The 137,747-nt window shown below is 42.0% G+C and overlaps 2 protein-coding genes and 4 pseudogenes across 9 annotated transcripts; 2 read left to right on the forward strand and 4 right to left on the reverse strand.

Annotated features, from left to right (window-relative positions):
• The first annotated feature begins 18,290 nt into the window (after positions 1-18,290).
• Positions 18,291-46,606, forward strand: PPM1K (protein phosphatase, Mg2+/Mn2+ dependent 1K). Of its 2 annotated transcripts, none has more exons than XM_079766735.1 (7): positions 18,291-18,433; positions 25,887-26,404; positions 28,079-28,179; positions 36,862-37,027; positions 37,157-37,301; positions 38,564-38,698; positions 42,459-46,606. In XM_079766735.1, the coding sequence occupies exons 2-7, from the start codon at positions 25,965-25,967 to the stop codon at positions 42,588-42,590; spliced, it is 1,119 nt and encodes a 372-aa protein (XP_079622861.1). In that variant the 5' UTR covers positions 18,291-18,433; positions 25,887-25,964; the 3' UTR covers positions 42,591-46,606. The 2 variants fall into 2 exon arrangements, with proteins under 2 accessions (XP_079622861.1, XP_079622862.1); XM_079766736.1 differs by having other exon boundaries at positions 18,424-18,559.
• A 1,208-nt stretch (positions 46,607-47,814) lies between these two features.
• On the reverse strand, positions 47,815-49,938 carry LOC307101139 (large ribosomal subunit protein uL4-like; annotated as a pseudogene). Its single transcript has 3 exons — positions 49,373-49,938; positions 48,772-49,147; positions 47,815-48,138 (listed from the first exon to the last, which is right to left on the reverse strand). The product of its transcript is annotated as a large ribosomal subunit protein uL4-like (transcript).
• An 11,427-nt stretch (positions 49,939-61,365) lies between these two features.
• Positions 61,366-121,364, forward strand: LOC307098862 (broad substrate specificity ATP-binding cassette transporter ABCG2). 3 transcript variants are annotated; one of them, XM_079769986.1, is made up of 17 exons: positions 61,366-61,714; positions 75,931-76,123; positions 78,635-78,856; positions 87,667-87,726; positions 88,317-88,431; positions 89,010-89,162; positions 91,533-91,690; positions 94,831-94,982; positions 97,036-97,140; positions 98,105-98,358; positions 109,282-109,364; positions 113,019-113,108; positions 113,684-113,808; positions 115,715-115,869; positions 117,719-117,808; positions 118,910-118,992; positions 121,004-121,364. In XM_079769986.1, the coding sequence occupies exons 3-17, from the start codon at positions 78,654-78,656 to the stop codon at positions 121,149-121,151; spliced, it is 1,974 nt and encodes a 657-aa protein (XP_079626112.1). In that variant the 5' UTR covers positions 61,366-61,714; positions 75,931-76,123; positions 78,635-78,653; the 3' UTR covers positions 121,152-121,364. The 3 variants fall into 3 exon arrangements, with proteins under 3 accessions (XP_079626112.1, XP_079626113.1, XP_079626114.1); XM_079769987.1 differs by having other exon boundaries at positions 75,942-76,123; XM_079769988.1 differs by lacking the exon at positions 75,931-76,123.
• On the reverse strand, positions 67,072-67,822 carry LOC307098885 (small ribosomal subunit protein eS6-like; annotated as a pseudogene). Its single transcript has one exon. The product of its transcript is annotated as a small ribosomal subunit protein eS6-like (transcript).
• Positions 103,379-104,187, reverse strand: LOC307102173 (transmembrane protein 185B-like; annotated as a pseudogene). The gene has a single exon. The product of its transcript is annotated as a transmembrane protein 185B-like (transcript).
• A 12,759-nt stretch (positions 121,365-134,123) lies between the features above and the next one.
• On the reverse strand, positions 134,124-134,402 carry LOC307116617 (small nuclear ribonucleoprotein E-like; annotated as a pseudogene). The gene has a single exon. The product of its transcript is annotated as a small nuclear ribonucleoprotein E-like (transcript).
• Between the last annotated feature and the right edge of the window lie 3,345 nt (positions 134,403-137,747).

Below are 137,747 nucleotides of genomic sequence, written 5' to 3' on the forward strand. Positions count from 1 at the left end.
AGCTGTTGCTTAAGGGACTGTGAGGAATGGACCAAGGAAAGGAGAGGTAACATACTTTTACCTCTAGATACTTGTTATTGCATGACTTTAAAAAAAATCTTTTTACAATGGAATATATTACTTATATAATTTTTTAAGGTGAGAAGTTATGCACCATGTGGAAGAAATAACTACATTTGAAATGGAACACCAGAAACCATTTATATTTATAAAAGGCTAAGCAACTGTGTGACCATTTGAGTGTCCGACCGGCTGGCTGGTACCTATGATGGGGACTGACAACCACGGGGCAGACACTCAATGCAGGAGCTGCGGAGCTGTGATGACTTGGCAGCGGAGGTTCTTGGGTGACGCATCCCAGAACCAGAGAGAAGGGAGCCCGATTCCTAGTGGAGCTGCACAATTCCACCTTCGGCTGTGGGTTATGTTGTTGCTGGGGCACTGTTGACCCTGAATCTGGTTTATTGCACACTTGCATTTGCATTCCACACCCTGTACGACAGCAACTTTACAGAGTGCCCTCTTGCATTCTGGGACCCCTCAGGGGATGTTGAAGAGCCAGTTTTGTCCAAATCCCCACAGGCCAGGCTGAGGGACCCCACCTGCTGGAGGGACCCTGCTCACTCCACAGATGCCCTTCGAGCTGCAGTGCGAGGGGTGGCTGGAGAGGGACTTGGGGAGGTTGGCTCCAGGGCATGTCCTGCCCCTTTCGCCCAGTCCCGCCCTGCCGGCCACCACCTGGGGCTGCCTGCATTGGAGCCAGCACTGCAAGCCAGAAGACTCCAGGGTGAGTTTTCTTGGCCCCTCTCCCCCTTCCCCTCCCCCCTCCCTCCCTCCCCGCCACACACACACACTCAACAGACGCCCTTCCAGCTGTGACGCCACCCCAGGAATTTTAATATATTTTCTTTCAATGTACACGAATTCATTCACTGGGCCATTAGTTATAATTATAAAACAAAAGAAATGCAGTAATCAAAAAGAAAGAAAAAGAAGAGCTGGAAAGAGAATACATTTAAAATGCTCACGATACTTGCATTTAATAGTAAGATGAACTTTTTGGCTTCTGTATTTTATATTCTCTATGGCCAACATGCATTTTTTTCATAATTAGGAAAATTTAAAAAATAAAATGACAAATTTTTTATACATGTATTCGTCAAATTTTTCATACATATATTATGATACATGTTCCTATGTGGGTCTTTACTCATGAGCAAATGGCAAATTTCAGAATTTGAATTATAAACTACCTTCAGAAAAAAACCTGTATGTAAAAAAAAGGCCTCACAACCTTGGCCATTGATGCATACTTGGTTTAATTTCTTTTTCAAAGTTATTTAGAAAAAATATTTAGTTATGCACAGGGTTGCTTTGCAAAAACTAGAAGTAATGACCAGGAAGATGCTGTTCAACTATTATGTCTGAAACCAAACACTTGGTAAGTATTTTCAAAAGAAGAACTTTAAACTTCTGACTTTCTTTCCTTGTGGTTCCTTTTCTCATCTCCACTTGAATATCCTTGAGACACCATAAACAAAACAGGCCCAAATCCAATCCAATATCTTAGCCGCTTCACATTCCCAGACTTCTTCTCTTCCCACCTTCCTCTGAAATGAAAAGCAGGGTTTGAGTCTCTCCAGAAAAAAAAACAGTCAGCTCTGGAAAGGATTTCACTTCCTCCAGGAGGGTTTCGAGGCCAAGAGTGTCACATTCTCAGAACAAAGTGAAACAAACATCAACTGCCAGGCAGAAGGAGGAAGCTCTCAAGATCAGTGTACATTACTAGTAGATTCCACAGATAAGTGAGGTCACGGTGATAACTGCCTTTCTCTGACTGGCTTACTGGTATTTCACTTAGCATAGTATTCTACTGACCAACAAAATAGGTCCAGAGGCACAGAGGCAAGGAACAGACTGACAAATCTCAGAGGGGCAGGGAGGGGGATTGGAAGAGATTAATTGAAGAATTTATATACTTACATGCATAGCCCATGGACACAGACAATAGTGTGGTGAAGACCTGGAGTGGGGTAGGGGCTGGATAGAGGGGGGCAAAGGGTGGCGGAAATGGGGACATCTGTAATACTGTCAACAATTAGAAAAAAAAATACTGCCTGGCTGGCATGGCTCAGTGGTTGAGCATTGACCTATGAGCCAGGAGGTCACAGTTTGATTCTGGTCAGGGCATATGCCCGGGGTTCAGACTCAATCCCCAGTGGGAGGTGTGCAGGAGGCAGCTGATCAATGATTCTCTTTCATCATTGATGTTTCTATCTCTCCCTCTCTGAAATATATATATATTTTAAAAAATATATATAAAATAAGTAAATAAATAAAAAGGGGAGGAAAAAAAAAAAAAAAAAAGAAGAGCAGTGTAGCAGCAGTAGCCCCCTACAGCAGAGGAGAAAGAGATCAGTAGCCACAGTGAGTGTAAATTTTGGGAAGAGAGAGAGCTGTTTAAAGGGGGTCTATAGGAAAGTTTGCCTTGTAATGTATTGCACCCCCAACCCCATCCCCAGCACAGCACTCCACCCTTATTCCTAAATACTCTAACAAAGCAGTTCGAAAACAGACTGCCAATTTGAGATCTGACTCCTCCATTTACTGACTGGGTGGCTTTAGGCAAGTCAGTGTACCTCTCTGTTCATGGATTTTTCTCATCTGTAAAAATGCTGAAATGGTCATGCCTACTTTACAGGAGTTGTGAGGATTAATGGAATGAATTCTGCTCCATAATTGAAACAACGCCTGACTATGTTCTCAGAGCTACATAGCTATCTATCTGTGATTTAGCTATTATTTTTCTGGGCCTTCATAATCCAACTGATGCTGTTTGAATGTAACTTGAGCAGATTGTGGCTCAGAAATAATCTTGTAGAATTTGAGATACTTCTTTAGTTGTCATCACTATTCGCCCTGTCACCTAATCACTCCTTTCGCCCAGCCTTAGGCAATCACTAAGTTCTGTTGCTTTATCCTCCTCAATATGTCTCAAATCCATTCATTTCTCTCAATGCTTTAGTTGATTCATTGACTTTCTTGCTTAGATGACTGTAATAGCCACCAACTGGTTCTTCCTTGTCCTTAGGATCTTTTAGCCCTGATATTCTTCCAAATGGTGCCAGATTCTCTAAAATCTTCAGCCTAAACAGCCACTCTATTTCCAGCTCAACCTCTTATCCTTAAATCCTTCTCTTTCCCATCCACCTACATCATCACAGCCAGTCCATACCTTGCACTGGCATGACTCCAGCCCTTTCCATGTGTTCTCTCCTTTCTCTGGATTGATCTGCCTATTATTCTTTAACTAATGAGTGGCTATTTAGCTTTAAAGACACTAATAAAAAATTTCCTCTTCTGTAAAATCTTTCTCAGCAACCCCAGGCAAAGCTAGTCATTTCCTCCTCTCTGTTTCCATTTTAATTGGTACATAGCTCCTCCTTTGTACTTAACATGTTGTGCTGGAATTATATGTTTAAGGATCTGACTTTCTCAATCAACTGTAATCTACTCAATGACAGATTCTTAAACATGTAATTCTTTGTTAACCCACATGTCTGGCACATCAAAGATGTTTAATAGCAGAGTGGTGAGTGAATAAAGTAATAAATGAATGGATTAATGTAACACCTCAGGTGACATCTACATTGGTAGGAAAGTAAGTACAGTAAAGGAGAGGCAAATAGTATACAGATTCCACCACTGTAGCTGTGTGAGTTTGGGCGCATTTCTCACTCGCTCTGTGCCTCAGTTTCCTCATCTATGAAATGGTAAAAATAATACCTTTATAGTTGTGTTAAGATTAGTTAGTAAATGTAAATTGCTTAGAAGAGTGGATGGCATATAGAAAATACTCTTGATGTATTAGTTATTGTTGTTACTGTTCATGGAGAGAGAATTACTGTAAATTCCTTGAGAGATAGGGACTATATGTTTGTTTGTTTTTTAATATATTTTTATTGATTTCAGAGAGGAAGGGAGAGGGAGCTAGAGATAGAAACATCAATGATGAGAGAATCATTGATTGGCTGCCTCCTGCACGCCCCATCTGGGGATTGAGTCCATAACCCCTGCATGTGCCCTGACTGGGAATTGAACCTTGACCTCCTGGTTCATAGGTCGACGCTCAACTACTGAGCCATGTGGGCTGGGCTACTTGCTGCTTTTTAATCACTTTCATTCAGTTCAAAATAATTTTTTATATCAAAAGGCATATTTTGGGGTTACATATTTTGGTTTCCTTCAATTTACTATCCAAAAAGGCCTTGGGAGGGAGAAAAATGATTAGGAAATATTATTTTATCTAAGTCCACTAGTTTGAACTTCAAACTATAAAAAGAAAACAAAGAGGGAAAGTATGTAACCAGACTGTAAGCTCCATGAGGATATTGTCAAAGTATAATTTTCAAAAAGTTAAAAGTATGATTCTCATACAAATATATAATGATTCTCTCTCATCATTGATGTTTCTCTCTCTCACTCTCCCTTCCTCTCTGAAATAAATAAAAATATATATTAAAAATGTATATTTTAAAAAGATCCTTTTTAAAAAAATTGAGTACTCCATTTAAATATGAAAATCATATCTTGCCAATATAATCTAACAGTACAATCCTAGATTCAATTCTATAAACATGTATTTTAAATTATTCAATTATACTGCTAAATCAACTTTAAATACATATTTTAAATAGACTATTTTTGTAGAGCAGAGTTTGGTGTACCTACCACAAAACTGAGTAGAAGGTACAGAGATTTCTCATGTACCCCCTTTAGCTCAAAGTTTCTCTTGAACTTGAAGCTAAAATTGCCTTTAGCTCCAAGTAATCTGCATACCACTGAGATACCTCTGAAGGTGGCTTGTTCTGAACCCTCACATGAAGAATAGTGATTTTTTATTAATCTATCTATATTGACATGGAAAGCTACTCTCTCTCTCTCCATATATATAATATTATTTGAATGAGTAAACAGACACTTATTGAACAAATAAGGAGAAAGAGTTTTAAAAGAGGAGAAAAAAGAGACATTTTGTGAGCAGGCAATAATGTCAGAGACAAGCAAGCCCAGAACAAGGTAGTATTCAAGGCAAAGACATGAACTAATAAAAATGTCTAACATTTATGAGGTTGTCTAAAGCTAAGAACCACTCAAGATACTTTGCACATGTTAGTTTATTTAACCCTCCCCTAAAGCATGATTTCAAAATACTACCATCTCCATCTACATGTGAGGAAATTGGGCATAGGAAGGTTGGGAAACTGGCCCAAGGTCACAGATTAGAAATGGTTGGGTGTCTCTAGAGTCGTGTTCTCCATCCACCACTATATCACACAGCCTCTCAGAAGAGGCAAGTATGAGGCCACTGAATTCACACTTTACCTACTTCGCAATGTTGCCTAGAGTCAATCCTACCTACAGCCTTGGTGTCTTCCTTATAGGAAGTGCCGAAGAAATTTTGCAAAGCTTGGCTACAAATTCATGTCCATGATAGAATCTCTAGCTTTATTGCCTGTTTTTAGGAGTTATGATTGCATATTGAATGAAGAAGTAGAATTAGAGCTTGCCTGCAATGCTAGAAATTTGGCTTATAATCAGATTCTGTGGTTTTGGGCAAGTCTCTTCACCTCTCAGAGTTTGCATTTAATTTTCTGAAAAATGTAGGGGAAGAGTTCAACTGTGGGAGAGGAACAAACTTACCTTTACCCTCAAGGTTCTTCTGGCAGGTCTAATAACCAAATAGACATAAGACAGATTAACATGAGAAAATAACCAAATTTAATACATACATATGTATGGGAACCCCACATACATGAGCGAGTCAGAGATCCTCCCACATGCATGAGAGATTCAGAGATAGAAAGGGAACATGATTAGGTAAGACATTCTGAGCTACAGATGAGATGGTAGTTTCAAAGGGTAATTGCAGAATGTTAAGAAAAACAGACATTTAGTAAATCAAAGTTTGTCCTGCCCTATAGATAGGTCAAACGAAGTTATCTGATAATTTCTTTGTGTGGGCAATGTTCCTAATTCAAGTCCTTCTAGGTAGTTAAAGGGAGAGTCAGAAGTTTCTCTTGAGCTTGAAGCTAAAATTGCCTTTAGCTCCAAGTAATCTGCATACCACTGAGATACCTCTGGGGTGGCTTATTCTGAACCTCCACAAAAGGTACCCCTTAGTTCTAAAATTCTTTGATCATATTAACTTCTGAACAGACAAAAAGACTCCTGGGCCTTTCCTCTCCTAAGCTATAAGTTCAGTCAGTGAGTTAAGAAGGAAGACATGCAAGGTTCCCTGTTGTCAAACCCTGCTCTACGATTCTTATCTACAGTAAACATGTAGCACTGTATGTTCTGCCGTCCCACGGGCCCCATTGGGAAATCAAGCCTCCTTCTGAAATAAAACTTTCTATATCAGCCGCTTAAAAACAGACAGAAAAGTAAATTCACCTAATTTCAATGTAGCCAGCTAATGCTGCAGAATGGGCAATTTCTGTTTTATGTTTTCCCGAACCTAATCGAAGCTCTTTCTAGTAGTCTTAGGCAAATTTACTTCTCAGGTTCAATCTATATTCTACTCTTACTGCCCACTTTCTCTCATTTTAATCTTTCAGAGTGATGTGTTCTCTCCTCGCATTTCCTCTAAACACAGCAGGCCCCCAATGGATGATACTATCTAATCTCTACCCAGTAAAACATGACCTTTTATTTCTTTCCATTTACTTTAGCGGCAACCTATGTTCTGTCCTGGTGCATGAAGTAGTCAGAAATTTATTTCACTTGTGGAACACATCAAAACGGAGAACCAATTTTTGTTCAAGTAATTCCAAGTCTTCAAAACAGGCATGAGTAGGAACATCTTAATATTGATAAACTATGAACAGAGAGGTAGTATGGTTAAGGAGATATGCTTTGAAGACCAGTCCTGGGTTTAAATCCCTTCTGTTACACTAATAACTCTGTGGCCTGGGGCAGGCCATGAACCTCACTGTGCCTCAAAATTTTATCATCTGTAAAAGAGGGATAATACTGCCTACATCGAAGAGCCATTGGATGGACATATGTAAGGTTTCTGTAAAAGTTGACATCTAGCCCTAGCTGGTTTGGCTCAGTGGGTAGAGTGTCGGCCCGAGGAATGAAGGGTCCTGGATTCAATTTCAGTCAAGGGCACGTACCTTGGTTGCAGGTTCCCCGGCTCTAGTTGGGATGTGTGCAGGAGGTAACCAATCGATGTCTCTCCCTCACATAGATGTTTCTCTCTGTCTCTCCCTCTCCCTTCCACTCTCTCTAAACATTAATAGAAAAAATATCCTCAGGTGAGTATTAACCAAAAAAAAAAAAAAAAAAAAAAAAGTTGACATCTAACAGATGTGAATGGTAGACAAACTAAGAGATTTATGGGGGCAGATATTTTACATGTAAAGTATTGATGAGTTTAGTTTTCACTTTTTTTTTTTCTTGAGGGGTAAGTAGTACAGTAGTTAAGAACATATATTCTGGAGCCATGTTGCAAGGATTCAAGTCCCAGAGTCATCAAACAAGTTACTTAATCTCTCTGTGCCTCATCTGTAAAATGGGGATGATCATAATAACCCTATCTTATAGGGTTGTTAAGATGAACTGAGTTAGCCCTGGCCGTGTAACTCAGTTGGTTAGAGCATCCTCCTGATACGCCAAGGTTGCAGGTTTCATCCCAGTCAGGGCACATACAAGAGTCAACCAATGGGGTGCATAAATAAGAGGAACAACCAATCTCTCTCTCTCTCTCTCTCTCTCTCTCTCTCTCTCTCTCTCTCATCAATTAAAACTTTTTTGCAAAGATTAACTCAGTTAACATATGTAAAGCATTTATAATGGTATCCGGCCACCAGAATAAGCATTTGTACAGGTTAGGGTGATGGTTAATTTCATGTTAATTTGTCTAAGCCAAGCTACCCAGATATTTGGTCAAACATCAGTCCAGATGTCTCTGTGAAGGTATTTTTAGATAAGATCAACATTTAAATCAGTACATTTTGAGTAAAGCACATTACCTCCATAATGTGGGTGGGCTTCATTCAACCAGTTAAAGGGCTTCAGAGAAAAAGACTGACATCCCCCAAGAAAGAAGGAATTGTGCCCCCACACTGCCTTGGGACCTGAGCTACAACATCATCTCTCCCCTGACCTCTAGCCTGCTACTCTGCTGCAGGGCCTTTGTGCTTGCCCTTTCCTCTCAGAATGCTTTTCCTCCTAAAATACGCATGGCCTGTTCCCCTGTTCCCTCCCTTCAGATTTGGATTTGCCAGCTTCCACATTTGTAAGCCAGTCCCTTACATACTTATCTCTCCTTCTCTCTGTCTCCCCACATGCACACACCCTCTCTGGAGAATCCTAATACAGTTAACAATTATTATTTTTATTTGTAGCACGAAGTGATATTCTATCCTGCTTCTTTAATAAGAGCACAAGCAATCGATTTCATTTTAATCCTCCCAATCTGTCTTTAAATCTGAAGATTTAAGACAACTGAGAGGAGAAACATTAAGGTTTGTTTTGAAAAGAGGCAAGGAAGCAAGAAGGCTCAGGGCATGTTCAGGAAATGATGAGGGTGGCTAGAGGGTGGCTGGAATGAGGGTATGTTTAGGGAAGTAGTGGTTATAAGGTTGGTAAAGGACAGGAGCAGCCTGTGGAAAGTTTGACTGCCAGCCTTAGAAGTTTAGGATTTCTTTTTTTTCCCACTGTTGGAAATGGGGAGCTGCAAAGCTTTGTGAAATAATGCTGCAGGATGAAAAAAAAAGTATCAATGGGTATGGAATTAGCTAGGAGGAGGGAGAAACCAGGAAAGAGAGAACAGGTAGAAAACATCATGCAGTCTTGCAGTGTGCAGCTGTCCACAGTTCATTACCGAAGAGCCCCACGCATCTGTTTCCTTATTGTTTCCACTGGCTCACAGCTCAGGCCATGTGGCGGTCCCTCGTGTGGGCAGGCTGACATTCCTCTCTCGGTCCCCTTCCCTTTTGACTTTGTGATAGCTCTGCCCTCCTCCCGGGTTCCAGCTTCTGGCCTCTCCCCAATGACATATACAAAGGCGGGGTGGGGATGGGGAACACCACTTTTGTTGCCCTTTGTGACCTGGGGAAATCTTTCCTGGTTCAATCCTGGAGGAGGACTGTAAATTCTGTTTTCTTCATATTAAAGGATCTGCAACAAAACCTACCTCTCGTTTCGCTTAATTTTCATAGCGTAACCATTATGTGCTATTAGTTTACTTAAATTTTAAAAACTTTTCCTGGAGTAATTTTGTATGTAAAATCCAGATCACCCAAAGCCAAAGTAATTTTTAATAGGTAAATGCTAACCCTGTTTTTTAAAGTCTATATTTAACACTGCCCGGGGGCTGGAGGGAGGGAGAAACCCAGTTGGGTACTTTCCCAGAGTATGTTAATGAACTCAAAAAAAGAATACTTTCTTTTCTGCCATTGGAAGAGAAACTGACCAATAGAAAAGCAATTCAGCACCTACGCCCACACTGTGTACAGAATAGGAAGGTGTGTCTGTACATGCCAATCACTCATGCTTTTAGCTGCCTGACAGTGACAAATTCAGTGCCATTCGTCATCTCTTACATGTTACCATGATATTCTGAACTTTCATTTACATGAGACTCAGAATAAAGGGAATGAGTTTTGAAAATTAGACATAATTTCCAACAGTTTATGAAATTATAGATTTCAAAGACAATGGCAGTTGTTCACACTGAGTGCATTTTTCTGGTGTTTATCCACTTGTATAAAACTAGTTATTTGTAGATTCACTTCATTCTGCTGACAAGAAAAGCACTGCATATTCTTTATGAAGATGTCAGGGGAATTTTTGGCTTATTCTTGCTGCAGCTAGCAGTACATTGGTAGATATTACTTGGCAATAAACACAGTTTTAGATTGTTTTAAGTCACTGATATTGTTTGTTACTGCATCTTGAGCTAACTTAACCTAGCCTTTTAATTTATTGATTAAGGTATTACATATGTGTCCTTATCCTCCTAGATTGATTCTTGAAGGTATAATTTTCACCATGTCATTCTCTACCATTTCCCACAGCTGAAAGGGTACAATGTTAATTTTAATGTGTTCACATGTTGCTTTAAAGGTGGATCAAGAGTTTTTATTATTTTTTTTCAAACTGGCTATTTATAGGTTCCACCAATGCACTGTAAAATCTTTAAAGAATAATGATATTGTTTATTTTTATGGGACACTTACATTCTCTGCCTAATTTAATTCTTGCAGCAATTACATAGTCAGCCAGGGAAGGTGATATGTAGTGCTATTTTACAGGGGCACAGCGAAGTTAGCTACTTGTCTGAGGCCACACATTGGCCAAAAGCAATGTTGGAGTCCAGGTTCCAGGCTTAAGCAAGGTACATTTTCCATAATTACAAGATACTTCTCAAGAGTTAGAAACTTTTTTTTCCCTCTCATTCTTTCCAGGTAGCCTTGTTTATTCAGTGACTGAAAAATCCCTAACTTAGAAGAGAGACAGACAGAGATAGAAAAGGGAAGAGGCTCCTAGACTCCTAGGATAATACTTAGAGAATGTTATACTCTTCCAGGTATAGCATTTATCATATCATATCTGCTCCCTCTGAATTTGCATGCAAGCAGAAACCAAATAAACCAGCGCTGTAAACACAAAGCCTACCTACATAGTACCTGATATACAGTAGGAATTTCATGAAAAGTTACTGAAAAAATGGAATGAAAAGTTCTCTTTGACTAAAATTGTCCCAAGAAAAACTTAACTAAACAATTTTAAGTTGGAGCTGCTCTCTGTATCAGTTTTGATAGGCTAGGTTACGTTAGCTCAAGATGCAGTAACAATATCAGTGACTTAAAACAACAAAGATTTGCTTCTCGCTCATACTATATGGCCACCATGGATCGCAGCAGGATTCTGCTCTTCATGGTCACTCAGAGACCCATATTGAAGCAGCAGCCATGATCTGGAACATTGTTGGCTGCAGTGGCAGAAGTGACCCTTGGAAGGTCTTGCAGGGGAATAGTGAATGCTCCAACTCAGAAACCCTGTCAGCTCCACTCACAAGTCACTGACCCCCGACCCCTCACAGGTGCCTTGCCTCCGCACAGCACCACCCACAACGGGGCCAGAAACTGCCTGGGTGGTGAAGAGCAGGGAATATTTGGCAAATGGTATTAATGTTTATCATGTTTCATCTCCTTGGTTTTGAGCTTTTGTTATTTAAGTAAGAAAATGCAATTTTGTTTAAAACGTTTCCTGTAATATGCTTATATAAAATATAATTTTCCTCATAACAGCCCTATGTGAGAATGATGCATAATGATATTAAATACTTGAATAAGGTCAAATAGAAAAAGTCAGTGATGGAAATAGGAAGATAATTCAAATCTCTGTACCACTGGTATTGGATGAAGCCGTTTATTCCATATTTGGGGAAGTGGATTACACATGGCAATGATATTGGACAAAATGTGGAGGAGGGGTCTCTTCCCTACGGGGTGCTACTGGGGGTGGACTTCTTACAATATCATGAGAAAAGGAATTTTCTCAGACTTGCATGGGAAAGTGGGTGATTTTTATTTCTGTGGAATTAAATCCCTGTGTTTCTGAAGTCCCGGTTCCCCTAGTCCAGCAATAGAAGGGTAACGGGTTTTAGTAAAGGTAGAAGCAAAGCCCGTGTCCAGAGTTTCTTTTCCATGTTAGAGACAGGTCCAGTACAGCACCAGACCAGTTGTAGTCCATTAGTCCATTGTGTGTGTGTATGTGTGTGTGTGTGTGTGTGTGTGGGGGGGTTCATCCGAATGGCCGTGGGCCACATGGGAGAATGCCAGGAAGCCAAGTGTGAGCCATGAGCCATGGGTGTCAAGGGGAACCAAATGAGCAAACTTTGTTCAGGGGATTATATATCCCATTCTGGCCAATGAACTTTGGTTCCCAGGTATGACTGGCCACAAGCACCTTCTCTGGTCATCCCAGCTTTACTGGGCATGCACCTATCTTTTCTTTGCCCAGTCTCCTTCCCCCAATGTCTTGCAGGGAACATGGCTATAATGTCTGGCCTTCCCTTTGCTCCTTTTCTGTTATTAATAATTAGCTAATTACAATGGCATCAGGAACAAAACAACAGTTATACTCTAAGATAAAATCATTGCTGTAAGTTTTCATTGGGTCCAAGGACAAGATTTAGCAATTCTTTGGGATTGTGTTTTGGCAATTATTCTGGTGATGCAGAGAAGGGACATCTGGACTAGATATTCTGACTAGAATAAGCCTGAACTGTGGAAAAATACATCTTAGTATCTCTGGCCTATGTTTTAGGCATGAGGCCAAACGTAGCTCACAGATATTTACCTGGAAAATTGCTGATTCTAATATGGGAGAAGAAAAAACGTTTTCCTGCCATCCTCCTGGGTCATCTGGCTGGGACCCTGGAGATTCAACTGATAAAAATCAAATTTAACCTTTTGCACTCGGATGTCGAGTGTGACTCGACACGGTTAGCATCGGTAGCAGCTCGTATGTCGAATTGTATTGAATGTATCAATAATTTGAAATATAAAAAAATCCAAATAAATAAGTTTGTATGAAAAGAAACTCCAGTTTTTTATTCTACTGCCATGCTTTGTAAAATCTGGGGTATTTAAAAAATTAAATCCCGAGTAGAATAAAGGATTCAAGAAAAAAGCAAGCGAGTGCAAAGGGTTAAGAGAGAAAATAAAAAAATTCTAATTATGTTAAGTATGCATGGAAACTTTACAAAATAATCTACACTAATAAAAGTGTAAGAGGCAAATTGACTGTACCTTCGTGACACCCACCAGCCAATCAGGAATGAGTATGCAAATCAACCCAACAAAGATGAAGGGTTAATTTGCATACGCAGGTGCTGGCCGGCCGGGGGCTGTTCTGAACTGCCCCAGCTGCTCTGGGCCTCTAGGCAGTGTGGGAAGGCGGAAAGGTGGCTCTGGGGCCGGAGTGAAAAGGTGGCTCAGGCTGGAGCGAAGGTGGTGCCGGCAGCCAGGGGAAGGAAGGCCCGTTCTTGCACAAATCTTCGTGCATCGGGCCTCTAGTAATAATAATAATAAAACTCCAGGAGGCCAGATGGTTGAGGTTAATATATTATCTTAGACTAAACAAAGGAATAAGAATTTGGGGCTTCTGGGTGGGGAAGACAAGTTATGGGAAGACGAAGGGAAGAACTATATGGTAGATTAGGGTTGTCTTGTGTGTGTGTGTGTGTGTGTGTGTGTGTTTTAATTAACTTATTTATTGATTTTAGAGAGAGAGGAAGGGGATGAAGAGAGAGAGAGAGAGAGAGTGACTTGTTTATGCATTCATTGGTTGATTCTTGTATGTGCCCTGACCAGGGATGGAATCTACAACTTTAGCATATCAGGATGATGCTCTAACCCACTGAGCTACTGGGCCAGGCAAAGTTTGTCTTATTATGCAGATAAGAGCTTCTCGGGTGATAAAAGTTATCTCAAAATAATTGATTATTCATTAGTGAATATTAATAAAATTATCAATTTATTATTATTATTTTATTTTTAAGGAGAGGACAAAACAAAACAAAATGCAGGCCTTTAATTGCTGTTCTGTGCATAGTTACATCAATGCCCTATAATAATTTGAAATATTATAGTATGCTTGGTACACACCTTTATAGAATTTATATTCAGTAAGTGACAGAATAAACCATATTCATTTCCTCTGACTTAAAGTGAAGGTGAAAGGAAAATAAACAAGCTAGAATGCAAAAATTTCTAACTCATGATGCCTTCCCATAAGAAAATGACTTATTTTATATAAATAGTTCCCTAATCACTCTCTTCTCAATGAAACCATGTTTTGATGATTTGCATGGGCATCAGGGACTCATAACATTCCTGCTGACTAGAGCCATGTGAACATAACTGTCAGTAGACAACTGTTCCTTCTGTTTTATTTGGTAAAAGTAATATTTCTACAAAATATGATAGCTTTGGGAAATCTTTTCATTTTCTAAGTATCCAGATTGAGTTTCTATTTATGATTCCTCCAGAACATGAATTCTTGGCTTTTTGGCTCCCACGAGTATTAGTAACTAATTAGGAAAGTGAGTAGTGTTAGCTTATATTAAACAATAGACTGAGGTGACTTTAATGCCTTAGTCGCTCACTTAAACAAACCAAAACTTACTGCCTCAAGTGGGAGTAATGGAAATCTAAGGACAGCCCATCACAAAGGGCCAACTAGATTTTCCCAAATAAGATGAAGAAGAAAGAAAAGCTAAGTCCTTATAGTAAAAAGTACTTTCTTGAGAAGAATCAGTCCTGCATTCTTAGCCTTAGGATTGGTTCGGGATGGTTATCAGCCAGATGCTCAGTGGTCTGGATAATGGATGTAAGGTGGATGTTAGGTGGTCTGGATAAATGAGTCCTTCAAGGGGATTATCTGGAGGTCTGGTATATGTCCAGGTATTAATACATAATGAACTGTTATGACCTGACTGGTTTGGTTCAGCGGATAGAGCGTCCGCCTGCAGACTAAAGGGTGCTGAGTTTGATTCCGGTCAAGGGCACATGACTGGGTTGCCGGCTCGATCCCATAGGCCCGGCATGCAGGAGGCAGCTGATCAATGATTCTCTCTCATCATTGGTGTTTCTATCTCTTTCTCCCTCTCCCTTCCTCTCTGAAATCAATAAAATATATTTAAAAAAGAAGAATTGTTATATATCTAAACATTAACACAGGACTAGAAAATTCAAAAGTTTGTTTCCAGGCTAGTTAAAACAAGAATATAATCATTTCCTCATGCCTCAAGCTACTTGATTTTAGTCATTTAGCAGCTTGACTACAGTGACTCCATTTTATGTTTTCACTCTGTTCTTCAAAGGTAACTGCTTAGGCCATAGCCAATCAAATAACTTCCTTGTTTTGCTTTTGCATCTTTATAAAATCTTGCTTCTGGCTCCTGTTGGTGCAGTGCTCCTAACTGCCTCTGGCTTAGTGCTGCCCAATTCCAATCGATTTTTGCTCAAATAAACTCTTAAAATGTTTAATATGCTAATTTATACAATTTCATTTTGGTAGTTCATTAGCCTAAATCTCAGTGGCTTATCAAGACTCAAATGTCCCTACTTTATATTTTATAAACCCCTATGTCATGCACCTACCCAAAGCTTTATGGCCTATTTTGGGTATAATTTTCTGATAGTAAATATTATTTAATAGTTTAATTCTTCAAAGTATAAAATGAAGTAAAAAAACAGCTCAAGTTAATAAAGGCATGGAGTATTGTGTTTACTTGTTTCTTTTGGACAGTATATTGTGATCTCTCATGCTGAGTAGATGTACATTTGTACTGTATCTAGCCTTGCTTCAGAGATTCAAAAAGCAGAAGTATATAATTCAAAAGAAGTTTACTTCTTTTGTAATCAACTCTGGTAGGATGTGGAATGATGTGGTTTTCACATGTAATTTCAAAAACTGTATTAGCATCAAACATACGCATATTCTTAGGACCTTACTTATCATATGACTGTGGATTACAGTCTATTATAGTAAAAAGATGTAGCAGCTCAGCCTGTGTGCCTCAATTGTTGATTGTAGACCCATGAACCAGGAGGTCACGGTTCAATTCCCGTTCAGGGCACATGCCCGGGTTGTGGGCTGTATCTCCAGTAGGGGGCAGCTGATCAATGATTCTTTCTCATCATTGATGTTTCTATCCTTCTCTCCCTCTCCCTTCCTCTCTCTGAACTAAATAAAAAAATTTTTTTTAAAAGATGTAGCACCCTAACCGGTTTGGCTCAGTGGAGAGAGTACTGACCTGTGGACTGAAGGGTCCCAGGTTCGATTCTGGTCCGGAGTACATACCTCAGTTGCAGGCTCGATCCCTGGCCCTGGTCAAGGTTCATGCAGGAGGCAACCAATTGATGTGTCTCTCATCACATTGATGTTTTCTCTCTCTGTTTCTCTCCCTTCCACTCTCTCTAAAAAAACAACAACAACAACAACAAAAAAACCCACAAAAAAACAATGAAAAAATATCCTTGGGTGTGGATTAAGAACAACAACAACAACAAAGATGTAGCATAGTCATGATGTTCTCAAACTCTGAGCATTGCAAGTGCTTAAAAAGGTCAAAATGCCAAATACAATAAAAAATGTTTTAAATTCCCATGTTAACAGTTCCTTGTTGTTGCCAAAAGTTTTCATATTTAAGAGAGTAAAGCCCTTCATTATCTGCACCAGACTTTGATCCAAATGTTTAAGATATTGCAATGCATGGTACTAAATTATTAATGAAAATATATTTTAAAAAAGGATTGTTTAATCTCACGCCAAGGCCTTGATGCGTGAGATTAAAAAAAACTTAATTGCATTAAAAACCCAGATATCAAAATGCTCCATCAAAAGAAAGGCTATCACCAAAAGACATGACTAGAATGTCCAAAGTAGCACTATCTCTAATAACTCCAAACTGGAAACTATCCTAACCACCAACAGAAGAATGAATTCATAAATTGTGGTATATTTACAGAATGGAATGAAATGAATGAATGGAAGAATCTTATAAATAAAAAGTTGAGTAAAGAAATCAAACACAAAAGAATGCATACTTTATGGTTCTCTAAATATATACCAAGAACAAAGACAGGCAAAACTATTCTATGTTATTGAAAGTCAGGATAGGCAATGACTGAAAGTCAGTATGATGGGGTCCCAGGCTGTTAATAATGTTCTGTTGCTTGATCTGGGTGATGGATATACAGGTGTGTTCAGATTGTGAAAATTCATTGAGCTATATACACTTGAGATATGTGTACTTTTCTGCATATATACACATACATAAAAATACTTCAATAAAAAGTTAAAAACAGAAAGAAAATTTCAGAAAACTCATGAAATATGAATTTCAACACAATGTAATAATCCTCAATATCATTACTAGAATTTGTGAGCCATCAGTGTGAGAATCACTCTCCAAACAGATTCAAAACAGTGGTCTCAGAATCAAGATCCCAGCATGTCAAAACAAGCTAATAATTTATCTTTAAAATCTTGAATCTCTCTGTTTTTCTCTACCTCCAGAGATAGCGCCATAGTTTAAGCCAGGTCATTTCCTACCTGGCATCTCATCTGATATAGTCTCCTACCCAGTCTCCCAAGAGCCTGTTGTACCTGTTCTCAACCCATTAACCAAAGTGATTAAAAATCTTAACCATATCCTTTTACTCATTTCCTTAAATGCCTCAATAGAGTCCCATTAAAGATTTCTGTCTGCCTCATCCATCTCATGTCTTACTGCTCTCCCCTAACTCTATACTGGAGACACACTGGCCTTCTTTCTGTTCTTCCAAAATGTCAAGCTGTTCCACCTCAGGACCTTTGCTCTGCTGTTCCCTCTGCCCAGAACAATCATCACTTTCCTGGTGTCAGGACTGATTCTTTCTTATTCTTCCAGTCTCCATTTAAATGTTACCTTATAAAATTCTCTTATCACAACCCTCCCTATCTAATGTCCACCTCCTCTTATTCTCTATATCCACACCTTGTCCATTTCCTTCCTTGACATTTGTTATTTTATTTGCTTGTTTACCTGTTCGTTATTTTATTTGCTTGTTTACCTGTTTGTTTCTAAGGTGGCTATCATGTCTAGTGGAGCCGCGATTGTGATTGTATCTCCAGTGCTTAGCACAGTCCCTGGCGTACAGACAATCCTAGATAAACAAATACCTGTCGAATGAATGAGACACTCCCAAGGGATCACATGATGACTCCTCTTACGGAGGACGCTGCACTGTGAATTTTTCAAATAATAACAATGAACCAGATGCCTTTCAAGCGCCCTTGCCCAGGCAAAGAGTCAGCATTCCGTTTTCGGCTTCCTAGTTGTCACAACCAACGCCCCTTTCCCTCCTAGCGACACCCTCACTGCTCCCGGTGGTCGACTCTCACTTGGTACTGTATCCCGACCCCACCCACCACCGAAGCGCCTCCTCATTGGCCGGTGCGCCAAGGCCTTGCTGCGTGGGAGGTCACCGCGAGCTGCTATTGGCTCCAGTCGACGTCGCTCTACAGCGCACTGCTTCCCCGGGGCCGCCGAGTGAAATTGCAGTGGTGGGGAGGCTCGTTCCCATCGGAGTCTGTGATTGGTGTTCCGGGTGTCAGGCGCACCGCCTCTCCAAGCGCGGATTGGCCGGAGCTGCGTCAGTCAAGGCGAGCAGACGCCCCTCCTCTCCAGCTGGCCCCCAGCGGGCAACACATTCTCGAGAATTTTCAGCAGAAGAGCCAGTGGCTGTTCGGCTCGTTCCAAAGATCAGAGACACCGGAGAAGGCAATTTTGTTTACCAACCCAGAAAGCCCCTCCCCCGACCTCGTTAGCTAATGAAACATTTTCCAGGCACTTAACCATCACGAGGTAAGAGCTTAGAGAGTGCACTTCACTTATTTGTTAGCCTTTTATATGTTTTTTATAGGCGGGGTCCCCTCCCACCGCTCCCGGACCGCGGACTGGAGAGTTAACGGGGCAGCGTCCCCCCGGGAGGTAAGGAGAAATACCGGCTTCGGTTCCCCACTCCCCTCGGTCCCAGCCCCACGGTCAGTGTCTGCGTTTTCTGCGCGGCTTTCTTTCCTTTCGAGGTCGGGAGCCGCAGGGCCCACCCGGCTGCACCGCGGGGAGCGGCCGTTTCCAGTCGAGACCCCGGGCTCTTGCCTTGACTTTGACCGCAAGTGCGGTGGGCCGAGTGGGAGGGAGGAGGGGCCCGCCGGAGGGCCGGTAGGAGGGATCCCATCACACCCTATAACGAGGCCCCGAGTCGCTCCACGCGAACCCCGGACGCGAGGGTGCTGCAGGGATCAGCGCCGCGCTGTTCCTGCAGCTGCGGCCGGGGGGAGGGAGACGTGGGCGACACCCGGGCTCTGCAGGTGGGGAGGGTGGTTGGGGGGCGGCGGAAGGTGCTGGGGGGAAACCCAGCCACCTGCCTGGCGGCGCGGGCGGGAGGGTGCGCTTTCTGCCGAGAATCACCCTGGGCTCTCACCTGTCACGGCCCGCGGGCCGAGCTCCTGGTCCGGAACCGGGCGAGGGCGAGCTTTTCAGGGGCTCGGGACAGAGAAGGATGCGGAGCCTTTGTTGGTGACGATGGGAAGACGTGGGTTTTGCTTTGCACGGTAATCTCAAGGCCTTGTGCTTGGTGATGTCTGTTTTAGCTGCCGCGTTCTGCAGGTGAGAGATTTCACAGGCGGCGATAAAGACCGAGACGACGGTGGGAATCTGGAGTTTCTGAAGCTCCACGGGCCTTTCTGTGGAAAGCTTTAGGCTGGAGAGATGCAACACGGCCCTAGTAGTCCTTTTTACCCTCCGTCAGTGCGGTGGAAAGAAGGAGGCTAACCTGTGGTGGTTTCAGAATAAGCGACGACTAAAATGACAGGTCATCATTGTCCTGAAAAACAGCAATGGTTTCGTTGTATTCTTTTTTTTTATTTTTTGTCCTGTATCTTTCAAAGGCCCTAATTATATTGAAATATAACACATTATGACAACAGAGATTCCTAATGATTACTCGGAAGTAATAAACACCTACAAGAGAATATGGTTATTATGCAAGTAAAATATAATATACTTTATACAAAATTTTAACAAAAGGTTGAAATAGTAAATTTTGACATTTTAATCTGTTTGAAAGGATGTGCCATAATTTACTTATCATAAACATCCTTTTGCAACAATTACAATATGAATAAGATGCAATTGTACTTCATAGGTTTCGTTGTATTCTACGAAAAGGACAGATGCACCTCTGTGATAAAGTATTTAGGAATATAAAGTATTGGGTAGTGAGATCTTACTAATGATTTTTTTTTTTTTGCAACGTGAAATCACTCATTGTTGACCACTAACACAGGCACTTCCCTTGACTGAGCTCTTAGAGAAGAGGAAAGGAGAGGGGAGAGGTTCTAGGGATGTAGGGTAGGATGTGAAGGAAAACTCTCCAATGGAGTATAAAGGTGCAGGTTTGAAATAGTCTGTGAGTTGTAGCCACATTAACTAAAATGTTTTAAGCGATATCAGTGGAGTTAGAATAATGAGTACTTTTCACTGCTCCCCTGTTCTTTTCTTTATTCTCACATCTAAACACAGGCTCCCATCACACCTAAGGGAAATCATATGAGTTTCTGTTGTTTTTTCCCTTGTGTAAACTAGTCAGTTTTCTTTTCCTTCCTCCTAGCTGGGGTACTGATGAAGAGATAGTAGACTCCAAATTTTCTGAAATACATTCTGGAGGGGTCCATACCATTTGAATTTATTGGGATGCATTGTTGGTTTTTAAAAAGTTGATAAAAACATTTGGCTTAAGAATATTAAAATTACCTGGTGTTTCCATTATGGAAGTTACTGATGTAAATATGCCTGAGTACCACCACTTTATAATGGGCAGCTATGAATAGTTAGAAATATTTTTGCTGGAAGGATGCCAAAACCGGTTTGGCTCAATGGATAGAGCGTCGGTCTGCGGACTGAAAGGTCCCAGGTTCGATTCCGGTCAAGGGCATGTATGTACATTAGCTGCGGGCACATCCCTGGTAGGGGGTGTGCAGGAGGCAGCTGGTCGATGATTCTCTCTCATCGATGTTTCTAGCTCTCTATCCCTCTCCCTTCCTCTCTGTAAAAAATCAATAAAATAATTTTTTAAAAAAAGAAATATTTTTGCTGGAAGGATAAATCTAAGCAGGTTTGAAGAGTACTCATTCTTAGACCTCCTGACTAATTTTGGCATGGATTTAAAAGGACAACATAAACTGCCCTTTTGACCTGCTTCTAGCAGTCAAGAGCAGTTTAGCACAAAGCCCCAGTGCACTCTCCTGCCAGAGAAAGTGCCTTCCGTCTCCAGAAATAAACCTGGACAGCTCTGAGGTGTTTAAGCCACTGAGGGTTTGTAAAATGAAGCGTAGAATTGGCACAGCTATCTTGCAGTAGTATGTGTGGCTTTTCTTCACACCCCTTTTTGTTTTTAAATCAAGTACAGTATGTACTTCAGAAGTTTACTACAAACTAAATGTGTTTTTTGTCATGCCTGATGCTTTTCACATGAGATTTCCTACTTTCAGGATGTGGGCTTTCACCAGCGATTTTATGTAGAATTTCTATGCCTCTTGCTTACTTTTTATGCCTTTGCTGAGAATCCCCTCCATCCACCTCCTCCCAGCCCCAGTCAGAAGTGTTAAGCTAGGGGACAACTTTTTTCACTAGTCAGAGTTCTGTGACAGATGATCAGATTAGCTAGTTAAAGCATTGAGGAAGATGGAGTGGGCCTGGTCACACAAATCAATTTGAAAATGATAAAAAAAGGAAAGTACTTTCAGTTTATTTATTAACAATATGTAGAATATATAGGGTTGTCTGTGTGTGTGTGTGTGAATTTTAAAAAATTCATGTGATTAAAGTAAATCTATGAGCTATACATTTTCGTTCTGATTGGGAAATAAAAAGGAATTTGGAAAACAGTTTGGTCTAAGTGGAAGATTGATTTTTTCTCCCTTTTTGGTATATGACGATCAATGAAGTTTATGTTGCTTATATAAATAACATCTGCTATGTAGCGGGGTCCAATTAAGTTATTTACCTTTATTTTTTGCTTAGCATAGTTTTTACATTTTATTTTTGCTAGTAGAATATGATGTGTATAATTATGTTTTCTTGTGCTCTTAGTCCATATAATGCTGTGACATTTTTGTGTCTTCAAATGGCTTTCAAGCAGAATTACTTCTGCCCTTTGAGCCTTTTGGATGACTTTTACTTTCAAAGATTGAATATAAATGTTAAAATGGTTTATAGAAATAAGCTAGCCTTGATTTTCAATAGAAAGATTGGCATAAATGATTCCTGAATAACTTTTTTAGTTAGCAGAATAATAAATACATGCTGATTTATAATTGCTGAACTGACAATAAAAATATTTCTTAAGTGTTTGTCAGTTTGCTCTCCATTCTTTTCATTATAAAGAACACTGATCTAAAAAAAAAAAAAAGGAAACACTGCTTTTTTAAAGTTTTTTTTTGTGTGTTTTTTACATCATAAATTCTACTCTCTTGCCTGATAATTGGTACATAGACATTTCCTTGGGCAGCTGGAGAGCTGTTGGCTGATTCCTAGTTTGAAGCAATGGAGGAAACTTCTTGATGTTCAGGGTTAGTTCAAAGTTGTTACTTAGCTTGGGAACACAGGTCCTCTTTGAATTGTTTCCTTGGAAATATGTAGGAGATTAGTATGACTTAGTTATTGCTTATAGGAAAGAGGATGGAACCACTTCTTAGACAGAGTTTCCTGTTTGCATAATTGATGCTGACCTAGTTATGTAAACTAGCTATATATTTGCCTGACATTTCATCTATGCCAAATGCTTCTCTATGACTATTCTGCTTACTTTCTGAGATGCTTGTGCAGATAATAAATTAGGAAGGAGGCCAATATGATGATTGATTTTAATACATGTGGGCATAAAGAAACAACCAAATTTGTTTTTCGTTTTTTGTTTTGTTTTTGTTTTTGCTAATCCTCACCCGAGCATATTTTTTCCATTGATTTTTAGAGAGAGTAGAGAGAGAGGGAGAGAGATTGGTTGCCTCCCACAGGTGCCTCTGGGGTGGAGATCAAACCTGTAATCCAGGTATGTTCTCTTGACGGGTAACCCAACCCGAGACCCTTCTGTGCATGGGTAAACACTCTAACCACCTAGCCCCAGCCAGGCCCCAACTTGCATTTTATTTCATTCTTTAATAATGTTTTCAGTGGATATTTGTTCCCTGCTGAGAATGCAACTGTTTTATTTTAATTTTTTTATATTTGGAAGATAAAGAAAGGGGGGACAAGAGTATCCCATAAAAACTGCAGAATAACTTTATTCAATATTGTTTGTAATTTTAGAATTCTTGTTTGAAATAGGTGCATAAGACCGCAAAATGGCCTAAGGCTGAATATAGCATACATGCTTTCAGACTGAAACCAAAAGAGTACTTTGCTAATATTTGGTGCACTCTTCAAAATGAATGAGTTTGCTCATCAACGCACTTAAAGTTTTTACTTTTTTCTAGATGTAATAAAGGTGCTTTGTGAATTATCTCTACCAATAAGTAGTACTTAGTTCTCTTACTTGCTAGATTGTGTTATAGTTTGACATTTCTCCACAAGTCATCACATTTATTTGACAGTTATTGTAGCTGAATAAAATATAAACTTCAATGAGAAGTGAAGGAATAAATACCTCTTCTTTTGTAATGGAATGTGTTACTTCTCTTAGATACTTGATAACCAGAGATGCAGTCTCTACCACCTCAAAACATTGTCATAAAAGAAGTGAATTTCAGTCTTTTATACATGATTAGAGGCCCGGTGCACCAAATTTATGCACAGGAGAGTGTATGTCCCTCAGCTCAGCCTACACCCTCTCCAAACTGGGACCCCTCGAAGGATGTCCGACTGCCCGTTTAGGCCTGATCCCGGTAAGATCGGGCCTAAACGGGCAGTCAGACATCCCTCTCACAATCCAGGACTACTAGCTCCCAACTGCTCGCCTGCCTGCCTACCTGATTGCCCCTAACCGCTTCTGCCTGCCAGCCTGATCACCCCCTAACCACTCCCCTGCCAGCCTGATTGATGCCTAACTGCTTCCCTGCCAGCCTGATTGTGTCTAACTGCCCTCCCCTGCAGGCCTGGGTCCCCCCCAACTGCCCTTCCCTACAGGCCCGGTCGCCCCCAACTTCCCTCCTCAGCTGGCCTGGTCACCCCTAACTGCCCTCCCCTGCTGTCCTGATCGCCCCCAATTGCCCTCCCTTGCAGGCCTGGTCCCTCCCAACTGCCCTCCCCTGCTGGTCTGATCACCCACAACTGCCCTCCCTTGCAGGCCATCTTGTGGTGGCCATCTTGTGTCCACATGGGGGCAGCCATCTTGTGTGTTGGAGTGATAGTCAGTTTGCATATTACTCTTTTATTAGATAGGATATCAGCTAAAAGGCCAAGAAGGAATGGCCTTCTAAGTCTTTTATGATAACACTAGAGGCCCGGTGCACGGCATTTGTACACTGAAGGGGGAGAGGGGTCCCTCAGCCCAGCCTGTACCCTTTAGCAGTCCAGGAGCCCTTGGGGGATGTCCTACTGATGGCTTAGGGCGTAGGCCCACTCCCTGTGGGGAGCGGGCCTTCAGTCGGACATCCTTAGTTCTGCCAGGAGGCAGGAGAGGCTCCTGCCACCACTGCTGTGCTTGCCAGCCATCAGCCTGGCTTGTGGCTGAGCAGTGTTCCCCTTGTGGGAGCGCACTGACCACCAGGGGCAGCTCCTGTGTTGAGCGTCTGCCCCTGGTGGTCAGTGTGCATCATAGTGACCGGTCATTCCGCAGTTTGGTCGATTTGCATATTACTCTTTTATTATACAGGATTCATTGTTGGGGGGGGGTATTGTCTTTATTCTAAATACTATGACCTCAGAGCTCATGTCATTGCTTAAATATCTAAGGGTGTTCTTTGGAACCTCTTTCTTTTACTGCTTTACTCACTGAAAGGGGTAATGGCCCTTCCTATACATAGCTACACTGATTTCCAAAAATTTATTTGGAAATGATTTTTTGAAATCTGTAAACACATTTTCTTACAGATTCACTCAACTGGGCTTGTTTTTATTGTGTATGTTTGTGCCTTTTGGGGAAATCTATTTTTTCAAACTCATTTTTAATTGTGAAATTATTCAAACATACAATTGAGAATAATATAACATCTGTATACCCTCCATTGCCATGATTAAATCTTAATTTCATGCTATGTTTTCAATTAATAAAATAGCAGAACAAAGTACTATGGAGATGGATTTCTGCTTAGAACTTGTTTTGTTATGGAAAACTGCCAGAAACAGCTCTGCCTGCTGTATGAATCCCCCCAGACCATACCCGGAGGAAGTTTTAGGATTAGCTTTGGGACAGAGTCCAGAAGTGGGGGTGCAGAATAATCATCTCAAAGAAATGTTGTTCAGTCCCTGGTGCTGTCTCCTGCTGTAGTTGCAGGCATGAGTGTGGGTGTGCTCCTGGGGCTGAGTGAGGGGAGAGCCGCAACTGTTAATGTAAATGCACAGATCAGTTGCTCATAAATCAGGGTTGCTGGTCACAAATGTATGCGCCTCAATCCGAGATCACACACCTTCCCTGGGGGTGTCTACCCCAAAGGGAAACATAAGAACTGGCTTATCCTGTGCCTCTGGGAGTGTTTGCATGAACCAATGTACATATGTAAAGTTTAGTAAATGGAGAAATCTTGAAACATAACAAAGCTTAGATCCTAAGAGTGTCTTTGCTGAGACTGGGACACTCTTTGGGTACAGAACTATCATAAACATTCGATTAACCAGTTATTTTTTCTTCTCTTATTTCTATCTCAAAGTTTGTAAGAAAGTGTGTTAGTAATACTTGTCCCTTTTCTTCAGAGCAATGGAGTTAATAAAGGGGAGAATATTTATTTATACCTGTAACCTATATCCTGCTACTTAAAGTGTCGGCCTGCTGGACTAGGCAGGCATCCCCAGGGAGCTGGTTAGAAATGCAGAATCTTGGGCCCCCACGCACACAGACTGAGTCAGTGCATTTTAACTAGATCCCAAGGTGATTGTAGGTTAAAGCTTGATTCTATATGATATGTGCACATTGTCAAATTTTTATAGAAGTTAAACTTTGAATGGGGTAAATAGTGGGTCATTTTTGGTCTGCTATTTTTGGAAGTTGGCTGTTAGGTGCCACATTCTTTAATGCCTTCATTTCTGGTAATCTCTAATATATCAGTTACGTTCAAAATTGCTGATGGAGTCTCTCTCTCTCTCTCGCTTTCTTTTCATTTAGTTGCATCATTTTTCTTGAAGACATTCCATTATTGTTCATTGACCTTTCCCTGACTACTGAGTCCTTTGGATTTGAGTTATGTCAACAGCTGCTTTAATTACTTTGGTTCGAAGTGGTGGGAGCCAGGTGAGAAGGAGAGTGCTGCTAAGCTCCCGCCTGCTGCAGGATGACCGGCGGGTGACACCCACGTGCCACAGCTCCACTTCAGAGCCCAGGTGTTCTCGGTTTGACCCAGATGGTAGTGGGCGTCCAGCCACCTGGGATAATTTTGGGATCTGGGATAACCGCATTGATGAGCCAATTCTGCTACCACCCAGCATTAAGTATGGCAAGCCAATACCCAAAATCAGCTTGGAAAAGGTGGGCTGTGCCTCACAGATTGGCAAACGGAAAGAGAATGAAGATCGATTTGACTTTGCTGAGCTGACCGACGAGGTCCTGTATTTTGCGGTTTATGATGGACATGGTGGGCCTGCAGCTGCTGATTTCTGTCACACCCACATGGAGAAATGCATCATGTACGTACAGTGATTTTTCACTCTTGAATTTGCAGTTTGCCTTTATGTTTAAACTTTAACCTTTTGGCTAAGATGTTCAGTCTTAATGTAGTTATTTGAGTGGTTTTATAATTGTTTCATGAACAAGAACTAGCTTAAGCATACCATTTATTACTGATGACTATTACCCTTTCAGAAATATATGTTTTAACAACTTCCTTGGTGATAGCATTGAACATGTTAAATAACAAAAATTCAACAGAGCACATTTAAAATATCTAATTGGCTTTATTGAACGATTCCTGAATCTAGCATCCCATCTAGCAAATAGGAAAGGTGCTCCCAGGAGCTCAACCAAATGGAAGGCTTTTGTAGGCAGAGGGGAAAAGGGATAAGGAAAGAGCAGATTACTTCTTCCTCTGACTAATGGAAAGAGCCTATATGGCAGGTTACCTCATTTGTGCTAACCAGAAAATTCCAGACTGACCAGTTAAGATTATTATTCCTGGGAAAGGTTGGAACTGCAATTGACATAGGTATTAAGCCTTGTTTTGGTGATATGGGCTTAGCACAAGTGACTCCATTTTGGGCCTATTGTTTCTTTTAACAGCCAGAATTCATGGTACTTGATTTGTGATTATTTCAAGGGAATTAACATATAAGAACCGATCGGAAGCATTTTACTACTACATGGCACCTAGTGCTTCAATAAATAGTAATTATACTCTCAAGTGCAGGCGTCCTCAAACTACGGCCCGTGGGCCACATGCGGGTGTTTTTGCCGTTTTTTTTTTTTTTTACTTCAAAATAAGATATGTGCAGTGTGCATAGGAATTTGTTCATAGTTTTTTTTTAAACTATAGTCCGGCCCTCCAATGGTCTGAGGAACAGTGAACTGGCCCCCTGTTTAAAAAGTTTGAGGACCCCTGCTCAAGTGGCATAAATAGCTTTGAACACTTGTTGAAAACAGCTTTAGATAGTTGGCATTAGTATGAGGAAATGCATTTAATGTGGGTGTTTTGGAGCCCTTTACATAGTTTATTTAATGCAATTAGTGTAATGTATTTTTGAGGACCACACTATTGCTAGCATTAAAAGAAGGGGGGGGGACATGTGACAGAGTTGTGGCTATGACTATTTCTTGTCTTCCTGTGTATAGTTGTTCATACTGTTCATTAGTTGATTTAAGCATATTTTGCCTTATTCTGCAGAAGAACTCAGTGACCTAATTTAATAAGAAAGAACTTGACCTTTCAGGGTAGTATGAGATGTATGAGGCTTAATATGAGATGTATGAGGCTGCTGCTGGTGTAACATGGTTACTATTTTACAGCAAACTTATTTTTGATACATAGAGTACACTCTAAAATAAGAAGCATAGAATAGTAAATCCATTAACAGTTGTTTATTATCATTATCAAGTATTATGTACTGTTCGTTCTAGTAATTGTAGGTGCAGTAATGGTTAATCTTTTAATATGGGAGCTTGGACTTTTATTTTAGTGTCCTTAGAGACTTTATCACTATGCCTCTCACCTAGGAGACACTTAACGAGCACCTGAGAGGCAAGCCATGGAGGTCCATTGTAGGGAGTGACTGCTAGCTAGAATGACCTGAAGGAGAGGAGATGAGAGGAAGAGGAGACAACTATTGTAAAATGATTTTTTGGGGCTCTTTTTTTCCCTCTCCACAAAGGGACTTGCTTCCTAAGGAGAAGAACTTGGAAACCGTGTTGACCTTGGCTTTTCTAGAAATAGATAAAGCCTTTGCGAGTCATGCCCATCTGTCTGCTGATGGTAAGTAAAACAATCACATTCCTTACCGTCCTGGGGGATATCTGGATAAAATGGAAACAATTTAAGCTCTTTAGGGGTGTGAATTTTAATGGAACTTTATTTGTAAAACTTTTTATGTGTAAAATGATTTTATATAAAGAACCACTTTAAATGCTGTTTGGAATCCAAACTCATGATAGTACCTCAGTTTTAAATGAAATATGTATATTAGAGAATTTTTCGGAAATTGAAGCTTCCAAATGGTTCTGATATTGAATTTCAACTTTAAAATATTTTTAAAAACTTTTATCTGTTTGCACACTTTATGGACAAGATATCCATACTATGAGAGGGACTATTTTTGTTTAGATGAATCTGATGAACAAATAATTAAAATACACTACACAGTAATCTCATCTATTCAGGACAGTTATTGGTCAGGCAAGGAGAAAATAGCTAATTGGTCCTAGACAGGAAAGGACAATAACTAGCACATACTACTTTGTATAATTGGAATGAAGATATTTTTTCTCCTCCTTCTTAAAAAAACTTGATCTTGAAGCTTTCCTGTTGTAACTAGTGATATTTTGTTTTTGTGTTAAACACAAGGCGAATTTAAAATTTTGTGTGTTGCTTGTTCTTAAATACTGGAAGTACGTAAATGTTTCTGATTGTGACTAAATTTATCAAAACCGTTTCAGAAAACGTAGTTAATGTTTTCTAGTTAGCCGGCTCCCATAGTTTTTGCTTATAAAGTTAATCTCAAAAACTTCTGCAACAACCATATAAATGTATGCATATAGAATGAAAACGGATCATGCAATAATATTAATTTATGTTTGGTTCATCCTTTTGTTTAAAGTGCACCACAGAAATGCCATTTTCACAATTTTCTGTTGGAGCGCCTGGAAATGGCAGTTCCCCCCAGTTCCAAGATAAGAAACGGAAACTGAAGCTCAGGGAGAGACAAAGGGCAGATGCTGGGGTTTTCCTGGCACCCACTGTGGCCTCTCTCCTGGGCATATTTAATGATAAGGATTAGAGCAAATGTCTTTAGGATGACTCATTAAGAGGATTTCCTGCTTTTTAAAAAAATTGATATGAGCCGGAGAGAGAAACATTGATTTGTTGTTCCACTTATTTATGCATTCATTGGTTGCTTCTTTGGGGATCAAACCCTCAACCTTGGTGTATCTGGATGGATGATGCTCTAACCAACTGACCTACCTGGCCAGGGCTTCCCCCCGCCTTATTTTTGAGAAACTTTTTATTGTCATAAGCCTCAGAAAAGCATTAGAGTTCATCTTTGTTCAGGGATTCATTCAGGCTAATTTCTCCCTTTATTCCTTTGGACTTTTCTTCCTTCCAGCTGGTCCCTCATCTTATGAAAAATAGGGGTCAAGAGAGGGTAAATTTTAGGCATAAGACTATTCTTAATGGGTAAAATATATGAAGGAAAAGAGGACATTAAAACACTTTTTGATCACTTAATGTTTATAACTCTGAACATTGGTATCCATATTAGTATGCTTATTTCCTTCATAACCAGATTGGCTGTATCTAATACCACGATGTTTACCAGCTATGGTGCAGGTGGTGTGCCCTAGTTGTTCTATAAACAGGCAGAACTTACTGGGCAAAGTTTTCAGAAGAGAATGTTCAAGTTCAACATGTGAATGTGGACAGCAATCCAAAACATAAATCTTTCATGGGTGCAGCCAGCCCTTTTGTAAATGATCTAATCAACAAAGATGCTTAAAACAATAATAGATTCAGTGTTAAGTAAGAGACCCCAGTCATTTATTTTTTTAAAATATATTTTTATTGACTTCAGAGAGGAAGGAAGAGGGAGAGAGAGATAGAAATATTAATGATGAGAATCATCGATAGGCTGCCTCCTGCACGCCCCCAGTTGGGGATCGAAACTGCAACTGGGGTATGTGCCCTGACCTGGAATCGAACCCAGACTTCCTGGTTAATAAGTCAATACTCAACCATTGAGCCATGCCGGTCAGGCCCCAGTAATTCATTAAAAAATAAATTATAACTAAAGGAAATTCAAAATTTAGGGAGAGAATTTACTTAACTTGCTGACCTTAAAAGAAACTCACTAACGATGCCTTTCTCATATAAATAGAGGTTGTTCAAAGCAATTAATGATAAAAAATGCAATCCATTTCTAATAATGAAATTAAAATGTATGTATTTAACTTAGCTCCTCTGTCACATGCTTTGAGTTAATGATCAGAACTTTCAGCCCTAGCCGGGTAGTTCAGTTGGTTAGAGCATCTCCTGATATGCCAAGGTTGCAAGTTTGATCCCTGGGCAAGACACGTACAAGAATCAACTGATGAATGCATAAATAAATGGAACAACAAATCCATGTTTCTCTCCCTTCATCTCTCTAAAATCAATTTTAAAAAAACTTTAACAATATTCTAAAATTTATTTTTCATTTAATGGCCATTTGTTTGCAAGTATAATGGAGCAAGTCAGAATAATGCTTAGTCTATTATTAAAAGAAATAAGGTCTATTATGGCATTGTTGTTTTAAATCTTATTTTGTATTTTTATAGATCAACTAGAGGCCCAGTGCATGATTGAATCATGCACGTGTAGGGTCCCCTACACGCTTTTGCTTTTCGCGGTGGAGCTGGGTGCCTGTCCGCTGGTGCACCAGGCCTTTCAGAAGCCTCCGACTCGGCAGACAGGCACCCAGCTCCCCCACTTTTGATGGTCCGCAGCCGCTGAGGGGGCTACCTTTGCTGTTGAGAGTCCCGCCCCCTGCGCCTCTCAACGGCCGCTGAGGTGGGCTGCCGCCGACACCTGGCTACCCTGCGGTTGAGAGGCGCAGCTGGGTGTCCGCGGCAGGCCCCCTCAGCGGCCGCGGATCTGGCCGTTGAGAGGCATAGGGGGAGGGAGTCCCGCCCCCTGTGCCTCTCAACAGCAGGGTAGCCCCCCTCAGTGGCAGCGGATTCGTGCCTCTCAATGGCCAGATAGGCCACCCCGAGTCCCGCCCCCCAGCCTCCTGCCGCCCAATCGTGGGCGTAGCGGAGTGATGGTAATTTACATGTTACTCTATTATTAGATAGGATTAGTCTGTATTTTTTAGTAACTATTTTGAGAACAACTTTAAAATTCTTAATAAGTTGCCAAGGCTTTAAAAAATGGCAAAAATTGCCAGTAGACATTTGGGGCCTATTTTATCAAATGTATTAAAGCCACTAAAAATAGAATGCTTTATGTTGTTTAACTTTTCAATTTTTGGATTAAGAAAACCCTTAGGCCATTTCAGATTTCAAAGCTATTATTTAAATTAATTTTTTTTTTTTTTTAGTTTTAAGTAAGAACTAAAGCAGTGTCAGTATTATAAGAGTGGGCAATATTATTTAAAAAAATATATATTTTTGATTTCAGAAAGGAAGAGAGAGGGAGAAATAGATAGAAACACCAACAATGAGAGAGAATCATTGATCGGCTACCTCCTGCATACCTCCTATTGGGGAGGGATCGAGTCTGCAACCCAGACATGTGTTCTGACCAGGAATGGAACCGTGACCTCCTGGTTCATAGGTCGATGCTCAACCACACTGGCCGGGCGACAGTATTCTTTTTGACATAAATATGGGTAGGACCAGTATTAGTTACATAAAATTGTGAAGTAATTGCAGTTTGCCCTCTCCAGTTTCTTTCACCTTTTCTTTTAGCATCAGCCCCGTTTTCTCCTTTAATGCTTCCTGTGAGTAGCCTGCAGGTGGGGACCATGCTTATTCCGGGTTGACTTTCCATTGTTCAGGACCCTGCATAGAATCTGGAAGGTACTCAATTGGATCTAACCGATCCCCACTGCCTACTCGCCCTCACCAAAGTCATTATAATTTATTCCTTGATTATTCTATAGCTAATTTAACAAAATTATTAGTATAATGTATATGTTTCAATGAGTTTTCACTCCTAGGTAGATTTGAATTTTAAGTAGGAGAAACCTGAAAAAAGATTGGTTTAATCATAGGAATGAATTACTAATATTGGAATTTCAGGTATAAATGAGAGGAGTGCCCCTCAATCATACTATATTAGCTTTCTTAAGAGAAAGTGAAAATAGAGTAAAAATAAAACATTCTCATCAAGACTTTAATCCAGCCCTGGCTCAGTTGGTTGGAGCATTGTCCTGTGGACCAAAAGGTCTCGGGTTCGATTCCCAGTTAGGCACATACCTAAGTTGCACATATGGGAGGCAACCAGTTGATTAAAAAAAAAAAAAGACTCTAGTCCAAAACTGTCACATCTGCATAAAGTACTAGTACTTCAAATGATCCCATTAGCACTTAAAATATATACTATTTCAGTTTAAACTGGGGGTAGTTTGAGAATAAAATCAGAATGCCACTTATGATGAAATGGCAAGACTCTAGCCCCTAAGAAATTGTTTGCTATTTTTATTGATTTGTTGACGAATTTTTAATTTACCCTTATTTACACATAATTAATTTCATCATCTTTGAAAATTTTATGTTCCATTTACACCAGTCATGTATATTTTAATAATTAACCAGCAAATAAATTCAAATGATCCTATTAGTCTATTGCTTATGAAACTGCCACTTAAACCAGATAGTAGAAAACTTAGGTTGTAATTCTGTATATCCTATGAACTCCTCAGAGTGTTTCTAGATTGCTTAAGGTTTGAAAGCAACAAAACTTCTCAAGAGACAAATGGATAAAAACGGGAAGACTTGCTCTGACGTTCAGAGTTGGAGATAGTGACAGCATTGTGAGTCTCATCGGAAACTTCCATGCTCTTCATACTATGTGATCTCTTTATGGAAGAATTTAACGACAACACAGCCGGTGTTAGAAAGGCAATGTTTTTGAGTACCCTTCTTATGCTAGGGTAGCCAAAAGAGAAAAATAAAATAAGGATGGCACTGAAGAGATATTCTAACTGTGCTGTTACTGATCTCAGCTCTTACTTTGATTTTGGTGTTCATGAGTCACACATGTCCGGAACACCCATCCTATCTAATAATAGAGTAACATGTAAATTACCATCACTCCGCTACGCCCACGATTGGGCGGCGGGAGGCTGGGGGGCGGGACTTGGGGTGGCCTATCCGGCCATTGAGAGGCACGGATCCGCTGCCACTGAGGGGGGCTACCCTGCTGTTGAGAGGCGCAGGGGGCGGGATTCCCGCCCCCTGTGCCTCTCAACGGCCAGATCCGCGGCCACTGAGGGGTCCTGCCGCGGACACCCAGCTGCGCCTCTCAATAGCAGGGTAGCTAGGTGTCGGCGGCAGCCCCCCTCAGCGGCCGTTGAGAGGCACAGGGGGCGGGAGTCCCGCCCCCTGCGCCTCTCAACAGCAGGGTAGTCCCCCTCAGCGGTCGCGGACCATCAAAAGTGGGGGAGCTGGGTGCCTGTCTGCTCCAGCACCGGGCCTTTCAGAAGCCTCCGCCGAGCCGAGGCTTCTGAAAGGCCTGGTGCACCAGCGGACAGGCACCCAGCTCCACCGCGAAAAGCGAAAGCGTGTAGGGGACCCTACAAGTGCATGATTCAATCATGCACTGGGCCTCTAGTTTTAAATAAATATTGAAACTGTATTGGTCTATACATAGTGCTGTTTACACAGTTGCATAATTACCAGGGGGGATGGAGGTTATGCCTTGAACAGTACAGCTTTTACTCTTTCTGTTGCCATTCAAAATCTTGATCATTTTTGTTTTGATATGTTGACCTGCAACACTGGGAGAAAGAGAGAGCTGCAGAAACACCCACTTTATGAATTATATAAAGCTCAAGAGCTCCACTAGCCTTTATTTAAACAATCATCCTACTGAAGAAGAAAAAAGGGCTTCTAGATACTAAATCCCTGCATTGAGCTCCATTAACAAATGAGTTTCTCTTTGTATCTGGTATAGGAGGTGCTTTGATCCCTCCTTGCTACTGTACATTTCAATCTCAGTAACTTGGTGGTATATTGTGGTTCACATCTTCTCTAACTATGTCTGTTTGTCAGATACAACAAATACTGTATTCAGTGCTAGACTTTGAATTTTCCTTTCTGATTTTGAGACAGTTCTGATATTGCTACCAAACGAACATGCAGTGCATTTTTTTCAACTCAATAAAGCTACTGCTTTCCTCTTCCAGGCTGAGTGAGTGTGTGTTGTGTGAGAGTGTATGCAGGTGTGTGTATGCATCACCACTTGTGTGTTTTGGTACACGAGCATTTGCATATGGTTTTCCTACCTTGGGAAGCCACAAAACAGAACAGTGTAACTCTGTGATGAGAAAATAGACTTGACTACAAAATACCATCAACATGTGCAAACTGAGTTTTGGAATCTTTGATTTGGCATCTCCTGGAATATTATGTCATTTGCAAGTGAAGTGTTCACCAAAATAAAAACCCTTCCCCTTATTTTGCAGCTCTTTCTCTGCCCTCCCCTGTGTTGCAGGTTTGTAATGTCTGAGCACAATTCCTGGGTGAATTTCCTATTTGCCTCTGTGCGTGTTATTTGTGGCAGAGAACTGTGCCTGGTCAGCAGCTCTAGACCTGGAGCCCGCGGACACTATATGCTGGGCTTCAGTGGAAAGAGAGACCAGCTTAATTTTGTCCCAGGCGAAGGAGTCCAGCGGTTCCTAGCCTGGACTACTGGAAGGTTCCCACCTCCTCTTTGCCCCATTAGTTGAGATGACTTGCAGTAGGAAATGTCCAGTGAGTGTTAAGAACTTATTGAAAGATGTCTTAGTTTTATAGTTTTGTTGTTAGGACAAAAAGTGAGAATTTTTACTTCTATATTAAATATTAAATAAAGTAAATGTTGATTTAATATTTATCTTCTTAGATGCTTAGCAAACCAGAATCAGCAGTTAGTTTTGAAAACTTTCCCTTAAATCCTTGGATTTTGGAACTGTGAAGTTGGGTTGGTAAAAACATAAGCTCTTTGAAATTCCTAGGTGGCAGAGCCATGAATTATAATCCTGAACAGCTAAACTTGAAATTGCCATTTATGAAATTTTAATTATTTTGATGCAGCCAATTAAAAGGTACTTTTAAAAAAGCTGCTGCTGATAGTTTAAACCAGGGGTCCTCAAACTTTTTAAACAGGGGGCCAGTTCACTGTCCCTCAGACGCAAACATCACTGGTTTTATGTCATACAGTGACGAATACAATTTAGCATTGCCAAGATATTGTTGCTTTGACACAACAGTTCCAAAATCAACTGACACATGGGAAGATAGTAGAACTATAAATGCTATTTCTCAGTTAATTCAGCATGGATATAAAAGGTTAAAGTAGGCTTTATTCATCTTTTTCCATTTTATTTTTCTGATTAAAGCAGGCATTTAATATACTGATTAGAATATATATCTTTCCAAAATGAATTACTGATGAAGTTTTTAAAATTATCTCTTAAAAAATATTGTCAAGATTGAGCTTCAATTAGTGAAATCAGTATCACTTCATTTTTCCTAAATCTACCTTTGAAGTAAAAATCATCTTTGGATTATCACCTGAATATTTTATGTAGGTGCTCTAAAGAATTAACCACATTACAAAAGACAATACCTGCTTTAAATGTTTTTATTTTATTTCATTTCTTCCAGTTTGTTTTACTTTTTAGCCCATAATGTCACAGTATTCTCTCTTTGGCAAGGCTCAATGCACCTTAAATTTTTTTTTTTTTAACAAGTGGTAATAAACTGAGGGTAGACATTGTTAGAAAAAGTCAAAGGAAAATGAAAAAAAATGCAGTTAGGTTGGGATGGAGGAAATAGTGGTGACCTCAAGCCATGTAACATTAGATTTCGTTATTGGTCACAGAAAATTAATATTCTTGGAATGCTCTGGGCTCAGGGCATAACCACGGGAGGAGCCCTTGGCAGTGCTGTCCTGCATTTGGACAAAGACGGATTGTGTTAGATCCTTCTGGAGTGTTAACTACACCCAGCTTATGGGAAACCAGAATGAATTTCATCCTTCCCCTCAATTTTCTCCTAATAAAATGATGGCCATAGCTTTGTTTCATGGCTGGTACCACAAAGATAAACAGAAAAGGCTATGTCTTCAACCATTTTAGGATTTTTTATTTTATTTTTTTTGGTAAACAATTGTAAAATTGAAATAGTTGTAGAAGGTAAGAATATAAAATATAGCTCTTGGAGAGCAAATGATATGCCCTTGGCATATTTTGCTTAGCCTGTTAACTGATATTACTTCCACAGAATAGGAGTAAGAAATGAAAGAGAAAACCTCTGAGTCCATAGATTATAGAAAAGTCGGCTTGCCTGAATGGGCTCAATAGACCTAAGCCATCCTAACTTATTAGCCAATCTAATTAAATTGTAATGCTTTTAATTCTGACACCTGATGTACACACAAAGGTGTCATAATATTATTGTAAGTTCATCTCAGCTCTACTTGTTATAGAGGCCATCTGGGGACAGCGATGCATTATTTCCCAATCAGCACAGCCACTTTTTCTGTTTGCATGGAGCCTTGTCACTGAATCAAATACTCCTTTCTCTGCATGCTCTTACTTACATAGTTCATTTGCGTTTCACTTGCATAGCCCTAGTTAAATTAAAGCGATACATTTCAGCATTAGTTTAACATGCCTGTGTTTTGTTTTGTAATGAAAATTTCATACCGGATCATTTGACTGTCAATAACTTGCACTCTTTTTCATAATGTTTACAGCAACCGTTATGACCTCTGGGACTACTGCAACAGTAGCCCTGTTGAGAGACGGTATTGAACTGGTTGTAGCCAGTGTTGGGGATAGCCGGGCTATTCTGTGTAGAAAAGGAAAATCCATCAAGCTGACCATTGACCATACTCCGGAAAGAAAAGATGAAAAAGAAAGGTACCACCTCCAACTGATGAGGATGCTTTTTATGTCTACTTCCTAGATACCAAACCTTGCATTTTAAACTGACTTCATGCTTAAACTTAACTGTGCCTTGTTTTCTGGTCTCAACTTTTTCTTGATCAGGATCAAGAAGTGTGGCGGTTTTGTAGCGTGGAATAGTTTGGGACAGCCTCATGTGAATGGCAGGCTTGCGATGACGAGGAGTCTCGGAGATTTGGATCTTAAAAGCAGTGGTGTGATAGCAGAGCCAGAAACAAAGAGGATTAAGGTAAGAACGGGCGTGCAAACACTTGCTGCACATGCAAGGAATGGAAGCAGGTGTCTCCAGCTACAAGCTTTCTTGGAAACCTTAAGTGAAGCCAGTAACTTTTAAAAGGGAGTAGTTGCCGAAACCGGTTTGGCTGAGTGGATAGAGCATCAGCCTGCAGACTGAGAGGTCCCAGGTTTGATTCCGGTCAAGGGCATGTACCTTGGTTGCGGGCACATCCCCAGTGGGGGGTGTGCAGGAGGCGGCTGATTGATGTTTCTCTCTCATTGGTGTTTCTGGTTCTCTATCTCTTTCCCTTCCTCTCTGTAAAAAATCAATAAAATATATTTTTTTTAAAAAAAGGGAGTAGTTAAGGGAAGGATAGGGAAACTTTTCAGAGAACATAAGGTACCACCTTCCAGGCCCACTGCATGATGGTGTGTTTGGTTTTGGTTTCACCCCACTGTGGAATTATCACAGAATGTGGCGCCCCTGCTCTTCCTCACCAGCACCCGATTGATCATTTAGCATCACCGCCACTTGGAAGTTAACCTGACTTTCCTTTTCCACCACGCTGAAGAATCGCTTTACCTCGACTTCTGTGACATCCTTTGCCTGCTATTAATTAATGTCCACGTTACCCGACACGTCCCAACACTTCCCTCTCTGCAACCCCGGTCGCACGCTAGTACCTGGCACAGTGTGGCGGAGGCTGCCAATAATGGTAGCAAACGTTTGTTAATGAACAGAATGATTTCATGCATTATAGATAGCCCACTTATACTGATTTTCTCTGACAAATACTTCTATAGTGTTTGCTATATGCCAGGCTCTGTTCAAAATAGCTACTACCGCCCCATTTTATAGAGAAAACAAATCTAGAGCATTTGGAGCCCAGCTGACCTCTGCTTGCTCAGCAGAAAAATAGAGGCAGGTTTCAAACTCGGAAGCCTGGCTCCAGAGACGGTGCTTTCCACCACCACAGCTTGCAGCTCCTGGCACCCCGCCAGCTGGCTGCTTCCTTTGTGGTGTTACTAAGTAAATGTTAGGTTTGTCCTTGGTGGTTGATGCTAAATGTTGCTACTTTTGCCCTAAATACAAGCCTTCCATTTTCACTCTGTTTGCCTACAAGCTGTAAACACAGATGACCACTCAGCAAACAAAGCTTCTAATCATGATTATTCCAAGGCCAAGTGTAGTTTATAATCCTATGAATTTGGTTAATCATGATTATTCCAAGGCCAAGTGTAGTTTATAATCCTATGAATTTGGTTTTATTGCAGTTACATCATGCCCATGACAGCTTCTTGGTCCTCACTACGGATGGAATTAACTTCATGGTGAATAGTCAAGAGATTTGTGACTTTGTCAATCAGTGCCATGATCCCACTGAAGCGGCCCAGGCAGTGACTGAACAGGTGATACAGCTGAGCTTCTGCCAGAAAAGTCCCCCTGGGGAAGGGTGGGAGGGGGCGGGAGAGAAGGACAAACCCAGGTGCAGGTTTTGGTACAGCCTGGAGGGGCCACCACAGACTTGATTTCTTTGAATCTTGTGTTTCAGCTCCAGTGTACAATGAATTTTACACTTGACTCTGTAATATTTCCAATAACATTTTTACGCCCTAGCCCTTTGGCTCAGTGGTGGAGTGTTGGCCTGTGGACTGAAGGGTCCCGGGTTGGATTCCAGTCAAGGGCACGTGCCCGGGTTGTGGGCTCAATCCTTAGTAGGGAGTGTGCAGGAGGCAGCTGATTGATGATTCTCTCTCATCATTGATGTTTCTATCTCTTTCTTCCTCTTCCTTCTTCTCTGAAATCAATAAAAATATATTTAAAAGAAACACAAACACAAATAACATTTTTTACAATTCTCCCAAATAGTTAAGTAAAATTAATGTGCCAAGAAAATGTGCTATGTTTATTTTTTGGCTTTGTACACATCTTGAAATAATAGTAACAGCACATAGTAAATTATAATCCTATATAATAAAGAGGTAATATGCAAATTAACCCTCATGCCCTCACAAGATGGCTGCCTATGACCAGGCTGGCAAGGGGGTTAGTGAGGGATGAACAAACGATTGAACAGCAGGCTGTGTTGGGCAACCAGGACAGTGGGGGGGGGGGGGGCTCTGAGGGGCAATCAGGCTGGCAGGGGGGGCAGTTAGGGGTGACCAGGCTGGCAGAGGGGGGCAGTTGGGGGAGATTAGGCTGGCAGGGGGGGCAGTGATGGGCGACTAGGCCGGCAGGAGGGGCAGTTAGGGGAGACCAGGCTGGCAGGGGGGGGGGCAGTTAGGGGTGACCAGGCCGGCAGAGGGGGGCAGTTGGGGCAACCAGGACAGCAGGGGGCAGTATGGGGTGACCAGGCCCGTTGGGGAGGGGGCAGTTAGAAGCGACCAGGCCAGCATGGAGGGGGCAGTTGGGGGCAACCTGGCCAGCAGTGGGGGGCAGTTAGGGGCGACCAGGCCAGCAGGCAGGTGAGCGATTAGGAGCCAGCCTGGTTCAGGATTATGAGAGGGATGTCTGATTGCCAATTTAGGCCCAATCCCCCAAGGGGTCCTGGATTGGAGAGGGTGCAGGCTGGGCTGAGGGAACCCACCCCCAACCCCCAGTGCATGATTTTCGTGCACTGGGCCTCTAGTAGTAAATACTAATATTGCTTACTATGTGTCAGATACTCTTCTGTTGATATGTGTTTGACTCATTAATTATCACAATGACCCTGTAAGGTTGGAACTAGCATTATCTCTTTCTAATGGATGAGGGAAACTGAGGCACAGAGGTTAAATTGATTTAGTCAAGGTCACAAAACAATTAAGCTGCAGAATATTTGTTATCTGTTGGGCTTCAAACTATAGACCAGTGGTTCTCAACCTTTCTAATGCCACGACCCTTTAATAGAGTTCCTCATGTTGTGGTGACCCCCAACCATAAAATTATTTTTGTTGCTACTTCATAACTGTAATTTTGCTACTGTTATGAATCGTAATGTAAATATCTGTGTTTTCCGATGGTCTTAGGCTCTACAGCAGTGGTTCTCAACCTGTGGGTCATGACCCACAGGTTGAGAACCGCTAGCAAGGTCGCCTAAGACCATTGGAAAACACAGATATTTACGTTGTGATTCATTAACAGTAGCAAAATTACAGTTATGAAGTAGCAACGAAAATAATTTTGTGGTTGGGGGTCACCACAACATGAGGAACTGTATTAAAGGGTTGTGGCATTAGAAAGGTTGAGAATCACTGCTATAGACGAAGCAATTTGTATAGACTAAGCAATTTGGACAGCCAGTGTCCCAAGTCTAATCCCTTGACCATTAAATTAGACTCTCCAAGTAATTACCCAATACAGGAACACTATAGCATGCCAACTTCTGGTTTCTGAGGATGGGTGTGAAAAAAAAAAAATACAAAAAGGTTGTGTTGTATGTCACTGTGTTGGTCAGAGCTAAAATTTGGAAGCTGGATAATATCAGTAGAGAAAACGAAAAATTTCCATGTGTTGTGTCATACTCTTTTTGGATAGCTTTTAAGTTAGAGCCATCACCGATCATTAGAGGCACAGTTTAATTCAACAGCTATTTTGGCATTTCCTGATTTTTTACATTTTCAAGTCTGGAGTCAAATTTGGTCCAAACCTTTTTTTTAGAGTTTAAAGTGAAAGCGAGTTCATTAGTGAAGCGATGGGACAGAGAGAGCAGCATGGCCCACATTTTAAGTATTAATATTTGTAATTAAGACAATAAGACATTACTTAAAAAGCATTATTTGCTCAAAAATAAATGGGTAAGCATGAATTATTCACTTGGTTACTATGTGTGCTCATGAGAATAAGAAAACGGGCCCAGTTTCATTGATGATCACTTCTTTCCTAATTTTCAACTTCCTATCTTGATATAATGTGTCCTAATTCATGAGGACAATGCTATTTACAATGACTGCACAGCATTCCACTATATTTGTGTACCACAAGTCCTTTAACAAGTCCCCTAATCAGCAAATTTAGTTTATATTCACTTTCCCCCATTGTAGGGGGGACACTATAATAAACTTCTTATATCTATTTGTGCATATCTATTTTCTTCAGGTATTGTATTCTTAGGTTAAAGTCTTATAAGAAAAATTGCTAGGTAAAGAATGCACAATATTCTAAAGCTTTTAATCTTTACCAATTGCCCTTCAGAGATATTTCAATTTACACTTTTCTAGTATGTTTTATAGCTTGTATTTCTCATCTGTGTACAGCTTGCTTTTTCCATTATCTTATACTAGAGGCCCGATGCACGAAATTTGTGCAAGAGTAGGCCTTCCTTCCCCCGGCTGCCAGCACCGGCTTCCCTCCAGCACCCGGGACCCGGGCTTCCCTCGCAGCCCCGGTCTAATTAGCATATTACGCTTTTATTATTATAGATGTATGCTTGCCTTTTTCATGATTATTGTAAGAACTTGCTATATATTAATTATAGTAGTACTTTGATAGTGCATTTTTTTTCCTGTCTTTCAATTTGTTTGTAAAACTTTTTTACTTTCTGAAGCTTTTTCATCAGATATTTTGATCAACCCTTTCCTTCACAGTTCCAGCCTGAGGCTGTGAGGTCTTTTGAAGTACATTTGCTGTTAAATAATCCCAAGTACTTCTTACCATGCTGACTGTCTCATTTGCCATTTGAATTAATTCCTGCAATTGATTTATAGTTCTCCTACTCTATGAAGTTTAGTTTATGCCACTTTTTTATTTTGTAGGGATCATAAACTTTCTTGTAGTTATAACTTTATACATGTCCACTTCCTTTAGGTTATTATTTCTTTAGGCTAAATTCCTGGAAGCAGAATTGCTAGGTAAGGACTAACACCTTGTGAATCTATACCTTGTATTAGTTCCTATGCTAAATACTTGACAGATATTTTCTTCTTCAGTAGCTGCATATCTTATACCTTAGTCCACTGGTGTTTCTGTTGCCAAAATTGCTGCAGTGGAATATAGTCAATATGGTTGGTTTGGGTCATCTGTTATTCTATGTACAATCTAATAAACTGGGCATTGACACCCGGTGAAAGAATCACAAACACTGTGACATAATCGGGTTAGTAACTGTGTTAAATCAGTTGACTTGCCAGAGGAAGAAGTACAGACTCTGATTTCCAGTGTTTTTCTCTTCCTTCCTGCCAAACCCTGCAGGCAATGCTGTATGGTGCCGAAGACAACAGTACTATCATCGTGGTGCCGTTTGGTGCTTGGGGGAAATACAAGAACTCCGAAATCAACTTCTCCTTCAGCCGAGGCTTCGCCTCCAGTGGACGATGGGCCTGAGTGCTGGCTGGGACTTTGAGTTTCTGTGCAACAGTTTTTCACTAAGTACATAAAGACGCTGATTAGATAAAAACGCCCACTGTACCAGAGTAACCCTGTGACTCCCTAGATCAGTACACAAGCTTGTGTAAACTTAGTAACCATTTACATAACCATCAACCATGTCAGGAACAGCCGTCATATTTATGTTCAACTGTACATACTCGATATAAATATATGTGTAATTCAGTTACTGTGAGTCTCTAAGCTGAGTGAGCACATGGAAAAGTGGTTTGATATACTTGCTGAGTGTTAAATTTCTAATTTTAAAAATTCTTAGGCAGCTATGAGTTTCTTTTGATCACTTTTGTTTATACATTTGAACAGGTTCTTGTCTTCAAATTCTTTAATAGTAGTCAGTATTTTTCACAATTCCTCAATGTATTGTCAGCAAATGTTTTAATTTTTAATAACTGTACCAAGGAACTAGTGTGAAAACTGAGTTCTCTGTTAGTATTCTGGACCACTTAACTGGTCAATCTAACAATGTGAAAGAAATTAATTCAGATAATATGACATGCTAAATTATATACATATTTCTAAACAGTGCACTTATATTTTTCAACTGTTACAAGGTTACCCTTCTCCCCCAATTCATTCCTATTTTGTAGCTAAGAATACTATAGATATATGACTATTCTTTCATATCAGAACAGAATGCACAGGCTGAGTCCTCTGGTCAAAGCTATTTGAAGTTAAATACCAATGGTATCAAGTATCTTGTATAAAGTTTCATTTGTTGTCTCTAACTCTTTTTGTATATAGTATGCTTATGTCACTTTTTGTACAGACTAAGCAATTTGAATAATTTGTCAGTAATAATACCATATTGACTGATACTGCTATATATATATATGTGTGTGTGTGTGTGTGTGTGTGTGTGCGTGCATATATGTATATACATAGCTTTTTGCTTATTTCTAAGACGCATAAGAAAGGATAAATCTAAAACATTAAAGCATTCTATATTTCAGCTTGCTATGTAATACCTATATATATAAAAGCCTAGGCGACTATTACAACCGAATGACCGGAACGACCGGAATGACCGGTCGACCAGTTGCTGTGACGCCCACTGACCACCAGGGGGCAGACACTCAACATAGGAGATGCCCCCTGGTGGTCAATGCGCTCCCACAGCCAACCTCCCATGGCCCATTACCCCATCTGGCTGAAAAATCTCCTGTGGTCCTTCCCCCCTGCCAGCCAGCCCCCTGATAGGCACCGATCTGGGGGCCAGCTGGCCACCCTCCCAGGTTCCCTCCCCCTGGATGGCCAGCCCCTCGATAGGCCTCAATCGCCGGCCAGGCCAAGGGACCCTACCTGTGCACGAATTTGTGCACCGGGCCTCTAGTAGGAGTATAAAACTATACTTCCTTATATTTGCATGTAAGTTTGCTGTTAAAATGTGAATCTCTAAATGTGTGTTTGGAATTATATCTGCAGTTTATTTCTGTAGACAGTGTAAATTTGTTATATGTATGAGTGTATATACATATGTATATTTTGCAGTGACATAAAATTTAAAGGGAACAATCCTGTGTAGCTCTTTCAACAGCTTTAAATTATTGATGTTTATATCTAGGGACTCTTGACAAACTGAGGGCAGTTTTAATAGTGGAGAATCAATGGTTATTAGCAGGTGAGGTGACATTAAAAATGGCTGTAGGAGATATTTCATGGTGGGTGATTATGTGGAAAACCAGGGACAGAACCAGTATGTTGAAACTATGTTGTTACATGGTAATTTGCCTATAAAATAGGATGTAGGAAAATACTGGGTGCTAAGAATGACATGGAGTTTTGCTGTAGAAACAAAAGAAAAACCAAAAAGATAAATTTGGTGTAGTATATATCTTCAACACTCAGTTTTTGGGGTTGACCTTTTTTCTTTCTTTAAGTTTTATCTGAAGGCTTAGTAGAAGGAAGAAGGCCCAACATATATTGTTCACATTCTCTCACCTTTTTGGAAATGGAAGAAAATAAATCTTGAGTTTTCCAGCTTATGTTAATTAGGAGTTGTCCTTTTCGGGGGGGAAAAGAAAACAAATAGTAAAGAAGTATCTCAATTTTTTTTTTCAAAGGAAGTTTGGTGAAAGAAAGAAAAATATCACAGGAAAGGATATAGTCTCCTATTTGTTGTCTGAGAAGTGAGGACTCCAAGGTAGATGAGGGGAGCTGGAAAATTTCCTTGTTCTTTTTGAGTCGGATCCATGGAACATAAATACGGAACCTACTTTTCGGAATATGGAGCATTTCCAAACTAACAAGGAAATAAAAACTCTAAAGCACAAAATGATAGTTAGAGATGTAAGTTTCATTTTTGTTTTGAATTCTTCACATTACCATTTTTCTTTTTACTTTAAAAACTGAAGGTGGGAGTGATGTTAGCAAGTTCAAAGGTCTGAGTCACCAGTGCATTGAGGTGGATTCCAGGTTTGACAAAGAGAAATTTGTAGGGTTGGTCAGGCTGTGCTCTGCTTCACCTCAAAAGCTTTTAAACCTCCAAACCGGTTAACTTGGACTAAGGCATGAAATATACTGTGTTTGTTTTTCAAGCCACAGTGTTGAAGGACAATTTGCAGATTATTATAATTCATAAAAGATAAGCATACACGGATTGGTCTACTATTGGGAATTGTGCAAATGGAAGTAAATAAAAGGACTTCTATAGTTTTTTTTTTTTTTTTTTTTTTTTTTTTTAGTTATAACTAAATTTGCCATGTGGCTATTACCACGTGCGTTTAGGTATGGTGTAAATTATATTAATGTAATTAAGCTTAAATAATTTGTATTTAAGTTTGCCTTTCATTTATATGTAGTATATAAATCATCTTTCTAAAATGTGTTGCCAAACTTTATTTGCCAACATTTATTTGGCAAAATTATCTTGAAATTGTGATTTTTCACAAGTTAAGTACCTTACACATTCAAAAGTAAATGCTGTCCAGCTTTCCATCAGCTGTTTGTTTGTTACAGGTCTTTCTATTTAAGTACTTCAGAGTCAGATGCATTTTTTTTTTCTGAAAAAAAAAAAAAGTTTTGGAGGGATCAGTTTTGAATCTCTGTACTCTATGATATGAACTTTTCTTGAGTTCCAACCTTTAAAAAAATTACTTACTTTGAAGAATTACTAGCACGTAATCCAAATAGAAATTATTTTTTCAAAGAGGAGTTCGATTTATCTTTTTTTTTTTTTTTTTAGAATCTCGTCAGGGAATGAGTAGATCTATGCTAAGTCTTAAATATCAGCCAGGACATTTAGTTTCCTTTCTAAGAATGGACAAAGATTTTATTTCATGGTCATATGACAGTAAGAAAATGCTTCAAGGCAGGGTGGGGGAAGGAATGGTTAAAGTTTAGCAACAAACAATTCAACATGTATTTTCCTTTAGCACTTCAATTGTTCACATACCCACGTCTGAAAAGTGACATACATTTTTGGTTGGGTTACAGTTTATTGTTAGATTCACTTATCTGGATGATTTGAGCAGAAATAAAAGGCCAGATTGTGATGACCTGCCTGATGCGTTTGGCATCTGGAAGAATAGTTGACTCTCTGGCAGCTCCCATTGGTTATTAGATGGTGGAAACGGTTCACTGATGGTCATATCGAGTGTTCTGGGCTGTGAAGTCATGGAGTTCTTCCAACTCCAAGAGTGACTCATCTGCCATTGGCTTCCAGTACATAATATAGCAGCTTGGTATGTCCAAAACTAATTTAATCTCTACCGAATTGCTCTGGTACACATTTGTTTTATAATTTACCAAAGTGCTACTTGGGTGTATAGCCTTTCCTATAGTGAGCTGATGTAATTGTTGCTTTGAGCATTGTTTTAAATGTACCTATTGAGTAACTGAACAGACATAAATCACATATCTCAGTACAAGACACCATTTTAATAAAATACATGCATTAAACACTTTAAAATTCAACTGTGTTTATTTGGCATCCAGACTTACCAACATTTATTATGTGAACCTGTGAACACTAATAGAGTCGATGAATGTTTGCAAATTTCTTTTAGTAGCCAAATTCTGGCTGTTTGCAAAATTAATGTGAAGAATCTTTGAAAAAAAAAAGTATATTATCTATTCAAATCTCTTTTATTTAATCTAAAACAAAATTTGTCTTTTTCGTTTTCTTCTTCCAAAATATTTGTTGGTATATCAGAGGAAAATGGTCATGATGATTTCTACCTTATTTTGCCTGTGGTATATTTCATTGCAGCATCTCCATATATTAAAATTTTGAAACATCCCTGGCTGGTGTGGCTCAGTCTGGCATCATCCCATGCACCAGGGGGTTGCTGGTTTGATTCCTGGTCAAGGGAACATGCCTGGGTTTTAGGCTTGATCCCTGGTCGGGGGTATGCAGGAGGCAGCTGATTGATCAATGTTGTACTCTCACACCAATCTTTCTCTCTCCCTCTCTGAATATCAATAAACTGTTCTTTAAAAAAAAAGGTTAAAAATTGGAAACAGGTGTTTGGCAGTGATACTGCAGAACTTGGCATTATGCTTTTACCATAAGCCATTTTTAATGTCCTGTCTGACTGAATAAAATGTAGTGATTGCAGTGCATGGGTAAAGGGTCTCTTCTAGAATGTGTCCCAGGAAGGTAACTTGGCAAACTCCATGGCAGCAGCGACTGTCTGTTTTGTTCAGACTCCATACTTACTACTTTATCTGGTTAGCAATGAGGAGAAAATGCTTGTTGAGTCATTAATCATTAATGCTTGTTGAATGAGCAGGTTAATGCATTGAATTATACTTTTCATTAATCTTCTTAGTGGATAAATGGATATTAGATTTTAAATATGAAGCTAAGTGTAGTGGTTAATGGTGAAGGTATGACCTCACCTCTTTTTGTGCTTCCTTAGACAATCAGGCCTTTGCAAAATGTAAGTTCATATAAATACGGTTCAGAATCTTTCTGAACAAAACCTAAGAGAGCAGTGCTGCATAAATGACTCAAATCTTGCTTCTTTAGAAGATGTGGAAGGGAAAATGAGTTTCAAGGGCCTCAGGCTATGCTCTTTTGCATATATTAGCTCACTTTTCACAACAGGGAAGGTTTTTGTTTGTGTGTATTTTGTGTGTTCCTCACTGCCTTTGACCAGATTTTTCTTAAAAATTAGCTGTCCAAAGTGATTTGACCTTTATGGAATAAGCACATTTAAGTTTATGCCACAGGTTTCTTCTCTGCTGTGGTGGGTTTCCTTTCTGCAGGCTTCTCAGCTGCTGGTTTCTTGGTAGCTGCAGCCTCTTTTCCCACCAAAGGCTTCTGCTTCGTGAGGCCAACAGCCTTCTTTCCTTTCGTCCCTACCACAGGCTTCTTGCCTGGAACCCCTTCTCATCTGCTTTGGCTTCTAGCGCTGCTGCTGCTTTATCCAGCCCGAGCTGTGGTTCTTGGCCTGGAGAAGAATGGGGTTCCGGTGCATGGTCATTGCCTAGGGGTTTAACTTCAACATGATTTGTGGGGAAGCACGGGACTTGGTTGGAAAGTCTGTAAGGAGGATTCTCCGAAATGTTGGAAGCCTGTAGGGCAGTGGTCTTAGGCTCTACAGGAGGAGTTCTCAACCTGTGGGTCATGACCCACAGGTTGAGAACCGCTAGCAGGGTCGCCTAAGACCATCAGAAAACACAGATATTTGCATTACGATTCATTAACAGTAGCAAAATTACAGTTATGAAGTAGCAATGAAAATAATTTTATGGTTGGGGGTCACCACAACATGAGGAACTGTATTAAAGGGTCACGGCATTAGAAAGGTTGAGGACCACTGCTCTAGGGGATTCTTGCCGAAGGCAGCAGACCCTGCCTTGACTTTTCCAAACAAGTCTGAGCTCCCGGATGTTTTACTGGAATCTTTATGTTTAGACTTCAAAATGTCCTTGTTTTAAAAATACTACAGATACATGTGTCTTCTCAAGGATACTTACCCTGCTGGTAGTATCTAGAGGCTAATTTTGGTTCACACTGTTGCTACAATAAAAGCCTAAGGAGGTATGCGAACAGGGTTGTCTGGTTCCTTTAGCCAGGCAGTCCCTTAGCCCTCTCTTTCACAGAAACGTGTGTCAGAGTAATCCATTCATCCATCGCTCAGGGTCTGCTGGTCAGCCCCGGCAATGATTCTTCAGTTTTCCAGTGGATTCTTCTTCAGGACTCTTTGATGGACCTAATTGTGTGGTGCTTGGTGGGCTCTTTGGATCTCTGGGCTTTTCAAGATTCTGCTCAGGTCTGTATTGGGCATCTTGTGCATGGGAAGGTGGTAGTTACTCTTGAGGGAGGCAGCTTTACTCCAGGTGTCATAAGTAAAGCACCTTCAATTCAAATGCAGACTCAGCCCACATATCCACCAGGAGCAAGTTTCAAATGTTCAGTTTGCTTAACATTAAGCAGAGTAATTCCAGGGATGTTTCTGAAGGCTTTGATGATACCATTGTCTTCCTTATAGATGATGCAAAGTCCCCTGCACTGGATACAATGGTTTCTCATGTTGCCCTTGCCAGCTCTCATTCAGAGACCTTTTTTATATCATTTCAGGCCGTTATCTTCTTTTTAAAAAATTTTTACTTATTGATTTGATAGAGAGAGAGAGAGAGAGAGAGAGAGAGAGAGAGAGAGAGAGAGAGAGATCACTGTGTTGTTTATACATTCATTGATTGATTCTTATATGTGCCCTGACCAAAGTTCAAACCCACAACCTTGGCATATCTAGGATGATGCTCTAACCAACTGAACTCTCAGGCCTTAAGTTTCTTAAGAAGCTAAACTATATCCTTCATTTTCTTGTAGCCTTCAACTTTATCTTCAACCACCAAAGGAAATTCAGGAATTTCCTCAATATGATGACCTTTAGACATGACCAGCGCTGGGAAGGCTGAGGCAGCCAGAGTAGAACAGATGGCATATTGCTTCTATGTTGTGTTCACTCTGCGGTGCCAATGGCGCCAGGTTTTGTCTGGTGCAAACATGTGGCCCCTACGACACATATTTCCAAAGCACCTTGGCCAGAATGATGTGTCCCACCACCTTGAACTCTAGGAATTCGAGCCACAGCTCTGCCAGTGCCCCAAGACTCAGCACTGCTTTGATGACCTGCCAATTCACTGACAGACTAGGGTTATCTATTGTTTTTGTGCAAGTTGGTGTGAACGAAGTTCCCAATATCTGGCTGAATGGGAGCCTTGAACACAGCAGGCAAAGTGACATTTTTGCCAGATGATTCCCCCTTTTTGGAGCACACTGATGTCAGTGGATGAGCAGATGCCATAGTGTGGAGAGAAGGCCACAGTCCCCTCAGCCCGGTGGCTTCCACGGGAAAAGCCAGGGAAACCTTTTTATCATTTGTATCCTTGAGGAAATGGGGTCTTGGAGCAACTAATGAAAAGCAAGAGCCAATCCAGACCCCTTTGACGTCAGTCTGTGTTCCTTCTCCTCTACCACACCTCCTTTATATATTAGCAAAAGGAAAACCAACTCACTACTGTCAAACACCCACAGCTTCCATCTGCCAAAGGATCTCTGGAGGACATACAAAGGTTATACAATCATGATTCAGAAACCCTAACTTGCTGGATGGATGAACATATTAGAGGTAGCAACTGAGTGTACGTCACCTAAATAAACTAGGATAGAGAACTAAATTATGTCCAAGCCAAATGAATATAACTCGGGAGCAAGTGTGAACGAATGGATGCAGAATGACTGCTTTAAATAGCACAGGACTTAGATGGAATCCCAGTAAGTCAGTCTATCAATGATAAGCATTTATTAAGAACCTACTGTATATGTCTGTGATGACACCGGGTGGGTCTTGCAGGGCTTGGGGAAGGGAGTGGTAGATTATGTCCCTAGAAGAGCTTTGTTCAGGGGCAGGAAAGTGAGTTACACCAGGAGATAGCAGTGTTCACCTGGAGAGGTGAAGCAAAGATGTTTCCAGGCAACCAATGTAACCAGGGAAGTCACAGCCTTTGGCCACATGTCAAGCATAGGTTCTTTCAAGGACCAGGAGACTTAAGTCACGTCTTAGGAGGCAGGTGGCCAAAGGCAGGACTAGTTACATATTTTTATGCAAAACAAAAATGCCAAACCCTTATTCAAAAATTATGGGGACCTATAAGGCGGCAAGGCTGAGATTTTGGCAAGGGCCCCAGGCAGCTTAGAAAGTGCAATAGAGCTCCCGAAGCTTACCACCTAACTGGAACTTGGGGGGAATCTCCCCACTGTGTATAATCAGATGTGAGTTTCAACTGCAGGAAGATGTCTCCCTCACCAAGGCTCTCCTCCAGTTTCACACTAAACAAGAAAATAGCACATTTCCTGCATGTCTGTGGTTTTGCTCCATGTGAACGTTCTATGGGGTAAGACCTTGGGCTGAAGGCTTTCCCACATTCACTGCACTCACAAGATCTTTGTCCAGTGTGAACTCTCTGATGTTTAATGGGGCCTGAGCTTTTCACATTCACTACAGCCATAGGCTTTTCTCTAGTATGAACACTGTACAATAGGCTGGAGCTTTGGCCAAAGAATTGCCCATGTTTGTCCGGATGGCGTGGGCCATTGGTTGAGCATCAACCTATGAACCAGGAGGTCACGGTTCCATTCCCAGTCAGGGCACATGCCCTGGTTGCGAGCTCAATCACCAGTGTGGGTTATGGAGGAGGCGGCCAATCAATGATTCTCTCTCATCATTGATGTTTCTACCTCTACCTCTACCTTCCTCTCTGAAATCAATAATGAGAATAAAATAAAATGAAATGAAAATAAATAAAAAGCAGCAACCTGAGGACACTGGCTATGGATTCAAACCCAGGCCTATTTCATCCTAAAGTCAGTTATTTTCCACTTCAGAAGTCAGATAAAGTTAGTAGGTTCTTATATATTAACTAGTGGCCTGGTGCATGAATTCATGCACATTGAAAGGAAATTAACTAGAAGAAATATTTTAATATCACCATTCGCCCTTTCTCTATAATAGAAGTGTCAACCAAATTCACTATCGACAATGACAGATCAAAACACATGCATGCTATTGGCGCCAGTGAGAGCTTTATATGTATTGTGCACTTAGCCTTTTATAGATATAGAATAAACTTGCTTAATTAGACCTGCTTTCTGATTTAGCTAAACTTTTTCCAGCCCAGTGAAGCACCCCAACTTCTCTTTCAGGTAATTGTCAGCAACACAGCAGTAAATATCAACACGAAGCAGATTATTATTGTAGATCACTCAGGGAGAACAAAGGGCAAAATATTTAACTGCAGCAGTGTTTGATTATATTCTGTGCAGTGAGAAAACCTGAAGTCATTTTCAAGTTCCACCATTTCTTACTTCTTTTCTGTTGGGTCAAGTTTCTAAGCTTTCTAAATCTCCATTTTCCAGCTAATGAAAACAAAATAGGATGCCACTGAGTCTCCTATCTACCTACTCCAGGACTTCTGTGAGGATCACATGACACGAGGCACGGGAAAATGCTTCACAGACATTTGGTTAAAGTGTGAAATGTTTGCACCTGGCTATAAAGCAAGTTGTGTTCCTGGGCTGAAGAAACTCCAAGGAGGCTAGTCCCTAGGGAGAGGAAGCTAGGCATTGCTACATGACGTCATTACCTGGCACCCACAGCCACCGTTTCTGGGCTGGGCTGGGCTGTGGGACGCATTTTGTGCCATGGGGTCTTGGCAGCATTGACTGCAATCTGGTGGGCTATCACTCCAGGGTGGTGGTGGGACCTGTGTCCCACTTGGGGGAAGCCAGGTCCACTGTGCTGTTTCTCTGTAAATGGCCAGTGTGCATCACGGCAGCTCCTATGTTGAGTGTCTGCCCCCTGGTGGTCAGTGTGCATCATAGCGACCCATCAGATGGACACTTAGCATATTAGCCTTTTTTATATATAGATAATTAGATGGGGAAAAACTCCAGAAGGAACCTGAGAATACTGAACCTATTCATTGGAAACCCAAAAGAAAAGAATAAATGGAAAATGTGTCAGGAGAGGACATAGTAAAAGCACACTAAGATAAGGTGACCAGATTTTAACATTGGTAAAGCGGGACACCATTGACTGGGAGGGGAGTGGGAGGTTCTTTTTTAAAAAAAATATATTTTATTGATTTTTTACGGAGAGGAAGAGAGAGGGATAGAGAGTTCGAAACATCGATGAGAGAGAAACATCGATCCTGCTGGGGATGTGCCCGCAACCAAGGTACATGCCCTTGACCGGAATCGAACCTGGGACCCTTGAGTCCACAGGCTGACGCTCTATCCACTGAGCCAAACCGGTTTCGGCCCGAGGAGGGGGGGGGTTCTTGATTAAAAATTTGGTCTATATTGTAATCGCTTTTGGCTTTTTTAATAAAAGGAAATTCACTTCTTAGATCATCGTTGAATTTGCATCCTCTTTTCTTACTCATTATGTTAAAAATCTAAAAAAATTTAAAATTATATTATAAATTATTATATACATATTGCTTAAAAACACAGTAAGTAGGTACATAATTACATGAACATATTTTATTGTTAGTTTATAAATTAAATTAATTTGATTGTTATAAATAACTATATTTTAAAAATTATTTTAATTCTATATTTCTTTCTAAATAATAACAACACTAACTTGTATTATTTTTCCTCTGAATTTGCCATAATATAAGTCGTAAGTGTCACTTTCAAGGCCGGCGCTAGACTTTTTGCCGCCACTATAAAATATAAATAATACGAGTACTGTCTGCTAAATTTAAGAAAATTTATGTATTTATTAAATAAATAAATAAATTACTTACCTAAATTATCTGAATAGCTGAGTTGTAATGACATCACTTGTTTAACTAGCTTACTAGCATGCAGTACGATGTGTATCGTCTGAGAGAGAGTTACAAAATGTTTTCGTCGTTGCCAATCCCAAAAAATGCCATTGTTCATTAAGTCCAAACAATGGTGGTCGAATTCTAACAACTGATCAACAATGCAAACTTTGATAAGCAGTTCTCGATAATCAGTTCTCAACAATTATTTGTTATTATTAAAGTTTAACATTATAAAATTAACAAAAATAATATAAAACTCAGATCCTGGCTAAATAGCCACATGGCCGCCGAAAACCGTATATTCCCTTCCCATTCCCCCACCGTTCCCTAGCTTGTCATGCATTCTTTCCAAACATTGGGACTTTTTTAAAACGCCGCAGGATGCGGGACAAATTGTTAAAAATCGGGACTGTCCCGCCAAAAGCGGGACGTCTGGTCACCTTACACCAGTGATGGACAACCTTTTGAGCTTGGTGTGTCAAACTTTGCCAAAAAACTGAGCATAACTCGGGAAGTGTGTCACTTTGAGGAAAAAACTAACTCCAAGACTCTAGTCGCAAATGTTTCATTCTCAGGAGCAGCAAATGTTTCATCCTTGATATGTGCTCGCGTGTCATCAGAAATGGCTATGCGTGTCAGTGCTGACACACGTGTCATAGGTTCCCCATCACTGCCTTACACTAAGACCAAGTCCAAGACAAGACAAAATACAAAAGTTAACCAAACTTATAAACTACATTCCTGACTATATTTGTGGTTCCCACTTCCCCATCTCTCATTCACTCCTCAATTCACTGCATTCTGCCATCTGACTTCACCACACTGATAAAACATCCATCTCAAAGGTCCACAATAATCTCAACGAACACACAGTGATTGCTTTTAGTTTTTAATCTTATTTGACCTCTCTTCAACACTCCTGGATCGTCTCCTCTCATTGAAATAGTCTCCTTTCAATATCTTTATGGTTTTCCTTCTAAATATCCATCATCTGCCTTGGCCAGTGTGGCTCAGTTGGTTGGATGCCATCCCATGTAGCAAAAGGTGGCCTGTTCAATTCCCGGTCAGAGCACATGCCTGGGTTTTGGGTTGCAGTCTCAGTCCCTGGTACGGGGCGTGCAGGAGCAAGAGATCAATGTTTGGCTCTCACATTGATCTCTCTCTCTCTCTCCCTCTCTCTCTTTCTCCCTCTCTCTCTTTCTCTCTCTCCCTCTTCCTTCTTCTCTTTCTAAAACAATAAATAAAAAAATAAATGCTTTAAAAATAAGTAAGTAAATAAACAAAGAAACAAATAAATATCCATAGGCTGCTTCTCAGTTTCTTGACCTTTGGTTGTTGGTGTTCCTAGGTCTACCTCAACTCTTTTCTCAGTGTGCATTCTCCTTGTGCAAGCCAATGCATTCCTTTTTTATTTTTTATTTAAATTCTTTATTGTTGAAAGTATTACATATATCTCCCTTTTCCCTCATTGACCTCTCCCCAGCTGTTCCCATCCCCCAGCACATACCCTCACCCCTAGTGTCTGTGTCCATTGCTTATGCTTATCTGACTGCATACAGTTTTCTCTACTAATCTCCAAACTCAAGTATCTAGACATGGACTAGAAATGTCCACTCATAGGTCCTGTGGGCACCTCAACTTCAACATATCCGGAATGGAATTCTCACCCAAATCTATTTATTCCTTCTACTCCACCTGTCTGGCTGAAGGCTAGTGCCTCCCACTCAGACCCCTTTCCTTCTTCATGTCTCTAATTTGACTCCTCTGCTCTGTCTTTATTGCCCTTTCCTTAGATCCAACTGACACGGTAGCTTCCCAACTGACTTCCCTGCCTTCAGAGTCACCCTTGTTCATTCTCCACATGTATCAATATTCACCTGATCACTGCATGCTCTCATTTGCATTCTGTCAATCTCAGCTCCTAGATAAGTTAAAACTCTTTAGCGTTGCATAAAAGGCCATTACTTTGTGGACTAGTTCCTGCCATTCGAGCACTTCTTCCACTTCTAACCTTCCTCCCTACACTTTGTCCCAGTATGTGTATATTTTTCTCTCTCCCTGGATCACATCTCCCCTCGTCTTTCTCTGGTTAACTTCAAAATTCAGATGTCATTTCCTCTGGGATGTTTGTTCTGAGACTCCTCCAGTCTGGATTATGTTTCCCTTCTATTTATTCCTAAAACATCCCATACTTACTTCTATTCTGACACTTAATACCCTATATCATAATCCTCTGTTTCCTTCCCTTTCTTCAACTTTATATTGTAAGTTCCTTGAAAGCAGGAAATAGGTCTTTTTTTTTTTAATATATATATAATCTTAACATGTGGCACAGGGTCTGGCACATTCAAAAAGCTTGGGAATGCATGAATGACATACTTAGAATAAAGAAAAGTTATTTCATTCCTGAGCCTTATTTTAAAACTTGATGGTATGCCCTTCCAAAAAGATGAATTATAGAAAGAATAAAAATTACTGTTACTAAGAGACCAAGATTAAACCCACCATAAATCAATCTCCGGGGGAGTTTCACGGCCAGGAAGAAGATGGAAATGACTACTCGCATATTTATACACAAATATTATCACAAGCTTTCTTATCTCCTGCTTGTTTTCCTAAAAGCCCATTTGTTTTTCCTAAAGAAAGTTATTTGTTCTTCCCATAGAAGCCTTTTTTCCACTCCTTTTCCCTGCTAAGTTAGATAGATAGGCCTCAAACTTTAACCACTTAGCTTCTAGCTACTTCCATATGAATAAACCCCTTTTCTCCTGTTAATCTCAGTTTAATTCGCAGGTCTCCAGGAACTATACCTAAGAAGGTAGAACAAACGTTTTTTCCTCCTCAGACAGTTCATATGCCATGTATCAATATGGACCATAAACTGGTAGATTTTTGTGATTATGGTATCACATACTGCAGTTTATGTCACATTCCTCTCTTGTGGGGCACATTCATGGTTTCTAATTTTTTATTATTTTTAAATCTCACCTTCCTTCGTACCACTTTCTCTTGCCTTCTCTGCCACAGAAGATGTATGCATATATACAAATGCATGATTATGTACATATGTAAAATTTGCCATATTTGTTGTCTAGGTCTTCAAAAGAAAAACCAGGCAGGGCTGCCCATCTGAGAGTCTCACTTCTCATTGGAGCAAATTAATTTAGGCACCAGTCATAAACTTTACGATACCTAAACTTCTCAGACTCTAAACATGAATAATAAATAGCCACACAAACCTGCTGGGCAATACAGAGAGCTGAGGTTGGTCTGCCCAATAAAAATACTTGCTTTGACTTGAGCTTCCCTCTCTCAGAGCTTCTGTGTCACCAGTTCAGTGCATAACAAGTATGAAGAGTTAACAAGGAAAACTTGTCATAGTTACTCATTTTCTGTTGTGGTGCTTGGCTTTTAAAATTCAGAAGCAGCCATTGAAGCAGATTTGGCACTTCAAAGTTCTGCCATAAAGTGTATAGGCTCAGTTTGTATGATCATTCGGTTTATAATGATGATTGCATAATTACTATGTGAACAGCACCATGCTTTTGAACTACAAAAGACTAACATGTGACCCTTAGCTCTGAGAAATGTATAATATATTGGCAAAATGAGAAACCAAACAACAAGGCCTGAGGAGCTTATAAATAATCATTGTGAATCTTGATAATAAAAACATGGAGCAGGCCCTGGCCAGGCAGCTCAGTTGGTTAGAGCATTGTCCTGATACACCAAGGTTTCGGGTTTGATCCCTGGTCAGGGCACATACAAGAATCAACCCATGAATGCACAAATAGTGGAACAAAAGTCTCTCTCTCTCTCTCTCTCAAAATCGATTAAAAATTTTTTTTAAAGACATGGAACATAAATTTTTTTACATAAAATTTTGGAGCAATTTTTCCATAACCTGGAACATAGAAATAGATTGCCACAAATTTGTATGAAATCTTTCTAGAGAATTCTGAAGACTCTTATAAACCAAGATAGTCTAAAAAACAAAACAAATTTGGGGTACTAGAAAGGCCCTTCCATGTTCAAATAGCTAAGCTAAGAAATGCTCTCTGTTACTCTCTCTCAGAGCACTGGGGAGTGGTTAAAGCCAGGGGAAAAATAGGACTGGCAACCTTAGAATCAGTGAGGGGGAAGGGAGACCAGAGAAGCAGGGGTGGGATATACTGATTATAAAGGGCTTTGGCTTTTACTCTAAGAGAAATAGGAAAGTACATGAATATAAGTTGGGAAATCTTTAAATAATAGAAATGTATATTTTCTGCAAAGCATTCCTACCTCCTAACCCCAAACTTCCCAGAAATTGATGCCATCTTGGGTCACGTCTTTCCATAAGTTTTTCTATGTGATTATATTCCTAGATGGGTACATTTAAAAATACATAGTTTTGTTGTGTGACAGTTATGTATGTGTATATGTGTGTGTGTCTATGTGCATATGTTTTAACTTTTAAATGCCCTATTCTAATTAGCAATTTTCTTTTTACAATTAATACTAGTGGCCCGATGCACGAAAATCGTGCATGGAGGAGGGGGCGTTTCCCTCAGCCCAGCCTGCACCCTCTCCAATCGGGGACCCCTTGGGGGATGTCTAAACCGGCAGTCAGACATCCCTCTCACAATCTGGGACTGCTGGCTCCTAACTGCTCACCTGCCTGCCTGCCTGATCACCCCTAACTGCCTCTGCCTGCCTGCCTGATTGCCCCCAACTGCCCTCCCCTGCTGGCCTGATCTAGCCCCCAATAGCCCTCCTCTACTGGCCTGATCTCACCCCCAACAGCCCTCCCCTGCCAGCCTGATCTTGCCCCCAACTGCTCTCCCCTGCCGGCCTGATTGCCCCTAACTGTCTCTGCCTGCCTGATCACCCCTAACTGCCCTCCCCTGCTGGCCTGATCTCGCCCCCAACTGCCCTCCTTTGCTGGCCAATTTATTTCTAATTTTTTGGTTTCTATGCCAGTCAGCGTCAAAAGCTCCGCCTCCTAGGCAGCCATTGGCTCATCACAGTTTACCCAGATTTGGTTCTGATTTGTCAGTTTCTATGCCATTCAGCGTCTCTGGGCCTATCTCTGGGCCTGATCAGAGAGGCAGGGCTAATCAGCAGCCCTCGTGGAGGCCCAGAGAGAAACAGAGGCATGGCTGCTGGTGAAGCCCGGAGAGAAAGAGAGAGGCAATAGCTGATCAACAGCTGCCACGGAGGTTGTGGATCAGACCCTGCCTCTCTCTTTGGGCCTCTCTCCGGGCCCGATCCACAGCCCCCTTGGCAGTCAGTGCTGGGTCGCTACAGCAATCCAGCACTGACTGCAGGACTGACTTCGGGTGTTCAGTGGAGCCTTAGGTCGGTCATTATGGACCCTGGGTTTTTATATATTAGGATGTCTTGGAGATCTTTCTTTGTTAAGATAGTACATATATTTCTATTTCATTCTTTTTAACTGTTCCATAATATTCCATTGTATGTGTATGCCGTTTTATTTAGCCTTACTGGTAAACATTTAGGTCTTAATTTATTTTCTCCCTTCTTTTCTTTCTTTCTTTCTTTCTTTCTTTCTTCCTTCCTTCCTTCCTTCCTTCCTTCCTTCCTTCCTTCCTTCCTTCCTTCCTTCTTGCCACCTTCTCTTTCTGTTCTTTTTTTCCTACTGTTCTTCCTTCTTTTCTTTTTTCCCCATATTAAATTACGATTGTCTTAATATTATATTTAATAACATAAAATTACATGTTACATGGAACATGGGAGGAAATTTGAAAATTAAAGATTGTGTTACCTTCTGTTAGAAAAGCAATACATCTTGTCAAAATTTGAATAACTTAGATTTGCCTCTTTGGAAAAGAGGCTTAAGGTTACTTCTTAAGCAAGGACTTATCCAATGTTTATTGTTCTGGAATAAATGGAAATCATGAGGGCTTGAGCTTAGTTAGTCCAAGCTTTGCTAAGAGGTTTAGGAAGCTTGTAATTTTGTGCTGGTCTGGGTGTTCCCTCCCAGGCCTTCCTTACATACAGACAACTGCACTAGTAGCATAATGTACACAGGCCTTGGCCAATGAAATACCAGGGAGATACAGGTGCCTCTGCTCTGCCCATGCTTACATCACAAAATGGTTAACTGTGCAATAACTAGGAAAATTGTCACAAAGGATCACATTAGTATCACATAAATAATGTTGTACTTATTCATGTTTGTGATAAAGAGTGAGATGAGATTAGAGTCTTTGCTGGTACCCGTGGGTGTCAATAAATGCCAGTTCCTCTTCTCTATTCAAAATGAAATAATTACCCTTATGAATTTAACCTGCTTAAAAGGTAGAACACATTTAAAAGCTCATATACAGGCTGGGGCAAAAGTAGGTTTACAGTTGCTCAGATGGAAAATAATATAACAATTAATAAATAATAATACAAGAATAAACTGTCTCATGTACTCACAGCTGTAAACCTACTTTTGCCCCACCCTGTATATTCACAGAGATGGCAGCAGTTTTATTCCAAAAAATCTTGTTTCCAGCTGGAATAAAGAATCATCTCACACATACTTTAAAGATTTGTTGTGTTCTGTGATTAAAATGCAAATTTATTTTAAAAACTTGTTTGCTATTTTTTGTGTTACTTTCTCTTCTAGGTACTTAAAGTGCAACTACTACCATGAGAGAGGAGGGATCCCCTAATTCAGTGGTCGGCAAACTGCGGCTCTCGAGCCACATGCGGCTCTTTGGCCCCTTGAGTGTGGCTCTTCCACAAAATACCACCTGCGGGCGCGCACGAACAGTGCGATAGAAACTTCATGGCCCATGCGCAAAAGTCGGTTTTCGGCTCTCAAAAGAAATTTCAATTGTTGTACTGTTGATATTTGGCTCTGTTGACTAATGAGTTTGCCGACCACTGCCCTAAATTAAAAAGTTATCCTCACATTAAAAAGAAACCCACAACAACCTCAGAAGAGTTATTTCTTAACGATTACAGAGTTTCTGTTTAAAGTGAGAAAAAAGTTTTGGAAATAGACAGTGATGATGGTTACATAACATTGTGAATGTAATTAATTAATGCCACTGAATCAAACACTTAAAAATGGTTAAATGGCCAATTTGATGTCATAGTTTGCTCCAATAAAAAATGAATAAAAATAAATAGATGGAATTTCTTAGCAATGTCAAGATTTTTTAAACTTTCCTTTCATTTCAAGAAATACTTATTGAATGCCTCCTTGGTGCACAACAGAGGGATGATTCGAGACAGTGACTTAAGTATAAAGAGAACTTACAGCATGGCCCGTTCAGTAGTCAGTATTTCACGGCTCTCATATTACCAGGTCAACTTCACAAGGAAGGCACTACTACTATCGCCATTTTATATTTATTTTATAGTTGAGAAGGCTCGGATGAAAAAAACTTGTCAAGGCTGGTGAAGAGTGGGAGCGAAAACTCTCAGGAAATGTCATTCTTGCACTTGCCATCATCATGCTTTCAGAATATGAAATGCCTATGTAATTCACTCTTAGCTTCCTGGTTCAGAAAAGGAGAACATGGAGGAGGATAGCATGTTCTAAATATAACTTCTCGCTCCTCTCCCAATCTGCCCTGGACGTTTGCACTGAAACCTAACGCTGGCTTTGCTTTGCTTTCTTTCGCTTCCTTTCCAAGTCTGTGTTGTCTTCCTGCCTGTACCTTTTTTGGCTAGAAGGCAGGGCCTATGGAGGGAGACCCCCAGTTACGTCAGAGCTGGCCTAGCACAGGAAGTTTACACAGAGCAAAACTATTTGCTGGAATTGGTTGTGACCCCTCTCCAAGTTGTTAGCATTGGAGATGCTGTCATCAGGATTCCACTGCACCAAGAGAAAGATATAAAAATATCTCCCTGCCACGTGAATTTCCTTCTGTTTCCCATCCCCTTGCCAGCAACGCCGGAAAAGGATCCCAGCAGACTTCTCCTCAGTGTGGATCCCAGTGGTTGAGAAGGAAATGTGGACAGTAACCAGCTGATGGAGAGAAAGGGGACTCACGGAGGTGGGAGAACGGTCCTTTTCGCCCTGGGCACTTCCTCAAGGCCAGTGGGTCTGTGGACAGCCCCGGCCTTCTGGTTGCGGGACCTACCCTGGGCTGACAGGTGTCCTCTCTGACTTCCTCTTGCCTCTGAGAGCTGGCCAAGGGCAGCGCCTGGACTTTAAGGACATGGATCTTGACTGAGGTCTCCCTAGGGAGGCTTTCAAGGGTGTCACGGCTGCCTTGTCGGCTGCGGTGTGGGCTGCTTTCCTACCAACACCACGCCACGTCATTGAGGTGAGTTGTTTGCCTGTTTCTGTTTTTCCAAATGTTCATCCTGCGTAGAGAATCTTGATCCTTTTTTGGTATGCGCTGTAACAAATGTGCCACTTGAATCGGTACTTCTCATACTTTAATACATGAATCACCTGGAGATCTTGTTAGAATTCAATGGGTGTGGGTGGGCCTGGGGTTCTGCATTTCTGACGAGGTCCCAGGTGGCTCCAGGAACCAGGTTGTGAGTAAACAAGGGCTTACACCCTCTAGGTGTTTTGCTTTTGGGGGTGACATGGGTCTGAGAAATGCTGTCGGAATGAAGGAGTTGGCGGACCCCATGATTTATGTAGAGTACCTGAGAAAAAACCACAGCATCCCGCCCTGGGTATAGGTAGCCTTCTCTGATGGCGTACCTCTAAGTGTGGAGGTTTCTGTTAAACAGTCCTTGGTGTGGTAAACCAAGTCACGCCAAGTGAGAGGAGATGTCGGGCTGCTCCTTAGATTGCACAGGCCACTTGGAGCAGAGCCAGACTTTCTTTTTTTTGTAATTTTTAAAACTTGGGGATGAAGGGTCCACAGCATGCCTCACACTGGTGTGGTTGGTGATCACTTTGAACATTTTAGCTTCAATTAAAAATCATGGCCCTGGCTGGTGTGGCTCAATTGGTTGAGTGTTGTCCTGTGCACTGAAAGGTTGCCAGTTCGATTCCTAGTCAGGGCACATGCCCAGGTTGAAGGTTCGGTTCCTGGTCGGGGTGCAACCAATCGATGTTTCTCTCACATCAATGTTCCTCTCTCTCTTTCTCTCTCCCTTTCTCCCCCTCTCTCTAAAATCAATTTAAAAAACTAATTGGTGTCTTCCTTGTACTATTTGGAAGTAAAGATTGTAAAGCATATGGATCTACTACACTGTTTAAAATCAATTTGAGTAAATAATATAATGTTTTATCTTCTTGTGAGAGGCCTGTGTTCCTCTTTAAGCTGAGTAGCTCCCTGTCCTAAATAATATATGTCAATCTGAAAGCAGCTTTTTCTGTTGTTAATCCTCACCTGTGGGTATTTTTTCCATTGAGTTTTAGAGAGAGTGGAAGGAAGAAGAGAGAGAGAGAAACATAGATGTGAGAGAAACACATTGATTGATTGCCCCCCGCACCTGCCCTGACTGGAGCTGGGGATGTGCCTTTGACTGAAATCGAACCCAGGACCCTTCAGTCTGAGGACAGATGCTCTATCACTGAGCCAAACTGTCTAGGGCTGAAAGTAGCTTTTAATTCAAAGACAAACGAAGGTGGGGCGGGGGATGAATAAACAGGAAAAAGGAACTTATTCTGTCCCCAGTTAAAGGGAGAACATAGAAATGGGAGTAAAAATGGGGAAAGGAGAGTGTTGGCTGGGAAAGTCACAACTTAGCAAAATGAATGAAAGAAATCCGGAACCCAGAAATAGAATTCTTTCCCACACATGCATGGCAGTTCTTCTAGCGTAGTAGCTTGTGTTTTCCTTAGCTGAAGAAATGTGCTTGAGACACAATAAGTAAATTATAAATTGTGTCATTTTTTTTCTTTTTTTAAAATCTCTTTATTGATATGTGTCCTTATCCCCTCATTGCCTGCCTCCCCCCTCCCCCCTGACTCATGCCCTCATCCCCCTGTTGTCTGTGTCCATTGGTTAGGCTTATATGCATGCATACAAGTCCTTTGGTTGCTGAAAACATTCGTCATTAAAGTTGAGGATTATGCAACGGAACGAAAGGTCAGAGGTGTAAGCAGGCCTCGTGAGGCCCAGTATGAACCTATGAAACCATCCCAGATGGAGGGGAATTGCTTCTGTTTGAAAAAAGCTTTAGCCCAGCCTGCTTGGCTGAGTGGTTAAGCATCGGTTCGATTCCCAGTCAGGGCACGTGTGTGGGTTGCAGGCTCAATCCCCAGTGGCGGGTGTGCAAGAAGCAGTTAATCAATGATTCTCTCTCATCCTTAATGTTTCATCCTCTCTTTCCCTCTCCCTTCCTCTCTGAAATAAATGAAAATATATTTTAAAAAAAAAAAACAGCTTCAAATGACATTCCATGGCATATAACCACAGGTGTTTAAAAGTTTAACAACCTGTGTGGCAGGAACATTGACCAATCAGAACAGAAGCTACTGTAAATAACACACACCACAGCAGACGTCTGGTAGGCAGTAAGAACATGCAGGGCGAATATTAGCCTAACCTATCCCAGGTTTTAATTAACCATTTTTTGGGGGGGAATAAATGCAAAGCTTCATATGAGCTCAGAGACATATATAGTAAGTCCTCACTTAACATCATTGATAAATTCTGCAACTTCAAGCAAAACAACGTATAATGAAACACTTTTACCATAAGCTGATTGATATAAAGAAGAGTTAAGTTCCTATGGCATCTCATCAACGTTATAATGGAACAACTTTGAACAAAATGACAAGATTTGTTATTCTTGGACCTGGGCTCATACTCTTAGGTGAGGCCACTCCCTCTCTTTTCAAGCCCAGAGCAAACCCTCATTCCAGCTGTATATCCTGCAACCTACACTAGAGAAAGTAGAGTTCTCTTACGTCACTGCAAGATTCAAAGTCCTGTTTCTTGAGTAGGATTAGAGAAAATGCATATATTCTTTTTTAAAGAGTTGCAGCAAAAATGAAATTTGATCACCATGCTGTCCTTTCATACAAAGCATTACCTCATACATTGTCCCACTTGATTTTTCACAACTGTCTTGGTGTATAAATCCAGGGAGTTATTATTTTAACCTTTCAATGAAGAAACTGAGGCTCTGGTGAAATAATTTTCTGAAAGGCACACAGCTGGATAGTGGGTGGGCAGGGTTTAATCTTAGGCCTAAATTCAGGTTAATCCTGTACTTTTCTTTAGCATCCTCATAAGACCTCTAACAGTCTATGTTGTTCTGTACTAGGGCTTGTCTTCTTTTTATATCATAATTTGAAAGTTTTGTGGATTAAAAAGAATCCCTTTTCTATTTCTTTTATTGTAAAATATTTTTATTCATTTCAGAGAGAAAGAGAGAGGGAGAGAGAGAAACATCAATGACGAGAGAGAATCATTGATCAGCTCCCTCCAGGATGTCCCCCACTGGAGATCGAGCCTGCAACCCAGGCATGTGCCCTGACTGGGAATCGAACTGTGACCTCCTGGTTCCTAGGTGGATGCTCAACCACTGAGTCACACCAGCCAGGCCTTCTATTTCTTTTGTCAAAATTATTAATGTGTTGTCTTAGCTTTCCCTCCATTAAGGCCTCTAATCCCCAGGAACAAGTGTTTAAAGGCAGGGCTTCTCAAAACTTTATCATACTTAAACATCACCCGGGCCGCTTGCTGGCATGCAGATCTTGGGCCCCAGCTCCATAGATTCTGATTCAGTGGGTCAGGGCTCAGGTCTGAGAATTTGCGTTTCTAGTAAGCATCCAGGGGTGATCTTAGTGCTACCATTCAGAGACCACACTTAACACAGCTTCAGTCAATAATTTAAAATAGCATCTTTATAGTTTAGAGGGGGCTTAGTGTGCTTAATAACAGATTATGGAGCTAGACTTCCTGGGTTTGAATACTGACGCCATCACTCATGCAAGCTGTGCGATCTGGGGAAATTAACACTTCTGTGCCTGTTTCTTAATTTGTAAAATGGTTCAGTGGTACTGCCTACCTTACGAGCTAGTTGTGGGGATTAAATGACTTAACAGGGCTGGGCACAGACTATCTCCACGTGTTTGCTCTTGTTATTATAAGTCTTGCTCAATTCATAATTACACTTTATGCTAGAAACACCAACAGTACTAGTAAGAATTCACCCAGATACCAAATGCTCTTCTTTGATATAGATGTTACCCCAGGGGTTTAATCATGAGTTAAACATGTTCTTATGGGTGTGTGTGTGAGCGGATGTGCTGAGCTGTCAGCTAGCACTTCCCACCAAAAGGAGAGAGAGCAAATGATGCTGAGAATCTGGCAAGGGCCTGATCGCATAGGGCCTTCCCTACTGTTCTAAAAGCTTGGATTTGACTCTGACAGTGATGAAAGCCATTAATATAGCTTGAAGCTGAGAGGTGCAATCAGAATTGCATTTTAGAAATGTCTCACTCTGCCGGTGGGGCGCAGGGCCTAAGTAGCAGAGCAGCTTCTTTCGAAGCCTGGCGGCCTTGTTTTGCGCCTGGCCCCACTCAGACATGGCAGCTGCACATATCATCAAATGAATGGGTCAGAGCACATGCTCAACGATTGCATCAGCTGCCTTCAAATTTCAAAGAGGCCCACCAAGTGTGGTGTGTGTTTTTTCCCTTTGTGGTGGGAAGTGCAAAGGTACAGCAACTTGAGTCTCATTTTAGAAAGGCTGTCCTAACATGTGCCCGATGGAATAGACCTACTAAGTTTTGTAGGGTTTAACTCTCACCCTTTGGAATCTATATGTGTAAATAAGGTATTTTTGATGCTTATTTTTTTCGGCATACCAGGTCTAATTGGCATAATGACATTATTATATAGGATCAGCATGGTGTCCTCTGGGATATCAAGACCATCAAGGTTCCTTTTAGCTATATTATGATGGCAGGAGCGAGGACAGACGCATAACTGTGTACTGTTGTTCCTGTTATGTAAATGCAAATTTTATTTGACTTTTCTTATTGATTAGAAAGGAAAAGAAAGCATTTGATAGGTCAATAGCTGAATATCAGGTACAAGGTGCTGTGTTGACTGTCTCTACTAAAGATCTTGAACTGCTGCCGAGATTGGCATCACCACCTGATTAAGATCATAATAATCTAATGTCATTCTGACTTTTAATGATCCATCTGACTTTTGTACCTGCTAAAAGGGTGAGTCTGGCCCTAACTGGTTTGGCTCAGTGGATGGAGCGTTGGCCTGCGGACTGAAAGGTCCCAGGTTTGATTCCAGTCAAGGGCATGTACCTTGGTTGTGGGCACATCCCCAGTAGGGGGTGTGCAGGAGGCAGCTGATTGATGTTTCTCTCTCATCAATGTTTCTAACTCTCTATCCCTCTCCCTTCCTCTCTGTAAAAAAATCAATAAAATATATTTAAAAAAATAAAATAAAAGGGTGAGTCTGGAGGACTCATAATCTCTGTTGTCAGCATTAATCCCTGCAACTCCCTCAGGGATGTGGTATTACTTTTGGGTTCCTGTCTTGGTAGAGGAGAGGCAGGAGTGGGAGGGAAGTTCCAGGAAATTCCATCTGACGCTTCCTACCATAATAGCTGTCACTCCATGTGGCGATCCGTGGTTAGACTAACTTAAGCCAAGACTTCATCTATCTGCTGATTTCCATAAGCCCCTATTCTGAATTTTCTTGGTATTTGCTCTCCTTTATTTGTTAGTTATAAAATCTTATTTTTGACTGGACTCAGACTTAGAGGTAGCAGCTCTCAGAGAGGACAGTCTACGTCTCTTGGCAATCTGTTCCTGGCGTTTTTCTTTGGCCTCCTTTATTCTCTTAGCCCAAAGTTTAGCATATTCTGCGGCCTCTTCCTTATTTTTCTTAGTACATTGTTTCTTCAGAGCAATATGCTGCGTTTGTGTTGCAGGACATGTGGAGTAACAAGACACTGAATCTTGGATGCTTTAGTCCTAGGTTTCGGACCTTCTTTGTTGAGAGGCTTTCTCACAACATATTGGCGGACATCACCTGCTTTAGAGAGATTGCAAAGTTTGCGGATTCTGCTGGCTCTTTTGGGCCCCAGGCGACGAGGCACCGTGGTGTCAGTGAGACCAGGAATATCTTTCTCCCCTCCTCCCCCCCTTTTTTTTACAGTGACCCAGTTGAGAACACTGAGATTGGCATCCACAATACAGTCCCAAACAGATTTGCGTTTTCTCTCTCCAGTTCTCCTTGGTCTATAACTGGAGTGCCCCTTGCTCAGCAGCAGGTGGACATGGCCATGGGTCAAAACACCCTGCTTCATGGGGAAACCTTGTTTGTCGTTCCCACCACTGATTTGAACACCAATCCTTCCATTCTCCACCCAGAGTGTCAGCAGCAACTTCTGTGGCCATACGCTTCTTATAAAAGGTAGGAAGTTTGCATTCATCGTCCACTTCAATGAATTTCTGGCAGCCAGAAAGAGATGTTGAGCTTCATCCTGAAGAAGCTGAAAGCCTCTGAGGTGCCACAAAAAAGAGCTATTCTGAATTTTTTAACCTTGTGGCATTTTGTGTTACCGAGGTTCAATGTAATTTCACAGGAAGTATTTAATAATCCCCAGAAGCATTGGATATTTCCTTTGCTGAAGTGTATAGTCACCTAGCAAATCTCTCTGGCGCTGTTCTTTTGAAGAGAAATCCCTGGGCCAGAAAGATTAGCAACATCTGGGAACTCATTAAAAATAGGAATGCATAGGTATTACCCCAGTTCTACTAAATCAGAATCCTGGGGCGTGGTCCCAAGAATTAGTGTTTTAATGAGAGTCCCAGCACATTAAAAGATTGGGAAGCACTGTCTTTGATCAGTGATTCTCAACCAGGAGTGATTTTGCCCCTCAGGTAGGGCTGCCAAATAACCAACAGGGCACCCAGTTAAATTTTAATTTCAGATAAACAACAAACAATGCTTTAGTATAAGTACGCCCTCATGCAATCATCTGAATCTGAAACCCAAACTTAATCTGTATTTTTATTTGCTAAATCTGGTAACCCAGGGAATATTTGGCAATGGTTTAGCAAACATTTTGGCTATTACAACTAGGGGATGGGATGTATGTGTGTTCTACTGACATCTAGTGGGCAGAGACCAGATACACTGCTAAACATCCTGCAATATACACCAAAGAAACAACCCAGCCCAAACTATAAGTAATGCCAAGGAGCTCTTTAACTCTTTGCACTCGCTTGCTTTTTTCTCGATTCCTTTATTCTAATGCTAACCGTGTCGAGTCACACTCGACATCCGAGTGCAAAAGGTTAAGGATGCTGGAACCTGCCTCACTAATGCATATCCTAATGTCTTGGTGAAAGGAGCATCTTTTAGACCTTCCCAAAAGGATCTATTGTGGAGGAGACTGAGCAAATTGCACATTATGAGTCTATTTCTCTTTTCCCAAAGCTTGCTGGCATTTCAACCTCATTAATTTTGGGCTATCATTAAGTCCAGGCTTTCATTAGCCGACCTTTTCAAACTGTTAGCACTATCCCCAGTATTCCAACCAACATGTTATACTCCAAAACCTGGGGGTATTTACCCAAGTCAGAGTATTTATTTGAGATTTTGTCTTATCTTTTGAGGTCCACCTTTGTATTTCTGTGGTGTCCGTTGTCACGTCAACTCTTTCATTTCTCATTTTATTTCTTCTTTCCTTGAATCTGGTTAAAATTTTATCAATTTTGTTTGTCTTCTCAAAGAACCAGCATTTGGTTTCATTGATCTTTTGTACTTTTTTTTTTAGACTCTATTTCATTTATTTCCACTCTGATCTTTTTTATTTTCTTCCTTCTACTCACTTTGGGCTTTGTTTGTTGTTCTTTTTCTAGTTCCCTTAGGTGTACGGTTATATTGTTTGAAAAAATTTCATGTCAATTAATTATATTTTATCCTTGTTGTCTTAACACTCTTAGAATCTACACCCTCAGTTCCTCCCCAGGCTTCTGCAGATGCAGGTTGGCAAAGTCATGTAATCCTGTCAGGGGATAGGCTCTCTTCTAGAGCAGGCCTGGCACTGCCCTCTATGGGGTATTGTTCCAGTTCTCTGTCACTGCATACAAACAGCTCTATAACTAAGAGGCTTAAAACAATAACTTAGTGTTATGTCTCCTGGTTCTGATTGGGTGAGGGAGAATAGGAGACGGACTGGGGATGCAAGTATAAAGAATTCTTTTGAAGAGTTTTGTTGTAAAAGAGAGCAAAGCAATAGAGCAGTGGCCAGAAGTTGTGAGATGAAGAGAAATTTTGGAGAAGAAATCAATAAATAACAGCATGCTTGTATGCTGTTGGGAATGATTCAGTAAAGAGGGACAGATATAGATGTAGATAAACTTCTATAGATACATAAGTATACAATATATAAATACTATATAGCATATATAGAATGCTATCTATATCTATATCTGATGATGTAGAAGAGAAAGGGGGAAATTGTTCTCATTGAGTTGGAAAGGGGGTGGGATTTACTGCAAATGGAGATGTTGCCTTAGGCCTTAGACAGGAGCATGGGCAGTTCATCCAGGCCAGAGTCATAGGAGGGAAGGCAGAATATTTGGCAATGGTTTAGCAAACATTTTGGCTATTACAACTAGGGGATGGGATGTATGTTCCCTGCACCATATCTGCCCACCTATGAGCATATAGGTGGGCAGATATGGTGCAGGGAACCTAGAATTCTCTTCCTCTTGGCCTCAATTTTCTTAATAAAGTAGGGAATTAGGTTATATATAAGCTGAGAATGACTACGGGAGAGAGTACTGAGGAGAAAGAAATCATAAAATATTGAAATAGGTTAATAGAAAAGTGAATAGAATAGGGAAACAAAGTACGAGTTGCTGGGCACCAATGAGAAATCCCAGCATCAAGATTTACCCAAAGGAGCTGAAAAGTTGTCCTTACAAAAACCTCAACATGAATGTTCATAGCAGCTTTATTTATAATTGCCAAAATGGAAGCAACCAAGATATCCTTCGGTAGGTGAATGGATAAACTGTGGTACATCTAGACAATGGCATATTATTCAGCATTAAAAAGAAATGAGCTATCAAGTGATGAAAACTTAAATGCATATTATTAAGTGAAGAAGTCAGTCTGGAAAGGATACATACTGTATGATTCTAGCTATATGACATTGAAAACAAGACAAAACTATGCAGACAGCAAAATAATTGGTGGTTGCCAGTGGATTTATAAGGCAGGAAAACTATTTTGTATGATATTACAATAATGGATATCATGTCATTATACATTGTCAAAATCCGTAGAATGTACACTAAGAGTGAATCCTAATCTAAACTCTGAACTTTGGGTGATTATGATGTGTAGGTTCATCAGTTGATCAACAAGTGCACCACTCTGGTGGTATGTTGATTGCAGAGGATATATTAGAAATCTCTATACCTTCCACTCAATTTTGCTGAAAAACAGGGGGAAAATAACTTTTAAAGTTGTGACCACATAGATAAAATCATAAGCAATGAATATCCAATATTCAATCTGATAAGTATCTAAAAAAATGTGTGGTCCTAAAAGATAGCAGGAATATTAAAGAATAAAGAATTTTATTATGTTCAAAAGCTTTAAATTTAGACCAAAATTTAAAAAATAAAGCAGTATCCTATCAATGCTTAATCTAGTGTAAATTACAGATTCCAGTTGGCATTCAGAATTAGCTAATATGAAACATAAATGCAGGGATATCACAACAACTCATCTTGAAGTTATCTATCAACCACAGATCAGGGGCAGGGCAAGAAATCATTCTCTGTAAAAATCTCCAGTTTCCAAATCACGCTAACGCCAACTGCTGGCATATCTGCCAACAATGCTAGTGAGACATTTAGTTTTTTTAGTATTAAAGCAACTTTCATTCTGAGAAGATTTAGAATTAATCATAGAAGTGTTTAAGATCATGAAATCCATGTTAATATTTTTATATTAAAGAATTTCTCCTTTTGGTTATTTTATACTAGAGGCCCAATGCACAAAATTCATGCACTGGGCGGGGGTGGGGGGCAGTTACCTCAGCCCAGCCTGCACCCTCTCACAGTCCGGGAGCCCTCAGGGGATATCCTACTGCAGCTGGAGAGGCTCTCACCACCGCCACTGCTCTTGCCAGCCGTGAGCCCGGCTTCTGGCTGAGCAGTGCTCCTGCTGTGGGAGTGCACTGACCACCAGGGGGAAGCTCCTGTGCTGAGCATCTGCCCCCTGGTGGTCAGTGCGTGTCATAGTGACCAGTCATTCCGCCATTCGGTCAATTTGCATATTAGCCTTTTATTATATAGGATATTTATATGATTGAATAGAATTTGGCCTCTGAGAACAATTTTGCCTGTCCAATTCAAATGTGTAATTAAATAAGTGATTTAGGTTTTTTGATTTAAAGTTGAAATCTTACTACATTTATAGAAAATGATGGGACATTTTAAAAAACTAAGATTGACTGTATTTATGATTTTAATTATTTGCTTTAAATGGGTTATTTGAGCAATTGGTAAGATTTAGTTTGTTAAGTTAGAAAACTTATTGGGTAAGGGCCCTATTGGAGAACAAGCAACCTTTTAAATTGTTGGGAGACAGTGAGGTTGGCACAGACTTTTTGTGGGAAAATTGTCTATGTGTTTTAGAAAATTTTAAACTGGCATAACATTTTGCCCCATTGATTCCCCTTCTGGAATTTATCTCTGTGTGTGCAATGACAGCTATAAGGATATTTTGTGAATAATAGGGAAATTGGTTAAATTAATTAAATATATAACAAACAATTGAATGCCATGCAACCATCCTATACAATAAAGAGCTAATATGCCCTAACCGCTTTGGCTCAGTGGATAGAGCGTCGGCCTGCGGACTGAAAGGTCCCAGGTTCGATTCCGGTCAAGGGCATGTACCTTGGTTGCGGGCACATCCCCAGTGCGGGGGTGTGCAGGAGGCAGCTGATCGATGTTTCTCTCCCATCTATGTTTCTAACTCTCTATCCCTCTCACTTCCTTGCTGTAAAAATTCAATAAAATGTAAAACAATAAAAAAAAAGAGCTAATATGCTAATTAGACCAGATGGCGGAACGACCTTCTGGAATGACCTTCTGGAATGACCTTCTGGAACGACCAGTGGGCGGGGGTGGGGCCGTGGGGTTGCGAGGCAGCTGGGGCTGCTGCGAGGGCTGAGGCAGCCGGGGCTGTGAGGGCTGAGCCCCTTGCACAAATTTCGTGCATCAGGCCTCTAGTTAAGTATAAAGTTGTATCAAGATATTGAATGACAGGGGACCATGTTTGCAATAGAGCAGTTTACAAAATAATAGCTACCATTTATTGAATGCTAACCAGTGAGAATGACTGTTCAGTGCTTTACACACTCATTATCTCATTTAATCTCTGTAACTACTTTGAGAGATTGTTTCCCCTGATCACCAATAACCACCTACAAAACTCAGTAGCTAGTTCAAGTTCAAATCTCCAGGGTGTGGGAGAGCCAGGATTCATACACAGGCTCTCTGACTCCAGAGATAATGCCCATCATCCTTGTGCTTTGTATATAAGCCCATTATTGTTTTTTTAAAATTTTTTTTAATTGATTTCGGAAGGAAGGGAGAGGGAGAGAGAGAGATAGAAACATCAATGAGGAGAGAGAATCACTGATTGGCTGCCTCCTGCATGTCCCCCACTGGGGATCGAGCTGCAACCCAGGCATGTGCCTTTGACCGGAATCGAACCTGGGACCTTTCAGTCTGCAGGCCAACGCTCTATCTACTGAGCCAAACTGCCTAGGGCCCATTATTGTTTTTTTAAGAAAACATGTATACATAGAAAAAGACTAAAAGCAGATGGTATGTGGCTGATGGGTTATAGGCGATTTTTTTTTCTTGTTTGATATGTAATAAGGGAGAAAAACATTTAATTAAATGGAAATAAAAAAGTACCAGGTTGAGAACACAATCAATGGGAGTCCTAAGAATGAGCTCTGTGAATATTGGGCAGTTGTTTTTTTTCAGGTAAAGTAACAGAGAGGTCATGAGGTGGAGGGTGGAGGGATGTGGTCTTTTATCATTCTATTTTTTGACCTGTGCAAATTAGTTCACTTTGGAAAGCCATCTTTAGGTTTTGTCTTAATATTCTATGTCCCAATATACGCAAAAACTAAAAGGGAAACAGAGCATTTAAAAATAATTAGCCCCAAATAAAAGGCTAGCTTATAGTTAAAACTAGAGGCCCGGTGCATGAAAATCATGTGTGCACAGGTGGGGTCCCTAGGCCTGGCTGGCGATCAGGGCCAATAGGGGCCAGGCTGATCGGGGCCTGCTGGCTGGGGGAAGGGACAGGGGGAGGGACAGGGTATGGGAGGTTGGCCGCTGGCCCTGAGAGGGAGCTGGCCCTTGGCCCCCCTGGGAAAAGGGCCACGTCTGTTGCCACCCCCTCACCCCCCAGTTCCTCATCCCAGCCCAGGGCCCAGCCCCGATCAGGTGATTGGGGCCTGCCAGCCGGAGGGAGGGACCAGGAGGTTGGCCAGCTGGGGGAGGTTGGCTGACTGACCACCAGGGAGCAGCTCCTGTGTTGAGTGGTCATTTGGTTGTAATGGTCACTTAGGCTTTTATATATATAGATAACTCATTTCTTTACAATGCAATGTATTTATGTAATGCTGGCTTTCACCTGCATTTGCTGTTGATGTAAGAAATGTCCACACCTCTAAAAATATTGTGTAAGAGTTTATTTGAGCCAAAATTGACCACAGTTGCCAGGAAGCTAGATCTCAAATGCTCCAGAGAAGAAAAGTATTGAAGTTTCTTTTCTTCATTGGAAAATAAGGAAGGAATTTAAGGAAGATTACATGAAGCTGAGAGAGACCAAGGCAGCAATTGAATAACAGGATAGTTAACAAGATCATGTGCTCTCTTGAGGGTGGTTATGCCTTCAAGGGAGTATTCAGGAATTGCAAAGGTGTGTTAACCCAGATGCACAAGAACAGTGAGCAGGGATTGCTTAAAAACCTTTCACTAGCCTTGGTCAGGTAGTTCAGTTGGTTAGAGCATCTATCTGATATGCCAAGGTTTTGGGTTGGAGCCCTGGCCAGGGCACAGACAAGAATCAACCCACTTAATGAATGCATAAATAAGTGGAACAACTAATGAGTCTCCCCCCCCCCCAAATAAATAAATTAAAAAACAAACAAACAAAAAACATTTGACCAAAAAGAAGTAAGTCCTCCCTATTGAAAAAAAAAAAAGTTATAGGGCATGACTATATTCTATGACCTGCCCAGGTCCAAGTTAGGAATTTATGACTTATGGGAGCATCTTTCTTTCTTTCTTTGGTCCACATTGTCAAACAAAATGGAAATGATCAGCTTGAGAAAGTATTAGGGTGAGATTAGGTTGTAATATAAAGTTGGCTAGAAAATAAACTGACATTAATATGAAGAAATCACAAATTAAAATATTTTTAAAATTAGACTAAAAACAAGGCAGAACGTTTTTTGTTGTTTGTTTTAGTGGTTTTAGCCCTATGTTGGATGAGGATATGACTCTAAGGATTGTCATCTATTTTACATCTGTACACTTACTAAAAGTAAACACTGACATTTTATCTATTTTTACCTTTAAATAGCACTCATTTTTCCCAATATAAAAGTTATATATCTGTATTATATCAAATTTAGAAAATTTCACTAAAGCAGAAGAAAAAAATAGTCATGTTATCACCCAGAAAACAAACAGTTTTTTGTATTGTCAACTATTTTCTATGTATGGGTTTTTGGGTTGTTTTTATTTTACATAAGTGCGCGATGCTATATTCAACTTACTATCCTGTTGTTTTTTATGTGCTTTTTCGTCAATTTCATGTGTGTTTTCTCCATTTTTAGCAGTCCCCTCTTGGTTGCCTTTAGAGGTTGCTGGAAATTTTTTCATTTTTACTTATATCAATAAAGTTTTATCTTTAGAAGGCGTTTTTTTTTTTAAATTTTGCAAACAGTTATCAAGAGCCAGCTCTGGAGAATTTTTCCCAATCTTGGCTTAAAATGACAAATGTGTTTGTATGTGGGGTTTTAAGGGTCTTTCAAGTGATTCAGAAATCGAATAACGACAACAATAACAAAAACCCCCACCACCAACCCCAATTTCACCCGAGTGTTTGGGTGCTTAATAGATATACACTTTTAAGTCCTTTAAAAGTATACAGTATTGTATTTTTAATATAATTTTAAAACTGTATAATCAATATTCTTACTGAAGACTCCTGGCTAAAACTTCCTTGTATGGGGTAAAGAATTAACAGTAATTCTTCGGATCTAATAAGCAATTTAATGGGCATTATAATTTTTGTTTGTAAATACAAACCAGAAACTACCTAGATGCAGGTACTAATTTCCGGGAGTTGATGCAACAGGTGAATTTGGGCATGGCCATTCACACTCAGAAAGCCTGATAACCAGCGCTTTTCCCGAATCTGCAAATCACTTTCCAGCTTTTCCGTACTTACAGGACTGTGAAGAATGCATTTAAACTGATTCCACTAATATTTTCATTCAAAAAGTTTTCTTTCCACCCATCCCCTAGTTGCCCCATAGATTTAGCTCCTGATTCCATTGGCCCTGGGGCGCAGGAACCTAATTTCTCAGAAGCTCATTCAATAGAGGCCACCACTTGCTCTGGATGCGCAGCGCGTGACACTGAAGAAAGCCTAGGCGTCCGCGTCCCCTGGTCTTAGGCGCGGGCCCCGTTGGTGACCAGATCCACGCAGGGAGACGAGGTATGGATGAGCTGGGGTGGCGTCCGGGGATTACGCGGGCTCGTGGCCAGCTGTCCATTTCGTAGGAGCCCTGGACACAGAGTATTCAGTTTGTCCCGGGGTGTTCCTTGACCCGGGCCCGCGGGCGGGTGGCAGCAGGGTCCAGTGCAGAACTCGGAACCGGCGCTACCGCCGCAGCGCTCAGCCCAGCGGGGCAGGCGGCGCCACGCCTTCCGCCCTCCCGCGGGCGCGGACCCCGAGAGCCCGGGGCGCGAGGGAGGGGCGGCGCGCTCTCCCGGCCCCAGCCCGAGGTGGAGGTGTGCCAGGTGAAACCCTCCTTCGCTCGGACTGTGCTCTTCTCCTCGCCTCCGGCTCGCCGACCGCTGCCCAAAGCTCCTGACCGCGACCGCGACCGCGGGCCGGCGCCTTCCCAGCTGTTAGCCGCGCGCGTGAGTGCTGGGCGCGCGGGGGGCGCGCGGGCGCGGTGGGCGGGCTGCGGGTGGGGCTGTGGGCGTTGGTCCCGGGGAAGTTGCTTCCTGCCCGGCTTTCCCGCCCGGGGCTGACCCGAGTCGGTGGTTACAGACGGAGTCCCGAGCGCGCAGGAGCGGATCGGGAGTCCAGGAGTGCCCTCCGGAGAGTGGGGGTCCCTGGCAGAAGGCAGCCTGGAAAGGAGCCGGGAGGTTTGGAAAAGCTTCAGGCTGGGAAAGCAAATGCTTGAGTCCTTGTGAAGTAGGACCTGCTTCCTTAGCTCGTGCAGGGGCGGTCTGGGGCACTCCTCTCCGCGGTTCTATGAATGACACTGTGAGCGCTCTGCCTCTGAGCACAGGGACCCTGAGATCCCAGCCCTGGAACTGCTGACTGAGTGGTGACCGCCCTTTGGGATGCCAGGGGCCGGAAAGGCCGGTGGGTGTTGGGAGTACATTTGGTGGAAAACAGAAAACTGTTCAATTGAGATGACTAGGTTTTAATTAGTCCCTCCCAGTTTCATTTGATATTGAATATGAAAGACTTAGCATAATACCCTCTAGATCCATCCATGTTGTAACAGATGGCAAGATTTCATTCCTTTTTATTGCTGAGTAATATTCCATTGTATATATGTGCCTCTTTTTAAAAATTGATTTTAGAAAAAGAGGGAGAGGGAAAAAGAGAGGGAAATAGATTTGTTGTTCCACTTATTTGTTCATTCATTGGTTGATTCTAGTATGTGCCCTGACTGGGGACGAACCCATGACCTCAGTGTATCAGGACCAGACTCTAACAAACTGAGCTACCCAACCAGGGCTGGATTGATTTTCGTAATCATTTTTATACTTAATTCTAAATCTTTCTGGAATTTAAGTATGTTTACCCATTAATGAAATATGTCATCTCAAACAATTTTGAAGTATATTTTCTTACTGATTGAAGAAGCATTATAAGCAGTGATATAAAGCCTGGGGCTATAAATTCAGAAAACTTTCTCTTCACTGCCTGGCTAAGCCTTTTTTTTTTTGTAATGCCTGTGTCATAACCTCCAAAATTACCACCAAAATCTCAAAAACAGTAATAGGGGGTGAAGGTGATCATGTAGTCTCTGATCTTGAATCATATCATAAAATTCTTTTCCAGCTAGATAGGTTTAACTCCACTCATTTCTTTCTTGTTTTATGAGTTTTGAGTAATTTTCATATTCTTCCTATTGGACTTATTAGATATATAATTGATATCCAGTTGGAGTTTATGTATTCAGAGTTGTGTCTACCTCTATGATAGGGGTTCCAAGGTTTTTCTTACTATAGTATTATGAGCTGATAAAGCTCTTTATTGCAGGGCAGTTTTAAAATGGACTTGGGTATTATTTTTTAATGTTAATATATCTTTTTGAACTCAATAAATCCAAAATATTTTTACCAAACATGTAATCAATATAAAAGTGATTAATGAGGTATTTTACATTCTTTTTAAAGATTTAGAGTCTCTATTCTTTTTACTCTTTTTAAATATACATTTTCATTGATTTCAGAGAGGAAGGGAGAGGGAGAGAGAGATAGAAACATCAGTGATGAGAATCATTGATCAGCTTCCTCTTGCATGCCCCCTACTGGAGATGGAGTCCAAAACCCGGGCATGCAACCTGACCAGAATCAAACCCTGACCTCCTCGTTCATAGGTTGATGCTCAACTGCTGAACCACACTGGCTGGGATACTCTTTTTTAATTGAGATATAATTGACATATAACAGTTTCAGGTATAGAACATAATGATTCAATAATTACATATATTGTGAAATGATCACCACAATAAGTTGTTAACATTCATCACCAGTTACAAGTTTTTCTTTTATTGCGCTGAGAGTGTTAAAGATCTCTTAGCCACTTTCAAACATATAATACAGTATTGTTAACTATACTTACTGTGCTGCACATTACATCCCCAGGACTCATTAATTTTATAACTGGAAGTTTGTCACAAAACAGACTTGTTTTAAGTGTGTTGTTACCTAGTACATTTATTTGACTGTCAACTTACTGTTGCTTTTCCCTCTACAGAAAAGCAGATACTCTCCAGATGTCTTCCAATAAGGACCAAGTTTTCATCCCAATGTCACAAAGAAACACCGATGGCCTCCCCAGGACCACCCCCAAAGACCTGAAGACGTTTACTGAGGGAGCCGTGTTAAGTTTCCATAACATCTGCTACCGAGTAAAAGTGCAGAGTGGATTTCTACTTAATCGAAAAACAGTTGAGAAAGAAATACTGATAAATGTCAAGTATGTGCATGAACGTTTGTTTAAATAGCTTTATTGACAGCAGTGGACTTCACTGGTTTTGCCTAATGCAAGTACAGGTGCTATGGACATTTTATTTGTATACATGTCTATACAGATACATAGACACACTTTCATTTCAGTGGGTGTTGGGAGTACATTTCATTTCATTGGGCTCAACTGGGAGTAAAATGGTTGGATCACAAAAGCTTACTTTTTAAAAGAATGGCCAAACTGTTTTGAAAGTGGTTGTATCATGTGCATCAACTTTAGTTTGAGAAACTGAATAATTAATGTGCCATTTAGCTTTTCCTGGATAAGCCTTGTGGCTTAGTGGGAAGAGGCCTGGCTGTGTGACTTACAACTTCCCAACTGTGGGGATCCTATCTAATAAAGAGAGACTATGCTTATTGACCCTCACACCGTTGCAAAGATGGCGGTGCCCACAGCTAATAAGGAGGGAATATGCTAATTGACTGCCACACCCTCAAAGATGGCGGCACCCACAGCCACAAGATGGCTGGCAGGGGAGGGCAGTTGTGGGTCTCAGGCCAGAAGGGGAGGGCAGTTGTGAGTGACCTGGCCAGCAGGGGAGGGCAGTTGGGGGCGATCGGGCCAATAGGGGAGCAGTTAGGCATCGATCAGGCTGGCAGGGGAGTGATTAGGGGGTGATCAGGCTAGCAGGCAGAAGCAGTTAGGGGCAATCAGGCAGACAGGCAGGTGAGCAGTTGGGAGCCAGCAGTCCCAGATTGTGAGGGGTATGTCTGACTGCCAGTTTAGGCCCGATCCCTGTGGGCAGTCGGACATCCCTCGAGGGGTCCCAGTTTGGAGAGGGTTCAGGCTGGGCTAAGGGACAACCCCCCAGTGCACGAATTTCATGCACCGGGCCTCTAGAAGTATTATAATATCGAATTTTAATATACTCACTCGTGAAATAAAAGACCTGTTACTGTACTTTGAGCCAGACACTTTAGGTACTTATGCCCTTTATGTCCTTTATATTCTAGAAGCAAGAGTCAGAAGGTTGAAAAGACAATATACTGTGAAAGCTTAGCTTAAGTTCTGCAGTGGAGGTCCAACATAATAGAATTTAGAGTCCAAATCAGTACAAAACTATGATTTTCATTCTCTTCTTCCATTAATGAATTTATCATGTGGTGGTAGAGTGGGCAGGAGAGTGAGGAGGGAAAGGAGAAAGGAACCTACTTGGGACCACATGTCTCTGTGCTTTCACAGGCGACAGCCATGAGGATTGTTCGTGTTTTTCTGATTTCCAGAGAATTGAGCCTGATTCTTCCTCTCTGTGGAGTGGGCAGTGCATCTAGGTTTCTCGGTTACCATGTTTTGTTTAGTTAGTGTGTTTGTTTGATAGGGGAAATAATTATTCCTGGATAAAACAAGCACTTTTTCTAGCTCTCTGAGACTGGAGGAGTGGTTAAAAGAGCCCTTTGCCCAAGTATGGCCTCCAACCTGTATAGAATCAGATGCTTCTCATGTTTTTCTGATGCATTCTATGGGATTGTGGTCTTTTCTGTCAGAAGCAGCCAACTGCTCCCAGGAGGCTAGGACTTGACAAGAAGGGGAGAAAAGTTTTGCATGTGGGTGGGGAAGAAAGAACAGGGATCTGGGGTTGGTTGGGTGGTGGTGAGGTAGGGGCTGATAGAACTTTCTTCACGCAGCAGCACATACTGTCATGCCTACTTCCTTGTTGCTTTGTTATAATGGTTAAAAACCCTGACCAGGAAAATAAGGAGAGGTAGGTAGTCACAAAGTCTTATCTTTTGCTACAAGCCTAGATAGAGGTGACTGACCTTTTTTAAAGCTGAAAAGGTTTTTGTGAAACATATCTATCGAGAAAATGTTGGTCACTTCGATTTTGTACTAAGTGGAAGGTAACAAATAATTTGTAATATGCGTAGGTTGAAAGGATTTCAAATGCATACTGGGTGAGTGGACATTTATCTTGCATATGTTTTAGTAAATTAGTAACTCAGTGCGCTAAAAGTGTCATCTGCTCAAGGCTTCAGAGTGTGTTTTTATGGTTCAGGGTTTGCAGTCCAGCAAAAGATGAGTTCTTTACTTCCTGGGTTCATAAAACGGTGACAATTTTTTTCACAACTTTTAAAATTTATTAATTACAGTTGACAAACACTATTATATTAGTTTTAAGTGTACAACATAGTGATTAGACATGTATATCTGTTGCTAAGTGTTCCCCCCCGTATGTCTCATAGGTCACCAGAGTTTGACTTGTGTGTGGTAGCACCACTGCCATTCAAAGTAGTACTTATATTCCAAAAAAGCTGATGAGCATATATTTTTCTCTCTCATCTTGATCACCTGGTCATGCTGGTATCTGCCCGCCTTCATCACAATGTCATTATTCTCCCCCATGCAATTAATATTATTAGGGGAGTTACCTTGACATTATTCCCAAATTTTATTTCACCAGCTTAAGCCCCCATTTATGTCTCTTGCCTGAATCAGCAGTAATTACCACTATGATAGTCACCAAAGAGTGATTTTTCTGTTTTCATCCATCTCTTTCATATGGATTAGTTTGCATTCTACTAAAAAGAAAAAAACTTCATCCATCAGCTCTTTATTCATTTATGTATAATAGTATAGAGTCATGGATTCACATTTTATCCAGTAGCATTCAATACTAATGCATTATCATCATTATTTATTTTGATACTCGTATTGTTCCTGATTTGGTCAAAGTAGGTCTGTTTTCTGTATTTTTTTTTTTTTAAAAAACTCATTATCTCTGTCTCTCTTTTTTTCCTTTTCTTTTTGAATATTTTGTTGGCACAGCAGAAGTTCCATACTCACTACTTGCCCTGCCTTAGACCTGGTATGAGCTGATGTTCCTTTTTGTGGAGTTTTGCATTTACTAACTTACTGAGATCTAGGTGTTTGGAATATTCATTGATATTGGGATGGCATAGCTTCTGGGACATATTGGTGGACAGAACTAGGGAATATATTTATATAAACACTTATAAAAACATCTAAACCTTCTTATATCTATCTGGTTATATAGATCAAAACCCATGACTTCAAATTCTTATGTACTACTCCAGGGTTATTTCCACATTTCCATGTTTGTAAAACATCTCAAAAAGTGAAAACCTGACTCTCATTATTCTAATATCCTTACTGATTTGGTCAGTTTTCTTATTTCTCTCTTTAAAAAAATATATTTCTATTGATTTCAGAGAGGAAGGGAGAGGGAGAGAGAGATAGAAATATCAATGATGAAAGAGTATCATCAATCAGCTGCCTTCTGGATGCCCCCTACTGGGAATTGAGCCTACAACCTCAGGCATGTGCCTTGACCAGGAATTGAACTATGACCTCCTGGTTCATAGGTTGACAATCTCTGAGCCACACCATCAGGCTCTTATTTCTTAATATAAGCAATCTCCCCACTTTCCAGCTGTCTCCTCTCTTCCTCCTATCTCCCTTTGCAGCCTGTGATCTTAGGTGCTGGCCATTGCTGCTCCTCCACCGAGCACTTCCACCACCTTCAGACAAAGAAGGGAGGTAAGGTTTAATAGAAATGACTGATGCATTATTTGAACATGCTTTATTGTAATAAGTAGGAAATATAACTCAGTTGAATCCACAACCTTGGTGTATTGGATTGATGCTCTCTCTAACCAAGTGAGCTACCCGACCAGGGCCTTGTATTTCTTGATATTTGTTTTTGTTGAAAACAGTTGGTTTTCCCATAAGTAATTATCATTTATAAAAATGTAGAGACTCATTTATTCAACTAGTTTTCAGTGTCTATTAGGAGCCTGACATTATGCAATATCCTAGTGACAGAGGTATGTCCTCTGATCTCAGCAACCTTTTAGTCTAATGGGGATTCAGATGACTAGAGAACTTCACATGTTCTACTGTGATACGTGGGTTAGAAGACACGGAAGCCACTACCCTCAATTGGAGGGCCAGGGGCATGGGAGAGAGAAATTGAAGTGTGTGTGTGTGTGTGTGTGTGTGTGTGTGTGGCAGGGTAGGGAAGGATGATGCTCTAAGCAGTGGGAATAGCATTGACTTGTCCTACCTAATAATAGACAAATATGCAAATTGACCATACCTCCACACCCACAATCCACACCCACAAGCCATGCCCACCATCCAATCAGAGCGAGTATGCAAATTAACCCAACCAAGATGGCTACAGCCACAGAGAGCAAGGTTTCCTAGGTAACAGAGGAAGCCAAGCTTTCTGCCTGCCCTTGCCAGGCCTAAGCCTCCACTCAAGCTACAAAGTTTCAATTATAGAAGGTAAACAAATTCAAACAGAAATGGCGGCAGAATGGAACTTGAGAGAGCAGGCCAGCATTGCCCCGGCAACAGGGGAAGCAAAGCTTTCTGCACACCCTGGCCGGGCCCAGGCCTCTGCTTAAGGCTACAAAGTTTCAATTATAACCCCAACAGAAATGGCTGCCGGCCGCGGAGGGAGCCCCAGGCTTGGCTCCGCTCCAGGCTACAAAGTTTCAATTGTAGAAGGAAAATAAATTCCAGATACCAGGGCCTCCGCTTGGGTTGCCAGGGGGCGTGGTCGGCCTGCAAACCACCACAGGCCCCTCGCTCAGGCCGCCCCACGCCCCAAGGGAACCCCACCCTGATCAGGGACACCCTTCAGGGCAAACCAGCTGGCCCCCACCCCTGTACCAGGCCTCTATCCTATCTAATAAAAGAGTACTATGCAGATTGATCATCACTGCAACACACAATATAGCTGCCCCCATGTGGTCAAAGATCCTGCCCCCATGTGGACACAAGATGGCCGCCACAAGATGGCCAGCAGGAGAGGGCAGTTGGGAGGCACCCTGCCTGCAAGGGAGGGCAGTTGAGAGGGACCAGGCCTGCAAGGGAGGGCAGTTGGAGGTGATCAACCCTGCAGGAGAGGGCAGTTAGGGGTGACCAGGCCGGCAGAGGAGGGAAGTTGGGGGCAAACAGGCTGGCAGCAGAATGGTTAGAGGGTGATCAGGCTGGCAGGCAGAAGCGGTTAGGGGCAATCAGGAAGGCAGGCAGGCAAGCAGTTGGGAGCCAGCAGTCCTGGATTGTGAGAGGGATGTCTGACTGCCCGTTTGGGCCCGATCCCGGGATCGGACCTAAACGGGCAGTCGGACATCCCTCGAGGGGTCCCAGATTGGAGAGGGTACAGGCTGGGCAGAGGGACAACCCCCCTCCATGCACGAATTTCGTGCACCGGGCCTCTAGTTATTCATAAAGTGAGACCAAAGGATTTACCATTATTCACTAATTAGTGGACCACTGGTGGTCGGTGAGGTCTGAAAGGTTGGCAACTGCTGCACTAAAATGTAATAGATGTGATAGAAATCCTGTAGCTAGGTTTCATTTCATTTATTCAGTACTCAGTGGTCTACAATGAGTAGACCTGCATGCTATGGGGTGGTGGTGAAAGAAGATGACACAGTTTTTCCTTCCCTCCCTTCCTCCCTCCCTCCTCTCTCTCTCTCTCTCTCTCTCTCTCTGTCTCTCTCTCTCTCTTTCTCTCTCTCTCTCGTTCTCTCTCTCTCTCTTCAAAAGGAAGGGAGAGAGAGATAGAAACATCAATGATGACAGAGAGTCATTAATAGGCTGCCTCCTGCATGCCCCCCACTGGGGATTGAGCCTGCAATCCGGGCATGTGCCCTTGACTAGAATCAAACCTGGGACCTTTCAGTCCACAGGCCAATGCTCTATCCACTGAACCAAACCAACCAGGGCAAGATGGCACAGTTCTTGTTGGCACGGTTTTACAATATAGTGAGGGAGACTTTCAGGCACATAAATGCTATATAAATCAATAAAGAAGGGTGGGGAAGGGGTTTTGTGGGAAGGTGGGGTGGGGCAACAAGGGAAGTGTACACTATGGACTAGAGCTGAAGTCAGCAAACTTTTTCTGTAAAGGGCCTGATAGTGAATATTTTTGTTGTGATGGGCCACACATCTGTGTTGTAACTACTCAACTCTGTCACTGTAGCAGGAAAGCAGCCATAGACATAAATGGGTGAGTGTGGCTCTGTTCCAAGAACACATTGTTTTTTATCTCTGTAGTTTGCTGATCTCTGGACTAGAATGTAGAATCCACGAGGGCTAGAACTTTTATTCTGAGCTCTGACCCATGTCCTAGTAGAGTGTCTTGTACACACACAGACACTGAATAATTGTGTTGAGTGAATGGAGGGAGAATTAGCAACTGCTCCAAACTGGGACTCTTGCAGTTAGGATTGTCCATTATTGTTTTCTATAATGCTAGGGTTTAGTGCCAAAGGAAGCCCAACTCAGGGTTCTGCAAAATTCTTTGTCTTAGAACGCTCACATTGTCTTTTGAGTTAATCATTTAGGATTGCTTGGTCTTTATTTGAGTAGATATTTTTAAAACTTGGAAAGGTTTTCTGGCAATGAAACCTTAGTGAGTAACAAGTTTATCTCTGGTCACTTTAGAAACAGTTTGTAGGTAGCTATCAATGCAGAAGGTACATGAAGAGCTATAGATAAATGCATCTCGAAAGTTCACCCAACCATTAGCATGTCTTATTACATCAGAGGGGAAAGGCCACGAAAAGAATAAGGTATTTTTCTGTTTTAGAGCTTGTGTCTGCTTTACCTAACTCACTGCATCTGTCCAATGTTTCAGTGAGAGGCACCTCCGTTAATGAGCAAAGTAGGAGGTAAATTTCACCCTAGCATCCATCAGGCATTTTACACGTGACAGTTCCCGCACTATAGGCAGGCCGTGCTGAGATCCTCCCGGACTGGAGCCCTGAGCACAGCTGCACTGTGCCGCCTATCACCCACGACAGCTGTATATCGTAGTGTTTGCCCTGTGAAAGTCACCGTCTGGGCATGAAATAGCCTTCCGCTTTGCACCTTCCACTGGGATAAATACTGGATTCTCTGGGGAGTAAATTATGATTTACCTACCAATTCCACAGACATTGGGCGTGGACATGAGGGTTTTTGTTTGTTTGGTTTTTTTTTAATTCATTTGAGAGGAAGGGAGAGGGATAGAGAGAGAGAAACATCGTTGAAAGAGGAACATCTTTGATCGGCTGCCTCCTGCACACACCCCTACTGGGAATTGAGCCCACAACCTGGGCCTGTGTCCTGACCGGGAATTGAACTGGTGAGCTTTTGGCTCCTGGGTTGATGCTCCACTGCTGAGCCACACCGGCCGGGCTGGGGAGTAAATTCTGATTTACCTACCAATTCTGCAGAGATTGGGCTTGGTCACCAGGGTTTTGAAAGGCCTTCCTCGGACCTCCATTTCATCATGCCTGTGTAACTGTGGTGGACCTTCCTTCCTTCTTACTCCGGTGCGTTCTCCTTACCATTCTACTGGTGACCTTCAGGCTTAAATTCAAATTACATATTTGCATTCTTGAATCTCAGCACCGTCAACTCAGCCTTAATTTTTTTTTTCTACCTTCCTGCTTTCTATCTGAATATTCTCTACCCACAAACATCTATGTAATTTGTTTGGAACATGCAGTATCTGTACCACCTGTGTATACCCTTAAAGGTCATCCCCCAATAAAAAGTGGAGTCTCCCATTTCTTTTCTTTTTTTTCTTTTTTTAAAATATATTTTATTGATTTTTTTACAGAGAGGAAGGGAGAGGGATAGAGAGTTAGAAACATCGATGAAAGAGAAACATCGATCAGCTGCCTCCTGCACACCCCTTACTGGGGATGTGCCTGCAACCAAGGTACATGCTCTTGACTGGAATCGAACTTGGGACCTTTCAGTCCGCAGGCCGACGCTCTATCCACTGAGCCAAACCGGTTCCGGCGAGTCTCCCATTTCTAAACTGAGAATTTTCCAGGTTGTTTGTTTAAAACTTTACAAGAAAGAAAAGTATGTAATTGGAGAACATGTTTCACTTTAACAATTGGATTAAGAATTTTGTCAGCATTTAGAACTGGTGAGGTTTTCTTTTCAACATCTGAGGTGCTTTTTTCTAGCCATTAAATTTCACTTAAGATATATTGTTTTTTCGCCTGATTAGATTTGAGTAGCGAAAGCACTAATACTGGTGATTGTAGAAAGCCATTGACTACTTAATTGTGTAGAACTTGACTAGGTAGCAAATGAGGTGACTTGAAATAATTACCCTGAAACACTACTCAAGACCTGTGATGTACTTAACATTGTGTTAAGAGAAGTAAATGCTAACAGATGTTTTACCAGAATCTTTTACTCCAAGGAACCTTGAAAGTTTGTGTGTCCCTTTCCAAAAAATATGAGTGGTTTAGAGAATAACTGAAGTGAATTTAGAGGCACCTGAGCCATTTTTCCTTCAGGTGCTGACTAGGGATGACGTCCTTTGTATACTAGACTTCTATTTGACATTTCCTTCCCACCCCCCCCCCCCAAAGAAAAGGTGATTTTGTGCTTATTTTCTGTCTAATTTCATCAATGTTCATTGAGTGTATTAAATTCAGACCCTAAATTAGTAGAAATAGTTTTGTTTTTTTTTAAATCCTCATCTGAGGATATTTTCCCATTGACTTTTAGAGAGAGTGGCAGGGAGTGGGAGAGACAGAGAGGGAGAAACATCAATGTGAGAGACACATAAATTGGTTGCTTCCTGCAGTGCCCCAACCAGGACCAGGGATTGAGCCTGCAACCAAGGTAAGTGCCCTTGATCAGAATCGAACCCAGGACCCTTCAGTCCACCGGTCGATGCTCTATCCACTGAGCAAAACCTGCTAGGGCAGTAGAACTAGTTTTAAAGTGAACCAGTAAATCACCCTGGTTGATTTTTTTGGTTTCTGCATTTGCAGTGGGATCATGAGACCTGGCCTCAACGCCATTCTGGGACCCACGGGTGGAGGCAAGTCTTCGTGAGTATAACAGAGTATCAGGAAGCTTTCCCTTTGCAGTTTTAAAGTGCTTTTACAGATCACTTTTATGAGGGCAAGTATTAGTTGAATATTTGCTGCATGTCTGGTCTGGGTCTAGGCCCTGTGGCTCACACGCAGTTTTGCCAGCTGTGTCTTATTAGGTCCGCTTTACTGAGGGACTGAGAGGTGATTGGCATACAGGTGTCAGGTATGATGTGAGCTAATGGGAGGAAAAGGAAGGAGATGAAATTGAAAGTGGGGAGGTGGAGCAAAATCATTAAGTGGAGTGAGTCTCTCGAAACGAGCACATTGTCTGTGTTGGGACCCAAAGGTCAGGCAGCTTGGAGGGCTGTTGGGGAGGTCTGTGCTGGATCAGCCAACAGTGCTTTGTTTTCACATTTTTAGACCTTATTGTAGCATAGAGTTAAAAAAGGAAGCTGAGAATTTAAAAAATATATGTGTAATTATAGTTGAACCATAGATTTTCTTGATCAGTTAATTTTTAAATTTGAACAGAATTTGAATTCAGAGTAGCCGAGAGATATAACTTGAGCTGGAGAAAAAAACATACCATATATGTCCTTTTATAGGTTGTTAGATATCTTAGCTGCAAGGAAAGACCCACTGGGATTATCTGGAGATGTTCTGATAAATGGAGCACCTCGACCTGCCAATTTCAAATGTATCTCAGGTTATGTGGTACAAGTAAGTACACATTGGTTTGCATTTTAGATATCTCTGGTTTTATGTGGGCAAGTTCAGTGGCTGATAGTGCAGTGTGCTGCCCATTGATCACGTAACTTGGGCTTAAAACCAACTTTCCTTATACCAGCTTTTCATAATCTCCCTTAAGATGCACAGTAATGTTAAATGAAAAGGCAGGGAGAATCTAGAACATGACCCTGCTAACAAAACGATAACAGTTATATTCCCAAAAGATGCTACTGTTTTACTTTTTCCCCTACCTTCCCCTCTCTCCCTGCCCTAGCTTAGAAAGATGTTTTGTCAAAGCCTTGTATAAAGCAGTCTGGAAATGTCAGCTAGTAGTAATCATAATTACCTGTGTTCTCTTCGGGTGTACAGAGAGGAATGAGAATTCTTCCATCAGGGTTTGCAGCTATCTGAATATGGAGTTATTGGTATAATTTGTATCATTAAAGTTCATCACTAGCTAGGACTTTCCCTTGGCTATGTTATTTTTGTGGATTAAGTTGTATATACTGAAGACTGAATTTACTAGAAAAGACCTGATTTGTCTTGTTAAAATGCCATTTTGCCTTCAGGATGATGTTGTGATGGGAACTCTGACAGTGAGAGAAAATTTACAGTTCTCAGCAGCTCTTCGCCTTCCATCAACTATGAAGAATCATGAAAAGAATGAACGGATAAACATGGTCATTCAAGAGTTAGGTCTGGCTAAAGTGGCAGATTCCAAGGTAAAGTGGAAACAACCGATGGGGTCACTGCCAGCAAATAGGGCCCTTACCCAGAAGTGTCCTATAATGTGTTTGGTCAAAGTGGTTCTTTCTAAAACAAGGATAAAAATGAGTAGTTACATAATATGAAGGTGAAACTTAACCAGGAAAAAAATAAAAAAATGATTGAATCCTGGAGGGGAAGTATGGCCGTGTGGGCTGGTGTGTAAAAGTGTTCTTGCAAAGACTACATGTCCCTTCCCTTGATGACAGTGCTTGCTCCTCCCCCACACTAACTGTGTAAGTCCTGTCTCATTCGGTATCTCTTTGCTAACTTTTCTCTTTTTGTTTTCTCTTTCCTTTTTTAGCTATTCTTCCTCTAGGGACTTTGTTGGTTGCTTTGGAGCTATGTTTCTGGAATTCATAAATGACTAAAAATTCATAAATGACTATAATCCCAGCAATATTTCTGGAACTCATAACTATTTTTTTTGGAATTCATAAATGACATATATGTTTCACTTTGCTATAATTGGGCCTCCAAAGTTATTTTCAGTCAAATTAGTATTTATTTCTAATTGGTGTAGCAGCCAACTTGTTTTCCTAAAGCCTTTCGTAGGACACGTTATCTCCCATCCCTCCCCCCTCTCTTCCTCTGTCCCTCCCTTCTGCCAGGGTTACTTACTTCTGTCATGTGCTGGGCTCCCTTGGGTTTCATAGGTAACAGCTGTGGGCAAGAGAGACAAAAGTAGCTCCCTGTGTGGGTTGTGCAGGATCAGGAAGGAGAAATGAGGTAAGTGAGGGAATGATTTACAGTTGATGAGTAGACATGGAAGATTTGCCGAAAGACATCAAAGCTTTGGGTGAAGATTAGCTTTTCAGTTGTTGTGGCTCTAGTTCCGTCCCCCTGCGCTATCCCTTACTTAGAGGTCAGGAAGATGGGGTGTTCTGCTGGCTGCTGCTTCATCTGATGCTTTCAGTCTTCTGGGTCAAGTGTATTTTGGAAGAATAAGTCTGAGCTGCTACCATGCACCACTTATTTTCGTTTTACGAGTGATTTGGCTCCCTTTGTTGGGGCTCTTCCTGTGATTCTCTCCACTGAGGTGCTTTCCTGCCTTTCCCTCTAGTGATCATCACCTGAGTTCCTTGCATGGATTTCTAGGGAAAATAAGCTGAAGGCAGTTGTTGACTTCCCAGAACATGTTTATGTAATTGACTGAAACAATACATTAAAAATGTTATACCTGTTATAAAATTTTAAACATAAGAGAAATGTAGAGAGAATGGTCTGATTCCTATAGTAATGACCTGATTGTAGCATAATTAATACAGTGGTATGATTACTGGTAACATTCACCTAGATTTCCTAGTTAACATGCTATTCAATAATAGCTTCAGGTTTAACATGCTATTCAATAATAGCTTCAGGTTTTTCTTTCTAAAGTATTTTAAAGAAAGTTATAAATATCATTTTCACCTCTAAAACATTTTTTTTTTAAAAAAGAAACTTGTCTACATTACTACAATGTCATTACCAACTAACAACATTAATATTTTAATATTAGCTATATAGAGTCAATATACATTCACAGCTTTCCAATTGTTTCCAAAATGTCTTTTATAGCTCAGTCACTATAGGATCTAAACAAGGGCATGAGTAGCATGTGATTATTATCTCTTTGGAGACTCTTACTACAAGAATTGTTTCCTACCTCCTGCCTCCCCCAAAACCTTTCTGCTCCCCCACCACACACAATGACACTGACTGGTTGAAAAGACTAAGCCAGTCACTTGTAGAGTATTCTGCCTTCTGAATTTGCCTAAAAGGATGTCAGGAATTATGTGGTGTGTTAGGGTATAGACAGGGTCAATTTGGGAGGCCTTATGGGGATTTTATAAGTGCTAATGTGGATGGTAGAAAGTGAGCTTTCTTAGCTGCCAAGGCCTAGTTTTTGAGTCCACTTGAGGACTTTTTCAGTAAGGGAGAAAGAAAGGGGCATAAGAAGACTAATAAATTATAGATGCTTTCACCTGTTCCTCTCCTATTTTTATCTTCCTTTTTGGATTGTGATTTTACTATGTCAGGGCCATGTCTTTAAGTTCTAACTTTTGATCTTAAAACTAAATATTTGCCTTGAAAAGGAATATATAGAACTGTTGAAAGTGTGGGTTTCATATCTGGCATAGCCACATACCAGCTCTGACCTGAGCCTCAGTTTACTTGTTTAAAGAGAAACAGTTCTCTTCTCTCAGATACTCACTTACTTGCAGTTCAGAATAAATGAGGACATGAGACAAAGTGCCTCTTATAGGGTTGGCACATGTGGGAAGCTCAACCTACGATAGTGCCTGTGGTTGTTTTTGTTAATAATGATAACATTTGTGTGTTAGGTTGGAACTCAGTTTATTCGTGGTGTGTCTGGAGGAGAAAGAAAAAGGACTAGTATTGGAATGGAGCTTATTACTAATCCATCCATCTTGTTTCTGGATGAGCCCACAACTGGCCTAGACTCAAGCACAGCAAAAGCTGTCCTGTTGCTCCTGAAGAGGTAAGTGCTATGGGAACATTGTTCTTACCCAGCAAAGCTATCATTTAGAATTGAAGGTCAGATAAAGAGCTTCACAGATAAGAAAAAGCTAAAAGAGTTCATCACCACCAAACCAATATTATATGAAATGCTGAAGGGTATTCTTTAAGAAGAGGAAGAAGAAAAAGGTAAAGATAAAAATTATGAACAACAAAGTGACAACAAATACATATCTATCAACAAGTGAATCTAAAAATCAAGTGAATAAAAATTATGATGAACAGAATAAACTGGTGAATATAATAGAATGAGGCACATATAAAGGGAGTGGACTGACAATTCTCAGGGGGAAGGGGGTGTGGGGGTGCGGGAAGAGATTGGACAAAAATCTTACACCTATGGATGAGGACATTGGGGGGGGGTAAGGTCATGGGATGGGGTGGGAATTGGGTGGAGGGGAGCTGTGGGGGGAAAAAGAGGGACGAATGTAATAATCTGAACAATAAAGATTTATTTTAAAAAAAAGAAAACAAACTGATTTGGTAAAGGTTCAAAGATCACATGCCAGCACAGCATCACTTCACACACGTGCCCACACTCCCGCTGTCATGAGCAGTGGTGATGACCCATCGCTGTGTTCTGACATAGGCACCATGTCTGAATATGTCAGACACTCCCTTATGTCACGTTACCTGTTCCATACCAGTGAATTCTTTGAAATGAAAAATAATAAACACTTCAGGACACAGTGTACTGTGCCCACCATCCCCCAAAACCTTCCCTCTCCCTGGCCAATTAAAAAAATGTTTTGAAGAGAGAGGTAAAGAGAGAGGGATAGAGAGATAGAAACATCGATGAAAGAGGAACATCATCCATCGGCTGCCTCCTGCACTCTCCCCGCTACTGGGGATCGAGCCCAGAACCCAGGCATATGCCTTGACCTGGAACTGAACCAGCAACCTCTTGGTTCCTGGGTCAACGCTCAACCACTGAGCCACACCGGTTGGCATTCCCTCCCTATTATTACTTTGCTTCCTCTGCTGCCCATGTAATCAAGGTTCTATGCCAGCATGAGAAGAAACATGAAGATGGGAAGATGTCTGAGATTTTAGACATCTTAAGTGTGAGATATCAATTGCACATATAAGTAAAGATGCCAAGTAATGGATCTGGGGTTCAAGTTTAGTTAGAGAATAAATCCATGGTATTTTTATCATTTGTAACTATGTTAACAGTGCTCATTAGAGGAATGAAGAATTGATAATACTGTAAATATTTTCACTATGTTTTGGACTAGTGAGCACACAAGCATCGTTCCCCAGGCTGGAGCTCTAACCCAAACGTTTTCAAGCTCCACTGTGCACACTGACCACCTGGGGTCTTGTTAAAATGCAGATTCTTCTTCTGCAGTTCTGAGGTGCAGCCCAAGAGTCTCCATTTCTAATGGGAGGTACTGATCCCAATGCCATTGGTGCTCAGACCACACTTAGAGGAGCTCCCGGTCCTTTACTGGCTCCTTAATGCCTACTGATGGAAGTTCCAGCTTCTGAGTAAAGGGATTCATCACGAGCTTATTTTAATGCAGTCTCTTTTGTTAGCTTCTCTTCTCTTCACCCCTCGACTCAACTCTGCAATGACACTGGACTACTTGCAGGTTCCCAAATAGACATTTCATCACACACTTTGTTCTCCATGTTCCTTCACCTTGACTATACTTTCTTTCTTCATGGTTTATTCCTGTTGGCCCCCTTGACACTATCTTATGTCATCTTCAGACTGGGTTATAGCCTCCTATTTTGCTTACAAGGAATCCTCAGCTACTTCTATTCCACATTGTATTCAAATGATCGATTTACTGGCCTGGTCCTCTTGAGGCAGAACTTGCACAACACTGCTAGCATAGAGTAGGTGCTTATAAAGTGCTTCAGTTGAAGTGATCCTTCTCATAAAATATATTTACTAATAACAGTTTTAGAACAGTGATTTTTAGCCTTTGTTTCTAGTAGATCCTGTGTAAAGGTAGTTGAGCAATGGCCAACAAACTCTAGCCCTGCCCCTTACCAACTGTGACACCTGGGGCCAGTTGCTTAACCCTCTAGAGACCTTATCTGTAAAATGAAGGTAAAAATACTGTTGGTACTATCAGTACTGCCGGATGACTGCCTTGTATAAATATTGTGAAAATTCAGATACAAGTATTTATATTTAACAAAGATATAGTAAGTATGCAGTAATGTTAATGGTATTATTGGGAGAGAAAAATGAACACCAATTCCTAAAGACTTGAAGACTACAGTGGTCAATGAGAATGGGACTACAACCATTATTTTAATATTTAGTCCATAATAAGTTTTCAAAGTTGAGTGTACTTACAAGTTACCTGGGTGCCTTTAAATTTTTATTTTTATTTTTTAAGATATATTTTTATTGATTTCAGAGAGGAAGGAAAAGGGAGAGATAGAAACATCAATAATGAGAGAGAATCATGGGTCTGCTGCCTTCTGCATGCCCCCCTACTAGGTATCAAGCCCACAACCTGGGCATGTGCCCTGATGGGGAATCAAACTATGACCTCCTGGTTCATGGGTTGACGATCAACCACTGAGCTACACTAGCCAGGCAGTTGGTGCCTTTTTATAATATGGATACCGTAGAACCAATAGGTCTAGGAAGACTGTCCAGGAATCTGTATTTTTAATTAATCTTGGAATTCATTGTGTATTGTTCATGGGACACAATTTTAAAAACCTTAGTCTTTCATAAGAGCGTTGAACCTAGGTCCCCTTGGTCTCTGAGAGATAAGATGGGATGAAAAGTTAGTAAGAAAAAATTAAGTTGAACCAGGAACAAATGAACTAAAGGCAGGAATAAAGTTTTTTTTTTTTTGCTAAGAAGTACAAGATTCAGATGTTGTTTAGTTTTTTAAAAATAATTCTTTATTGTTGAAAGTATTATATATGTCCCCCTTTTCCCACACTGACCCCCCCTCAGTCAGTCCCCCTCACTGCCCCAGGCCCTCACCGCCCCATTGTCTGTGTCCATGGGCCAAACATATATGCATACAAGGTCCTCATTGATTACCTCCCACCCACTCACCCTCCCCTGCCTTCCCTCGAGATTCAGATGTTGAATGACTCATTATTTTCTCACTTTTACCTTAGGATGTCTAAACAGGGACGAACCATCATCTTCTCCATTCATCAGCCTCGTTATTGCATCTTCAAGTTGTTTGATAGCCTCACCTTATTGGCCTCAGGAAAACTGATGTTCCATGGGCCTGCTGAGGAGGCCTTGGGATACTTTGCATCAGCTGGTATGTTTGACTTTTCATGCAGTGAGATCCTTCATTAATAGAATCCTGAAAGAGAGCAGAGGAGGTGGTCAGAGTGCTGCTTGATCTTTGAGTAGAGATAACATGGATTCCACCACTCCAGACCATCTTTGGTCAGTTTGGTGCTAGAATTTGTCTTCATTTTGCATCCCTGGCTTGCTATTTAGGTTGCTTTCTTGACCTGGTTGAGTGGCATGCATACCCTGTTTATGTGTAGGACTATTTATACTGGGCCTATATTGTTCTGCTTCCAAGTTCTAGTGCCCTTTTCCTAATAGTTTAAGAAATATATTGATCTCATAATCAGTTATTAGTCTAATTGAACATTTTTTTGAAAGGCCTAATACTTTCCTTTCCCTGGAATCATTTGTCTTTTTGACCATATAACAGATCAACCTGTATCAATTTTCTCCCTTGGTTGGGATGTTGATGAGGGTTCATGGAGATGCTGCTTAATTTTCTAGTAACCTTAGATTCAAGATTTAGTCCTTGAGTGGATATGAGTGACTTACCAGTTAATGGAATGGCTACTCCTGAGTCTGACTTCAATGGGCCAGAATTTCTGACAGTTCTGGGCTGCCCGGTTCTATTTCAGATGAAAATGTGTAAGTTTTTATGACTCATGCATCTGTTTCATTTTAGAGATACTTGGATACTATTATAGCCTAGAGGCCTGATGCATGAAATTCATGCAAGAGTAGGCCTTCCTTCCCACAGCTGCCGGCACTGGCTTCCCTTTGGCACCCAGGACCCGGCAGGCACCCGGGACCTGGGCTTTCCTTTCAGCCCTGGCTTCATCCAGAAAGTTGCCTGGAAGGACATCTGGTCTAATTAGCATATTATGCTTTTATTATTATAGATGATGCTCCTTGACCCCAAATATAGTTTTAAATATTTTATAGCTATCTTTGAAATTTTATTTTTTGTTTAATCTCTATCATTTACATACCTGGATCAGGGGAGTGTAGGGCAGATGAATCTAAGAGAGGACTACAAGCCAAGTTGAGTTCAGATGATCAGGTAAAGAAGTGAAGGTAAAGCATTCAGGTGTGCCCTGCTGCTCACATCCTCTTGAGAGTGGTTTGTTCTCTATGCTGGAATTATAGCAGCATAAGAGATGAAGCAAATGGTTGCTTCTCCACCTGAATTTAGTAGGTGGAGAAGCAACCATTGCTAAAGTGGGTACTGGCATTTTGGCAGTCCCTAGGTGAAGCCAGAGAACAGAATCTTGGCCTGACTTTGCTCGTTACCTTGCTTTGAGGAGCATTAGTCCTACCTACAATTTCTTTTCTTTTTCAACTTTTTGCGCCGCACCAGCACAGCCAAGGGTTCGGTGAGCCTGAGGGAGGGCTGGTGAAGGATGAAGAAAAAGACAGACAGAGAATAAGCTGGGTCTAGGTGGATCTTCTGTGCCTTGCTGAGGCCACAGAACAGATCCAGACTGCAAAGCTAATGCTTTATTTATAGTCAGGGGTAAACAAGGTAATTTACAATGTTCTTGTAAGTTTCACTTGTTTTAGCAGCACTTGCTGCCCCTCCCACAGCCCATTAGCTACCCAGGAAAGATCTAGGGAGCAGTCACAAGATCAAGCTTAATTACGCTAAGAGGGCTGTGCCCTCCAAGCTGGGACTTGTTTGCGACTTTGCCAGCAGGTCAGTCTGAGGCTTAATCCTATAACCGCTCCCTACAACTTTTATTTTTCTTGGACTGATATTTATTTTTTTGAATATGTACTGATAAGCACCAGAGCATATTGATAGCTGTTTCAGATCTCATGAATTATGTAAGGCTTTCTGAGAGTTCTTCAAGGTTGGTTTGGGGTATGATTTTTGTCAGGAGACAGAATTGTTGACATATTGTATAACTGAATTTGTAAAAAGAAAGAGTAAATTAGCGAGGGCAGAAGAGAGAAAGAAGAGAGGGAGAAGTCATTACATTCTGTCTCTCCCAGCCTCACCTCCCTCACCCCCTGAAAGTGAGTCTTTGTTTCCTAAGACCATCATGCTTATGTACCTTGGTTCCCTTCTTCTGTAGGTTACCAGTGTGAGCCCTATAATAATCCTGCTGACTTCTTCCTGGATGTCATTAATGGAGACTCCACTGCTGTGGTATTAAACAGAGTGGTTGAAGATGATGAAGGTATGTGAATCTGTCTAGAGTCACAGATTATTACCTAATTGAATTGCCTGAAGTTCAGCACTGTGGTAGCTCATTAAAATGTAGCTTTGTGAATTTATATAACTAATGCTGCCCCCTGATACCAGTTGTATCTGTTGAGGCCCCACTTCCTGGTGGACCATCATCTTCTCATTGCCCCCTCACATGGTGGAAGTGGGGAGGGAGCTCTTGGGGACTTTTATAAAGGTACTAACCTCATTCACAAGGGCTCTACCCTCATGACCTAATCACTCCTCAAAGCCCCCCCCCCTTCAAATATCATCCATTGGGAATGGATTTCAGCATATGAATTTTTTTGGGGGAAATAAACATCCAGTCTGTAGTACCAGTCAGCACAGATTTTGTTGTACATGAGGATTAAAAAATAATAAAAATAAATAAATAAATTAAAAATTTTAAAAATTACAAGTTCCTATGGTATGTTTATTTTATTTTTAGATTTTCACCTGAGGATATGTTTATTGATTTTCACAGAGAGAGGAAAGGAGAGAGAAAGAGAGAAAGAGCGAGAGAGAGAGAGAGAGAGAGAGAGAGAGAGAGAGAGAAACACCAATCTCTTGCCTCCCACTAGGGATCAAACCTGAAACCTAGGTATGTGCCCTGACCTTTTTTGGTGCATGGGGTGATGCTCCAACCAGCTGAGCAACCCGGCTGGAATCCTATGGTAAGTTTATTTTAAAAGAATCAGGCTACAAATATTATAGTTAGGGAAAGGTCCATGGGTTTGCTCTATCCATAAGTATATGGAAGTAGTCAGGCCATTAACTTATTTTTCTAATGTGTAAAGCTATGACAGGTCTAATCATTTTCATGGTAAAGCTTTAGAATTAAGGTGTTAAGGAAGAATCTAAGAAAGGGGTTTCATAAAAATGGGCTAACTCGGTTATTTTGTTAATGTTTCCCTCTGTCCATTTTTATTCCAAAGCCCAAGAGACTGAAGAGCCTTCCAAGAGAGATAAGCCACTGATAGAAAAACTAGCTGAGTTTTATGTCAACTCCGCCTTCTTCAGAGGAACGAAAGTTGAGTTAGATCAACTCATGGGGGATCAGAAACAGAAGAAGAAGAGCACAGCCTTCACAAAGATAATCTATGCCACCTCCTTCTGTCATCAAGTCAAATGGGTTTCCAAGCGTTCCTTCAAAAACTTACTGGGTAATCCCCAGGCCTCCATAGCTCAGGTAATCTCACAGATATTCTAATTATGTTGTGAAATGTTCATCTGGGGACATTAGATTCTGATACAGTCTTTTTTAGGATTATGATTATTTTCTACTCATCCTTCTATTTATTTATCCCCTCTCTATTTGGGATATAGAAACAGTCAATAGAACAAATAAAACACAATTAAGTTTTTACATACAGGGAAATTTTTTAAGTGCTTTTTTTGGACTACCTAATTCAGAATTTTTATTGAGTTAGACAAGCTATAAGAGGTCATCTTTGTAGAGAAAATTCTTTATCAAAAAGGGAAATAAGACTGGTGAACTCCCGGAAAACTCTGGTTGAGGGGACAATTTGCATAGTAAGCTTTTATTATATAGGATTTTTTGTAACAATACTTTTTTTTTTTTTTTTTAATTTCTTTATTGATTAAGGTGTCACATATTTGTCCTCATCCCCCCATTCCCATCCCACACCCCTCCCCTTGGATGCCCCAACCCTCTGTTGAACTTAAGCATTGGTTAGGCTCATATGCATGCACACAAGACCTTTGGTTGATCTCTCCCCCCTCCCCCCACCCTCCCCTATCCTCCCTCTGAGGCCCGATAGTCCGATCGATGCCTCCTTGTTTCTGGTTCTGTTCTTGTTCATCAGTCTATGTTGTTCATCATTTCCCCTAGATGAGCGAAATCATGTGTCACTAGAGATATACTTATAAGAATTGAATGTGCGACGAGCAATAATAGTTATGCTGACAGGCAAATGAATCAGTCTGTAGTGAGTTTCTTTCTGGACCAACAGTTCTTTTGAGACCCAATATCAATGTCCACCAGTTCCCTATGAGTACATGTCGGCACTGACCCCTCAGCTCTGGATGGTGGACAAATGGTGGTAATGCAGGTCCGACTCCCTCTGGTTTGGTCTCGGCCGGACCCAGGGGCACTGATTCACCCGGATCCAGGGGCCCACGGCCTCACCCGGACCCGGGGCCAGGCTCACCCGGATCCAGGGGCCCACGGCCTCACCCTGACCCGGGACCCAGGCTCACCCGGATCCAGGGGCCCGCGGCCTCACCCGGACCCGGGACCCAGGCTCACCCGGATCCAGGGGCCCGCGGCCTCACCCGGACCCGGGGCCAGGCTCACCCGGATCCAGGGGCCCGCGGCCTCACCCGGACCCGGGACCCAGGCTCACCCGGATCCAGGGGCCCGCGGCCTCGCCCGGACCCGGGGCCCAGGCTCACCCGGCTCCAGGGGCCCGCGGCCTCGCCCGGACCCGGGGCCCAGGCTCACCCGGCTCCAGGGGCCCGCGGCCTCGCCCGGACCCGGGGCCCAGGCTCACCCGGCTCCAGGGGCCCGCGGCCTCGCCCGGACCCGGGGCCCAGGGCTCACCCGGCTCCAGGGGCCGGCGGCCTCGCCCGGACCCGGGGCCCAGGGCTCACCCGGCTCCAGGGGCCGGCGGCCTCGCCCGGACCCGGGGCCCAGGGCTCACCCGGCTCCAGGGGCCGGCGGCCTCGCCCGGACCCGGGGCCCAGGCTCACCCCGCTCCAGGGGCCCGCGGCCTCGCCCGGACCCGGGGCCCAGGCTCACCCCGCTCCAGGGGCCCGCGGCCTCGCCCGGACCCGGGGCCCAGGGCTCACCCGGCTCCAGGGGCCCGCGGCCTCGCCCGGACCCGGGGCCCAGGCTCACCCGGCTCCAGGGGCCCGCGGCCTCGCCCGGACCCGGGGCCCAGGCTCACCCCGCTCCAGGGGCCCGCGGCCTCGCCCGGACCCGGGGCCCAGGGCTCACCCGGCTCCAGGGGCCCGCGGCCTCGCCCGGACCCGGGGCCCAGGGCTCACCCGGCTCCAGGGGCCCGCGGCCTCGCCCGGACCCGGGGCCCAGGGCTCACCCGGATCCAGGGGCCGGCGGCCTCGCCCGGACCCGGGGCCCAGGGCTCACCCGGATCCAGGGGCCGGCGGCCTCGCCCGGACCCGGGGCCCAGGGCTCACCCGGATCCAGGGGCCGGCGGCCTCGCCCGGACCCGGGGCCCAGGGCTCACCCGGATCCAGGGGCCCGCGGCCTCGCCCGGACCCGGGGCCCAGGGCTCACCCGGACCCAGGGGCGCACGGCCTCGCCCAGACCGAGGATTCAGCCTCACCCGGACCCAGGGGCGCATGGCCTCGCCCGGACCCACGGGCACGTGGCCTCACCCGGACCCGGGGCCCAGCCTCACCCGGCTCCAGGGGCCCGCGGCCTCACCCGGACCCGGGGCCCAGGCTCACCCGGCTCCAGGGGCCCGCGGCCTCACCCGGACCCGGGGCCCAGGCTCACCCGGCTCCAGGGGCCCGCGGCCTCACCCGGACCCGGGACCCAGGCTCACCCGGATCTAGGGGCGCATGGCCTCGCCCGGACCCAGGGGCACGTGGCCTCACCCGGACCCGGGGCCCAGCCTCACCCTGACCCAGTTCCCAGCCTCACCCGGACCCAGGGGCACGCGGCTTCACCCGGATCCGGGACCCAGCGGAGTTTCGTCTTCTTGATCCCAATTCCTGTTGGTCAATTCCCTCTCAGCAATTCCTTCGGCCATTTTCTCAGAGTTCCAGGGCAGCCACCGCAGAACTCGTTGGGCGGCGGGCTCGGCAAAGCTCCGGTGTGCCCGGTGCGCGGCGGCGGGCTGGTCCGGGGTGGCTGCGTCGGCCCTTGGGTCTGCAGCGGTGGCCGGTCGCCGAGCGTGCGCACCTGGCCGCTTCCGGGGCGTTGAGATTCTTGAAGGACTCGGAGGTCAGCAAGCGCGTAGTCTCCCGCCCCATGTCTCCCAGGGGCTCGTCTGTCCGTGCTCGGCAGCGAGTGAAGCCTTCCCCTCAGCCGGAGACCGCTGGGGGAACTGCGCCGAGCACGTTCCAGGCCGCCATTGTGTCGCCTGAGCCGTAGTTTTTAAAGTGTGGTCTTTGGGTCACCGGCATCAGCTTCATCCCGCGTACCCCTCTCTTTTATTCTAGTTGTATAGCATCCGCTCAGTTAGCCCTCCGGTGGTTCTGGATGGTGTCCGCTCCGCTCTCCCGTTGTAGTCTCAAAACCGTTGTGGTAGGCAGCAATCAGGCTTCTGCCCTATGCCTCCATCTTGGTCCTTGTTTGTATAGTTAAGTCTTGATTGTTGTTGGTGTCACTGGGAGGAATTGTCCTCCAGGCCTATTGGCCGTGCGGACCCTCTGTGTCTATAAAGGAAGAGTTGCTGTGCGGGAGACACGCCTATGTGCCGGGTCTTGGTGCAGCAAGGCTTCGGCGCTCACTGCGTCTGCCTCTTGAATGTGTCCCTTATGGGAGTGGTCAAAATCTGATGTCATCTCACACCGACCACTAGATGCCTTCGTTTCTGGGTCTCCAATGGAGTGTAGGTCAGCTATTGCCTGTGGCCCCTCAGCAGGAATTACAGCATCCCTTATATTCGTGACCTGTTTCGGTGTCTTCCCCTTTTGGCTGCCTCCCTATCGCTCAGCTTCCCCAATCTCCCTAGGTGGTCGCTCTTGATACCCCCCTTTGTGGGCTGAGTGCAAAGTCTTGGTGTTGTTAAGCCTTGATTGCTGTTGGTACACTGGGAGGATGTGACCTCCAGTCCAATTGGCTGTGAGGATCAGCTGTGTCTATGCCGGGAGACAGCCCCATTCAACTAGACTTGCAAAATTGTAAAAGCCTCTGTGTTCAGCTTGGATGGGGCGGAGTTACAGGGCGGAGCCTACCGCCTTGGCTTCCCGTCAGCCCCGCCCTATGAGGTTCCTGTGTCTCAGTGTCCCTCTGTACTCCCAGCAAACACCTCTGAGAGAAAAGCGCCCTGGAGTTTCGCGCGCTGCCAAACAGTCTAGTTTCTCCCCCAATGAATCTGGATTCCCAGATTCTCTCCCGGAACTGGGTTTCCGTGTAGTCAGAATTGGGGCTCACCTCAGTCTGGCGCTTTTGTCTCCTTCCCTCCAGGGCGACTCAGCGGCACAGTCAACAGCCCATCCTCCGCGCACAATCCTGTGTGCGCCTCCGGTGCTCTGCTCTTCGCCGCCTCTCTGCATCTCTGCCTTACAGCCCAGCTTTCCCCAGTATGAGCATGGCTTCCCCGGGTCTTTCCCGGAACTGGGGTTCAGTGCAGTTGGAACTGGGGGTTCAGCACAGTCCGGAGCTTTTGTCTCCTTCCCGCTAGGGCAATCCAGCGGCACAGGCAACAGTCCCTCCTCTGCGCACATTCCCGTGCGCGGCTCCGGCGCAGCTCCTCTGTGTCTCTGTCCCACAGCCCAGACTCCCCCAGCATGAGCCCGGCTTCCCAGGGTTTCGCCGGGCACTGGGGTTCAGTGCAGTCGGAGCTGGGGTTCAGCACAATCTGGCGCTTTTATCTCCTTCCCGCCAGAGAACGCCAGCCAGGCGGCCAGCCGCCCCTTCCTCTCCGGCTCCGGCTTCCCCGCACGCGCGCGGGCTCGTGTCTCCGCCCGTGTCTCCATACCTCAAGCTTTTACGGCTTCTCTGATTTTCCTTGTGGTTTTCTTTTTCCTTCTAATTGTGCGCATTTCAGTCAGCCAGCTTTCCTGTGGTTCTGGATGATGTCCGTTTTGACTTTTAGTTGTGTTTTTGATATTGTTGTGCCCGGCTGCAGGTTAGGTGTTTAACCTATGCCGCCATCTTGGTTTCTCTGTAACAATACTTTTGATAGGTATAGTACCACTTAAAAACAAACAAACAAACAAACAAAAACAACAATCCTGGCTGTATAATTATTCCATTTGAGGACCTACTAATACAATTTAGCTTACTGCTCCCAGATAGCTCCCTAAGCACCAATCTGGAAAGCAAGTCTTCTCACATGTCATACACCACACATTGCCATATATTTAAATAACCCCCTAATCTATGGCACATACTGATGAATCACTGAGAGGCATCAATCTCCAAGGCATGAGATGACTGTGTTTGGAGTTTGTTTTCAGTTCTAGGATTGGGATGAATGAAAAAGAGGCAAAAGAAAGGTGGATTTTGGGCATGTCTGTATGACTTCTACGTATGGACACTCCCAAAGATGAGTCTACTCTGGCATATCAATATTTAACTTGGGAGGCAGGGGAACATATTTTCTAGGACTTTGAGTTATAACTATCCTGGACTTCTTCCCAAACAATGGAGCAATTTTAGGAGCATCTGGAACTGATATTTCTTCAGCATCTTCACTATCTTCATGATGTAGATCATATTCTCTTAAAAACGGGAAAACTTCAAGCAGAAACTGGCAAATCTCTGTGAACACCAAATCACTAATGGTCACCCCCCTTTTGCCTAAATGGAGTGCCATGAAAGCTATTAAAGAAAGCCAAAGGGGATGGATATTGCGTTAGAGGAGAATGCATTGTGGCCATCACATCTACCAACCAGCCAGAACCTCAAAAGTGAGCAGGGGAACCACAATGGTGATCCACCGGATAGCCATGGTCACGTGGTTTTTTGCTTTAGGACAACCACATCCAGGAACCGAAGGAACAAGAGGGACCGGATGATGTAATAGAGGACGACCAGGCAGAGGAACCACGTGAGGACCCAGAGGGGCATGAACACTACCACCCATTGTCCAGCCTTAGGGTGGTGGAGATGAACTGCAGGGTGTTGGTGGAGCACAGAACCTTCAGCTCCAGTGGCCTGTCTGTGGAAAGCCCCATTCGCTGGCAGCTAGGGCCCGGGGGAGAGGAAGAAGAGTGGCATGAAGACCCGCAGCCAGAACATGAAGATCAGGACGTCATACATGAGCAGCAGCAGGTGGATGCCCACTGCGATCAACATGGCTTTGGGCCCTAACGCTTTCCCACACTCACGAAGGCGCCTGTGATGACAGGGAGGTTCCATGGCCATAGAGGGGTGAGGACTGCTCAGTAGCTCCACTGGATGAGACCCTCCAGGTGGAGGAGTAGTAGCAGGTGTAGACAAGGAACTTTCTGGGGTTGGAGTCCTGGAACAGGCCCCAGGGGTTCATGGCAAAGCCCCTGCTTGCCCACCCAGGCCTGCTGCTCAGCCTGCTCTGCAGGGGCGGAGTCTCCAATGCTGCACTTCCAGGCAGCTTTCCCTGCCGGCCTGCGTGGCCTCTGGGTGGGCAGCAGCTGTGGGGAGGAAGCCAGGCCCAGGTGGCCCAGGTTGCGACCAGACCAGTGGCACTGAGCATGCGGTTGGCCTTCACTCCATACATATTTCAAAGGCAATTACTGCTTGTGGTGCCCTCAGGGCTGGGGGCAGGGCGAGACCTCTGGTGGATGCTTCCTGATGGTGCTAGGAGCCTGGAGTTCACTCTTTACTGTGATTTAGAAATCACTTTTTTTTAAACTTGGAAAATAATTTCAATTTCTCTTGCCTCTAAAAATGGTTTTTAGGTGTCTTGTTCAAGTCATACTAGTATCCTAATATATAAAAAGCCAGGGGCCGTCATGATTGAAACAACTGAATGGACGACCAAACAGAGGCTGCATGGGGGCGACCAGGCCGGCAGGGTGGTTAGTGAGGGACGACCAAATGACTGAACAGCAGGCTACGTGGGGTGACCAGGCCGGGAGGGGGGTTAGTGAGGGACAACCAGATGACTGAACAAGCAGACTGCGTGGGGCAAACCATGCCAGCAGTGGGGGGGACAGTTGGGGGCAACCAGGTCAACAGGGGGGCAGTTGGGGGTGACCAGGCCAACGGGGGGGCAGTTGGGGGTGATCAGGCCAGCAGAGGGGGGCAGTGAGGGGCGATCAGGCTGGCAGGCAGAGGTGGTTAGGGGTGATCAGGCTGGCAGAGGGGGGCAGTTAGGGGCAATTAGGTAGGCAGGCAGGTGAGCAGTTAGGAGTCAGTGGTCCTGGATTGTGAGAGGGATGTCCCGGATTGGAGAGGGTGCAGACTGGGCTGAGGGGACACCCCCCTCCGGGCACAAATTTCATGCACTGGGCCTCTAGTACCAGTATATGGTAGCTCTGGGCAGGGCATGATTGGAGTGTGGAGCTATTTCTACTACACCACGATTCCACATCTTCTGGTGCTAGGTTCCCTTCAGCTGCAAACCCCAGGCCTACTATCTCCAGGTCACATGCTCATCCTATTTGCCTCCTCAGTGAACTCAGTTCCACAAAAGAAATTCTAACAATGTTCAGAGCCCTGGCAATCTCATAAAATAAGCATAGAACCTTGCATTTCTGAGCATCTGACTGGTGGGGGGGAGGTACAGCTCTTGTTCAGATTTGTGAATACTGGAATATTAGCTTAGAGCAGGAGTAGGCAAACCTTTTTTATAAGGACCAGATAGTGAATGTTTTAGGCTTTGCAGGCCATGTGGTCTTTGAGTCATGCAGTCAACTACCATTTTAGGGAGAAAGCAGCCATAATCATACATAAAAATATGAGCATGGCCTGGCTGGTGTTGCTCAATGGTTGAGCATCTACCCATGAACCAGGAGTCACGGTTTGATTCCTGGTCAGTGTACATGTCCGGGTTTTGGGTTTGTTCCCCAGTGTGGGGTGTGCAGGAGGCAGCCAATCAATGATTCTCATCATTGATGTTTCTATCCCTCTATTCCTCTCCCTCCCTTTCTCTGAAATCCATTTTTAAAAACCTATTTGACTTAAAGTTTAAAAGAAAATGATCATGGCTGTGCTCCAATTAAACTATTCATGGACACTGAAATAAAAATTTCATATAAATTTCCAACAATCTATTAGTATTTGAATATCACAAATTTCTCTCTCTCTCTCTCTCTCTCTCTCTCTCTCTCTCTCTCTCTCTCTCTCTCTCTCTCTCTTTCCTCTCCCCCATTAAAAGTAAAAGGTAAAAATCATTGTTATCTCGTGGACTGAAGAAATAGGTGAAGGGCCCTGTTTGTCCTGTGGGCCATAGCTTTCTGACCACTGGTTTGGGTTTTTATTTTTATTTTATTTTATTTTTTATTTTTAAATATATTTTATTAGTTTTTTACAGAGAGGGAGGGAGAGGGATAGAGAGCCAGAAACATTGATGAGAGAGAAACATCAATCAGCTGCCTCCTGCACACCCCCCACCGGGGATGTGCCCGCAACCAAGGTACATGCCCTTGACTGGAATCGAACCCGGGACCCCTGAGTCCGCAGGCCGACGCTCTATCCACTGAGCCAAACCGGCCAGGGCTGGTTTGGGTTTTTAAACTTGCCTGTATGTCATTTGCTTCTCTAAATGTTTGAATGTGTAGCTATAACAATGTTTTATGGCTTCTTGCTGATATATCTTGTATCTAGAGTCTTAGAGCTGTACTTAGGTTTGAAGTAGTCACTTACATGAGTCAGACTTTGCCTCTGATAAGGCATTAACCAGAGGCTGTATTTGGAAGGTCTTTGATTGAATAGATTATCTGAATAAGATTTCATGTTCATTGAATGTGCTACAGGTTTCCCAATCAAATCAATTAGGAAAACATTATCATATCCCTTGGAGATCCATTGTTTCTGTTAGCATATTAAACATTTGAATATGCATCTATTTTTGTAGTGATGGCCATAAACATCCCTTAGAACTCACCTTGAGAAATGGTAACGTTTGAACAAAGCTACAATCACATATTTAGGGAATTCTTTGCTTTCTTTTCTGTTCAGACCAGAGGCCAGATACACAAATACACGGACAGAGTCTCTTTGTCTACTCTGTTGTACAGTGTTTGTCTGTGTTTTTTTTTAATACAAGAAAGAATAACATAGATGCACCTTGTAAAAACATAACAGCATTACAGGATTAATCATTTTGTCAACATGTTTGAAAGCTGACTTTGAAAATACTTTCAGAACTTTTAAGTCTTTAGAAAACATCCTAATGAACATACTGTTAATCTGTTAGTATAGCATACCAAGTTTCAATGTAAAAGAAACAAACCATGTGGAGTGTCCAATTGAAAAGTCAGAGTATTCTTAAAGTTGTACTATGTGAAACTATAGACTTGTGTACATGCTCATGCATATATGTTGGTAGAGTTGTCATCACTCATTTGGGAGGTTGATCTGTTGATAGGAAGTAGAGGGTTTTCTGAGGGCAATTAAAATATGCCAGGGTAATATATATATTTTTTGCAAATTTCTTATTGCCTATTAACAATGGAATTTTTTACATGTTTTTATTGATTTCAGAGAGGAAGGGAGAGGGAGAGGGAGGTAGAAATATCAATGACGCCAGGGATCGAGCCCACAACCCGGGCATGTGCCCTGACTGGGAATGGAGCCATGACCTTCTAGTTCATAGGTTGACCCTCAACCACTGAGCCATACCAGCTGGGCAACAATGGAATTTTAAAAGGCCATCTCAAATCATATTCTTTCCAGACTGTGGTCTTCACAAACAAGCCCTCACAGATCCTGGTCCTGTTCTCCAAGTTGGTTTGTTCCATGTCTAGAGTGTGCTTGACAAGTTACTTCAAGTCTGATACCATTGCAAGGTTGTCGGACTGAGATATATATTTTTTAACTTTGAAGGTTCCAAGGTACATGGTGGGATATTCTATTTTTCTTCTATTAGCGTTTCTTACACTTTTATATTTAATACAATTTAAAAGTACAATAAGTAGAATTTTTTTAAACCTTAAATAAATTATATCATAATACAATCCTTAGCCCTTCACATATAGATGTGGCCTTAAGAGACATTTTAGTATTCTTAAAAACAAAGTGAGGCCCCCCCCTATTTCCTTATCATGCAAAATTCCAATGTTATAAATGTTATGTGTGCTTTAAAATTTGTTTTTAATGTTAAGAGTAACATTAAAATCTTAATATTCTGTTTTCACTTAAACCTCTTAAAACAATGCATGTTCATTAGCACAAAGGTTAAGTGTTCAGGCCAGAACTCTGAGCCACTTGAATTTTCTTTTCCTTCCCCAATAATTTGCTAGTGGCTTGCACTGTTCTTTGTTCTCTGTGGCATTCCTGGGCCCAGCAGCCTGAACTGGCCCCTGAACTGGTAGTGCCTGGGAGCCCCCAGAGGAATCCAGCTTCTCCAGTAGTCTCCTTCCTTCTCCTTCAGTCTCTCCAACAATAGATATATTATTTTCAATTTTAATTTAGAAGGCAGTCTAATAGAATACACTGTTTTATATTTTCCCAAGGACTTTGGGCAAACCACTTAAATGATGTTTTTGAATGCTTAAATGGAGAGATTTGATTATAGCCATACTAGTGAGCTGGTGCACAAAATTCGTGCACATTAAAAGGGAATTAATTAGAGGAAATATTTCAATATTGCTATTTGCCCTTTATAATAGAAGTGTCAGAGATCAAACAAAATTAGTAAAATGTATATGAAAAATCTTCCTCCTGTCAGAGTCTGGGGTGCGTCACGGGAACCAGAGTCAAGTCCCTGCCCACCCACGTGTGCTTCAAAATCGCACAAGATCCAGACCTGGCCAGACCCACCCTCATTGGGCTAGATCCAGACCCTGCCGGCCCCACCCCTGTCAAGCCCCGCTGGGGCAGGGGGTGTGGCCTGAGGTCCCCTGTCAAGCCCCACCAGGCAAGGGGTGCAGCCTCAGATCCCCTGCCCCAGCCCAGTGCCACGCAGACTCAGGTCCCTGCTGATTGCTTGTTAAGGCTTGTTAAGAGAACTTGGCCTCTGCTGTGGGTGCAGCCATCTTGTGTTACGGGATCCCTGGCTCTACTGTGGGTGCAGCTATCTTGTGTTACAGAATCCCTGCCTCTGCTGTGGGCACAGCCATCTTGTTATGGTGTGATGGTCAATTTGCATATTCCCTCTTTATTAGATAGGATACCAGCTATCCCAAAGAAATATATACACACTTTAACAGCTGGTAGCTCAATTTTGAAATTGCAATGTATTTTAATAAAATTGCCTTTATAATTATTCAGTGTATATATACATTTTTTGGGACATCCTATATATTATAATGATAAATGGTATGCTAAGTTTTTACCTTTAATTGAAACTCTTTTTTTCTTTTTGAAAAGATAATTGTAACAGTCTTCCTGGGACTGGTTATAGGTGCCATTTTCTATGATCTGAAACATAACCCTGCTGGAATCCAGAACAGGTAAGTAATTTTGGATCTTGACTTTGAGAAAGCACTGTTTCTTTATTTAAGATTATGAATATTTATTAAAAATTTGAATTTAAGACTAGTACAGGACAAACTGAGGAGTAGGATAAGTCAGTGAAGTGCAGGCAGAATGGAAGAATTAATTTTCATATATATATGCTAGAGGCATGTTGCACGATATTTGTGCAAGAATATGCCTTCCTTCCCCTGGCTTCGCTCCCAGCTGCCCAGGAGCCTGCAAGTCCTCACTCCCAGCCAGAGCACTGCTCCTGTAGCTCCCTCTGCCCCCTTCCCCCTCATAGCAGGCATCCTGCCCCTCCCGGCTGCTCCGTGCCTGCACATGCAAATTAACCTGCCATCTTTGTTGGGTTAATTTGCATACTCATTCCTGATTGGCTGTGGGCGTAGCAGAGGTACAGTCAATTTACATGTTTGTCTATTATTAGGTAAAATATATACTGTAAAAAATATAGAACATAAAATTTACCCTCCTATTCAGTTTTAACTGTGCGGTTCAGTGGCATTAATTACAATCACATTGTTGTGCAGTCACCACCAACATAAACTCCAGAATGTTTTTCATATTTCCAAACTGAATCTCTGTACTCATTGAACAATAACTCCATACTCGCCCTTTTTCCCAGCCCCTGGAAACCACCATTATACTTTCTGTCTCTGAATTTGACTACTGTAGGTACCTCATATAAGTGTATCATACAGTATTTGTCCTTTGTGACTGGCTTATTTTCCTAAGCATAATATCTTCAAGGCTATCCATATTGTAGCATTTCTTCCTTTTAAAGGCTGAATAATATTCCATTGTATGGAAGCCCCATGCTTTGTTTACCCATTTATTTGTTCATGGACACTTGGGTTGCTTCCACGTTTCGGCTCTTATGAGTAATACTGCTATGCACATGGGTGTACACATAAATGTGTTTGAGTCTCTAAGTTCTTTTGGATATAAACTCAGAAATGGAGTTACTGGATCATTTGGTAATCCTATTAATTTTTTTTGAGAAACTTCCTGTTTTCCTACAGCAGCTGCACCATTTTGCATTTCTACCAGCACCGCACAATGCTGTGCAGTTTCTCCCCAACACGGGCAGCACTTACTGTTTTTCTTTATAATAGCCACCCTAATGGGTGTGAGTTGGTATCTCTTTGTGGTTTTGATTTGTATTTCCCTAGTGATTAATGATGCTGAGCATCTCTTCATGTAGTTATTGGCCTTTTGTATGTTTTCTTTGGAGAAATGTCTACTCAAGTTCTTTGCCAGTTTTTTAAATTGTATTTTTTAAATTGTTGAGCTGTAAGAGTTCTTTTTTAAAAAAAAAAAAAAGAAAGAAAGTATTTTTATTTATTTCAGAGAGGAAGGGACAGGGAGAGCGAAATAGAAACATCAATGATGAGAGAGAATCGTTGATCGGCTGCCTTCTACACGCCCCCTATTGGGGATCAAGCCCAAAAACAAGGCACGTGCCCTTGACTGGAATCAAACCCAGAACCCTTCAGTCGAGAGGTCAAAGTTCTATTCATTAAGCCAAACTGGCTAGGGCAGTAAGAGTTCTTTATATATTCTGGATATTAACCCCTTACCAGATACAAATTTACAGATATTTTTTTGTCATTCTGTGGGTTGTCTTTTCACTCTGTTAAAAGTGTTCTTTGATACACATAGTTGAGTTTATCTATTTTTTTTCTTTTGTTGCCTGTGAGTTAATTATCTTTCTCTGTGTGTGTTTTCTTTTTTATTTGTTTGGTGTAGAGAGGTTTTTTTCTAACTGTAACATGGAGTACTAGCTTGTAAAGAATTAGAATACATTAAATTCTTTAACAAGAAGTACTTACCAGGTAGTATTATAAAATAAATCCTTATAATTTAAAAGAAATTTCAATATCTTACCTACAAGTTTCAATTCCTTATGAACATTACTGTTCTGTTAGATGTAAGACAACAAATTGAGCTGAATGTTGCCATATCCTGTGTTTGGATATTAGCTAATACTTTGATATTAGGCCTTTTTGTGTCTAGAAAGTTGCATATCTGCTTATGTACTCACTATTTTAATTTCTTATCAATATTTACTTTATTTTTCTTTAAAAACTTTTCTTTTTTAAACATTTACTTTTAATATAGCTTGTTGCCTACGTTGTTTATTATTATTGTTACTAGATGCCTGGTGCATGAAATTCATGCAGGGTAGGGTTCCTAGGCCTGGCCAATGATCAGGGCTGCTCTGTGGGGTGACTGGTAGTGCGATCGGGGGGGCCCCACTGGCACCCACCTTGGCTGGCCTGGGGCCTGTGAACTGGGGGCAGCTCCTGCATTGAGCGTCTGCCCCCTGGTGTTCAGTGCACATCATAGTGACCGGTCATTTCACTGTTCGGTCAATTTGCATATTAGGCTTTTATTATATAGGATTCTTATTCTTGTTTGTGTTAAAAAATTCCTTTAAAAAAGAAACAATTCCTTTGTCTATGGACTCTTTGTGTTTAGGGTTGCACACTTGGGTTTACATTTTTTAAAAATGCTCTCTTAATTTTGTGTCATTTAAATAATGCAACACTTCATCTCTTTTAGTATCCATTCACATTTTCAATGTTAATAAATTATTTGGTTGTGCTAGGAAGTGCAACACTGTTTTGAAGATGCTGGCATATTTTCATAAAATTTATAGTTCTATCAAAGTGCAGATGAAATGAATACTTTCCTTTTTGAACCTTAATTATTTTACTGAGAGAGAAGCATTGATAGTCTTCCTTTTTCATACATGTACAAATTAATTTTTCCTTTAGAAGCATGATTTGCTTTCATTTTGAGCACATTGAAAACCATGTTGATAGTGGGTTATCCAGAATAATATGAAAATTTTCCTGATGATTGTGTGGTGTATAATGAGGTATTGCTAGAGGTTTCCCTCCACTCTTTCATTTTGACTCCTCATTCTTAGCTGCTTCTTTACTCAACTTTGACAAAGTAGTTAATGGAGGTTTTAACCTTTGTAGGCTTTCTTTATTTGGCTATTTCTCTGTTCATACTTGTATTTTTGTTAGCTAAAATGAGTGGTGGTAGCATTTTTATGACCTAGGTCATCATCACCTTGGCTGCCATAACAAAAAACCACAGACGGGATGGGTTAAACAACAGAAATGTATTTCTTACAATTCTGGAGAGTAGGATGCCAATATGTTTGGGTTCTGATGAAGACGCTCTTCTGGCTTGCTGCCTTCCTGCTGCGTCCTTGCATGGCACAGAGAGAGCTCTAAAAATCTCCCTTTTTTCTAAGGGCACTAATGTTGTCATGAGGGACATACCCTCATGACCTCATCTAAACTTACTCACCTTCCAAAGATGCCACCTCTAAATATCACATTGAGGGGTAGGGTTCAACACAGGGAGGGCACAATTCCGTCCATGCCAACCCAGGGCTATGCATTTCAAACTGTGCTCTATGTGGTCCCGGGGGCACCACTGTGGAGACACTGGGATGGGGAGAGACCTGAGGGGACTCGCTCTTCCCCTCCCTCACTGTTTTAACCTGAGCAGTTGTTTAACATTTATCATGTGAGGAAACAGTTCAGCAGGCAGGAATGCTCTAAGGACGCGTAGTTGACGCAGTGCTTCTTCCCCTTCTCTCGCCGCAGAGCTGGGGTGCTCTTCTTCCTGACCACCAACCAGTGTTTCAGCAGCATATCCTCCGTGGAGCTCTTCGTGGTGGAGAAAAAGATCTTCATGTGAGTGTGTCTGTTCCGGGAAGGGCACTGTCCAGTGTCAGGGCTGGTGGTCAAACTGGTCACGTCCAGAAGTTGGCCACGGATTGGTCCCTGGGGATTACCAGTGTTCATTGAGAAAAAGAAGCCTGGGGCTGGGAGAGAAATCATGAGTATGTGGGGCCTGAGACCAAGGGAAAAGGGAGTTTAAAGACTAGGGCAGAGCCACAAAGACAACGGTACAGAGAATGCAAGCAATGGAGGCTGAAAAGGATCATTTGTTTTAGCAAATAAGAAGTCACGAGGACCTTCACACAATAAGTCTGAGGGGCTTGGTAGAGAGAAAGTACTGGGATGAATTGTAAATTGAAGAGGGGTCCCTGCACAGAGCTCTTAGAAACCATGTCTCAGGGGGAGGCGTGCCCCTGAGATGGTGCCTGATGCTGACTGGGTGAAGGTGGTGGGTTAACCTGGAGGATGTGAGAAGCTGTAGTTGTTAGACCCCTGCTGGCAGCAGAAATCAGGACAGCAAATGGTTTCATCTGGCCTGTGCCTTCTTAAACTAAAGTGGGATGCATGGTGTGCATTTTTGTTTTTAGACATGAATATATCAGTGGATACTACAGAGTGTCATCTTATTTCTTTGGGAAACTCCTATCTGATTTACTGCCGATGAGGATGATACCAAGTATCATATTTACTTGTACAATATACTTCTTGTTAGGTAAGCAATAAGACAGAAACTATGAATCTATAGTCTTGGATGTGAGAAGAAGTTAATTTTTTTTTGCAAGCATGTTTTTGTTCCCCAAAACTATAAACCACGCCATGATATAAGGAAGCACCTATCTATTTTGTACCCTCTGAAGTAACTTTTTTCTGAGGACATATCAAGACTTTTCCTAAACTAACTTGAACACCTATTTATAAAACAATATTTTACTCAGTGATGGTATGTGTCATATACAGAAATGGAAATAATTCATAAAATATTTGAGACTGTGCTGGAGGAGCTGGAGCTGGGGTAATATATATATGTACATATATATATATATATGTGTGTGTGTATGTATATATATGTGTGTGTGTATACACACACACACTAATAAAAGAGAAACATGTAAATTGACCATCACTCCGCTACACCCACTAGCCAATCAGGAGCAAATATGCAAATTAACCCAATGAAGATGGCGGTGGCCACAGAGCTGGAGCAAGCAGGAGGCTTGGGTTGCCCCTGGTGATGGAGGAAGCCAAGCTTCCCGCCCGTCCTGGCTGGACCTGGCCTCCACTCAAGGCTACAAAGTTTTAGTTATAGAAGATAAATAAATCCCAGATACATGCTTCCAGCTGGCCCTAGCCTCTGCTCAAGGAGGTGCTGAAAAAAAAAAATGGGGGCTGGGAGCTTGGGGTACCAGGGGGTGTGGCCAGCCTGAAAAGAGCCCTCAACCCCTCACCCAGGCTGGCCAGGCCCCCAGTGTGGACCCCCACCCTGAAAGAGCTGTGGCCAGCCTGAAAACAGCCATCAGCCCCTCACCCAGGCTGGCCATACCCCCATGGCCCAATCTCTGTAAACGGGCAGTTGAACATCCCTCAAGAGGTTCCAGATTGGAGAGGGTGCAGGCTGGGCTGAGGGACACCTCCCTCCCCCACCCCCCTGCACGATTTCATGCACCAGGCCTCTAGTATATCTATATATCTATATCTATATCTATATCTATATCTATATCTATATCTATATCTATATCTATATGGTGAAAGAATGAGACTTGGGGGTGTATTGCTTTAACAAAAATACTTTTTTAATAGATATAGACAGATTCACTTGTGCATTGTGTTTAGGCTTCTCCCAGGCTTGGAATTTCCATATATTTCACTGTATACACACACGCACATTAGAAATGTATGTATTTTTTACAAAACACTAAAGGAAAAGATCCACTGAAAGAGTTTAAACTTTCATTTTACAAATAGGGGTGTGTCTTAAACAGTTAGGCAGAGAACCTGGATCCTCAGCTCCTGACTAGTGTTCTTATGGCTGCTCCAATACCGTCAGAGTGTATGACCCGTAATAGTGTCCCATTACAAAACTATGCAGTAGTTTTGTGAAACTTCATTTAACCCCATCCTCAATCCCAAGCGCTGTGGTATTTGTCTCAGAGACCTGGGTTCTGGCAGCACTCCCTCAGAGAGTGACACTCCTGGGAGGTCATGGGGTCCTGATCTCCCAGTTTCTCCACTGTCACTGTTACAGCAAACGGTGAGGAATGTGGTGATGTCTGGGAGGAAAGTATGTGCTGCTGACAACTTTCCTTCTTAGGAGAAGGCAGTAGGATTCTGGCCAGGTGTGTAGCCTCCAGCCCTCCACCTCAGGCACTCAGAAATGGGTAATAATTCTACAACAGGGAGATTAGGAGTTACATGAAAATGTGCTTATGCAGTAGTATTAAAAAGAAAACCGTATGATGTTTTTATACAGTTATATTTGAGGGGGGCAATGAAATTGATGGTTCGATAGAGGATGAATTTTTTAAAATCTGATATTCGTTTCTCTAAATATTTACACAATAAACAATCCCAAACACACAGGGACCTAGGCGGCTGGATTAACCTCCTCTTTCCTTCCTAAGGATTGAAGCCGAAGGCGGAGGCCTTCTTCGTCATGATGTTTTCCCTTATCATGGTGGCTTATGCGGCCAGCTCTATGGCACTGGCCATAGCAGCAGGTCAGAGTGTGGTATCCATAGCAACCCTTCTCATGACCATCTCCTTTGTGTTTATGATGGTGAGTAGGAACTGTGCTTCTCTGAGAAGCAATTATTTCCCCCTCACATCCATTTCTTCTGCAAATTTACCTGTCTTAGAAAACTTGTTTTGGGGATTTTTGTCAATGGGCCTTTTAGCTTTAAGGAAGCCATATATTAAAATATAACATATTAGAGAATGTACCAGCTTTTCCACAATCTTTTTTTGTGTGCTCCTGTTCTAAGATAATTATTATAACTTTAGTTAGCATGTTGATACAAATGAGATTTTTAAAAAATGCTTCCTGGTGACATATAGTGAAACCTTAATGACTGGGAACTTCAAAACAGAAAAATTTTGATTGGAAGATTCCCTCATAGAAATGGCAGGTTCATTGCCTGACTTCTGTGCTGGTGTTAGAGAACTGCTGGCTTATTTCCCCAGCAACTGAAAGGGTTTATTTGGATCAAATACTTTCCAAGGGAAAAGCTAAGCTCCGTGAGAAATAGAACAGTGTGTGGCATGGATAGTCTATCTTGATTTCTTCTATATTTTGAAAAGGAACATTTTAAAAATAGCAAAATATCCCGAGTAAGCCTGTCTTAACAAAAATACAATTTTCTGAATTTAAAAAAAAAGTGAAATATTCCGAAGTCCACATAGCCCTACATTCCTGCCGTTCTGGGTTCCTGACATTCGTTTGTATCAATATATTTCTGATTACCTTTTTAAAATGGTGACTTAATCCTAATCTTACATGCCCCTTAATTTTGCATGCACATAGATGAATGAACAGGTGAAGGGAACCAGTTAGCACATTTACCCATAACATGTAAAGTAAATAGGAATGCTTAGCCTATTTACTTACTACAGGTCTTTTCTGCTAGCGTAGGAGTAGATGTCTTTAAAAGTTTATAAACAGCACACTCTTGCCATTGAAAACTACCAACCTAAACATTATTGAGAAAGTTATAAACCTTGGGTCAATTTTCTATAATGTCATCCAATAAATGAAATATCTTTCAATATATAAAAATGTTTTGTTTTAAGTATTAGATGCTATGGTTTATTAGTATTTAATGGTTTATATATAGAATTTTAAAGCCACATATAAAACTGTATTTTACTGAGAAATGTTATGTATTAAGCACTTTGTTGGATCAAGTTGAAGAATATGTATTTCCAGCAGCATCATGGTTCTCGTTATGCCCATCCCCCCATGGGAAGTGCCAATTAGAAGTTCTTCATGAACTTATGAAAAACTCTTCTTATGTAGCCATCTCTTGCTGGAGCAGTCCTTCCTGGGGTCTCCGTGGCAATACCGCGTTTTGGTAGCTTGAAGTGAAGGTATTGCTTCTGTTTTATGCTGCACTTCACATTACCCAGTACTAGTCCTAGGCTTTGGGTTATTTTAAGCATCCATTCTGAACTCCAAATTATTCCTACAGTCACTTGGAGATGGAATGCAAACCCTGGGAATCAGAGAGCTTACTGTGTTAGGGAAGTATAGAGGCCCACCAGGTGCTCAGGATACATTCTGGTGTGTCCATTGGTGGGAACATGGTGGTTGCATCATTACAGCAGTCAGGACCGTGGGCCTTCCGTGGTGTGCTGTTACAGAGAGAGTAAAAGCCTCCACAATTAAGGATCTTCCAGTTCAACGAAACATAGATACGTTGTCATTCCTTCATAACCACAAACAGCCTCAGCTAAGAGAGGAAATACACATGCAAGAGGGACATGGTAAGTCTTTAGAGTAGTGGAAGAAATTTCAAGAAAGCGTTGGCCTTAGCAGAAATGTCTCCAGGGCTGTAGGGGGTTAAAGCGGTAAGCTTTAGAATTCAGGACATCACTCCACCCGTGCTGATTGCTGGGATTTTCTCCTGTAGATGTTTTCCGGGCTGTTGGTCAACCTCACAACCGTTGTGCCTTGGCTCTCATGGCTTCAGTACCTGAGCATTCCTCGGTATGGCTACGCGGTAAGTTCTCTTCTGTCCCTGTGACTCGTCTATTGTTCCCACGCTGGGGACAAGCAGAATGAAGCCTGACCACCTCATGTCCCCAGACATGAGCTGTGGCGGTCTCCCGGGGATTTTCTTTTTAGACGCAGTGATGGAGCCTTTCCTGTTAAGCCTTGGGCCACCTTGATGATCACCTGGCTTTCCTCAGTCACCCTGGGGTGTGAGGGAGGGGAAGGGTGGGGTCTAACTCATAGTGAAGCAGGAAGACTGACTAAATGATGTAAGGAATGTTGTTGGTTTTCAGTTCAATAAGGAAATACATGAGAGGATGGGAGTCTAGAATACATGTTTTGTATTACGAGGGAAATTAGAAAAAAAAACAACAACCACATAATATTCATAGCCACTATTGGCTTTAAAACCTAATTAACTCTAAAGAAAACTGTCTGTATCTTAATATAATTGAATTTGTTATTACCAAGAATTATACCTGATTTTGATTTAAAAAACACACCAAGAACCATATAAAATATGTTACCATAAATTAACAACAGTCATTGAGTATCAAGTCATCATTTTTTAAATATATTTTTTATTGATTTTTTACAGAGAGGCAGGGAGAGGGATAGAAAGTTAGAAACATCGATGAGAGAGAAACATTGATCAGCTGCCTCCTGCATCCCTCCTACTGGGGATGTGCCCACAACCAAGATACATGCCCTTGACCGAAATCGAACCTGGGACCCTTCAGTCCGCAGGCTGATGCTCCATCCACTGAGCCAAACCAGTCAGGGCTCAATGCATAATTTTTGTTACAGTGTTTATGGGCTTACAACATTTCGGGGGAAAAGGAGGAATATGCACTAATATAGCCAGCCAGACGTCTCTGGCAGAATACTTTCTTTTCTTTATTAGAAGCCAAAAATCCCACCCCATCCCTCCTGAATACCAGGAGCAATCATTTTAGTTACTCTGGTGTGACAAAGACTGTGAATGTGAGGCTTAATTTGTTTTCAGAAATAACAATAAATATTAAACTAGGAGGATGATCTTGTGATAATTCTTTGGAAACTTTGAATTTAAAACTATTTTCCTCGCCCACTCCCTCTTGTGTTATAGGCTTTGCAGCATAATGAATTTTTGGGACTAAACTTCTGCCCGGGCCTCAATGTAACATCAAACAATACCTGTAACTTTGCAATGTAAGTGATGCATTTGGTTGCTGTGTGGTGTGATGGAGAAAGGCCCCTGGGCTGAGCTGGTATGGGTCCTTTCAGGGACACTGGCTTCTCTGGGACTAAGTTTTCTTATCTGTAAAGTGAGTTGCTGTCCACGAATGCATGAGAAAGTATGGTACGGCTCCTAGAATCGACTATGGTCAAAATTGTGTTTAAGTTGGAGAAATGTTTCTTATGGATGTTTTAAAAGATCCTGTTGCTGTTTTGCTTGTGGGTGTGAGATTTGATTTTCAGAACATTTGCTTTTGAGATGAGCTGTGTTGATATTTTAGCAAGGCCTTACAGGGTCGGCCCTGTCTGGATTGTGTAACCTATATGGGTCCATAACATTAAGGCTTCTAGTGAGCCCAGCCCATGGCTAGGAGTAAGAGCTGAAAGGGCATCAGACCTGGAAAAGGAGTGGACATTTTCCTGGCACGCTCTGGTCCTTGACTTCTCCTCCTGCATCTAGGAGACATCATAAACCCAGTCTGCACAGTTTTTGTGTTTGTTTTTTAAACTGACTTGGCATACAGCTGATGGAAGGACTGTACATCTTTCATTAAGCTGAGAAGAAAATACCATTTTTTTGATAATGTCAATAAAGCAGAAATACAGATTTTTAATAAAGTTAGAGGATGTTTTTGAAAGTGACGCTTTCCTCTTCGATTGTTGCTAAGGATTTGATTTCGATTAATTAATGGGAGAAGAAGAGGATACTGGTATTCTAAGTTTCATGATCATTCAAGTAGATCAGAAATAATTCTGAATGACAGCACAAATTGCTATTTTGAACAGTTGGCTCTTGAATAACACAGGTTAGAACTCTGTGGGTCCTGTTATACGGGTCTTTATTTTTAAGTAAATACCCGTGAATGTGTTTTCTCGTACTATTTCTTTGTTAACATTTTCTCTTTTCTAGCTTATGGTATGGTAAGAATATAGTATCTAATACATATAGCATACAAAACGTGTTAATCGACTGTTATGTCATCAGTAAGGCTTCCTCTGGTCAACAGTAAGCTATTGGTAGTTAAATTTGGGGGGATTCAAAAGTTATATGTAGATATTTGACTGTGAATGGGAGTCAGGACCCCTAACCCCCCGGGTTGTTCAGGGGTCAACTCTATTGCCAGGAAACCTGTAGGGAGGAAGAGAAAGTTTCTTTATCCTGCCCACCCCCTCTTTCGATCTGGGTGTGACATTTTTTGGAACTGCTCAATTCCAGGAGTCACACAGCAATGGTGCCAGACAAGAATGGTGGCTGTGCCAGTTATTTTTAGCACCAGGTGCTGATCTAACCCTTGGCAGGGCTCCTCCTTCCTGCTCTACTCCAGCTTCCACTGAGGCCTCACCTGATACCTGGGCCTGCGGTGATGTCCTGTAGCTGAGCGTCTGCCGGGCTCATCCCGGTCTCTGTCCCAGAGCTGATGGAGTGTGATTGTCAGGAAGCCCTTCCCCACCTCTTTCCCTAGTTTTGGGATTCTTAGCCTGCGTTCCTTTGTGTGGCTGATTTGTGGGTAATGCGCTCTATAAAGAGCCTTGATCATGTTTGTGAGGGCCCACGTGTCATCTGTTAAAGCGGAGGATTTCCCTTTCAGGAGCAAGTGAAAATTTACTTAAACATTTCTGCCTTTGAAAAGAGCAGCTTCCTAGATTGGGAGCCAAATGAATCTGGAGAGGACAGCAACTTGGTTCAAAGTGTGAGCCTGTGGACTTGGCCAAGTTCCTTAAACCTTGGTCTCTTCATCTTTTAAATGTGTATAATACCCACCCCATTGAGTTGTTTTAGGGGTTAACTAAACTGTTATATGCAGGTTGCTTATCATGGTAGCTAGCAGAGTTATAAGTACTCATTGACTGTTACCTGTTATATAGGAAGGGATAGTTATTTCAGACTTGGTAATCTATAGGCTTCTTTAAGGAACAGCCAATATATTGAGTAAAATTGGACAGAAGTAAGAATGCAGTCATATTCTTTTCTGTTGAATTTCAGATGTACTGGAGAAGAATTCTTGGTAAACCAGGGCATCGATCTCTCACCTTGGGGCCTGTGGAAGAATCACGTAGCCTTGGCATGCATGATCGTTATCTTCCTGACAATTGCCTACCTAAAATTGCTCTTTCTTAAAAAATATACTTAAATTCCTCTTTAGTTTACTTGATTTATCTACATACTACAAAGGGAGCACCCTAGCACTGGCTGGGTATCTCGGTTGTTTAGAATGTGGTCCGATATACCAAGGCTGTGGGTTCAGTCTAAGGTCAGGGCACATACAAGAAGCAATCAATGCATGCATAAATATGTGGGACAACAAACTGATGCTTTCTCAAATCAATCAATAAAAAAATAAAACAAAAAGGGAGCCTCTTGACTTAAGTATTCAATGTCGTATTTTGTTGTCTTCTTTTCATTTGCTATCATATTATTGTTCAGCCAGAATTTTTTTCAATAAAACCTTCATAGAAATCATAATAAACTGAATTATGAAAGAACCCAAGTCATAAACTAATGATATTATATATTGTTTATTAGTTCATCTGGTGAGACAGTAACCACATGGGAGAAATCTGGTTTAATGAATTGACCTAAAATAATTGAACTGTAGAGACTCGTGACAAGTCACTAATATCTGTTAGCGGTTTCCTCATCTTTGAACTGAAGGGGTATGCCAATTTCCCTCCAGCTTCAATATAATACGAGTCTATGATCTGCCATTATTTAACAAATAAGAAATAACAAATGTATTGATGCTGTAGCGGAAGTATGAAATCTAAACTATGTTGGAAAAACCCAGTGTTATTTATAGGATAAAAAAGCCATTATAAAGAGAAAAGCTTTGATAATCCTTGAAAGGTTAGTAGAACTTACTGAGGTTTCTCTGAGGTGGAATTAGATTATCTCAGGGATCGTGGCTGGGCCTTAGGCTGTAGGTGCTGAGAGCCAGGCCCCGGTGACTGAGTCTTCCTGGGCCAGTTCAGTGCTTACATGCATGAGATCACCCGGGAACTTTGCTCAAATACGGGTGCCTGGGCCCTGTGAGCCCTGACATGTCAGTCTCTCCAGGGCACCTCCATAAAGAACTGTTCATACCAGGAGCTGGTAACTTCTAAGATCCTGAATATTTTCGACTTATGATATAATAACTGCTATAACTGGCCCTATACAGGCTTTCGTATTCCTCACATACATCTCACTTATTTACACATCCTCTCTCCATGCTAACTTTTACCAATAACAGGGAAGGGTTCTTTAACTTCTTTTTTATTGAAGGGTAATATAGGGAAAAGTACATTTTAGTGAATTATCGTAAAAGGAACATGCCGTGCAACCACCAATCCAGGTCAAGGAGTAGACATATCAGCATCCGGAAGCCTCGCTCGCTCGTGCCCCTGTCCCAATCACTACTTTCCCACTTCTCTCTGGGTTATTATTATCATTTTTTTAGTGTATTTTTATTGATTTCAGAGAGGAAATCATTTTAGAGTGTCATTTAGCATCAAGCAGGAGCCCTGCCATGTTGTTGCAATATTTGCCTGGGGACATAGCATTGTATTTTCATCTTTGAACTTTAAGGAACATTTTTCTTCTTTTTTTAAATGACATTTGATTAATGCATTATGTTGTAACGTATTATCATACTCTCTCTTTACCTGATTATTATATAACCATCAGGGTTAATCAGTTTTTTCTGTTCTTGGTACAGTTCTTTCTTTTTACCCAACCCAGGCTTACCCACAGGTTTTTTGATATTTTATTTTTGTTTGTTTGTTGATTTCAGAGAGGAAGGGAGAGGGAAAGAGAGAAAAAATGAATTTCGTGCACCGGGCTACTAGTTTGTTTTATAATACCTCTTTCTGTATTGTGTCAAAATAACTTTTATTTTCGATACAGCAGTGGGATTATAGAAGGTCATTGGCTTGAGAGCTCTTCCAAGTCGTTGTAGTATTAAAATGTTTGACTGGTATCCATGATAATAAATATTATATTCACATTGAAACCTATTTTTATGTGCACATAGACAAATAATCCAAACAGGTTTCATGCACTGCATTCGGAAAGTTATTTTTGAAATAGGCTTCAAGTAAAACTATTTTATAGGCCCACCAATACAATAAAGTGGATATGTAATCAATACATATTTTCAAAAGTTGTAGAATTTTGTATGCCCCTAACTTATTTTTAGTGTCCTGGTGTGATAAATTATATGATCATGCTGGTAATATTGCTTTACCTACCTCAGAAATTATAAAGATTTAAGTAATTAATATTTAATTTGCATTTAAAAACTTTTTATTGGTTTCAGAGAGAAAGGGAGAGGGTGAGAGGAATAGAAACGTCAATGTTAAGAAAGAATCATTGATCGGCTGCCTCCTGCATGCCCCCTACTGGGGATCGAGCCTGCAATCCCAGCATGTGCCCTTGACTAGAATCGAACCCAGTACCCTTCAATCCACAGGCTGACACTTTATCCACTGAGCCAAACCAGCTAGGGCTTAATTTGCATTTTATGTTTTGTTTCCATACATCCTTTCATTCTCTGAATTTTATCTTACATGTGTAAACCAAGGATTTTCTTTTAGCTTTAAGATTTTATGATTACATGGTTGTTTATATTGAATTGTTCATTTTCCACTAATTTCAAGAAGAGTTACTGTCCAAGTATATTTTTTCAACTTCTACTACATGCCTTGGTGTGGTCCTAAAGTTTTTTTATTTTGAATTATTACCAAAATATTTTGAATTTTCTGTGATGCAGATTTGGTCTCAGAGTTGCTAAAATCAAGGAGGACCTTCTTCCTTTTGTTGGAAGGTCAGCCTTTCACTTCTCTGTTGGCTTTGTGTAATTTTTTTTTTTTTTACATTTTGTTTTGGTGGGCACAGGCAGGACAGAGGGAAATGCTTTGTTCCTATAGACCAGTGGTCAATAAACTTCTGTGATGGGACTCAATAATACTTTGCAGTCTGCCTTTTAAAAAACAAAACAACCCCCCACCATGCTTGATAAATGTAAAAAGGATTCGTAGATATACAAGACAGGAGTGTGAGCCAGATTTGTCCAGCAGGCTACATTTGTTGTTCTACAACAAATGCTGTAGAACATTTGTTGCTCTGGCTTCATGTAAAACCATAAATCAGATTTCTATAAAATTTGCTGGTAATTTAATTAAGATATTTCATTGTCAAGATATATTGAAACTCTGTTTGCAATGCATCCAAGAGGCTTTGTTATGCTCTGAGGAATTAATTCATACAAACCATCCTCACAAAAAGATCATTAGACTAGAGTACCAATTTGCTCATTTACACAGTAAAATGTTATGCAGACATTTACTGGTGATATTAGACTCTAAAGTCTAAAGTATGAAATTGAGATGAGAGGATTTCTTGGTAAAGACAGAATTCGGATTTAAGACTAATTCAAGATTTAAATCCTTAGGAATGTGTGCCAAGCTAACCTGAGTAGTTGCAACAGCTCATCTTCCCCAAGACACTGGAGGAGATCATCAGTGTCCCCACCTCACCCTCAAAGGTTTGTGTATATTCTCAGCGGGATAAAGACCCCAAAGAAAGAAAACCCGGAACCCTACCAACACAGCTACCATCCTGGTGAACCTCCTGGCCTCCCATCACTTTTTTCTCCCCCAAACTATAAGAGGAAGTTTATTTAGAAAGTCACAGAGGTAGGAAAGTGGAAAAAGCTGGGTGTGGACTCAGGAAACAAGTCACCGAGGCAAAAGAAGGGCCCTTGGAGCTTAGGAGAAAGAGAGAGGCAAGGGAAACACACTTGGGGGGAGGGGTGGGGGAAGCATGGGCATGCTCCACAAAGAGAGTCGCCCTCTCATCACTCTTTACACACATTTAAAAAAAGTGTTTGTCCTCAGTGGTTGAGCGTCCACCTATGGACCAGGAGGTGAGTGTTTGATTCCTGGTCAGGGCACATGCCTGGGTTGTGGGCTTGGTCCCCTGTGTGGGGCATGTAGGAGGCAGTTTATTGATGATTTTCTCTCATCATTGATATTTCTATCTCTCTTTTCCTCTCCCTTCCTCTCTGAAATCGATATGTGTGTGTGTGTGTGTGTATATATATATATATATATATATATATGTGTGTGTGTGTGTGTGTGTGTGTGTGTGTGTGTTTATTGTCATTCATGAATTGGGCAGCATCCCTTCTAGAAATTTATACCTGTATTTACAAAAATTCCAAAGGAAATTAAAAGGGAAATATATTCATATATGATTTGTAAATCAGGGAAAAAGCCCTCTTTATGAAATGAAAACATGTTCCAAATGAAAGGGATAGAACAGGGTTTATTTATTTTTTAAAATATATATTTATCAATTTCAGAGAGGAAGGGAGAGGGAGAGAGAGATAGAAACATCAATGATGAGAGAGAATCATTGACCAACTGCCTCCTGCACAACCCACACTGGGGACTGAGTCCGCAACCTGGGGATGTGCCCTGACTGGGAATCGAACCATGACCTCCTGGTTCATAGGTCAATGCTCAACCACTGCGCCATGTGGCCAGGAGAGCAGGGTTTATTAAGGCAAATGTAGCAAGGAGATGATAAGAGACGGGTTGCTAGGATAAACATAATCATAAACTTACATCATTCATTTCTGATTGGTGGGGGTAACTGGACTTTCCAGGGTTAGCTGACCCAGTGGTAAGCAAATGAAGTTGTGAGATGAGAACAATGGGTTATATATGATTAAGCATTCATCAAGTCCTAGTGTCAGCCTCTGCCTATAGAACAAAAAGGCTGTCTTTGATCACACAATTATAGTGCAGGGAGTATTATTAAAAAACAATGCAAGAAGTACAATTTATCAAGTAGTACAATCAGCATGGGGTGGGGGTGGGGGACTACTCAAGCTGCAGGCAGTTTTGAAGCCCCAAAGGGCAAAGTTAAGCTCTATAAGCAGCTTCAGAATTCAAGCTGAAAAAAATCCAAACAATGGGCCACAAGTTATATTAAAGTTCTTATAAGTCCTCTCCAGGTACGTCGCTTTACAATTAACGAAACCAGCCAGCAAATTCAAATGATTCCATTAGTCTATTGCTTATGAAACTGCCACTTAAACCAGATGGTAGAAAACTTAAACTTCCATGCTCTTCATACTATGTGATCTCTTTATGGAAGAATTTAACTACAACACAGCCGGTGTTAGAAAGGCAATGTTTTGAGTACCCTTCTTATGCTAGGGTAGCCAAAAGAGAAAAATAAAATAAGGATGGCACTGAAGAGATACTCTTTAAAAAAAGAAGAAGAAGAAATATTTTTATTAATTTCAGAGAGGCAGGGGGAGGGAGTGAGAGATAGAAACATCCATGGTGAGAGAGAATCATTGATTGGCTGCCCCATACTGGGCATCGAGCCCACAACCAGGGCACTGGGAATCAAACCATAACCTCCTGGTTCATAGGTCGATGCTCAACAACTGAGCCACATCAGCCAAGCTGAAGAGATATTCTTATTGTGCTGTTACTGTTCTCAGCTTTTACTTTGATTTTGGTGTTCATGAGTTATACCTGTCCAGAACACTCATTTTTAATAGATATTGAAACTGTATTGGTTTGCACAGTTGAATAAGGGATTATACTTTGAAAAGTACAGCATTTACTCTTTCTGTTGCCACTCAAACTCTTGATCATTTTTGTTTTGATATGTCAACCTGTGACACTGGAAAGAGAGCTGTATAAACTTCTACCCACTTTATAAAATATATAAAATTATAAACAGGCATTAGAGCTCAAGAACCTTACTAACCTTTATTTAAACCAGGGGTGGGGAATGTCTGGCCCTCGGGCTACACAAGTCCCATGAATTCATTTAGTCTGGCCTGCCAAGGCATTAGGGGTGAGTTGATCAAATATACCATGCTAATTTTTAAACTGATAAATTTGTATGGCCTGAGAATCTATATATATAAAAGCCTATGCTACTGACCAACCAAACAACAGAATGACCTGTCGACTGGTCGCTATGATGCACACTGACCACCAGGGGGCAGACACTCAATTCAGGAGCTGCCCCCTGGTGGTCAGTGTGCTCCCACAGTGGGAGCACAGCTCAGCTGACCGACAGGTGCCAGATGCAGGGCTTATGGCTTGCAAGTGCCGCTGCTGTGGCTTGAACCTCTCCCAATCAGGACTGACTGGGCATGAGCCCTCAGCAGGTGCAGCATGGCAGGGATGAGCGGGAGCAGCAGGCAGAATTGGAAGGAGGTGTTGGACTGCTGATTTTGGCCCGATCCTTGCAGGCCAGGGTGATGGACCCCACTGGTGCACATATCTGTGCACCGGGCCTCTAGTGATGTTATAAATATCCAAATGGCGCTTGGCAGAAAAAAGGTTCCCCACTTCTGATTTAAACAATTAATCATGCCATTAAAAAAAAAAAATGGCTTCTAGCCCTGATCAGGTAGCTATGTTGGTTAAAGCGTCATCCCAATAGGCTAAGGTTGTGGGTTCCATACCTGGTCAGGGCACATAAAAGAATCAACAAATGAATGCATGAATAAGTGGGACAACAAATTGATGTTTCGCTCTCTCCCTCCTTTCCTCTATGTCTCTGAAATCAATCAATGAAAATTTCTTAAAAAGCATCACAGTCAGAATTCATTGAAAGGTGAAAATGTAGAACAAGACAGTAGGTGGGAAATGCTTGTCACAGGAACATTTAAACGGAAATGTACTTTCCCAACTAGAAAAAATTTTCTATCTTCCCACTGGTTGCCAAGAGATTGCTGAAGTAGAAGTGCAAATGGCAGATTTTGCTCATTTTCCTTAGCAACAAAATAGATGAGGAGTATGTTTATGGGCTGAAGCATTTAATTACTGTACTGCATAGTATTTTAGACAATGGAATCCTCTGCTGCAGTCTTTCTAAGGGGTTGGGCAATCATTGTGAAGAGCAGCAGTCAATATTTCTGCATTTGTAATGCTATGTGAAAAAATATGTATTGGGAGGCTACATTTTATTTGTCTTTATACTATTGAAGGATTAACTTTTTAAATAATCTTAGTCAGGAAAACTAATCATTTGTTTGCTAGAAAACTATGAAGATTAAAGAAACTTTGGAATGTTAAAAAATAAAATTAAAGTATGCTGTTTGAGCCCTGACCAGTGTGGTTCAGTTGGCTGAGTGTCAGCTCATGCACTAAAACGTCACCGGTTCGATTCCCAGTCAGGGAACTGCCCAGGTTGCAGGCTTGATCCCCAGTTGGGGTGCATGTGGGAGGCAGTCAATCGATGTTTCTCTCCCCCTTCCTCTCTGTCTAAAATCAATTAAAAAATCAGTTTTTTAAAAGTGTGCTGTTTGAAAAATTAAATTTTAAAAGTGTGTTGTTTAGTCTCCAAATATGTTGGGATTTTCCTGTTATCTTTCTTTTATTGACTTCTAGTTTAAATTCACTATCGTGTGAGAGCTTACATTGAATGATTTCTATTCTTTTAAATTTGTTAAGATGAAAAATAAAATAATAAACTACTTACCTGGCAGGGGAGATACCATGATCACAAAGGCGGTTTTCCCAGGGCAAGGCTCACCCATTGCACTCTGGGTGTGCTGACCCCTGCAGTTTCTCAAGGGTGGGAAACTCAACTGCATAATTTATGTGTTGTGTGGGACTGCTTTTCTGCTCTCCTTCACACCCCCCCTCAAATAAATAAATGCATAAATAAATTTGTTAAGATGTGTTCTATGACCCAGAATGTGGTCTATCTTGGTGCACGTTCCATGTGAGCTTGAGAAGAATGTGCAATCTGCTGTTGTTGGAAGAAATCGTTTATAGACACCAATTATATCCAGTTGATTGATGGTGCTATTACATTCAACTATGTTCTTACATATTTTCTACCTGGAGGATGTTTCCACTGCTGATAAAGGAGAGTTAAAGTCTTCAATTCTATTTGTTAATCATCTATTTCTTTTCACAGTTCTATAAATTTTGTCATATGTATTTTGATGCACTCTAAAAATATTTTTTTATTGATTTTACAGAGAGGAAGGGAAAGGCATCGAGAGTTAGAAACATCGACAAGAGGGAAACATTGATCAGCTGCCTCCTGTATGCCCCTTACTGGGATCGAGCCCGCAGCCAAGGTACATGCCCTTGACTGGAATCGAACTTGGGACTCTTCAGTCTGTGGGCTGACACTGTAGCCACTGAGCCAAACTGGTTAGGTCTTGATGCACTCTTGTTAGGTACATACACATTAAAGATTGTTGTGTCTTCATGGAATATTAACTTAGCCCTAGCCGGTTTGGCTCAGTGGATAGAGTGTTGGCCTATGGACTTGAAAGGTCCCAGGTTTGATTCCGGTCAAGGGCACATGCCTGGGTTGTGGGATCGATCTCCAGTAGGGGGCATGCAGGAGGCAGTGGATCAATGATTTGCTCTCATCATTGATGTTTCTATCTCTCTCTCCCTCTCCCTTCCTCTCCGAAATCAATATTAATAAATAAATAAATAAATAAATAATTGACCTTTTAATAATTATGCAATGTCCCTCTTTATCCCTGATAATTTTCTTTGTTTTGATGTCTTCTCTGTCTGAAATTAATATAGGTACTCAATCTTTCTGTTGTTTAGTGTTTATATGACATATCTTTATCTATTTATTTTTATTTCTATGTGTCTTTATAATTAAAGTGGGTATTTTTTTAGAGAACATGTAGTGGGTGGGTCTTGTGTTTTGATTCACTTTGACTATTATATTTAATTATTGTTTTTAGAACACTGATGTTTTATTTTATTTTTTTAAAGCTTTCTTTTTTAAAAAAAATATTTTATTGATTTTTACAGAGAGAAAGGGAGAGGGATAGAAAGTTAGAAACATCGATGAGAGAGAAACATCGATCAGCTGCCTCCTGCACACCTCCTACTGGGGATGTGCCCGCAACCAAAGTACATGCCCTTGACCAGAATCGAACCTGGGACCTTTCAGTCTGCAGGCTGACGCTCTATCCATTGAGCCAAACCAGTTAGGTCTGACCATTGATGTTTTAACTGATTATTGATATGTTTGAACTAATATCTACCATATTTGTTATTGTTTTCTATTGATTGTGCTAATTTTTTGTTCTTATTTTTGTATTACACTCTTTTTTTGCCATTGGTGGATTGAGCATTTTATATGATCCCATTTTCTCTTCTATCATGTAAATTATTTATATTTTAAAAAGAAGACATCTTTTAAAAATACATTTTTTAATTGATTTCAGAGAGGAAGGGAGAGGGAGAGAAAGAAACATCAATGATGAGAGAATCATTGATTGACTGCCTCCTGCACGCCCCCTACAGGGATTGAGCCTGCAACCCAGGAAAATGCCTTGACTTCCTGGTTCATAGGTTGATGTTCAACCACTGAGCAACACCAGCTGAACAAGAAGATATCTTTAAAAAAAACACAAAGACTTTTCTCAGTGGTTGTCCTGATGAAAAGGAAAATGGAGGGCGTGGGGGGTGGGGGGCTTGCGACCTAGTTCAGTATCTGGTTAAAACTGTAGTCTCACTTCCCCACTCTGACTGACTTGGGCAAAGCTGCAGAGCCTAACCCCAGGGCCCCGCCACAGCTGACGGGTGGAGCTGTGGAGCAGGCCCCCAAGACCCCACCAAGACTGACTTTGGCGGAGCTGCTGGGACCCTCAGGGGCCCGCCACAGGAGGAGCTATATAGGTCAGAGCCTCCCCACGAGTTCAGTTCAGGCTTTGGATCCGGAATTCCCCTGGACTAGCAGATCTGGGAAATAAAGGCTCAAGTTTCCTCCCTCAGTGCTGGCTGATCTTCTCCCGTGCATTCTGCCACAACACTGAAATTTCTGACCTATAAAAATTTCCTTCATTCTAGAAAACTACTTTGACATTTCTTGCAAGGCAGGCAAGGTGGCAAAAATTTTCTCAATGTATGTTTATCCGAGAAAGTCTTTATTTTTTCTTTACTTTTGAAGTGTGATTTTGAACAGTACAGAATTAAAGGTTAGTGGTTTTTTTCTCTTAATATTTTAAATGTTTCACTACAGTATCTTCCAGCTTGCATGTTATCTGCGGGGAACTTCGATATAATTCTTATCTTTGTTCCTCTATAGATAAGACCCTATTTTTCCTTTGGCTTCTTTATTTTATTTTTTTTAGTGTATGTGATATTTATTTATTTATTTAATGATTTTTTTTTTTTAATTAATCCTCACCCTGGGATATTTTTCCATTGATTTTTAGAGAGGATGGAAGGTAGGAGGAGAGACAGAGAGAGAAACATTTATGTGAGAGAGACACATCAATTGATTGCCTCCCACATGTGCCCTGATGGGGTTGGGGGATCAAGCCTGCAATGGAGATATGTGCCCTTGACTGGAATCAAATCCAGGATCCTTCAGTCCAAGGGTTTATGCTCTATCCACTGAGCCAAACAGACTAGTGCTGGCTTCTTTATTTTAGATTTTATACAGTTTGAATATATGCCTAGGTATAGTTTATTTGGTAATTACTCGGCTTGGTGTTTTTTGAGTTTCCCATGGTTTCATAGACTGAATAATTGTGCCCCCAAAATTTATATGTTGAAATGCTAATGAACATGTGATGGTATTAACAGGTATTAACAGATTGGTAGGCAATTAGGTTATAAAAAGACTAGAGGCCTGGTGCATGAAATTGGTGCACTGGAAGTGGTGGGGTCCCTCAGCCCAGCCTATGCCCTCTTGCAGTCCAGGACTCCTCGCTCCTTACTGCCCGCCTGCTCGCTGCTCTTTACCTCTCAGCTGGCTGCTCCTTACCGCTCGGCTGGCTGCTCCTTAGCAGCCATGAGCCCACTTCTGGCTGAGCAGTGCTCCCCTGTGGGAGCACACTGACCACCAGGGAGCATATCCTGCATTGAGCATCTGCCCCCTGGTGGTCAGTGCACATCATAGCGACCGGTTATTCTGGTCATTCTGCTGTAACAGTTGCTTAGGCTTTTATTATATAGATATGAGAGCTTGCCATATGAGGATACTCCCTGCCATGTGAGGATACAGCAAGAAGACAGCCATCTACAAACCAGGACACAAGCCCTCACCAGAACTGAATTTGCTGGCACCTTGATCTTGTACTTTTCTGACTCCAGAACTGTGAGATATAAATGTTTGTTTTTTAAGCCACCCAGTCTATAGTAGTTTGTTATAGCAGTCTAAACTGGCTAAGACATGTGGTTTGGTGTCTGACCTTGATTTGGAGGAAATTCTCAGTTATTATTACTTTAAATATTGCTCTTGTACCTTTCTTTCTTCTCCTTTTGCTATTCCCATTATGCGTCTACTATACCTTTTTGTAGTTGCACCATCTTTCTTGGCTATTGTTCCCTTTTTTTCAGTCTTTTGTTGCTGTCCTTCTTCTTCTTTCCGTTTCTATTGACCTATTCACAAGTTCAGAGATTTTTTCTCTCACTTGTGTTCAGTCTACTAATAAGCCCATGAAAAACATTCTTTATTTCTCTAACATTATATTCTCTAACATTTCTTTTTGATTCTTAGAATTTCCATCTTTATTTACATTACCCATCATCTTGTCACCTTTTTCTACCAGAACACTGAGCACATTAATCATAGTTGTTTTAAATTCATGGTTGATAATTGCAACAATCCTGCCATATCTGTGTCTAGTTCTAATGCTTGTTCTGTCTAATGCTTGTTCTGTCTCTTTAAACTGTGTTTTTGCCTTTTTGTATTACCTTTTAATTTTTTGTTGAAAGCCAGACATGTCCTTGATAAAAGGAACTCTGGTAAATAGGCCTTTAGTTATATGGTGGTGTGGGGAGAGGGGTGGCATTTTGTATTCCTACATTCTGTATTCCTGTGATTAGTTCTTTAGTGAGCCTGTGCTCCTAGGTTAAAACTTCACAAGTGCTTCTCATCCCCTGCCCAGCTCTTCCCCACTCGTGCCCCCCCCCCCAGTCTTAGATAAGACAAGATGGCTATCTGAAGTTGGATATTTCCTTTTTCCTAGGTCATTTGGTCTCTGATAAAACCTCAATTAGGTTAGGATCTAGTAAATAATTTTTCTAGGGCAGGCTTTGTTAAGAACAAAGTGCTCTGGTTTGTTTCAAAATGGTTACTTTCCCTGAAGGAAGACCAAAGGGATTTTTCTCTGATCTTTCCTGGTAGAACTCTAGGAGGTAAAACTCAAAGAGAGGGGACCTCTTTGAAGTTTTTAGCTCACAGATTTGTCCACTCTGAGTCTCTATCAAGTTGTCAATTACAATTCAGGTTTTTCTACCATAGAATTGGTACATTAAGTTGTGATTCTGTATTTGTCTGACTGTCTCTCCAATTTTAGGGGAAGCCAGTTGCCTCAAATCCTTACTTTTTTGACAGCTATAAGAGAAGCTATTGTTTTTTGTTTTTGTTTTTTTCAGTTTTTTCAACTGTTCATTTGTTGTTTTGATAGAGAGGTGACTATGGATGAAAAGGGGGTTTAAGAAAAGTAACCTCATGGGGTTATCTGATCATAAATTCTTTTTTAAAAAAACGAAAACAATTCAACATCATTTATTGTCATCTGGTAGTAACATAAGGGTATTGTAAGCCAATATGAATTAACTAGAGGCTTGGTGCACAAATTCATGCACCAGTGGGTTCCCTCTGCCTGGCCTGTGGGATCGGGCTGAAACCGGATCTCCAACATCCCCCAAGGGGTCCTGGATTGTGAGAGGATTCAGGCCAGGCCCAGGGCCTCAACTGATGCACGACTGGGGCAAGGGAAGGATGCAGGAAGTTGGCCATCCAGGTAAGGACCGCAGGAGGACTCCAGGGCATGTCCAGCCTGTCTCGCTCAGTCCTGATTGGCCGGATTCCAGCAGCAAGCTAACCTACTGGTTGGAGCATCTGCCCCCTGGTGGTCAGTGCACATCATAGTGAGCGGAGTGAGTGGAGTGAGCGGTTGAGCAGCCTTAGCATATCATTAGCATATTATGCTTTGATTGGTTGAACAGACCACCAGATGACCAGACACTTTGCATATTAGGCTTTTACTATATAGGATGTTTAAGAATTATTCTCCCAACAAAGGACACCTAAAAAATACAAGCTGTATTGCTTCTCAATAATTTCTCACTTCATTAAGTCATTTCTAGATGGAGACACTTTGGAGCAGAGTCATATTATCTCCTTTTAGCATGATTGGACCTAGTTGTTTTCTTGACTTTGTTTTAGAATGAGTCTCTTCTGTATCATCTAATATGTGGTTCATGTACTCATCAAAACTAATGATACAGCTCTCTATCCACATATTCAGTTGCTCATAAAGCCACCCCTGAACCTGAGGTCTAATTTGCAAGTATCTGAAGATGAGGTTGATGAGCTGGACCATCACCTTCTGCACCTTTTAGCCCTGGCCACAGAATATCATGGTGGAAGCTGACAAAGAGCACACTAAGCCACAGGCTTCCTCAGAAAGCCACTTCTGGAATCTGAACATAAATTCTTAACTGGGCCCTGCTGGTGTGGCTTAGTGGTTCAGTGCCAACCTATGAACCAGGAGGTCATGGTTTGATTCCCAGTCAGGGTACATGCCTGGGTTTCGAGCTCAATACTCAGTGGAAGCATGCAGGAGGCAGGTGATCAATGCTTCTCTCTCATTATTGATGTTTCTATCTCCCTCTCCCACTCTTGTTTCCTCTCTGAAATCAATAAAAATATACTAATTAAAAAATATATATATCCTATATAATAAAACCCTAATATGCAAATCGACCAAACAGTGGAACGACCAGTTGCTATGATGCGCACTGACCACCAAGGGGCAGACGCTCAATGCAGGAGCGGCCCCCTGATGGTCAGTGCACTCCCACAGGGGGAGTGCCGCTCAGCCAGAAGCCAAACTCATGGCTGGCGAGGACAGCGGTGGTGGCAGGAGCCTCCCGCCTCCACAGCAGTGCTAAGGACCCCTCAGGGGTTGTCTGCCTGCCAGGGAGTGGGCCTAAGCCAGCAGGCAGACATCCCCTGAGGGGTCCTGGGCTGGGCTGAGGGACCCCCCGCCTGTGCATGAATGTCGTGCACTGGGCCTCTAATATATATATGCATGCACCAGCTTCTGCTTCTGGAACTTGTTTCCTGAGCCATCGCAGCCCAGCTGGCTCACTTCTACTACCTCTGCAACAATCTAAATAAACTTTCTCTTATAATTTGGAAAAAATAAAATGTAAATCAGGTCACTTCCTCCTCAAAACCCTCCTATGGCTTCTTACATCTAAATAAAAGTTCAAAGTGTATCTGGACAATCAGTGGGTCTGTGCTGCCTGTCAGTACTTGAGCCAATTAAGCAGAGACAGGGTTGAATCATATATGAGTGTTTATTCCCAATACTGCCGGCACTATATGAGAGCAGCAGGTTGTCTACAAAAATCTGCTCTGCACCTCACCATAAACCAGCTGCTTATATTGGGTAGAAGAACAAAGATTACATGGGGAAGTAGGCAAAAAGGTATGCCAAATGGGCAGTTCACAGGTTTGGAGGTTTGCAAAAGTCTGCGAGTATGCAAGGGCTGGGTGTCTTCAAAGGGCTGGTGATATGCAAAGGCTGGGGGTCTTCAAAGGGCTGGTGATATGCAAGGGCTGGGGGTCTTCAAAGGGCTGGTGATATGCAAAGGCTGGGGGTCTTCAAAGGGCTGGTGGCTCTGGGTTCTGGAACTAGGTTGTTAATCTTCCCATGCTAATAGGGCTCCCTGATGGGGAGGATGGGCTGCTTTTCCAGGTGAGCTCCCAGGTCCCGAGTGCAGCTGTGCTGCCAGTCAGGTTAGAATGTGCCTTCTTTAATCAGAATAAAACAAGCACGATTAACAGAGCGTGATTAATATTTCTTACAATTAGCTGGTCCCCAGTATTCTATTCCTGCCCCTATCAAAAGTACCATTAAGGTGGGGGAAAGGTACAGATTGTGTCACCAGTTAGATAATAACAATAGTTCCCGAGTGGTGAGTGAACGTCCCTTGGTAGTCACAGTGCTAAGAACTTTCATTTAATCCCACAATAAATAAATGAATTAAACAAATAACAACTCAAAGTACTAATGAGCCACTAAGCTGTCTACACCATCTCATTCCTTGTTAGCCCTCATCCCAGCAACCCCATCAACTACCATTCTCCCTCCCATTACTGTTGGAGAGTGGGAATTTTTGAGCACTACTGAGGCTGTGGACTATGCCCCAGATAGAGTTGTCAGTGCTGACACCAGGCCAGGCCTTGAGATAGGGTCTCATGGCCCCTTCCCAGCACGTAGGCCTTATTTCATAGAACACTGTCAGCTTTCTGAAGAACAGGATGACCCTGTGAATAACATGGTCGTCATTGGGATGACTCTGACGTTGCTTGGGAAAAACTGTTTTGTCTTGGGTTACTTGTTCTGCAAAAACCGGATGTGGTTAATGTGCTTAAAAGCGGTCCTGCACAAAGGGTCGCTGCTGCTCTCTGGTCTCCCTGCGCGGATATGGCAGAGCAGTCGCCTGGCTAGTCGCTCGGCCTGGCCAGCTGGCTAGTAAAGGCTCCCTAAATTTTAATTTGGTCTGGGCTCCAGTGGTCATTCACTTGCCTTCGCTCCACAACAATTACCATACCCCAGACACAGGTAAGATGCTAAGAGCTTCCTGTCTCAGAGCCTTTGTGCCAAGTACTCCCTCCAGCTGCACCACTCTGACCTCGGTATATTCATTAGGATTTAATTTCATTGAAGGACAGTGGCATCTACACTGTAAACAATTATCTCTCATATTCAAGAAATCCAAAGGTAGGCCCAAGGTTTCAAGAGCCCACAGTCCTTCCATCTTGTTGCTTTGCCCTGTGAGGCTTCCATTCTCCAATGAGGCCCCTCGCAGTCCACGCAGCGGCGGGAACAACCGTCGTTGCGTTTGGATTCCAGGGACAGGAAAGAGGAAGAGGAAAGAGCGCTCCGTTTCTATGAAATGCTGGGCAAAGGAGGAAACGGAAGCCTCGGTTTTTAAAAACGTTTTTTGAAGCTAAACCTTTGCTGTCTGGATAAAAATCCCATTTGTCTTCATGGGGGCCTTTGAGAACAATAATAAGGTATTCTTTTAAAGGGAGCTTGCTTCAAATGACCCTTCTAGTAAAAGGTAGTCGAGCTTGATCTTTTTGTACCACCTGTCCGTGTAGGAAGGCCCAAAGCTGTCAAAGACCAGGATGGAGACCGGCTCCTTTCCCAGGGTCCTGGCATTTCCCCAGAAGGCGTGAATTTTTGTCTCTTTTGGTCATTCCGACCTAGGCCACAACCTGTGCACATCCCCCGCCACCTCCCCCCCAAGCCCCCCTAAAATCCTTTGAGATTAGATTCCCTGGCTCTTTCTGGTCCCGCTTTCTCTCAGCTCCCAGAAGAGTCAGAGGAGAGAAAGGAATTGAGTGAGGGGAAAACCAGCTCCCCAGGAAGACTAGGGGAGGGGGCTAACAGCCCCTCAGCCCCTACTCTGCTCCAAGCACATCAGCTAGATGAGTGCCTATGTGCAGTGTTTCTATAGCATTACTCCGTTTTACAGATAAGAAAAGCGAGGTTTGGACTGAGTGCCCCTTTCCTAATGCTGGAAATGAGTGAAATAAGAGACACAAGGACATCGTTGTGAGTTCATTATACTCAGATAATATTCTTCCTACACTCTTTGGGATGGGGGCTATTAAAATGTTCCTTCGTTTATAATATCACGATGATAATCAATGTTAGGTTTTTAATTTTAAAAAATGTTCAAAGCTG

This window comes from Cnephaeus nilssonii (genome assembly GCF_951640355.1).
Source record: "Cnephaeus nilssonii genome assembly, chromosome: 1".
NCBI lineage: Eukaryota > Metazoa > Chordata > Mammalia > Chiroptera > Vespertilionidae > Cnephaeus > Cnephaeus nilssonii.

Coding starts and splice junctions, on each gene's coding strand:
- LOC307098862 (XM_079769986.1), top strand. CDS start 78,654: ATGTCTTCCAATAAGGACCAAGTTTTCATCCCAATGTCACAAAGAAAC. Junction 78,857..87,666: donor GAAATACTGATAAATGTCAA/GTATGTGCATGA, acceptor CTGCATTTGCAG/TGGGATCATGAGACCTGGCC. Junction 117,809..118,909: donor TTCCTCGGTATGGCTACGCG/GTAAGTTCTCTT, acceptor CTTGTGTTATAG/GCTTTGCAGCATAATGAATT.
- PPM1K (XM_079766735.1), top strand. CDS start 25,965: ATGTCAACAGCTGCTTTAATTACTTTGGTTCGAAGTGGTGGGAGCCAG. Junction 26,405..28,078: donor CACATGGAGAAATGCATCAT/GTACGTACAGTG, acceptor CTCTCCACAAAG/GGACTTGCTTCCTAAGGAGA. Junction 38,699..42,458: donor CCCAGGCAGTGACTGAACAG/GTGATACAGCTG, acceptor CAAACCCTGCAG/GCAATGCTGTATGGTGCCGA.